The 106,246-nt window shown below is 46.8% G+C and overlaps 3 protein-coding genes across 7 annotated transcripts; 1 reads left to right on the plus strand and 2 right to left on the minus strand.

Moving 5' to 3' along the window:
* Positions 1–2,041: 2,041 nt before the first annotated feature.
* Positions 2,042–15,383, plus strand: PHYH (phytanoyl-CoA 2-hydroxylase). 3 transcript variants are annotated; one of them, XM_082309192.1, is made up of 9 exons: positions 2,042–2,220; positions 6,115–6,170; positions 6,733–6,843; positions 6,962–7,127; positions 7,752–7,833; positions 9,605–9,786; positions 11,166–11,315; positions 12,067–12,198; positions 14,345–15,383. In XM_082309192.1, exons 1-9 carry the CDS (start codon positions 2,128–2,130, stop codon positions 14,396–14,398), a joined length of 1,026 nt encoding a protein of 341 aa, XP_082165318.1. In that variant the 5' UTR covers positions 2,042–2,127; the 3' UTR covers positions 14,399–15,383. The 3 variants fall into 3 exon arrangements, with proteins under 3 accessions (XP_082165318.1, XP_082165319.1, XP_082165320.1); XM_082309193.1 differs by having other exon boundaries at positions 12,095–12,198; XM_082309194.1 differs by having other exon boundaries at positions 6,962–6,992.
* A 15,326-nt stretch (positions 15,384–30,709) lies between these two features.
* On the minus strand, positions 30,710–49,487 carry MCM10 (minichromosome maintenance 10 replication initiation factor; the record flags this gene model as incomplete). The annotated part of the gene is made up of 20 exons (XM_082309269.1): positions 49,467–49,487; positions 48,155–48,209; positions 47,031–47,351; positions 46,140–46,244; positions 45,411–45,545; positions 44,723–44,897; positions 43,750–43,915; positions 42,821–42,988; positions 41,295–41,411; positions 39,629–39,828; positions 38,529–38,629; positions 37,356–37,457; positions 37,132–37,249; positions 35,957–36,185; positions 34,234–34,393; positions 33,436–33,554; positions 32,459–32,572; positions 31,427–31,572; positions 31,173–31,215; positions 30,710–30,793 (listed from the first exon to the last, which is right to left on the minus strand). The coding sequence occupies exons 2-20, from the start codon at positions 48,159–48,161 to the stop codon at positions 30,710–30,712; spliced, it is 2,610 nt and encodes an 869-aa protein (XP_082165395.1). The 5' UTR covers positions 48,162–48,209; positions 49,467–49,487.
* Positions 49,488–55,539: 6,052 nt separating this feature from the next.
* Positions 55,540–79,743, minus strand: OPTN (optineurin). 3 transcript variants are annotated; one of them, XM_082310139.1, is made up of 14 exons: positions 79,640–79,743; positions 78,712–78,891; positions 76,710–76,912; positions 74,104–74,262; positions 72,622–72,698; positions 70,384–70,515; positions 69,154–69,238; positions 65,921–66,036; positions 65,102–65,251; positions 59,437–59,530; positions 58,606–58,764; positions 57,777–57,907; positions 56,749–56,828; positions 55,540–56,517 (listed from the first exon to the last, which is right to left on the minus strand). In XM_082310139.1, the coding sequence occupies exons 2-14, from the start codon at positions 78,875–78,877 to the stop codon at positions 56,396–56,398; spliced, it is 1,674 nt and encodes a 557-aa protein (XP_082166265.1). In that variant the 5' UTR covers positions 78,878–78,891; positions 79,640–79,743; the 3' UTR covers positions 55,540–56,395. The 3 variants fall into 3 exon arrangements, with proteins under 3 accessions (XP_082166265.1, XP_082166266.1, XP_082166264.1); XM_082310140.1 differs by lacking the exon at positions 79,640–79,743 and adding an exon at positions 79,212–79,327 and having other exon boundaries at positions 70,384–70,518; XM_082310138.1 differs by having other exon boundaries at positions 55,541–56,517; positions 70,384–70,518.
* Between the last annotated feature and the right edge of the window lie 26,503 nt (positions 79,744–106,246).

The following is a 106,246-nucleotide window of genomic DNA, read 5'->3' on the forward strand; positions in this document are numbered from 1 at the left end:
ATGAAGGGCTGGGTGCTGTCACTGCTGCTACCAGTTGTCCCTTCACGGTGTCTCTATGCTTGCCTCTGTGACTACACAAGATTGTTTTGAGCGGTTGTTTTCTGGGTTCCTAATCTTGTTTGTCCCACTTTTGTGAGCAGCGTGAAGGCAGTGACTCCACCGAGCATACGTGGAACCACTGACCGTGAGAGCCATAAACAGGAATGCACCCCAGCCCAGGCAGCTGCCACAAATGGAGTACGTAAACTTGCTCTGGAACATCTTTACTTAAATTATTGAGAGTTTTGCCACTGAGTTTTACAGGGAATCAGCTTTTAGGATACAGGTTAAGTTCAGAAGCACGTCCTATCCATGCCTTGGCTTCTGTTTATCTGGAGCACTAACATGAAGCTTAGTATATCCACAGCTGAGGTTTTGATCCATCAACACGTCACCTCAGATCCCAGCAAAACCTGTTGCAAAACCTGTTGCAAAATGGAGTTAAGCTTCATAAAGCAGCTGTGATGCAGAGTTTTGGTGCATACCCTATCATCATGAGACCGCCTGGAGCAACCAGGGGACTTACTCCTGATGGTGCATCTTTGGGAGCAGGGCCTGGCTGGATTGCTCATGCAGAAGGGGTTTATGAACAAACTGGGCAGGTGTGAAGATCTATTTGCATAAGGTGGGTTGGCAAAATAATGCAAATTCTTGGCATAATTTCCTTCCAATCCTGATGCTGCTCTCCAGCTTATATTATTACAGCGTTACTGGGTTTGCTGCCCTCAGTTTACCACTCCTCTCTACTCTCTCATCCAGATCCCCAACTTCTCCATCTCCTGGGAGACCATGTGGGAGAGCAGCCTGCAAGGCTGCACCTGGAGCCTTCCTCCCACCTCCATCCTCCTCAGAGCTCTTACTTCTCTCCCCACCTCCCTGCTCTGTCCTGGTCAGAGATGAATCTCTTTGACCCAGGGAAAGGGGAAAGATGAAGGACAGCAAATTCCAGCAGGAGATACCTCACCTTCCCGCAGCATCTGCTTCACGGCGTAGGGCTTGAAGGATGAACTGTCACGCCGATGGCACGAGCTAGTCTGAGCCGTGACACGGGGGCCTGGAGTCCGCTTTGCAGAAGCGGCTCGGCTCTACGGCGCAGTGGCAATAGGGGACGTGTACAAAGATGACTGAAATCATCTTCTGAGCTGTGCTGCATGTGTTAGTGATGGGGCCGTTTTCAGTCCCTTAATATTCTTCTCGAATGTGTCTGTTGATGCACTTAGTGTTAATTAAGGCAGACGAGTGTGCTAAGGATGGTGTATATTGAATATGCCACTTTTAAGTGTATCCCAGCTTTGGAGGAACACCAAGCCTCTACAGCTTATTTTTTGCACCTCTATTTGCAGCTGCCCATTTTTTACACTTCTTCCCCCTCTCCCTACCGCAGGTTTTCCCCTCTGGGCTTTTTTTTCCTCCTCTCCCACCTCCCCAGGTGCTTCACTGCAACTCTTTTTGCTCCTTCCCCTTTTTTCTTACTCAAAAAGCGCTAGGGCTGTCCCAGAAGGCTGGACACCCAGCACAGCACCCAGCCAGGGTGCAGATTGGATGCAGTCTGCAGACATCCCAGATCTCTATCAGTGCAAATGAGGTACTTGGGAAACATGCTCTGCCGCCACGCTGGCCGGGGCAACGGTGGGGCCATAAAAATCTCTCCAAACCGATTCACGGAGGGATGAGGCAAGCTCTGACAGTCTCCTTAGAGACAGGAGATAAAGAAAATATCCGTGCCGGTGTCAGCCATGGTCTGTGCCTGAGAGCGCCAAGCGTTGCTCTCTGCACAGGGCTGATGAAATCTGTGCAGCTCAGTAACTGCTGGCAGAGAAAAGGAAAAATACGGGAAGGGGGGGTGACGTGCAAAAGCACGCGCTGAGCTTTCCCCACGTAGGACCCAGCAGGCAGCAGGCCCTCCCATCTGCAAACCCTGCCAGCCCTTGGCTCCCGGCAAGCTTTCTGCGGCCTTTCTGAGCATGCACGGCTGCTGGCGCATGTGCGGCCGAGGCAAAGCTGCAGACGCCAACGGGGCCCTGCTCCTCCCCGGCTGTGTTTATAGGGTCAGGCTAGGGACCGAGTGCTCCGGCTTCCCCGGGCACAATGGAGCAGCTCGGGAAGCGGTCGGGGCCGGCGGCTCGGCTGGATGCCATCCTCCGGCACCTCTCCCCGCGACTGGGAGCAGCCTCTGCTCCTGTATCCTTTCTGACGTGGGGTGGGAAGCGGGGGGGAGCGGGACGTTGGCCCCGTTGGGGTCAGGGCTCTGCTTCCCCCGCCCCGGCGAGCTTTGCACATCGCTCCCCGCACCCTGCGTGCTTGTGTGTGCACGGGCACCGAGGAGGGGTTCGGTGGTGGTTTGCCCTGCAAGGACGCCCTGCCCGGGAAGGACACGGGGGCCATGTCCCAGCCCTGTGCCCTGGTTACGGGGTGGTGACGTGCAGCGGGGCCGTGCCCCGTGCAGCCCCTCGGCGAGCAGGGGTGCACCAGGGCAGCGCTTCCCCTGGCACTGGTGTTTTGGGGTCAGCACCCATCCTGCCCCAAAAACCTCTTGCTGCCCGGTGCTTTCTCCCTGAGCTTCAGCCCTGCAACCTGTCAGGCGTGGGGATGTGCGTCTGGTGGGCCAGCGGCCTCTCGGCAGCCCCTCCGGCACGTCTCCCCCGGCGCTGAGCGGGGGGGTTACCTGCAGCGAATTTCCCTCCTAGAGATTCGTGGGTTTGGGGGAGATAAACTTTGCAAGGCTTAGCAATTGCGCAGTGAGTCTCGGACGTTGTTGAGAGGTACAGACTTGACTGGCAGACCAGCAGCAGGAAAAACATCGAGGTTTGGTTTGTGAGTAGGAAATGAGGTGGAGATGTTGGAGGCTGCCGGCTTTACAATAGATCAGAGAAAGGAAACTGGGGCAGAAAGAAGTTTTCACATTGGTCTGTCCCATGTTTTCAGAAGTTAAATGAAGTCTGCCTGCTGATAGTATTTTGAAAGCTGCTGCCATAAATCTTGCTTTAAAAAAAAAAAAAAAAAATTAAATGCTGCTGATTCTCAGTGAGAGCTGAATGCTGACAAGGTACCTCAGAATTATGATAAATTGGCAATGAGGATGTGATCAAACAGCATGTAGAAGTCTTCAAATATATTAAAAAATATGAAGATAGATGGATAGTAGTTGACTGAGACTGCCATAAGACAAAGGTGCAAGTAGGAACACAAAATTGGAAATAAAGCTAAGAAAAGCCCCCTGGTTGTAAGGAGAGAGTAAGTAAGGAGAGGCGCTGCACAAGCAGTTTTGTTTTTAAATCCAGCTACAATGGTCCTGATGCAAAGAGCTTTGGACAAAAATATGACTAGATTGGGCTGGAACAAGAAAGGCGTGTGGAGAAGGTAAATGACAGAATCTAGTAAGAACAGATTTATTTCAGATATGTTACCTCAGTGCAGTGGTTTTGCTGTAATCTCTGGCTTGGTCAATTGGGTAGGACAATTTTCCTTCCAGAAAATGCCTCGCCTTTTATGAAGGGAGAAATGTCTTGATAGAAATGTCTTGATAGAGGCAGAAAATGTCAAAACCACCTGGAGGCCGCGGGGTCTCTGCCCTGCCCTGCTGGGGTGCAGATGTGCGCACCCACTTCCCTGCTTAGGGAGCCCTGCAGCAGGGGGTAGCTGCCTTCCGCCAGGCTCCCACCTTCCCAGCCCGGAGAAGAGAGCATCCCGATCCTCCCTGTTTATTTAAAATTAAACCTGCATAATAGAGAGTTTAATACCATCTTTTACATACCTAGTTTCCTCCTGTAGTTGCTTTTAGGGATCAGTATGTTAGAGATTGGTGTATGATGGTTGTACTGGTTTGGTGGAAGATGAGTTATTTCTGCACAACAGTGGAAAAACTCTACTTTGGCAGAGTCCTCGGGAAGGAGAGGAAGCAGCAGAAGGTGAAATGCAGCAGGTTTTTCTTGGGGGCTTGGTGTAGGAGCCAGAGGGGAGCACTGCATTGGTAACGCCAGCGCTTGCCTCCTTACGGGAAGGCAGCTGAGAAGAAGCCACATTCACAAGTGCCTGTGGAAGACCTCCGTTCCTACAGCTGTGAATTCACCTTGGGTGCTGCCTGGTTTGGGACACTGGAAAAAAAACCAGCACACCAACTGTAGAAGTGAAGGTTTCATAGCATCACAGAATACCAGGTTGGAAGGGACCTCAAGGATCCTCTGGTCCAGCCTTTCTAGGCAAGGTTTCCTCAAAAGGCAAGCAAACGGGGGGGATTCAGAAAGCAACTGCTCCACTTGAGTGATCTGGGTGTTTGGCTGCTTCTGGTCAAACCCTGATGGTGCTGGCAGAGCGGTGGCTGTCAGGCCAGGACCATCTCACCAGGTGTCTGTGAGATGGTTTCTAAGAGAACTGCACAAGTTTATTGTGCTTGTCTTAGATATGCAGGAGTTTGCACCATCCCTTGAGAGATGGCAGATGCTTTGGAAAAGCTTCTGGGGATCTTGAACCTTGCTGGGCCTGCTTCAGTCTCTGCAAAAGTGCTGTATTGCCTGCTTGGGTGGCTAACGTGTCTGTGAATACGTTATTCCCCAAAGGGGGTGTGTGGGGAAGGGAAAGGTTTAAATACTCCACGCCTTCACCAAAATGAGCAGCTGGAGGTGGCAGCTCCTTCCCAACCTGGGTGCCTCTTGTTTTCAGTTGTCCAAGCAACCCAAACTTGTCCTTTGAGTGCTGCGAGGTGGCAGGAGCAAAACCACTGAGAGGAAGAGGCTCTGCAAAGCCCAGGAGGAAGGTGTTAAAGCGGGGTCCAGCACCTGGTAGACTTGTCTGCTGTCCCCCCGTTCTGGGAGGTGGAGCTGTGCTGAGGAGGGTTCCACCAGCGCCTGTGTCTCCATCAGCTGTCTCTGGACATTTAGTGAAAATGGACCTGAAATGTGGTGTGTGGAGCAGCAGTGCCCTCAGTGGTGGAATCCCTCGCTCTGGGACCTGCTGTGGTGGTTTCCCCCTGGTCTCCCCATGTCCTCTCCCTTCCCACTCTCTCTCATCCAGTTCTCAGCACCTTCTCCTCCCTCTAGCTCAGAATTTTTCCTACACTCCTGTCCCTGTGCCGTGTTTCTTCCCCCACCTTATGCAACTCTTAACCAGCTAACATTTAAGCTTTCTGGTGTCGGGACCATAGACACAACTGTTGTGATGAAACCTATTTCTTATTCCAGAAGCATGCATGCTTTTATGGCACATTTAAAAGGTAGTGGTGAGTGGTAGAGGAAAGTCTTTGGTTTACATAAACCCCTGAAGCACAGGGGTCTCCAGACATGCATGTGCAGACCCAGAGATCTGCGTGAAAATGTCCTTTTTTTTTTTTTTGTCCTTCCCCCTGGGTGATGCTTCAATACCATGCACAAAGTTCTTGTGAGGCTTCATTAGCAAGTGGGATTTAATTGCTCTGTGACTGAGAATGCCTCTCTCTGCATAGGAGAACACAACTATGTTTATTTAAACCTGTTGAAATGAGTTGAGATGCCCATAGCTCTCCTCTCTTCGTGCTCTCCCTGTCAAGTTTGGGAGGGACCTAATCTCTGCAGTAACTGGAGAGAAGGCGAGTGTTTGCACCACCGCATGGGAATGTGATGTCCCAGGTTCACCCCATATGACTTCTGGCTCCGAATTTGGCGCACTGATGTTAGGAGGGGAGAGATGGAGAAGCATCTCCAGGAGGCAATGCAGGTTTTGGGTAGGTTTGGCTGCTCTCTGGAGCATGGGGAGGGAAACTGGGCAAGCAAACATCTCCACTGAGCATCTCATTGACTGTCTTGATGTTCTGGGAGATGAATCAAGGCCTGTGGACTACTCTGGAGTCTCAGGCATTTTGTACTGACTTTTCTATATGCGTAGAGAAGGCTGTACTATGCTGTTATTTTATACTTCTCTGCCAGATGTGCTACTCCGAAGGCGGGAAAGGTATTTTTAGAAGCAAAATAAACAAGAACATGGATTGAATGTCCAGCACAGCACTTATCTTTAAGATGAACTGCATTGTAGGGTTCAGGACGTACGTGTATAGATGTTGTACTCTATTGTGCTTGAGTGTATATTCCTTAATGTCCATCCCAGATAAGCGTTCCTACTTCAGCCCAAGTTAGTGTTGTTCCTCAACCAGGGAGGTTTCGGTAAGCTGTATCTTCCTTTGTAGAGATAAAAAAAAAAATAACCTGCGAACTCAATTCTTTTTTCCACCCTAGCACACATGTTTATCACCAGACATTGTGTAGCCTTTCGTTTTACAAGGGTGTATTCTCCTTTATTTAATTGTAGTTTAATAAAAAAGCTTAACCATGCATCTTGAAAATGTCTGAGTGGATAATCTGACTGCAGGGACAATTCTCGTGTGCTTCAGTATCTCTGTTGAGAGTCAGGCTGCTGAGGACCGATCCCAGCTTTCCTGCTTGCTTCTCCACTTTGGGAGGGCACAAGGGGGATGCTTTGAATTCTGCCGTGGAAGTAGTAGGTGGCTGTGGGCGGAGATGCTGCACCGCCACGGGCACACCGTGCTGGCTCTGCCGGGGCATGGGAAACACTGCCACGGTGGCCATGCAAGCGGGGAGGTTTCTCACCGATTCCCTGCCGCAGCCGCCAATGCCCAGCACGGCACCGTCCTCCTGCCGGCTCTCGCCGACGCTGCTCCCGTTGTCCTGCCCGGCCCTACTAACGTGTTTCTCCTCTGTGTCTCAGCTATACCCTGGACAACGATGTCCTCACCACAGAGCAAAGGCAGTTCTACGAAGACAATGGGTATCTGCTCATTAAGAAGCTCGTTTCTGATGAAGACATTGAGCGCTTCAGGTGCGGGGCACTTGCCTGAGGTGCTGGGGGGCCCTGTGTGCGGCAGCATCCCGAGGGAGCTCTGGGAAGCTGGAGGATGCTGGACTCTCCCAACACAGATGTTCCCTCTGCTTTGCAGGAAGGAGTTTGTGAGGATCTGTAAAAAAGAGGTGAATCCATCAGGAGCTATGATTATGAAAGATGAGTCCCTGAGATCCCAGTATGGTCAGTCTGAAAAAGTAGTTAATAAAGTGCAAGACTTCCAGGAAGACAAAGAGTTGTTCAGATACTGTACTCTGCCAGAGGTAAAATTAAAAAATACAGCAAAGGGGGATGGTGGTGGAAGAGCCTATATGAATGGATCTATGTTTTAACGCCTATGCGAAGCAGCTTTTTTAGGTTCCGCTAAAGCTATATCCTTAATCCCTTAGAGCCCCTGTATCTCACTCCCATAAGTATATAGGTGAGGAACGAATATCAAGCCATCTTATAAGAGTGTTCTGCATCAACACGGGGTGGATGGTGGTCAGGGCAGAAGACTTAAAGCAGTGCTCCTCTGCTCCTGTGGTGGGTGAGCCAGTCAGGACTGTGACTAGCCCAAACTGTGTCGGGCTAGTAGGACAGATCAGCAACATTTTCTGAATGTCTTTTATCCAGGAAGACAGCCGTAGCTTTGTGGAAGCATGACCCTCCTCATCTTTTCAACCCCACCAGCAGCCTGCTGCCCCATCTTCCTTCTCCGTCTCCTACCACCATGCCCGTTTGCGTGCCGTGCCGGATCCTGCCTCCGTCCTGCATCCCTCCATCCCCACCTCCTCCTCCTGTACCCTAGCCTCAGCCAGGCATCCAGGTCCCAGCGCTTCCTCAGCAATCCTTCTTCTTGTCTTTCATGTTTCTAATGATTTTTTCTAATGTTTTCTTCTCTGTAGGTCCTCAAATATGTTGAGTGCTTCACAGGGCCAAACATCATGGCAATGCACACCATGCTGATAAATAAACTCCCAGATTCTGGTAAGGAAAACTTGGATAAGAGGAAAATAGAGAAATTGTGTGTATGCTGTCTGTCTATTTGGCCAAAATTGAACTTAGTGTTTTAGAAAAGCTGTTTGAAAAAAAAATGAGACAAATTAAAACCAAATACCTTTGAAAATTTACGAGGCCGCTTTGGTAATAGTTTGTTTTCTTTTAACCTCAGTTTAATGAGATAACATTTCTTGTCTTTCAATGTTCAGTGGATGTTTGTTTGCTAAAGATGGTGTTGTCTTGGCTGCACCCCTCGCGTGTTCAAAGTGGGCAAGCGAGCTCCCTGTTCAGCCAGCTCCCAGGGTTTAAAACATCATATGCTTTTTAAGCTCGACTTTTCAAATGTGTTGAAAACTAGTGCTTCTGTGGACCTTGGTAAAAGGGAATAAATACAGAGATCATCCTTCGCTTGGAGTTTATACGCTCCTGACCCCACTGAGAGTTGTTGCACGCTCAGCGCTTTGATACGGAAATACTTGAATAGGTGCCAAAAGAAGGATTTTGAAGCCTGGCTTTGGCTCCTGCTGCTGGAAACTGAGATCATAATTTATACAAGGGTGATGGGCAGGGAGAGAGGAAGAGAACCGGACTAACCATATTATTACAGTTTTTCAAAGTAGCTTTGACTCTGCATAGTTGTTTCTGTTTAGTGAAGTTGAGGCCAAGCTATGTTTCTCATTCTCAGGTGCGCAGCTTCTGAGCAGACACATAGCACATTGAGTTATTAAAATACTGAGTTTGTTCAAGTCATCTCCACTTGTCATCTTAAATACTCCACAGAAAGATGTGTCGTTTTGGTTTGGAAATTCAACAGGAGAGCATACACTTCTAAAGTAAAAACAAAACAATAATGGACAAGAAATGGGAAGCTGCTCCATATTTGCAAGGTCTCCATTCAATATCTTTGAGGAGTACTTTAGGAGAGGTGCAGATCTCAGGAGAGTTTTCAAGACTGTCCAAAGTCTAAATAATACAGCAAATGAGGCAAGTGGAAACATCCTAACTGTATCTATCCGAGGAGCAAACTCAATGGCAAAATAAATACATTAATAATATATAAAAGGCTGTTTTGGTGTGGATGATACGTTTCCATTTCCATAGTGGGAAAAGAAGTAACAAATAAAACTTCAGAAATGTTTATTTTTGTTTAGACTTCATGGAAAAAAGCCTCTAGGGCGAAGGCTAATAGGCTGGGTAGACTGGGAAGGCTGCAGCCCGTAAATTGAGGTTTTTTTCTTTTTTTTAAAGAAGGCGAAATAAACGTGTTGGGTGCAGCACAGACAGAGTTGATTCTGCTTGCAACACAGCGATAGATCAAGTGACTATAGACAGCACGGCTGTTTGAAAGCCTTTGGACTGGGAGAGGTTTGTGCAACACCGTGCTTGTTAAGTTCACGAAACTAGAGAGCAGCCAAAGCGAATGGTGAGAACTTGGCAGGGGGCTGGTGGTGGTGAAGGCCAGCAAAGGAGTCTTCTGGGGGTTTGCACAGCCAGGCAGCCTCCTGGCATTCACTGTGTCCCCACAGCATTGCTGGCCGGAGAGCCACCACTGTGCTCTTGGTCCTTCGTGGGAAGGGGTATAAGCTAACCCATTGGCCTTCCAAGTCTGGTGGGCTGGAGCAGACACTGAGTACACAAAGTCTCTCCAGTGGCAAGCAGCAGCTTCTTAAGACATCTTACAACAAGTGCAATGGTTTAATGGGAAGGAAAAGGCTGTGTGACGTTTGATGAGGTTGAAGGTTTTGAACCTGTGTTGCAGATATACAGACTTTTCTCCACCCCATGCATCAGGACTTGCACTACTTCCCCTTCCGGCCTGCGGACCTCATCGTGTGCTCCTGGACCGCCATGGAGAGGGCTGACCAGGACAACGGCTGCCTGGTTGTGCAGCCAGGGACGCACAAGGAGCCCCTAAAGCCTCACGGCTATCCAAAGTGGGAGGTAGAGCAGCACGGGAGGCTTGGGAAGGGCGTGCATGAAGGGACCACATTTTGGCTGGGGAGAGCTCACTGTGGAGGGATGATGCACAGGTCAAAGCTGAGGTTTTCAGTGATGGTTTTCCTGTTTATGCAAACTGTCGTGGTTTAACCCCAGCCAGCAACTAAGCCCCACACAGCCGCTCGCTCACTCCCCCTCAGTGGGATCGGGGAGAGAATCAGAAGAGTAAAAGTGAGAAAACTTGTGGGTTGAGATAAAGATGGTTTGATAGGTAAAGCAAAAGCCATGCAGGCAAGCAAAGCAAGGAATTCATTCACTGCTTCCCATTGGCAGGCAGGTGCTCAGCCATCTCCAGGAAAGCAGGGCTCCATCACGCGTAACGGTTACTTGGGAAGACAAACGCCATCACTCTGAACGTCCCCCCCTTCCTCCTTCTTCCCCCAGGTTTCTATACTGAGCATGACATCATATGGTGTGGGACAGCCCTTTGGTCAGTTGGGGTCAGCTGTCCCAGCTGTGTCCCCTCCCAGCTCCTTGTGCACCCCCAGCCTCCTCACTGGTGGGGTGGGGTGAGGAGCAGAAAAGGCCTTGACCCTGTGTAAGCACTGCCCAACAATAACAAAAACATCCCTGTGTTATCAGCACTGTTTCCAGCACAAATCCGAAACGTAGCCCCATACTAGCTACTATGAAGAAAATTAACTCTACCCCAGCCAAAACCAGCACAGCAAACACTGACTTGTTTCATCAGGAGAGAGTTGCTTGGTTGGCCTCACTCCATGTAACCCGGGTAGATTTGCCTCTGTTCCCACCTTCACCTAGAAATCGTCCAGCACCTTGTGGCATAACGGCATAAACACATGCAACCATCTCCCACTGCCCTTGCCAAGTCTGAGGACTCTTTCTCCTCCTGTGAATTTGTTCCTGCCTGGTGAGCATGTGTACTGTCCCAAAGAGGAGAAATTGGATAGTAAACAGCGGGATGCAATTAAATATCAAGCGGTATCTTGCTCTTAAGAACGGATGTTTCCTGACCTGGCCTGGCATTGGTGATGGTTGCACTGGGAGCACAAGGCTGGACCCCAGCGGTGGCATCAGGCCACACTTGTGAGATTCCCCAGTGCTCTTCTCTGCTCTCTCCAGCTGAGAAATGTTCTTAATTATCTGAATCCAGCTTCAGAAAACAGAACAAGAATTATTTTGCTGTACCTCAGTCTTGAAGTAGGAAGACTTGTAGGCAAGTGGGCAGGCTCTTAGTTGGGCATACCGAATATACTGCCCGAGGAAAGCAGATCCGTAGCTGTCCCTGCTGTCCCTCGCACTGAGAATCGGCACTTGCTCTAATTTTAACCAAGTGATTTCAACTCAGCCTTTTTTTCTAGGGTAAAGCCAACAAACTTTTCCATGGGTTACTTGATGAGGATGAGAAGAGTCCCAGGGTTCACCTTGTCATGGAGAAAGGAGACACAGTGTTCTTCCATCCCCTGCTCATTCATGGCTCTGGAATAAACAAGACATCAGGTTTCCGAAAGGTAGGAAACCATCTGTTGATGGAATTCCTTCCTCCTGTAATCCTGAAAGCAGAGAGGGCATCAGGTACTGACAATCTTATCTGCTGGCTCTTTCCTGGCTATGGGAGCAATAGTCCTGTTTCAGTATCCCGCAGAAACACAAGAGCTTCCTCATACTGTGCCAAATCCCAACATTTGTCTGCCTTCGGGGTAAATCAGTGAGTATCCTGGAGCTCTCTGAGCCAGGTTACGGTCCTGCACCCTTTGACATCTGGCATGATCTTGCTTGCAGCTGGCATAGCTCATGTAATGAGAGAACAGCTGTTTCTGTGGGGCATTTCTATTTATTTCCTCTAGACTCTGCTTAAGCAAGACCTGATTACAAAATAAGGGGGCTGATGTGAGCGTCTGGGTGCAGAAAGTAAGAACCATTACTGAACACACAGGTCTGCTCCAACCCTGACTTTCCCTGTTCCCACTCTAGTTGCTGATACTCTGAGATCAAGTAGTACAGTTCATGCTGGGGGAGTGTTTGGGAGAAGAGGGAAGGAAGAAGAGCACATCAGCAGGCAAAGAGTATTTCCCTAGCAAGAGTATTTCTCCAACGGGACACTCTCAGGAGAGCAGGAGTGCTCAGAAAGGAGGAAGGAATTTGCTGACGTGATCTGTAAGGATGGGGTGGGGTGTCCATAATCTGGGATGCAGGAGATTTTTTTCCACCAGTCATTTGTAAACGATGCGGTAGTGAGCGATGCCCGATTTCCTCGTGCAGAGTATAAGCTGTCACTTTGCCAGCTCAGAGTGCTACTACATTGACGTCAAGAACACGACCCAAGAGCACCTGGAGAAAGAATTGGTAGAAATGGTTCACAAGAAGTACAACGCGACCTCCGTGGAACTCAGGGTAAGACTTGGCTATGGGCCCTTTGTCACAGTCCAGGACAGTTCCCTTTCCTAAGTCTCTCGTGTGACAGATTTGTGCTTTTTGCTATGCCCAGTTTGGCAGATCAAGCTGTGCCAAGGAGAGGTGCTTGGCCAAATAGAAGACCTGGTGTTCAGAGGATGACCAGCAGGCTTTTTTGGGGCCTTTTTGCTCATAAGGCTGCTTCTTACTATGCCGGAGTAGCGGCCTTGCTCTCTGGGCAGCCCCTTCACATCCCTTGAGCTCTAGAAGTTCCTCCTCCAGCTCTGCTTGTCAGAATGGGGTTTGTGAGCACGCCTCGATCCCTTCCAGTGCCGGCGGAGCTGGTGGAGATTAGATCAGCGCTTCGTTATACGACTGCAACTGATGTTGTAGCATAAGCGAGGAGGAGCCACAGCCTCTGCTGTCCCGATGGCTCAGCTCTGAGGCTGCTCACACCGTTCAAGGGGGCCGAGACTTCGCCCCGCTGGGTAGCCCACTGGGAAGGGCTAACGTGGCAAGGCAGGAATAGGGTGAAGTCTATGCAAGCTTTGCCCTTCACTGCATCTCCTGGTTCACGGCTTGTTGTGGGGAGTGTGTCTGAACCAGAGCTCTTTGCAGTTATGTTTGGACTGCACCATGTAAATAGGAAGATGCGGTCATCTCTTGCCCTGAATTTGCAAGTATAAGAAGATGCAATAAATTCAGTGCTCGTCCACAGTTTGTATGCCCACAGTTTTTACAGCTTCCCCTCCTAATGGCAAGTGGTTTTTCCTTTTAAAACAAGTAGCCACATCTGACTGCAATAGTAGACTCAATTTTTTTGGTTAAATATAATCCCACGTCAATTGTTTAGACTTGAGGCTACCGCAGGTATGTCAGCAATGATATACATCTGCCACAAGAAAAAAAAAAAGGGGGTAATGGACTCTTGCTGAATAACTGAAACCATTGTGTAAAATAGAAAGCAAATCTAAATTCATCAGGGATTCAGCCACTGAAAGAAAAATAAACCTTCTTACTGGGCTGGAAATGTTCTGAGTTTCTTAATCCGCAGCAGTTCCCAAACACATACACAGCCAGCATCACGGCAGTAAAGTCTAGATGTAATAGGCGGCAATTTTCTTTTAACATTTACATATTTTACAAATACTACAATATCTAGGGCATTCTGGAGGAGAGGATCTTCTTTTTCACCTTTGGGATTTTTGTTTTGTTTTGTGTTTCCCCTCAGGGTGCCTGGGTATGGCGGGGCGTCCCAGCTGTGTTTTGCAAGCCTGTCTGCAAAATTACAGCATGCTTGGCTTTCGATTCCTGGAGTTATTTAGGTGCACAGGGAAATCCGAAGTGATGCGTAGTGAGGCTCTCTCCTTGTGAGTGGAAATGAGCGTGTGCCCATACAAGCCTTGGATGAGTCTGTGTGTTTTCATGTAGCTTTAAGCTTTTTTTAACCAGAGTTGGAGTTTTCTCCCAGAGGAGTGCCCAGCTCTTATATTTCACCTTCACACGACTGATGATCAGAGTTAAGTAATCCTCACACGGGGAAACTGAGGTAGGAGCTTGCCCAAGGCTTGCCTCCGTGAAGCAAACAGCGGTGCTCTTCTCTGCTTTACAGTCCGCAGCGGTGCCTGCCCAGCACCTGATTTCTGGCTAAGGGCTTGCATTCCTGTCCGTTCTCCTGCTGGTTTCTGCTGCGCAAGGAGTATCACTTGCTCGTGGGCAGCAGTATGCGAGGTGTAGTCAGTTGGCGAGCTTTTTTGATCACCCAAAGGCGCACAAGGGAGGCACTGTGTGCACAGGCATGCAAGGGTGACTTCTGCAAGGGTAACGTTCTCCGCGCTGCTCATGTTTCCTCTTCTGCCGCCTTCCAGAATTGATCCGTGGGCATCTTGCAGTCCGCGTCACACCTGCAAACAACCTGGCTCCTGGCGGGGGGAAAGTTGCACCTCTTTGTTAGTCAGGGCGGCATTTTGGTTCTTGATATTTAGGATTTGAAAGGATATTCAGTAAGCGTTCTGGTATGTTTTCATGGTACTTACGTAGCTAAGCTGAGAATGCTCTATCTATTTCCATCTCTGTAAAGTGGAATCCTGGTCACTGTTTTTGCTGGCCCTTAAGGATTTTCCTTTGTCTCATTTTTGTTTTGAAGGATATTTGGAACTTCCGAGCACGGCTTGTGCAAGGAGAAAGAATTAACCTGTAGTGCAACCTCTCAAGAGCAGGATGGAAACCACGTGCCTGAGAATGAGCTTCTCTGATCGGGGCGGCCTCGGCAGGCAGAATTGCGTGTGCTTTGTTGGCCTCTCTATGGGTAACTTAGCCAAATGCTGCATCGCAAAATCATTTTATGCTAATACGAGATAATTGCACTGAGGTTGAACAGTTGATGTACGTCAAAGAAAACCTAACCTAGAAAAACAGAGATTTGCTGTGGTTATCTTAGACAACTGAAGAATGAAGGTCTTGAAAGAACACCTTGATTTTCTTGATGTTTTCATTCTTGTTTTTTTAAAAGTTTCTCACATGACGTACCTTTGGAATGACGCTACACTAACATAAGATTTTATGCAAGGATTTATGCAAGGGTATGTTTTTTAACGTTTCCAACCTCCTTTTCTATGCAAAAGAAATGAATCAGAGTTTCACGCAAGCCCTCAGTATGAGCTCGCATGGGAAGTCACTAGTACAGCTGATGAAGATGAGGATACTGGTACCAGCAGAATCGATGGTGTAAGGAACTGGATAAAGGGGAAGCAGCAACCACTCACATAAAAATGTGACTGATGGGCTGGAACATGACTGCTAGTAGAGTTCCTCAAACGTGACCTGGGGTGGCATCGTATCTTACCGAGCAGCGCTGGCACAAGTGAAATATGTGGCTGACAGGGTTGGGAGCTACTGGGCCAGCAAACCAGCCTCCCGCTGGCCTTGCACAGCCGATCCGAGGCTGTGTGAAACGTGGGAGTCCTCCTTTGAGTCTGGTGGGTCTGGGAGAAGGTGGCTTTTTGGTGCTGCCAGGTCGGGGAGGCGGTTGGATGCTCCTCAGGATGCGCTGGTGGCAGGGTGGAGCGTCGTGCACTGAAATGATCCCCTCGCCTTTCACAATGTTTTTCCTTGCTTTCTGAAGGATTCTTTTGCTTTCAGAATCTATTTTTTTAAAATATAGATTAAATCAGAGCGAAACTGTGTTCGAGGGCTGCGTTGTATTATTTCGGCCGCTCAGAAATTCTGGCGACGTGTGCGTCATTGAATACCCCAGTGCAAAACAGCAACCCTCAGCTCTTTTCCATTCTCCCCTTCCACCCGGAGAAGGTGCCAAAACAGCACCAAAGGCTGCACTGATGGGCTCTTGTGGCTCCTTCTGCTCCGTTATCTTGCGGCTCGGGAGGCCGCTCAGGTGAGACAGGCGATCAGGTGCAGCTCTGTCCCCAACCCACCAGGCTCAGCGGTGGACTGCCTAGACAAGCGGCTGCAAGTCGAAGCTGTGGCAGTCATTTCATACGCGACAACGTAATGCAGAGGAGGGGTTTGTGCTTCTTCCTCTTCCTGCAGCCTCTATGGGTTTTCTTGTTTGTTTGTATGCTTTTTACATGAGACAAGGTTCGAGCACAGTTATTGCGTTGGTCCTAAACCCTTGGTGGTGGGGTGAGGTGTCTGGGCTGTGGTTCCCACCTGGAGACAGACACATCCTCTCAGTAGCTTCTGGTTTGACCACACCACCAAGAAGTCTGACGAGGGGGAGACGTTAGGACAGACCCCCAGCCCTGCTCTCTGGGTGATTTTGAGTACCCTGGTTCCTGCATCTCTTCCCATGCCCTCTATATAACCCTGGCACTGATCCCGCTCTTGGGGAGACGTCCCATGATGCCTCTCCAGGCTTGGACCTTCTCAGCCTGGTCTTTGCTGTCTGCATGTGCCCAGCTGAATGATTTCCAGTGAGTTGGAGGCTCCTCTGTGGACTTTGCTGAGCTCTGGCTCACAGCCCAGCTGGTGCTCTCCTTGGGATTTTTGTGAGGGTTTAAGAGTATCCCGCCTGGTTCACGACACAGGATTCGTGGAAAGACTTCACTGTCTGGCGTTTTTGGTGCAGCTGAGTTGACTGCAGAGGGAGCTGTGACCACAGAGAAGAGCTACAGGTGTCCATCAGATTCCCAGAGTTTCCAGACTGTGAATTCCTCTTACTATGGATGGAAGAGAGAAGGAAAGGAAGAACTTCGGCTTCGTTTTTAAAAATTTGCGCACCTCTACCTACGGATCTAGGCTTAAATTTCCTCTTTCAGAAGAACAAACCCATAAAGACCTTGCAGGTCATCTGAACTCAGCAGTTTTCCCACCTGTTGAGAGACTCATGTCTTCACTCCTTCCTACAACAGCTTGAGGATAGTCCGGAGCCTGGGGAGGACTAAGCTTAGGCAAGCTCCCCTCGACTGTGTGCAAGGCCAGCTCAACCGCCTCCTAGCAATGCCAAAGAGTCTGATCCTTGCCCCCTGAAATGACCCTGGGCAGAGCCAGATCCAGCAGGGCTTCTTGGCTCTTTCTCAGCAAAGCTACACGCTCGTGGGTGCAGGACCACATCCCTGGGAGAGTAAGGATCTGCAAGCACTTCCTCACAGGATATTTGAGCAAGGGCTGGAGTCCAAAGGATGCTTCATCCGTTCATGTAAATGTGACCCCCTGTGTGAGGGATCTCCCTGGCAGAGGTTCTGCAGTCAGAGGTTTCCAAAGCGCATGCCCCACCAGTGGAAGTTCACCACCAGAAATTCACCTCACTCTCCAAAACTGGGCTTTTTGGAGAAAAAACAAACCCACAACAACCATATATTTGTTTCTTAGGGTTTGGTTTAGGGCAGTGCCACTGATTTGGGCATGTCAGGTAGGTGACTGCAGAGGGAGCTGCGGCCACAGGAGAGCTGCAAGGTCTTACCAGCCTTCAGGTCCAAACTCCCTCTTCTCCTTTGAATTACCACCACGGCAGCAGGAAGGGGAGGAGGAGAGGAAAAGCAATAATTAACCAAATCAGCCGCTGCCCCAGGCTTATTTTTTTCCAGGCGGAAACCTGCCCGGCATGCCATGGCCCCAGGAAAAACAAGTGCAGGAACCTGTGAACCTGTTAACCTGTGAAAAGCTCATGTGAAAAAAAGGAAGCGCCCTGCCAAAAGAAGGACCAAGTTCAGCCTGTGGCCTCTGCCTTTTCTGGAGTCAGAAGAGACTGAGGAAAAGCTGACCCCAGTTCGTAATGAGGACATGCTGCATTCAATCCGCTCCTGGTCCCTGCAGCAAGACAAACCCCACCTTTCAGCAGTGTCTGCTTCACAGCGTAGAGCTTGAGGGAAAAGTGAGGATGAACTGATTGCCACGCCGACGGCACGAGCTCGTCTGAGCCGTGACACGGTGGGGCTGAAGTCGGCTTTGCAGGAGTGGTGAGGCTCTACGGCAGGGTGGCAACAGGGGACATGTGCAAAGATGTCAAAAATCATCTTCTGAGCTGTGCTGCAGGTCTGTTATGCATCCATATTCAATCTCAATATTTATCTCCTCTCAAATATCACTCACGGAGTTAATGTAGGCAGATGAGAGCACTAAGTGCACTGCTAAGGACAGTGTACATTGAAAATATAATTTTTAAGCATGTCCCAACTTGAGAGGAATACAAGGCCTTTGCAACCTCTGTTTGCAGCTCCCCTTTTTTAAGCTAGCGTCACTTTTCCTTCTCTCCCTACTCCAGGATTTCCCCTCCAGGCTTTTTCTTTCCCAGCAGGGCACTCTTAGAGGACGGGAGCCATTGTGCTGTTTAACTTCGCAAGCCACCCGTGCCGGCACAGACGCGGTGCGTGACTGGAGCGTGCCAGGCGCTGAGTTCTGCACACTTGTTGGCTATGTCCTCGCGGCCATCACGGCAGCTGCAGAGTACAGGAAAGGGAGCACGTAGAACCACGCTTGAACTTTCCTCACCTACTTCCCAGCCTCTAGCAACCAGCCCTCCTGTTCCCAGACCTTCCTCTTCCTTCACTCCTGCCCCTCGCCCGGCCAGGGTGGTGAGACCCACAGCTTCTTGAGAGGCTCCTGGGCACGCACAGGCACCAGCACATGCGCAGGGGAGGTGAAGAGGAGCAAACGACACGTGGGGACTGTGATCCCTAAGCTGCAGGTACTGTGGTTGGGCTCTACCTCAAGCGCCGTGCAGACCTCATAAGCGCCGGGTGGCAAGCTGGGCTCTTGGTGATGTCTCCTCACCATTAAAGTCATCATGGACAAGCCAAACCCAACCGCTCGGCTGGACGCTGTCCTACGGCACTTATCCTCACCGCTGGGTTTGGCCCCTGCTCCCATTTCCTTTCTGATCTGGGGCTCAGGTGGAAAAGGCGGAGGGGGGCGAGTGGAAGGCAGCAGCGGTCTCCACATTGGCCATGTTGTGACCTGGATAGCGCAAGGCATGGTCTTCTTCCACAGCCTGAAATGGGACATAGAGGATCCCGGAGATGTTTCTTGGATGCATGATGTAAGAAACAAAAAGTGCTGCACTCAGCATCCCCAGCCTCCTCTCTCATCACCTGAAAGGTGTTAATAGAGAAAAAGAAATTCACAATTGCCTTTGCGAGACCTTTGCTCTCACACCTGCGAATTCACCTGCAGCTCTGAACTGAGCCGGGAGGGAAAGCAGCGTTTGCACTTGGCGACTTCCCTCAAACGGCAAGCACGCAAGGAAGCTTACTTGCTGTGTTATTTGAGAGTTTGACGTTCCCAGGCTGATGTCTTTCTTATTCTTGGCTGGCTGGGGTGAGGAGGTTGTATGGAGAAGTCTGGATCTCCTGGCTCCTTTGCAGGTTTGTGTTGAGGGAGTTTCTCCTGAAGAGTGCAGGAACCAGGAGGGGAGAGATGGATTTGGAAAACTCAAGATGGCTTGTTAGAACAAAGGCTTTTTTTTATTTTTCTTTTTTTTTTTTTTTTTAATTTGACAATGTTCCCCAGCATCCCGCAAACAATAAATGAAGTTATTTGAATCTTGAACCTTGCTGTGCCAGTCTCTCCAAAAGCGTTTGCTTGCTTCTGACTGTACCCAAGTATCGTATTGCCTGCTTGGGTGGCTAACGTGTCTGTGAATACGTTATTCCCCAAAGGGGGTGTGTGGGGAAGGGAAAGGTTTAAATACTCCACGCCTTCACCAAAATGAGCAGCTGGAGGTGGCAGCTCCTTCCCAACCTGGGTGCCTCTTGTTTTCAGTTGTCCAAGCAACCCAAACTTGTCCTTTGAGTGCTGCGAGGTGGCAGGAGCAAAACCACTGAGAGGAAGAGGCTCTGCAAAGCCCAGGAGGAAGGTGTTAAAGCGGGGTCCAGCACTTGGTAGACTTGTCTGCTGTCCCCCCGTTCTGGGAGGTGGAGCTGTGCTGAGGAGGGTTCCACCAGCGCCTGTGTCTCCATCAGCTCTGTGATGCCTGAAGAGGAGGGGAAAGACCCTCCTGGAGGTTTTGTGGGTAGGAGCAGCGCCCTGGACGTCTGGAGGACCCGAGCGGCCATGAGTCCCATTTCCTCTGAAACTGGGACCCGAAGTACGGGGTGAAGCGTTTACCTCCTGTTGAGCTTGGCACAGCAGTGCCCTCCCTACGGGCGTCCTTTGCTCCGAGACCTGCTGCGGTGCTTCCCACCCTGCTCCACCGACGGCTTGCGCCCTGCACGTGCCTCTTCCTCCTCACTGCCCTGAGCTTTTCCCTTCTCCCATCTCCCGCCTCAGTGGCTCCTCTCGCCCCCTTTGCTGTCCTCTCACTCGCCCCTATCAGTTGCATTTGTGTGTGCGGGCTGTGTCCATGCTCACCCCTCGTGTGACTTCATCAGGTAGGGTTTAAACGTGCTGTCCCAGGGAGGCATTGGGAGGAGCGTCATTTCTCCGCAGTAAAGTTTTCATACCCTATTGTGCCTGAGCCTATATTCCTTAATTGATATCCCAGATAACTGCTCCTGCTCCGGCAGCAGCTCGTGCTGCTGCCCAGCCAGGGGTGTTCCGGTAAATTGTGTCTTCCTTCATACAAAAATAAAAACTCAAACATTGAATTTCAATTCCTACTTAATTTTAATTGTTTTCTTCCAAGTGCCCTCAGTGTCTGCTGTGGGGAGGGTTTCTGGCTGGTTCTCCCCTGGACGCCAGCTGGAGCCGCCTGCCTCTCCCCCGCAGCCGCCGATGCCCAGCACGGCACCGTCCTCCTGCCGGCTCTCGCCGACGCTGCTCCCGTTGTCCTGCCCGGCCCTACTAACGTGTTTCTCCTCTGTGTCTCAGCTATACCCTGGACAACGATGTCCTCACCACAGAGCAAAGGCAGTTCTACGAAGACAGTGGGTATCTGCTCGTTAAGAAGCTCGTTTCTGATGAAGACATTGAGCGCTTCAGGTGCGGGGCACTTGCCTGAGGTGCTGGGGGGCCCTGTGTGCGGCAGCATCCCGAGGGAGCTCTGGGAAGGATGCTGGACTCTCCCATCATGGATGTGTGTGGTGTTGCTGGATACCTTCCTCTGTAGCAATAGTGTCTTTGAGGAGAGTAACCTGGCCAAACGTGGCTAAAACGTGCTCTGGCTTCTCCGGTTCCCTCTGCTTTGCAGGAAGGAGTTTGTGAGGATCTGTAGCAAGGAGGTGAAGCCACTGGAAGTTCTGATAATGAGAGACGAGATCCACAGACCCAACTTCATTTGGTCTGAAAAAGCAGTTAAAGTAAGTGCATGATTTCCAGGAAGATGAAGAGTTGTTCAGATACTGTGCTCTGCCAGAGGTAAAAAGCCAATAGGGGGTGGTGGTGGGAGAACCTAGTAGGGCTTTACGAACCTTTACGAATATGTTTTAAGGCCAAGGTGAAGGCGATGTTCAAGCTGGGCAGGCGAAACTCACCCTTCTGGCAGGTACGTGGTGCTCTGTTCTGTACAGGCCTACTGTAATACGTGCTCCATCCAACGTCAGATGGATTTGTACTTGTGTTCATGTTGGGGTAGTTAGCAGCAGCAGATTCCCATCACTTTTTATAAGCTAAGAAAGTATCTTAATGTACGTAATGTGTAGGTACAGTTCCTCATGTATTGGCTTGTCCTGGACCCTGGAGTACTACAAAAATCAGGTGTTGGAGAATCAGAGGTGGACATGGGAGATTTCGTAGAGCTCTTGAGCTGTTGCGCTGGCAGTCATCCATCTTCGGCAATGCCTTGGCGTACGCTGCAGCAGAGAAAGCGCTGGTGAGCGTTGCGCCCACGGCAGCATCTCTAGGTGGTCTGTTTGTGCTCGGTTTTTATTTTGGATAAAACCGCCCTCATGAACAACCCAATCAATAGTTCGTTTACAGTATAGATCTCCCTAGCTTTTTTTTACTTGCAATATATTGCTCTAACATAAACCACATCTTTTTTTCTATCGCTTTTTCCTCTGTAGATCCTAAAATACATTGAATGCTTCACAGGGCAATTATATAGTGGCCATGCAGATGATGCTGATAAATAAACTTCCAGATCCTGGTAAGCTGAGCTCCAGGGAGAGGGAAATGCAGAAGTTGTTACGTATGCCTGGGTTGCCGTGTATTTAACTGAAGCGGCACTTACCCTTTTAGAAAATAAGTTGCTTGAATTGAATTAAAAACAATGCTGAAAATATATGAAATTATTTTGTTAATAATGTGTTTAGTTTAGTCCTGGCTTGGTGGGATACATTTCTTATTGTTCAGATTGCTGTAGATGTTTGGGTTCACACGTTGGGAGGTACGTGTGCGCCTCCTAAACTGAAGTGCTGTTACATCTAAAACATTCTTTCCATCTAATTTGTTTCTGCAGTTTAGGTCTTTGCACCATGTTAACTGTTCCTCAATTATTATTTTTTTTTTAAAGCAGCATTCAAGTTTCAAAAAGGAGCATGCAAAAACCAGACACCGAGCTGCTTATTCAGCCATCTGCACCTGCATGAAGCCCCACTGCTTAAGATATTTTTTTTTTTTTAGGTTTGACATTTCACACGTGTTGAAAACAAGTGCTTCCCGGAGCTTGGTAAGAGACAATAAACACAGAGAAGATCCTTTGCTTAGAATTTATGTGCTCTTTTCCAGACTAACAGTTCAGACATGTCAAATTCAGTCTGATTCCTGCCCTTGCTGACTGTGGGTGCACGCTCAGCGCTTTGATATGGAAGGCACGGGAACAGCTGCCAAAGGAGGGATTTTGAATCTTGGCTTTGGTTTCTAGTGCCGCCGATCAAAGTCTTACTTCATACAAGAGAAATGGGGGGAAAGGAAGTTTAATTAACCACATTACAGTTTTTTCAAAGTTGATTTGACTCTTCATAAGCTGTTGCAGTTCAGCAGAGCGGAGGCCCGAGCCGTTTCCTATTCAGAGGCACCCAGTTTCTGCGCGGGCACGGAGTACGTTGAGTTATTAAAACACTCGGTTTGTTCGTGCCGTTCCCAACAACTCCGCAGAGCAGCGGTGGACCCAAGAACCATGGCTGGGGTCTCACTGTGCCCTAAAGAAGGACTGAAACCCATGGGGCCTTGGATCCGGGATGGGCGAGATTTTTTCCACCGGTCATTTGTAATCGCTGTGGTAGTGAGCGATGCCCCGGTTCCTTGAGCAGCGTATAAGCTGCCACTTCACCAGTTCAGAGCGCTACTACATTGATGTTAAGAACACGATCCAAGAGCACCTGCAGAAAGAAGTGATTGAATTTGGACATGTAAAATACAAAGTCGCTTCTGCCTCAGACCTTGCAGTAATCTTAAATCATGATCTTATCTTGTAATCAGCAAGAATTTTTGGCCTTTTAGCTGATAAGGCTGCTTCTTGCTGCCTGGCTGCCCGTGCTGGAGAAGTGCCCTTCCCCTCCAGGCAGCCCCTTCACGTCTCTGGAAAGCAGCAGAGGAGCTCTGCGGGTTCCTCCTCCAGCTCTGCTCATCGCCATTCCCACCTCTGAGCTGCCAAAACTGATTTCATCCACGCGCCTTGGTACCTTTCAGTGCAAATCAGCCCCGCTAGGGCAAGCTTAGGCCAGCAGCTCTTTCGGTGACCCTAACTGTGACCGTGCGAGAACAGGCGGACACGGTTCATTCAGTACCCATCTGCGGCATTTGCTCTGCACGCCACGCCAATCCACTGAGCCTTTTGGCTTATTTCAAGCCAAAAGTGGTTTTGCGTGTCGGGATTTGTCGTTTTTTATTCCATTTAGTGTTGTCTGCACTTTTCTATTGGGGACTTTGAAGGGAAAATGAATAAGTTAATGGGTATTTTTATGAATACATGGCCAAACAGATAAGCTCATGCCAGGAATAAGCAGGAAACACTCTATCCAAAGATGGTGGCTTCTAAGTATTTGGTTGGTTGGTTGGTTTTCTCTTTTTGATGCAAGGTGTTTGGAAGAAGCAAGCAAAGGTCATGCAAGGAAAAAAAAATTAATCTTTAAAGTGGCCTCTGAAGGCCAGGATGGAAGCCGTGTGCCTGAGCATCAGCTGCTGAGCAGACGGACTGATGTGCTTCTGGCCCTCTGCGTGAGAAACTCGCCCAAGTGCTGCATTACCAAATCGCTTTGTGCTAATACAAAATGGTTGCACTGAGGTTGAACAGCTGAAGAAAACCTGACCTACAAAACCAGATTTGCTGTGGTTATTTTAAGTAATCAAAGAAAAATGATGATGAGAGATGTGCTTTACTTCTTGATTATTTTTTTCTAATCTCTTTCTTGGTATACTTTTGGGCTGATGCTCTATTAACGTAAGGGTACAAATAATCTTAATAGAACTATAATAATTATTATAGTTAGATGAAATTAGTATTATTTATATAAGATTCAATGCACGATTATGTTTTTAAAGTTTCTAACATCCTTCTTTCACGCAAAGTAAACACAGTGAATCAGAGTCTCATGCACGTTTCAGTTTGAGCTCACGTGGGAAGTCATTAGTACAGCTGATGAAGACATGGACTTTATTTTTATTTTTGAAATAAAGATTAAATTAGAGCAAAACCATGTCTGGTGGCTGCGTTGTCGTATTTCTATGGTTCAGAAATTCTCTTGGTGGGGGTGTGGTTGAATAACTAAAGTGAACCCTGGAAAGGAAGGAGTTTGGGCTGAGAAAAACATCAGGATGCTGCAGCTGAGAGTCACCCAAAGCCCAAACAACAACTGCCTGTGTCCTGCCTGTCCTGCTGCCTTGTGAGCTAAGGCCAGCTTTTTCTACTTTTAAATCCGAGCAGACACTTCATGACTATTACACCCTTTGCTCATAGGTATGGCAACACCAAGACCATTTTGGAAACAGCTTTGGGCGAACCACCTGCCAGTGTCTCTTCAGCTCCTCACTGCGTGACCATCCCGGTCCCAGCCCATGTCCTGGCTTCCACGCTGTCAGAGCCAAATGGTCAGAAAGCAGGGTATCGGTGCATCCGTAGCTGAATTATGCTGTGTCTGTGATTAAAAGCCAACTGTCCTAAGGAATTATTGTGTGAAATGCAAAATGAGCTGCAGCTGAAGGCCTAAGGGCAGCTTGTGTAAGAAAAAAATGGCATGCATGCTATTTATGGAAAGATTTTGCATATTTTTAATAAGGACTTTTGTTGAGCAACAGGCATGAAGCAAGGTTTCATGCAATCAGTTTAAGCGCATGCATGCAGAGCAGATAGCCAGCTTGTCCGTGGGGCATGAGGCAACCTGCACTGAACTAGAAAGTTTCAAGCCCATCGTCTCCTTGCAGACATCTGGTCACCTGCACCACCAGGCGGGGTGCATGGCTGCAGGGCTGTGAGTGATGCTACATGTTGTTCATGTGATTTTCAGACCACCTTTCCCCTGACCCATGCAGCCCTTGCCCTTGCACATCCCCTTCCCCTATCTCACCACCCTCATCGTGAAAAATTTTCTACTTATGTTCAGCTTAAATCTACCCTCTTTTAGTTTAACACCATCACCCCTTGTCCTGTCGCAGCAGGCCTTGCTAAAAAGTCTGTCCCCATCTTTCTTATAAGCCCCCTTTAAGTACTGAAAGGCCGCAATGAGGTCTCCCCGCAGCCTTCTCTTCCCCAGGCTGAACAACCCCAGCTCTCCCAGCCTTTCCTCACAGCAGAGGTGCTCCATCCCTCCGATCATTTCTGTGGCCTCCTCTGGCCCCGCTCCAACAGCTCCCTGTCCTTCCCGTGCTGAGGACCCCCGAGCTGGACGCAGGGCTCCAGGTGGGGTCTCCCCAGAGCGGAGCAGAGGGGCAGAATCCCCTCCCTCGCCCTGCTGGCCACGCTGCTGGCCACGCAGCCCAGGGTACAGCTGGCCTGCTGGGCTGGACTTCCCACAGAGCAGTTTGGGCTGGAGGGTAGAGGTTTCCCCAGGTCCGTGTATGTCCCTAGGCCTTGGCTGCATTTTCGGCCTTGATGATCACTCTAATTCACACGTGGTCCTAGGCATATTGACCCCACTGACCCCACTTGTGATTCTCATTACGTGGCTGGTAGTGTCTGGGGCATGGCCTTTTTTTTCCTAAAGATTCAATTCCAGAAATTCTCTGGTTCACATGAGGATTTCAAGAATTAGAGAAAAAAGGGAAGCAGAAATCTTCTTCCCAGTGCCAGTGTTTCTAAATACTGAAGTTTGAAAAAATAGGAAAGTGGAAAAATGGGATCCTAAAGCTTCAAAACCACAAGAGGGAAATGAAGAAAAATCCCATTTCATTGTAGTTTTAGCCCTTATGATTCTTTAAGCCGGTTTCATAATTTTCAGCACTTGACAAAGCTGCTGCTGGCCAGCTTTATTAACAAAAAGCATCCGCCCTCTCATACCTCGGCTTGGGGTTTGGCTTGGGAGCTTTCCAGATGTTCAGCTTGGGTCTTCAGCAATTGTTTCTATTTGCTGTATGAAAAAACATTTTCTCAGAGTTATTCTATTCTTTTAATCTCAAAACTAAAGGAAAAAATTCAGCCCAGCCTTTCCAAGAAATCTCCCTTCCAGGCTAAGACCTGGCATGTGAAATTTCATCCCCAAAAAGGACTTCTCAAAAGCAGCAACAGCAAAAAAAAAAAAAAAAAGAGCATGAGAAAGCATTTATTGCCACTGTTCCCAAGCAATTTCTAGGCTGAGACCCCACATTCCGCTGCAGCCTTCTCTTAGGAGCGGAGCAGCAGCTTCAGCGATGAACAAGCACTGAGATTTTTTGGGAGGGATTTACATACCTCACCAAACCTAACCTGGGTGTTCAAGTGCTTTATCCCCAGGATCTCCACGGGCCTGAATGAAACCAGACTGACAGCATCAGGCAGGTTTAACGCACAGGACATACGAGTGTTGGCATGTGCTGTAACTGAGGCCTTAATTTAGGAAGGTAATTAAGACCCCATGTAATTACTTCCCGTGCACATGCCGTGCTGCTGGAGCACGGGATGGGCTCGGATACAGGGGCACCAGGTGCTGCGATTTGCCCACGACGGGCTCCCATCCAGCCCCCGACCTCCTCTAAGCCACCCCATTTGCTCCAGCTCTGCCAGGGAAGGAGGAACCTGCTGGTTTTGTGCTCATTCATGTTCAGTGTCCTCTCCTAAAATCAGCACAGCCGACACGTGCCGAGTCATCCGGGGTTACGGCGCAGGCGCTCGCCTGGCGAGCACTCCCTGTCGGGACGGCAGCCTGCACCCATGCCGCTTATTTTCACGTTTGCACGTGTACCCTGTGCCTTTCCCAGCCCCATCTCTGCCTGGATAACCAGCCCAGACGTGTCTGGTCTCCAGCCCCTAGCTGCTGTGGGGAGAAACGGGGAGCAATTACCTTTTCCTATGCCAAATACCCCCTCTCCTTGCTCTGATTACTCCCCGGCTCATTGTGCAAGCGGCGTGGGTACCCCAAAACCAGCGCTGCGCCCCCCTCGGCTCTAAGTCTATGAAGACAGAACAGAAAAACACAATATAAGCAGCTGGGCTGGCGAGGAAGCCATGTGGCATGTTGATACGGCAGCAAGTCCGGCTGCCTGTGCCGAGCGCTGTCAGGCAGCCAACAAAAGGCATAAGCAAACAGCAGCCAGGTGGGAAAGTCTGGGAGAAATCAAACAGCAAGGTGCAAACTTAATAGTGAAAATAATTGTCGTGGAGAAGCCAGGTCCCCAGAGACACTAGGGGTTTCCCTTCCCTCTGCATTTGCCTGGCATTCTAAAAGTCAGGTTTTGAGTTTTTGTCTAAGGGACCATGGGCAAAGGTTATTTTGCCATTTTTGTCACTGTTAGTCATTTAAATAGAAAAGAGCACTGATTGCTCAGGCTGTTTTTTTCAGCCAGCAGTGGAGGACCCCAGGTGCTCCTCCAGGCTCTCCCCCAGGGGCATCGCAGGGCTGTTTTCGGGGCAAAATGAAACAAGATCTGCACCACAGCTTTGCATGGGAAATGAGAATAAAAGAACAGGAGAAGAGTTTTGCCTCCACTCTTGTCCCACACATGCTTAATTTTGGGAAGGAAAAGCCAGGCAGCAAGTGGGTTGGGAAAAATAAAATGATGTGAAATGGCTGGGTGAGTCCAGCTTGCCGGGGGAGCTGCACATGATGGCCCAGGAGACCATTGCACGGGCCCTGCCATGAAATACTGACGGGCAAAAAGGAGGTCCTTTAGCAGCGTACTTATTGTGAAAGCGTATTTTCATTAAGCTGATTTTACTCAAGAGTTAATAAGCCTAAACTGGTTATGCGGAGGGAGAAAGTGCTAAAGGTTTAGTTTTTCTTCAAAGCGTTTGTAAAAATCCAAGGAAAGATAATTTGTGGCAGCAGGGTGAGGTGTTCTAAATTAACACATCAGCAGTAGCCGAGGGCTGAGGGGAGGCAGGACACTTAACTTACCTAAAAACCAAGACTGATTTTGTAGAAGGTTATTAGGAGAAAAGCTGGATATCTTCCTTCCCATTTTGACTACACACAGGGCATTTTGTAGCTGGAGAAACAACTGTGCAGACAGGTGAAAATTCGGCTGGGGAAAGGGCTGATTTACCAGCTTACTACTCCGTAAATCTTAATAACGGCTCTGAGAATGCACATTCAGCATTATATTTCCAGTGTGATTTTGCTTAACGATTGAGGGGACAGGGCAGCTTCAGCAACCCTGCTGTCGTGATTCACCAGTGATGCTAACGGCGGCGGCGGAGGTTTCTGTAACGTGAATCCAGTTTAATGCCTTATACCCACTTACCGGTGTTAGGGCAGACTCTTGCTAACACAGCCTGGCATGCAGTTGGACTTCTTTGTTACGAGGTTGGAGGTATTTGCATCATGTCCCCAAAATTGGGACAGCTTCAGTGATAGTGTAGAACCAGCTGGGCTTGTCAGGTCACGCCTGAGCTGCCTCTCGTGGGTCTCTGCCTCTGCTCTCGCTCCCAAGGATCGGTGGCAAAGTACCGGCTCGGTAGGGACCGGAGACCCCGCCGGCTGCTCTGGCACGGTGCCGGGGCTGTGCGCTCACGTGGCAGCATGCCCCAGTGGGTAGGTCCCCTCCTGCCCGCTTCTGCTGGGCTGGAGCCATCTCTGGCACAAGAAAAGTATCTCCAAAAATAGACTGAGGCACATAAAATTCGTTACATCCATCTCCCCCGCTCCTTGTTTACTGCTGGGGTTTAAGCAAAGCAACGGGCCTTGGTTTCTTCATCCTATTTTTGCGTACGAGGATGAACTGAGAGTATTGCTTTCATTCCCTGGCTCCCAAGGAGGAACATACCTTTCCTACATATCACAGTCCTGGGGGCACTGATGAAGCTAAAGCATTACCCCACCTTTGACAGTTTGATTTCTGCAGAAATCTCCTTTTTGTTGGCCAAAGAGACAGGAACTGGAAAAAGCCCGAAGCTTTCATCGTGCCGGCTGAAGGCTGATACCAATGTGGAATTTCATGCTGGTTCTGTGGACTCTGGGTGAGAAATTCTGCTGGTCTGAATAAGAAAACCGCATGGCAGCCGGAGTTACGGACCACAAATCAATTCCTTTTTGTGATTCAGCACCAAGCTCTTGGGCAAACGAAGATATTGAGCAAGCAACTCATCCTCTTCCTCAGAGAAATGATACCATACAAACCCAGGGAGTGTTTTATTGCGCACCGTGTTTATTCTGAATGAGGAACCAACAGGAGAGATTGCCAGGCAATGTCACAGTTACATATTTAGTCACCTACTAGTGACACCTCACCCATCAAATGGTATCGACGCGAGACTGAAATGAATGCAGTACGCCCAGCAAAGCTGCCCAGCAAAAGCACCGGTAGGAGATGAGGGCTGCAAAACACTGAGATAAATCTGTCCAGTTGCTTCAAATGAAGTAAGTTACTTCTCTTGCAGCCCCTGTGCAAGCAAACAGAAGAGGTATCGACAAGGCCACTGGGACACGTGAGACTGCTGGTGGCAGTTTCACCAGATCACTGAGGTACTAGTGGTTTTAGGCACTTAAAAATACCCTGTGGTCCTACGGGGCATGAGCTAGGGGCAGCAGAAGGATCAGGTCCAAAAAAAGCTGGCCAAATGCCACAAGCATCCCTACAGAGATGTGCTTTCAGAAGAACACCTGTACGAAGACAGTCCTTCGCAGGAGCCAGCCCTTGGAGATCTCACCCTGCTTGGTCCGAGACAGCTACTGTCCCCATGCAGCTGTGCCAGCAGCAAAGGGTGACGTGGTGATGACCGGGAAAGATTTCAGGAAAATTTAAAATGCCAGAAAAAGGGTAAAAGCTATTAAATGTAATCGTTCAGCTCTTTAAAACCACTCACAAAACGGTCCCAGATTCATTAAAATTCTTTTCAAAGTGGGAGCTGGAGGTTTGTAGCCGTAAAGGTGCTGTAGTGTGGATGGTGCTGGGAACCCGGTATGGGCTGTGTGACAGGGAAAGGGCTTTCAAAAGAGCTCGTGATAGTCTGCAGTGTAAACACCACTGGTTTGCAAGGCCAAAGCCACTGAGGGGTTTTTTTTGACACATAAGCCAAGGAGACAACTCAGGAATCATTTGACATCTGTTCTTAAAGGTTAAAAGTGAGTAATTTTGGAGCCAGTGAAGAGTGCTCTGTGGCTACAACCCTCTTGCACCCCTTTCTGGCCAACAGCTGGAAAACCTTGACAGGCTGGCATTTGCACACCGCAGTATTAACTTCACAAGTGCTTATGGAGTCTACAGTCCTCACAGTTCATGATGATTTGTCACTTAAAATTCTGGTGAGGTCACTCTACACCAGCCATTCAACATAAATTGTGGGATCCCTAGGGATTTCTTGGTACAAATTCCTCTCTAGCTGTCTCTTTTCTAGGTTAAATCTTGTAAACACATTGTTAGTAAGAAAGAACAGGCATGAATGTGTATTTCACATGCAGCCTTATGCAGTCAATTTTAAAAAGATCAAAGCTGAATATCCATGCAGTCGCCGGGTGGAGACTTCGTGGATGTCCTTCTCATCAGGAATTCGCTCCCCTGCTCATTCATCCCTAAAACCAGAATCCTCTTGGCATTCCAGTAAAGAAATGTGTGGTTTAGACACAGAAATACAGCCTTATGTTGTGAAAAAAAAAAAATCAACTCCGGGTCACTTAAGACTATTGAGAAATTTTGGTTGTTCCTCCCCTCTTGGTAAAAGTGTTTCTCCACCAATCGCCGGACCTTTTTTCTCCTAGAAACATGAACCATGGAGAAAAGAAGTTAAACGTGTGGTAAGATGTCTCCCAAACATTTCTTTGACAGAAGTTGTGGTAGGGCTAAATTATCTGATTAAATATTGACAGACACTCTAGGAACCTTGACATTCTGAATTCTCACAACTTTGGTCAAAAGCAAATTCCCTACGGTTAAATAAAACAAAGCTTCAAGAACACAAAGCAAGAAGAGAAAGTCCATTAAAACACAGCCTGCAGGTACCTGTATGCACCTGACAAAACGCAGAGCTGCTTGGGTTTGCTGGCAGCGGTAAGGGCACTAAAGCAAAGCGTGGGACAAAAGTACCAAGAGAAGCAGAGTGCTGAGGCGCTCAGAAACCGCTGGCTCCCACTTACCTTTAGCATCCCGTCTCGCTCCCACTTGAAGAGGCCACAGGTACTGAAAGATGAAGATGGCAGGTAAGGACCACTGTGGTGTGTTTGCTGCACAGTATGAGGGGGTCCAAAACTAGCCCCGCACCTTTCCCACACTGCTCAGCACAAGGGCTAACATTCCCGTTTTAGGACATGGTTATGCGACTCCCAACACGTTACTTGTGAACGGAGAGTAGAAAAGCCCCAGTCACGGTTCCACAAGGCTCATTTCTTACCTGCAGTGCTTTTTTGGGAGCCTGTCAAGGGAAATAGCACGGTTTCCACAAGGACATTTGAAAAATCGCTTGATGGCATCATGCCAGTGGTAGTCGTGGTTATCCTGCACACACGTCTCCAGAGGCTTGAAATAGGTGTAATTACACTGTCGGGGAGGAGAAAGAGCTGTGAGTGCTTCACCAGCATGTGAGGCTGGCGACAGCTGAACATCTGGAGGAAAGCAAGCAACCTGAGCAACTTGGTCTAGTGAAAGGTGTCCCTGCCCATGGCAGGGGGGCTGGACCCAGATGATCTTCAAGGTCCCTTCCAACCCAAACCATTCTATGATTCTATGAAAGCACCTCTGTCTTCTCCCACCCTGAGGAGGCCACTGACTGAGATCATCACCCCAGGCTTTGTCACTGCTCCTTCTAATGCCATCCTCCCCTCTCTGCCACCACCCTGTGGCCCTGCTCCCAGCACCTCATGGGGCACACAGTGGCCCTCTGTGCAGCCCCAAAAGAGACAGGAAAGGCAGCGAGAGGGAAAGTCCAGCAGGGGCTGAAACTCCGGGAATAGGAGACAACTCCTCCCTTCCTCTCAGCACATTTAGGATAGTAACAAAGCTCCACTCCTCCTCCTGATGGCAAAGTCCCTGGAAATCCAGATAGAGGAATCCCACCCAGTGTTATGTTTTCAAGGCACTTTGCTTATTTTGTCATCTAATACAGGGAACTGAGGGTCCTGGTACAAAGTACTTCAGGGAAGAAGCTGATAAATATTTTCAGGACACCAGCGCCTCAGGAACCCACTGGCATAAAGATCAAGTTTTGGTGTTCAGCACAGCATTAAAGCCTGCCTTGCCAGTGTGTTCATGTCACTCAGTGCACGGGCTGCTCTCAGCAACAGGCATAAGGAATGAAACTGTCTCCATTTGATCCCTGCACTGCCAAGAGAGTGACTAATGGAAAAAGTCTGCAGGATGGTCCAGCGTTATTTTGTACAACCCATGCCCCACTCCCCTGCTGTCACCCTGGCTCCCCTTCACTCACCGTTTTACATGTCACAACTCGACATTTCAATTCTTTAATGCTCCTCATCTTCTCTTCCATTTCTTCCTTTTTCACCAGGGGCTGAAAGTATTGCTCCTGCAGTTCAGCCTCAGCCTGTGGGGGCACACAAAAAGGGCTGTGAGGAGATAAAGATGGGAGAAGGTACTCCATAAGCGGCCTTAGGGCAAATTACTACTGGGCCTGCTTGAAGCAGACTGCAGACTGGGAGCCAGAGAAACACCAAATATCTCTTGCTTCAAAAAAATCCATGTAGTGCACGGGCTGCGCTTCACCAATGCTGAAATGAGCCACCTCTGAGATGTATGAGTGGGAGGGTTTAACAACAGCATGTACTACTGAAATAAGCACATACCTACAAGGACAGCGCAAGGAGAGGTCAGGTAGGCAGATGTAATGAACAGAATTGGTTCTTAGCCAAAATATTAGCCCTCAGAAGACCTTAAAACAACTAGGACTTCATACCAATACAAAGTGTCCAAGACAAGAGCCCTGTGCCACTGGAGGTGCTGTATCCCTGGGAACATGCTCAGCGAAGGCCCCGATGGGAGAAACCCAACCTGCTGGCATTTCACAGGCTCCACAACTTACACGAGTCCCAGATGAAGGTGGCAGCTGTCTTTATGTGGCCAAGATGTCAAGAAATGAGGGACAAAACAGGCACATGGCTAATTTGGTCTTAAGGTAGAAGGATTTATTTGATCATCCACTAACCAGGAAACTTCACTGATTCTTCCAAACACAGCAAAAAAAGACGAAGGCAACTTGACCTTACCATGGCTATGGCGATAATGCAGACTTGCAGGCACTGTGCCCTGTGTGCTCAGAGACCCCTGACCCCGCTCACCAGGACGATGTGGTGCCTGTGACATGTTTGGGTGCCTGCTTCTTGCTGAAATCATTATGAGGAGTCCAGACACAGTTCTGAGCCCTCAGTCATAGCTGGATTGAGGCCATACCTCTTTCAGGACATCTGTGTGCTTGGATTTTGCATTCAGGATTTTCTGGAACTCTTCTGACTCCAGATAGGCCAGCTGCTCACGCCGTTTCTTTTGAGCAGGCTCCAGTTCATCCATATCTAGGGAGACAAAAGGGCTCAGTCCTACAGAAGCCAAGTTCAAAACAAGGTTGTGATCTCTAAGCAGGACCACTGTAGGAGATTTTGGAAGTCTCAGGTCTCTCAGGCAGATGTTCAGGTCAAACAGCAGCCTTTCACAGTTCAGGAGAACATGAAGCCAAGTTCAAATATGGCTTCAGAAAAAAATAAAAGCATTTTTTTAAATAACATTGCATCTTCTCTCAAAGTACTGTACTAGGAATTTTCACATCACTCCCAGGGGAGACAGCAGTGCTGCTTCCCTGACTGACAGAGAAGCTTTGAAGGGAATTATGCAATTCATCCAAGATCACACAGTAAATCACCAGCAGGCAAACTCAAGTTCCCACAGAAAATTCAGAAACCTTCACAGGTGGGACTATTTCTTGGTTTCCCTTGGTTAAGTCAGCCATGCACTGCAGACGCTCAAATGCCAGAAGAAAGGGAAGAGATATGAGGACAGGGAGCTATCAGAGATTACATCTCACGCTCTCTACAGGGTTAGAGATTGTTTAGCATTTGCAATAAACCCTTTAAGTTCTTAACAGACCTAACTTGGCCTCTCTTTGGCACAGCAATTAAGTCCTTAGCCCAGCAACTAGTGCTCTGTTCAGCAGGACATAATCATATTTTTTCTATTCTAGAAGCCAACATAACATACCATTCTCTGCTTCTGTACCTTGTGGCTGAGCAACATTTTTCTCAACTCTTTCAACAATTTCTAGGACATCATCAACATCAGCTCTTTTCCTCTTGACACTGTTCGGATCAGTTTTAGCAAGAATCTGGCCTTTTGCTCGTAGTCGGTGTATCGCAGCCAGCTAGAAAACAGGAAAGAGCAGTGAATACGTTGGTGACCACTCTAGCTCCCATGTTCCTACTTCCAGAAATAGCAGAGGAAGTCTGTCAAACGGAGGAGACAAGATCCGCTGGCCTGAGCGCGGAGCTGGCCGAAGAGAGGCCCAACAAAATTTCCAGCTCTGCTGTACATCTAATTCACCACATCGCCCAACCTCTTGTGACTTCCCAAACCATAAAATCACTCCTCCAGGGGTGTTACCAGGCTTGCTATCTCTGCAGCTGTGCTTTAACTGCTTCACAAATCCGTAAGTTTTCCAGAGGAATCAAATCACTTGAGATTTCCATATAAATTGGTAATAATTGGGAACTAACGGAAAATTGCGTACAACTATTCCTTTCCATACTACCAAAATGTTAAGACTCCTTCTTCTTTGCTGGAAGAGAAAAGTTTCTTTGACAAACATGTGAACAGATTTGTGCCAAGGAAAGATGCAGTCTGTTCTAGCTAGACACCAAACTTGTCCAAACTCATGGCAAACATAGCTAAACCAGTTTAGTTGCCTGTTGTTTACCTGGCAGACGGCAAACACCCACAATACACAGCACTAGCAATGCCAAAGAACAAACACGCACAGTTTAGTACTCCAGGGATTTTCAGCAGAAATCCCCTGCCTCTTCCCAGCACTTAAGTGTTTTCATGCTCGTAAAACAATCAATAGCGACAGGCCTTGCTCTCCTTTCTTCTGTAAAAATCACTTCAGCACCTCCCATCCTGGTCCAGGACCTATCCAGAACCCAATACTTTAAGGTGTCCCAAGCTCCCAAAACACAAGAGCAAAAGAGCAGCCACTGGCGGACAGAGAGGCTCTGCCCCACCTGCATGAAGAACAGAGTGCAAGCAGAGCAACACAGCTACTCCAAACTGCTCTCCAAAGGTCATGTCCCCAAGAGGTGACAGACTATGTCAGGTCATGAAGAACAGAGTCACTTCTACTCACAGAAGCTGCTAGCGTGCATAAAGAGGTGTGTCTTCAGCAAAAAGCTTAGCATCAGGCTCACGACTTAAATGAGATGCCTTATCTCCCCATCTCCTTTTCCTCAGTCCCATCCCGAGAGGCTCCTCTGTCCCCTGCCCACGCCCAACTGGCATTTGCCAAAATTGCCATTGTGCCAGTGGCTTCACTGATGCTTGTCTTCAGAGCAGATCAAGAGTGAGCTCATGAGCATCACACATGAGACAGATCGTAACAACTCACTGCTGACCAATTCAGGTGAATTTTGAATTAGCAAGAGACACCAGCTCCTGTGGCCAAACGTCACAGACACAGCCCCCTCTGTAGCAGCTCTTCCACTGCTCTGGAGGTTGACTACACGCATGACATAAACCTTGGTACTAACAGCGGTCAGGAACCGCAGGTTTCTTGTGTACTGTAATACAGCCCAGTCCGATCCCACAAATCAGAAACTTCACCAATATCAGCACTGAGCTGTCCTGTATCTGATCAAAGACTCCTCTACTACCACAAACCAAACTTCCCTTAACCTCCCCTTCCTAATACTCCAAAGATTCAAAGAGATGTTACCTTTTTGGCTTCTGCCAAGCTGTCTAGCTTTGGTGTTGGAGGTGGAGACCCGTCAAAGAAGAGTATATCTTCTCCTTCTGAGAAGCCTGTGCCCAGCCTGGGCCTTTGAGAAGTTGACATTTTTGCAGCTTTGGGAAACTCTGCCCCAGGTTTTGGGGAATGGAGCGAGGACTGTCTGGAGGAGGACGGCAAAGCATGGCTGCCGGCTTTACTTGTGTTCTGGAGAAACCTTGTAAGGCAAGAAAAATCCATTGAAATAGGGACACAAGTCAAAGAGACAGAAAGGTTTAAGGAACAGATAGGAGCAGAAGGGATGCAGACTGATTTTTCACTAATTGGCCTTTTATTGCTAGAAAAATCATGCAGCAATTCAGGCATTCAGGAGAGGAAAACAAGACTGGTAAGGAAATCACCAGGTCGCTGAAGTCAAGAGTGACTTGAAGAAGCCACCAGGAGTGAATGACTAATTGCTTTCCAAAATAAAAAACAGAGAGACGCATCAAATGAAGCTGGGAGCTGAAAACACAAAAATGGGCTTCTCTGCAGAACAGGTAGTTAAGCAGTGGGACTCCTTGTCACAGGAGTCACATCAATGCTTAGGTTTACGTAGGCCATGGTGAAGAGGTTGGACAGGTTCATGGGGAAAAAAAACAAACCCAACCTTCAGAAATATTGTGACAGACACCACCTCTAGCTTGGGAAGTCCTTGAAATACATAGTGGTGTAGGCTGGAAGAGTATTTGGGGGAAACATCATCATGATTGTGCCTAGTCTTATTATTCTCCTTCAGGTTCTGTTTTGGCTCCTGTTGAGCCTTTTGAGGCTACTTGACTACATCCATCTCAAGTCTCACCCAGGCTGGCTCTTCTGAGGTTCTTGTTAGGTTTGTTAACAAGATATGCACAAAACACTTGGCAAATCTTAAGGTTCAGAAGACCCTTGCAAGCCAGCAATGAACAGAACCATGACTCCTGACCCCAGTTTCGTACTCTAATCAGCCTCTTCCCATCATGCTTTCCAGTTGCTGGGCACTGTGCTGGAGCATTTAGTTCTCCACTGAATACTGGGGTATTTCTATTTAAATGAAGTTTTTATTAAAATAGCAAAACACCTCCCACAGTTATACTTAGGGCCACAATAACAGAACCCTTCCTGTGAAAGTTAGTATGTATTACCGCCTCTGAATCTCTTCAGATCGCTTTTTCCTGGCCTCCAGCCACTTCTGTTTCTGTTGCTTGAGCAGTGCTGAAGCAGAGACAGACTGGAAATTGGCCCCTTGCTTCTTTTCAGCATCTGGGAAAAAACCAAACCAAACCAAAATAAAAAGCCACAAATGTTTGCTCAGATGGAGGCTGAGTGATTTCAGGAGTGGGTTTTCTTTCAGGCAAAAGGACAATACCTGCTTTGGTCCAGTGTTTGCAGAGGTTTCGTGCTCCAAAAGTTGGCTGTGCCAGCAGTTCCTTGAATTCGTCAGAACACTGCATGGGTCTCTTTGCTGCACCTGGAGTGGAAGAGGCAGAAATACAACCGATTTGGAGCCAGGAAGGGAAACAGGCCTGGCTTTAAAGATGTAGTCTAGGTTGGAAGAAACCCCTGTGGGTCACCTGAGTGAGCAGCCCCACAAAGCAAGGCCAACTTCTACGTTATATTTGGTTGCCCAAGGCTTTGTCCTCACAGAGCACATCATGAAGACATTTCTACCCCTTCAGCAATTTCATCAGTCAGTCAGTTCCCCATCGGCCTTGGCTGTCTGTGGTGCTCCCACCATCGTTCCCATTTTTAGAATGCTTGAAAACCCCAAAGACACCACATCTTATCCCTGGAGAATTAAGAGCAGCTAAAAGCTAGAGACAGGACAGACACTGTATTGGCTGAAATGGAGGCAACAGTTGGACTTGATGATCTTAAGGGTCTTTTCCAACCTTAACGATTCTGTGATTCTAAGACATCTATGTGGCATCTAGAGCACATAGTTTGAATAACCTGTCATCTGCTTTACACTGAGCATAAAGAGGGTGTAATATTAAGAGCTTTACAAACACAAAATGGAGGCAGAGAAGATCAGTGACATCCCAAAGGCTATGGAAGGAACATGCTTTGAAGATCACAAAAGAAAAGCACTAGAAACAGGCTGGATACTCAGGAGGTCCCCTGCATTGCAGCCCTGACTCTGATTTATACTTAGTATTCCTTGGAAGCTTTCAAGACTGACAGAAGTCATTTATTTTAATCAAATAAAATAAATTCTCTGGTTCAAAGTTCTTAAAACTTCCAATTCCCGTTAATCTGGCAAAGATCTTCTGTCACTGTCCAAAGGCAGAACAGGAGAGTTAATTCAGGGGCACTGATGAAAAAAAGATGCATGGAGCTACCCAGTTGCTTAGTTACATTTGCCTTCCAGCTGCAATCTCAAGAGGAGCTTTAATCAATTGAGAAAGCAGCCTGCAAACAGCTATCTCTGTAGCAAACCAATTGCCAGATTCATTCAGTGAGTACCAGGGTCCTGGGACACAGCTACACATCAAGCTAGCAATATCTGGAGGGTGAAGAGACTACATGGGTAGTTAGGTACCAATTTTCTGCCTGGTTTCCTGGACAATTGCATCAACTCCTCTCACGACCAGATTGGAGAGAGTGGTTTGAATCTTCCTTTTCGGTACTGCAGCTGCTGCACTAGAAAGAAGAAACAAAATCAAAACATCAGTTTTCCCATGCTTAGAGCAAGGACAGGAGCTTGAACGTTAGCCCAGTGCTTCAACAAAACTCCAGCCACCCTAAAAAGTGCCTCTCTCCTGTCATCTGTCTGTCTTTGGGAAGGATATGGATCTAAATCCGAATTCTAGCACAATGTTTAGGATCTCCCATTTCTCCCTGGGTTGAGATATGTATTTCCTACGCATTGAGAAAAAACTAATCATAGGTAATGGCTAAGCTTTGCTCACAGTTAGTTCCAGGGATGGAGAGGAGGCTGGAATTGCTTCATTACTGTGGAGTCACACCAGTTATCAGAGGGCAGTGGTAAGGGAATGGAAGCCATGAGCAAGCACAGGGCTTGATCCAGCTCTGACTCATCTTTCCACAGCTGAATTCAGGGGGATTTGGATGAAGAACATGGCCCCTCCATGCTAGCTACGAGATGCATACTGATCTACTGATCTTGGTCATTTAATAATACACAGGGTGTACTGCTGTCTCTTCATTAACACATAGCGATACTGTATTATTTCAGTCAAGGAAGAGAGGAGGAGGAAGTACAGAATACACTGAGTCTGAGATTAAAAGCAATGAGCCATAACAAATATGGTAAGGGAACGACACTGAAAAATACTCATCTCAGAGACTCGCATGCTTGGGATCTCATGATAAAGTTTGTTTCATCTACTGAAACACAATGCCGCCTTGCTTCACAACACAGTATTAATTTAGAGGTAAAAACATCCCTTACCACATCTTAGCGCTGACTGTTAAAATTTTCCTATCACATAGCAGCTCTGTTACCCCATGGGGCCAGGAGGATTACACCAAACGTGGGCATTTATTCCTATTTAGTGAATGTAGTTAAGTCAAAGGGATCTCTAACTAAACAGACCCTCTTAGAGATAGCTTCAGGCTCGCTTGTATATGGGAGGGAAATTCTGTTCAAAAGCAAGGGAAAGAAGCAGTTTATCTTACACTGAGGCTGCATATGCTGCTGAAGAGACACCTCCATAGTAAAACCCATCCTGACACAGCCTCTCCTTCAAACTGGGATTTTTCCGACCAACTTTTTTGGGAATGCGGCCACCAGAGAAGGTGGACTGCAGATCGGCCCGCTTCGAGCTGAGCTTCTTGTACTGGGATTGTACGTGATACTGACAATATTCACAGTCGTTCTGAAAAGGAATGGGAGAAGCCTGTTGCAGAACACTAGCAATTACAATTTACTTCATTCCTCTCACCCACATGCATCCTTCTATGGCTAAACTGAAGTAACATCTTGATCGTAGTACTCCAGCATTTGACCAACTCAGCAAACATATGCCCACACTCCAGCAATGAAAAACAAAACTAAAGTTGCCCATACTAATCACTGGAAAAAACCCTGCGTGTCAAGGAATTTTTAAGGCTATTCCTTGGCTCAAGTCAACTGATGTCCCAGGTCCTCTTGCCCAGATTCTGTACTCTTGACTCTGAACTGTATGCAATTTTCTTCCTAGTATGAACACAAAGGAAAACTAACATCAGAGCATGATATTTCATGCACTCATTTCAAATTAATTCATCAGTTTGCAGTGTCAATCTGAGGGAGTTTAGAACTGAAGATAGTGAGTCTGCCAGTCAGAGACAGCAGTGCCATAAACACACTCACTCAGGGTGTTCTTTAACTTCTTACCAAAAAAATAACTCTGTTCTCATTAATATTCAGCTGCCCCAGGTTTGTATAACTACAACTACCCCACAAGCAAACATTTGTTGTCACTAACTAAACAGACAGCCAATGCTTTCAGCAGGTTCTTCTGCCAGACAGCCTCCATCTACCGTTTGTTCCAGGTGGCACTGGAACATCTCACTGACACTGAGAGCCCTGTGCACAGCCACCTCCTGGAGTGGGTCTGCAATCACAGCCTTGTTCTGCTACAAGTACCTTCTGTATTTGTCCTCCTCCCACTCTGCACACTTTGAGTTCCTCCCCAGCTCTTCACTCCTTCATTTTGTCTCCTCCTTCTAAGTGCTACCCTACTAACTATAACCCTTCCAACCTAGGGTTCCTTTCAGGTATCATAACATCACCATGGCCATGAAGTGACATAGTCCACAAGTTCTTTAAACTATTACAAGTCAGTACTATCCCAAAAAAAAAAAGAATCCCAACACCTTTTTCCTCTCATCCCCAGTGCCCCACATTCAGGTATAAATATTCTGGCAGCTTGCGGGCAGGCTGGACCAAGGAAATCATTGGGTTAAAACCATCTCCAAAACCCACAACCATTCCCAAGAAAAACCTCCTGTTGTTTTACCTTGGATGAGCTCTCTAGTGCAGTGCATGGAAGCTTGCACCGGCACAAAGGAGAGTGAAAGGGTGTGGAGACGGTGGCAGTCATGGGTCAAGATCATCCTTTTCCTCTGCAGCACCAGCTTAAATTTTAACTAAATTTCACCACTTAGGGAACTACCGTGCTGCTGCCACAGTGCCATCACAGAAACAGCTCCACTGGGTTTAATTTCTCAGTTTCTCCACCCAGTTTAGTTAGTTACAAGTCAAGATCGAGAAACAAGTCAGAGTCGGAGCATCAGTACAAAAGCAGCAGCCAGATTTTTACCAACAGCTTAAGGATGTCCTAACTACTGAGATACAGACCAGGTTCACGATCTGTGCACAAGGATCACCGTTCTTCTTTCTGGCTTTGCAGGTGCCCATGTCCAGAGCTTCACCCATGAGGAGGATCTTCTGGGGATGGTCAACAGACAAACACACCTAGAAAGAAATCAGAACATGCCTTGAGGAGGACTGGATGGGATTCTCTCTCGATGACACTGGTTTGGCTCTGGACCAGTTTGGTACCTCTGGTATTAACAATGCAGTTTTAAAATGCAGGCCTAGTTTCAGAAAGCCACATGTCCTGTTCAGATTGAGAAAAGGCTCAGTTAAAAAGAAAAAAAAGTGAATTTCTTTCTCACAAAGAGATGAAAGACATTGGATTTCTATGCTCAGAGCCTCAGGAAACCAAAGACCAGTAAAGTCAGATCTACTTGTGCTATAAATGATGGTCCTGTACAACCACTTGGCTCCGACGCCATCATGGCGACCACATTCGTCAGCGGATGGGAAGAGAAGCTGTACTAGAGCTCTCTGTCCCTCTCCGTAAGTCTAGGTCCAATCGAAACTGACTCCTGTGCAAGCAGAGTGTCTACTTCACACAACCAAAGATACTAGGAACTGTGTCTGTAGGTAAGAAACACTTCTCAAAGTCAGTTTTAATGTAGTTCTAAATGTGTACATATTAGCTAAGAAGAGCCCTTCTTAACAGTTAAATACAGCCCTTACATTATATCTGGTATGCCTTTCCACTCACCAACAGGACTTTCTACTGCTTATTCATGTTAATTCAAGCAATTATATAGCTTAATAGACAATTAATGAGATTCTTAATTTTTCCATTTGGAGAATTTAAAATGCAAAACACTACATCACCAGCTACTAGATTGAAATTCCCCTTGACAGAAGTCAGTAAAAACGGTTTCCATTCCGGTGCAATTAAAAAGATATTAAAAAAAAATAATTTATTAGCAAAATGAATCCACCTTAAATGTTTTGATACATACAGAAAAGTAATTCATCATGTTCTGCACTTGCAAGTAATTCATTAAACAAGCGAACTACTATGTATCAACTTCCTATACATAACACATCATTTGTTTAATAAATGAAATATTACTTCTTCTCAGTCATGATTTTGGAAGCAGGAAACATTTTGCAATCACATCTCATGCTTAAATTAGAAGAGAGAAATGAGCTTCCCCACCTTTTTGAGCTTTGAGAGACCTCCAGGCTGAAATAGGCATTGCACTGAAGTAAATGAATAAACCGAAATGAAAATACACTCCCTACATCTGTGGAAGAGCCGACTGCTACCGAGAGCAGATTAAACACTTGAATAAACTCTGGGTTTAGATGCTTAATAGGACTTCTTGAAGTTCAGCCTTCCAGAAGGCCAGGAGCAAATACACACCACGCAAATATCTGAGTGCAATTTAAAGTGTTTAGGCAGACTGCTGTAATTTCAGCCTTAACATCTGTTATAAAGCTAAATCTCAAGCAGATACGAAAAAGTTCAGCTGTGCGTTTTTATCTACAGCTGATGGGCAAGTGAAAAATCCTCTCACCTCATCCGAGCCTTCTTTAGGTTTCATAGGATTAGCATTGAGCAGCCCGATGACTGTGCCTTGGTCTGTCTTCCAGTGCTCTTTGTGGACATCACCAAACAAGAAGAGCGAGACACACTGATTGAGATCCCGCAGGTCATTCAGCCGCCAGATACTGAAGGTTCTGCCCTGGAACAGACATTCGCTTTCCTTTCAGCTCTCAGTACAGGGACACTGACTGCATCCCCTCTTGCTGTTGATTTTAAGGAGTTATTCTGATTTCCCCCCCTCCCCCGGGTTTTCTTGATTTAGAAAAGCACAATTTGTAACCTCCGTAGAGGTTAGATACAATATCTCCAGCCGCACCACACAGCGAGTCCTGGGATTCTTAAAGGCCAAAATAGCACACTAACACTGCTACCACCACTCTTCCTGATATTAAAGCTGGACAGCACTCTTGCTTTCACCCCACTGAACAAACAAAACCAAGGCATATCCAGATCTCTGTTTCATCACTGACTTTCTATAGGACACGTACACCATCTAGGACAGAATGACCTCTAGGGAAACGATGGAAGCACAATGTGTTGGCACATTTAAAACAAGAAGGCTGTCTAGAAAGATTCAGAGTCGCAGTCTTTTTTTTTTTTTTTTTTTTCCACAATGGCATTTAACATATAACAGTGGATGAACAGATTTAAGACAGATTTATGCCATGGTTGCATTATCCAATGCTACTGTCTGGGACAGTTGCACCAGGTAAGCTAAGGACTTACTCCATGGACTAAAAGCAGCATTACTGCATGAAACCAGACGAGCCAAGATCTTTAATACAGTAGCTTTTCATTAACTACATGGAGTTGGCTGATTAAGCTGAAGACCTGATTAGTTTATCAGGAAAGAAGACCAGCATTTCACTTGAAGTGAGCAAGGGATACAAAGTTACTTACATTATTTGCACTCTGAGGAGTGATCTTCTTCACTATGACTCCAAATGTTACCCAGTCTATTTCCTCCAGATTTTCTGCAGCAAGTTTGCTCTTCAGCTGGGACAGTCGGATCAGCTTCCGGTTAGCCATTTTCCTGTCCATTTCAGCCGATGAAACCCGGGGTTTTCTAGATCAAGCAAAAGCATGTAAAAGAGAACACATCCATTGGCATAAACGGGCAATCAAAACCATCCAGCATTCTCCTGGGGAGGCTATGTCTTGCTGCAAAATGCCTCTGTGCCTTATTTCACCCTGAGTTCACTTGACACAAAACCTCTCAGTTCAGGACACCATACAAATATCAGAAAGCTACTGATTATGCTGGTTTTTGTCAAAAAGCTGCACCGCAACTTAGCTCCAAGCCTGCATTAACTCTACTCATTTCAGGAAGGACTGACCATCATGACTGTCTGAGCAAGGTTTGGAAATCCAGCATGGTTTCTGGTGAGGAAAGGCACCGTCAGTATTCAGAGACCTCTTGTGGCCACATCGAGTATGGGGATCACGAGTGTGCTCCCAAGACTTCTCAGCGTGGTGCAAAATCTGCTGAACCAGAGCACAGTCAGGCTTTGCACATGCCCACTGCCTCCCTCCTCCACCACTGAGGACATCCCAGGGAAGGCCGTGTTAACGAAATGGTAGCTTTTTTTGTTAGAAAAGACCAAAAGTGAAAACAGAAAGATGGTAATAAGACAAAAGTCAATGTTAACCTATTGACTGATCAACCAGCCAATGCTGTGGCTTTCTGTTACATCCCCTAATGACAGCTGACTAATCTGACATGGTTAAATGATGTATATACAGCAAAACAGAAATCCAGTCGTCCACGCACCACCTGTGTGACGAGCATCACAGGACGTCAGACTGATTGTGTTTTCTCTCCCATTACTGGAGGGTGATGTCCCCAGACAGAGCTCAGTGCTGGGCTGCTGACCTTAATCGCAGTCCCGAGAAGGTTTCCACAGACACCGGCTGAGCTGCTGCAGAGGAGCAGGTAGGCATGTGAGGAGTCCTCTCTCTGGTCACCTTACTGGGTGTGTTCCCTGTGGCAGACTTGAGAGGCTGGAAAGCCAGACTGATGACTTGCTGTGGAGGAGGAGTCTTGTTCTCTTTAGCAGGAAAAAAAGCAAAAAAAAAAATCATCTTGATAATGAAAGAAAACTTCTAAATAAAAATTAAACTTGACCAGAGTCAGGAGTCTAATATAACACACTTAAGAAAAAGGTGCAAAACTGCCTTAATTGTACTGAACTGGTCTCCCAGTCAGCTGGGAACTGACAGCTCCAGATCAGTCACATGTAACTCAAGCAATGAGTTCTGCCTGGTGAGGAGCTTCCCAGAGCAGCTCTCATTTTCCAGGCAAGCTAAACTGTAGGATACACAGATGCAAGCTAGACTGCCGTCAGTGTCCAAGTTAACCATAGCAGTACAGAGCATAGCACCCATTGCAAAAACACAACAATTAACTCTGTAGTGAGCTCTGTTCCGCTGTGACCAGACTGCTGCTGGTGCAGCGACTAGTGTAAAACTATCCTGGATGTGTCTACACTGCTGCTGTGAACTAGATAGGCTTTCAACAAAAGTCCAGTGTGTTTCAGTGAAAGGCAGACTGAGAATGGTACCTGCTGAGGATGCTTTTGATTTCTGGATTCCTCGCTTGGCTGGTGGTAAAGGATTACCCAGCTGGGCTGAGAAACATGGTGACTCTTGCAGCTTCTGAACTTTCCTTTCCTTTAAGGGTGGACAGTGAGATTTACCTGGCCAAGAAAACAAAAAATTATTTATGAGATCTCAGGATCTGGACTCAAACACTAAGAACTACTCCAAATTAAGCAATTCTCTGAATAACAAGTCTACATAGAAGCTCTTCAGCTAAGTTGCCAGCATCTGAAATGCAACAGCTGGAAAAGCCCCAATGCCTCTTCCTCATGGTGTCCTAAAATTCTGGATGTCACTGAAACTACAAAGCAGTGGAAAGTAGGAACATCCCCTTGCTTTTCAATTTTCCCATGTAGTTTCATTACTACACCTAACGTGCTACAGCAACAACCACAGTTGTGTTTTCTGGGTGTACCAACGTCTGCCAGTAAGAAGGGACACTTCCAGCAGAAGACCCTGGAGCACTTCAGTCATGAAAGCTGCCCCATGTAGAGTCAACCCATGATGCAGACACCAAAACTGCAGCTCATTAATTTAGTCTGTAGCCGCAGGAAACAACCTGTGTGGGAATACACCAGATCACCATTCCTCCTTGCTACTCAGTGCCCACTTTAGGATTATCTGGAGTCTTGCCTATAAATTGCACGTTGGTAGGCCAACCAATCATAAACCCATTTAATTAGTCTCATTACCAGGGGTTTTCTTCTCAGGGCCTGAACTGGACTGCTGCCCAATAGCGGTCTTTTGCAACTGCTCCTGTAATGTCTTCATCTGTTCTTGCAATTTTCTCAGCTCAGCTAGGAAAGAGAGGAGAAGAAAAAGGATAATAATGAAAACAGCGGGAAGCCATTGCAAACAGGGATTTATGAGATCCCTGGAAGCCTGGCAGTTTTACTACATCATAAGAACTTAGAAAACAAAGACTCGAGCCACAACACATTTACCTAAGTCTACATAGCTCACAGTGAAGGGACACTTTTCCATACAGCCTGGAGCTGACTTATCTCATATAAATATTTTACTTGACTGTGGTATGTTCCTTGCCATGTTGCATATATCTTTCCTACCGAACATAAGACAATTTAAATGGCTGATGATTGCACTCCTTACTGTAAAGAAATGCTTCCAATATAATCATATATGTGGCCTGGACACAGGAGGGCTCAGGGGTCAGCTCTGCTTCCACACTGACTGGTATGGCAGAACCTCCTGCTGCTAAGTCCTGAGAGGGAAGGGATTGTTGTGCTGGTGAAAGATGCCAGGATGACAGCCCTGAAGACTGAAGCAACATTGCTCTTCATCAGACAAGACACAGGGACATAGGCAACCTTCCCTGTCCTGCTCACCAGAGCTAGTTTAGTCTCCCTGGCTTACTTCAGTCCTCTGTCTTTCTTTTGGAAAAACAGGTTTGGTGAGTTTGGCCATTGAGCACTGAAAACTGGACTTAGAAACTTTCACAAGGACTTTCTGTATTCCCCCTCTGGGCACCACCCTAAAGTGAGAAGCAGCAGGCCCTGCCTTCTGCCCATTAGCTCTCTAAAGATATATATCGCAAATCAGATAAAAGATGCTGTTACAGAAACCTTGCAGTTCTTCGTTGGTTTTCTCTTTTGCCTGACTGGGAGCTGAAGTAGGGAGAGCTTCTTCTGCCGCCTCCTCTTCCAACAGGTCATCTACATCTCCAAACAGCGTAGCCAGGTTCTCCTTCTGCTCATCAATCATGCTGTCCTCAGTATCGACCTCCTCAGTGTAGGACACATCATCTTCTGCATCGAAGAGCTCATCGTATTCATCTGGTTTTCCCCCCTCATCTTCTGGGGCACCTTCCTCCTCAGGAGAATTGCCCTCCTCAGTGGCCTCGCTTTCTTCCAGGAGGGAGGCCAAAAGATCCAAGTCATCATCAGCTAAGGCAAAAATTAAACTCAGCGTTATTTCTGTCCAGTTAGAGGGAAGCCGCCACGGAATAAAACATCCAAGATACTCTAATCACAAGCTAATGACAACTGAAACTAAATCAGAGCAGCAAGTGGCATTCTTAAAAAACTACTTCAACTTTGGCTAAAGGAAGATAAAGCAGCTTCCTGCTGTCTGGCTGGATGGAAATGTGATTGCGGACACTCTCAGCTTGTGATCCAGGCTGGCTGGCAGGCAGAAAACTTGCAACCCACTTAGCGCTGGCTTTTCCTCCTGTGCAGCTGCTTGTACAATAGCTGCTGTTACAAAGAAAAGCCTTGAGACCTGTAAAGTTGTAGCTAGGAGCTCTACAGATGCCCATGTGGCTTTTGCCAATAGAAGCTGACGAGGAAGATGCAAGGGAGGCAAGAAAGCATATCCTCACATACGCTTTGCTCAAGGAAGAGAACAGAGCAAAGAAACATGGATCAAAGGTACAAATAATGGAAAAAAGAAAATCAAGTACAGAGAGAGGAATGGGACAGACAGAGCAGAACTGAAATTCAGTACAAAATAAGAAATATATTCAGCCTTTTCTGCTGAAGAAAACGCAAAACCAGGGAAGGGGCAGAGCAGCCTCACAGAAAAGTGACAACGAAGGCAAGGGGCAACCTCAAAGGCCTCCTCAAGTGAAGTCAGTGCAACATGACTTCCCTTGCTAAAAGGTTTACCAAGCTTTCTGAACACCAACTAATGTAATACACGGTCAGAAGACAACTTCCTACTGAAAGTAAAAGAGTACTTTCCCCCTTACCGTCCATGATTTCACCAGGATTTCTTCAAGAGCCCCTCAAGGAAAAATATATTCTCTGTTATGGGGAGAACAACATTGATACTGTTAAAACAGATATAGCTCAACTAGAAATACATGTTGTGTTCAGGCTCCTTATTTGATGATTTGCAAACCACCAGCTTGTTTTTGTTTACAGCTGCAGATGAGGGCTCCACTAAATTTAAAACTTCCATGTACATTTTCTACATCTAAAGTCTGACCTATGCTGAACTCACTGCAGCGTAAGGGCATTACTTTTAGAAAAAAACCTATAACAGACACAGATTTTAAGAAATGCCTACCATGTTCTCCCAATAATAACCATTTACACTTGATCGGTTCTGTGTTATAATTAGCATTTAACTAAAGCAAATTTTCCGAAACGGATTCAGTCTTCATTTGAAAATGGAAGAAGGTAGCAGGGTTTCGCTCTCAACTCACAACCCAATTCTTATTCTTAAAAGCACACGGTCTACATTTCTCACAGCTCCTCCATTTCACAGACACATGGCCATAAAAAATAATCAGCACGGGCAGACATTAATGGCCAAGGGAAGACTGGATAACAGAAGAGAAATCCACTGGGGATGGATTACTCTCAAACCCGAACTCTAACTCCGTGCTTACAGGTCTTCCTGCTGCAGAGACTTTTGTTTTGCCCATAAACTCCATTTTTGATGGTTCTCTCCTTTTCCTCCAGAATATTAATTTTCAGCAATGAACACAACAAAACCGACGGGCATACACGAGCAGGCGTGGCTAGTGACCACCGCACAGCTCCGGGCTCCCGCTGTCCTGCTGGTGACACTGGCCCGGGGATCCACCTGGTGACTGGCCCGGGGATCCGCCCGGTGACACCGGCCCCCGGATCCGCCCCGCTGCCGAGCGGCCCTCACCCCGGGACCGCCCCCCGCCTCTCTCCCGACGGGCAGCCCCGGGCTCCCAAGGCCCGGCAGAGGCCGCCCCCCTCCCCGTGGACCGCAGCAGCGGCGGGATCCCCATCCCTGCCCCCAGTGGATCCCCGATTCTCCTCCAGCGCTGCCCGGGATCCACACCTCCCCCCCCAGGGGATCCTCCTTGCCCTCACGGCCTCCTTCCCCTCACGGCCCCCCGCTCCCCTCCCGGCCTCCCTGTCCTCCCGGCTCCCCTCCCTCACCCAGGGGAACCCCGACCTCCTCCAGAGTTTCCCCGCGGACCGCCGATCCCCCACCCCAGCCTCTGCCCCCCAGGAACGGCTTGCGGGGTCCCGCTCCCCCCGCTCCCCCCCGCCCTTCCCTCACGCAGCCCCGCTCACCGCCGGCCGCCCGCTCGCCGGCACCCGCCAAAACTCCAACCAGGCCCCGCCCCTCCCGCGCATGCGCGGGCGCGGCTCCCGCCCGCGCCATCCTTAGTCCTGGCAGCGGCGGCGCCGCCCGGCGCCATCTTGGTTGTGGGCAAGCGGCGGGGAGGATGGGGATGGGAGGGGGAGATGGCGGCGTAGGGATGAGCCGCTGCGCTGAGTGAGGTCATGGGTGTGACGATGGTGACGTCATGCCGCTGCTGTACGCCTCGGTGGAGCTGCCTGAGGTGTCCCGGCCTGCCCTCTGGGGTAGCCCTGCGGCCTGAGGCCTGTGTCCGAACGGTGCCATGCCCGTGGCTCTGGGTGGGCCCCCGCTTCAGCTGCCCAGAGCTGCCTGTGTCTGCTCAGAGCGGGCTCCGGGAGCGGTTACAGCAGGGGCCATAGTCCTCTGAATAACCTAAATAATCTCTTATTTGTGTGTGCACTTGGGTTAGGCCAGCAAATTCAAACCCAGGTATTGTCATGTGCAGATTTTGTAGTCCAGTTCAGTATTTCTTTGGTACAAGCAACTATGATTCTGTGAAAAATAGTATTTCTGAATACATACAAGCTCATCACTCTAGTCCCTTTCCCCGTGCATCAACTGTATGCAGAAATTTCCCCCAAAACAGAAGGATTTTAGCTCAGACCCCAAGGCTCTTGCAGTAAAGCCACCCTGTACAAAGAAAGAGAGGATGTCTCCGGTATTTAAAGGCCAGCGGTACTGGTACCGCGTTAGGATAGATAAACTAAGGACAGAAATTCCGTGGCAGCTGAAGGAATCAAGAAGAAGTTCCAGCAGATGGCAGGAAAAAACCCAAAGAGAGAAATGCTCCGCTGAGCAGTTGAAATGCTCGGCTGAATAGTTGTCAGCCAAGCTGTCCAGTGCGTATCACACTGGACTCTCTGGTTTTCAGGTTTTCTCCCCAAAACCATGTGCCTAGCCCAGGTGTGCTGGGCTAACTTGTTCTGGATGCATCCGCCTGCGTGGTGCTCGTGCAAAGGTGTTTCGGGGAGCCGGAGCAATGAAGAACGACAGGAGCTGGGGAGGAGCGCGTGGGCGCTGGGGGCCCGAGGGGACCCCTCTGTATTGCCGCTCATCCACGATGGAAGTGGGGAAACACCTTGTGCCCCATCTTGGCATGGGTGCGAATCCATAGGCAGGCATCGGGACACTGTGTTTTTCATATTTTCCCTCCCTCTTGCTGCTAATTGCCGGCGTGACCCAGGCTAATCACAGAGCATCACCAAGTCCCCCTACTCGCCACCTAACTGGAGTGATGATGGCTTGCCCTCTCCTGCGACTTGAAGTTTGCAAATCCCGAGATACCTTCCTGCTAACAAATCTCAAGCCCACCCCACAGAACTGTTCTGGCCCCTTCCCAGTCTGGATTTTAAATCTGAAGTGGAATGAAACGCTTCTGGCTCCTGTTCCACGTCGAGTCAGGGTACTGATTGCGGGACACGCTGCTACACCAGGATTGTCCTTTGTTAAAAACAGGGATATGCGGACACGTAGTAATCCACGGACGTGTAGATCCAGTCACTTTGAAACACAAATACATTTTATCTTATCTTTCATCTAAGGGAAAACAAAGGGGGTGCACTTAAACCTGTGCTAATGAGCATCTGCTGGCCGTGGCCACCTGTCATGATAGCCGTCTGTCTGTCCTCTGGACTGCAGTTAATGATGGCAACAACAGACAAATGATCCTCCCTGTTGTGTGGACAGGTTTCAGTGTATTGTGGTTTTGTTCTTTGCAGTTCCTTGTCCCTCCTGATTTGCACTATTAGACCTGGTATCTTATCTTTCTATGAAGACCTACTTCAGCTAATGCCTATGTCTTCCTGTTAGTATTCCTGTGCTAAGATCCCTTCTCTTTCTGACGCCTCTTAAAATGATTAATTTTGACTTGACAGATGCATAAGTAATTCCTCCTTTGGACTTTCACATTGATTTTCTGTGTTTTCATTAAGGTTAATTCTCCTCAGATGAAATCAGCTCTATTATCATTCTATTAGTTTGATTTTGGCCTAGTAACGTTTCCATCAGATTTTGATCATCGCGGAATCCATAACTATCACCAAGCTCCCGTAATAAAATTGGATTCAGGGAAAAAAGCCCATAAATCCTACTGTCGCAGGGAACCAATTAAAAGCCAATAAGAGATTGTGTCTGCTGGGAGTACTTGTAATTGATGAAGAAGGTTGCAACCAAGCTGATGAATACCTCTTCACAACAGATTTCAGTCAGTTCTTGCGTTACCTGAAATTATGGATGAAGCTGTGTGAGAACATGAGCTACAGCCAACAGAAAACAAGAATCCGGAGTCTACAAGAGATAATTAGAAAAACAGTGAAAACCAGCAAAACAAAAGCAACTCCTCACTTTAATTACAAGGGCAAAAAAGGGATTGTTTTTCCTGGTATTGGTAGCTGAGCATTTGCTGATGGCACGACATGAAAAATACACTGAAGGAATATTTTCTTTGGCCCAAGAAACATCTGCAGGTATTTTTCTTGTGCATATGTTAAGAATATTCATCTGCTGAGAGTGAAGCATAGATCTTACACTGTTGAGGCCTTTGTTTTGAGTTAATCACCTCTAGACTATTTTCTGTTTCAGGTTTGAAGCAAAATACTGAGTAAAATATTGAGTCACCAAACTTTTCATTTCTAATTCCACTATTGATCTGTTCAGTGTGTTTTCTCCTCTGTGATTCGGATCTTTACCCACAGGGCAATTTGGAGAAGCACTTATTTATGGAAGCAGGTTGACAGGAGAATTTGTCACGTACAAAATATCTGCGATAACTCTGCCCATTCAGTTGTGGTACCCAACGCCCCTAAGGCTTTCTCCTATAGAGTTGTTCCGTTCTCCTTAGCAAAACATCACAAGATGACATAAGCTATATATATTAATTTTACTGCACAAGCATCTCTCTCTTCTATCTAACTTCAGAGTACAGAAGCATGTTGATCAGCCACACGTGACCTGATCTTTACCTTCGTTTGGAAGACAAGCGTTCCTGCCCCCGTACCTGAAAAGCCGTGCTGCTGATGGACAGCAGTAACGCCTGGGCTTTATACCACGGCTTGACTTTTTTTTCCTTGAGAATGCTCTGCGTGGCCTTGTCTGAAGCTGGGGGCCCAGCGGAATTTTCCATGTACCCTCTTACGCTAGAACAGCCATCCCCAAAGAAGAACCCCTCTTCCAGGTGCGTGAAAATGCCCTTTCTCCTCACCACTCAAAGCACCGAGCTGGGATCTTCTCATAGACCCTGTGAGTGCAGCGGAGAGAGGACAAGCAATGACAAAACCGGGTGATTCTTTTAGCTAATCTCTCTTAAAATTGGAATCCGGTGTTTCTGGAAGTGAAACCCCTCCGTGAAATGAGTCAGCAGCGAAGGCCACGGACCAGTTGCTGTCGGTCGTAGTCTCGTGTTTCTTACAGAGGGATGACACAGCTCGTAAGCCGCGTCACGGAGGGCGAGCGCATGACGACTCCTTGTAGGCAGCACTCCAGCGAGGGTGTCAGATGTGCGAGGAGCCGTGTTTGGTCTTGCCTCCCTGGTGGAGTGCTTGTGACCACCCTTTTGCAGCTCAGCAGTGACAATTGCTTTCTCCATTTCTGGTGTACGTGGAAACTGAGAAAACCTAGATTTTCAGACTAAAACCATTGCTAATTGCAGTCATATCATAGTCTGTCCTGACATTTAAGACCTTTTAAGACATAGAATCATAGAATCGTTAAGGTTGGAAAAGACCTTTAAGATCATCGAGTCCAACCGTTAACCCAGCACTGCCAAGTCCACCACTACACCATATCCTCGAGCACCACATCTACCCGTCTTTTAAATACCTCCAGGGATGGAGACTCAACCACTGCCCTGGGCAGCCTGTTCCAGTGCCTGAATGCCCTTTCGGTGAAGACGTTTTTCCTAATATCCAACCTAAACTTTCACGGGCACAGCTTGAGGACGTTTCCTCTCGTCCTATCGCTTGTTACTAGGGAGAAGAGACTGACCCCCACCTGGCTACAGCCTCCTTTCAGGGAGTTGTAGAGAGCAATAAGGTCTCCCCTCAGCCTCCTCTTCTCCAGGCTAAACACCCCCAGCTCCCTCAGCCGCTCCTCACCAGACTTGTGCTCCAGACCCTTCACCAGCTTCGTTGCCCTCCTCTGGCCACGCTCCAGCACCTCGATGTCCTTCTTGTAGTGAGGGGCCCAACACTGAACACAGCACTCGAGGTGCGGCCTCACCAGTGCCGAGTACAGGGGGACTGTCACCTCCCTATTCTAACTGAATTGTATTATGCGACTATCTGCAGAACGGGTACGGAAGTAGCTATTCTTTTCAAACGAAAAAAAAATTGCGTTGATGGAGATCTGTTAAGTCCTGAACTCACCTTGCTCTGCCCCACCTCCTTTGTCCCCCAGCCGATTTACTCAATCGAATGCTATCCCGTAACTCCTGCAACGGGACACAGTAAATACCGTCACCGCAGCTGTCAGTTCTCGGTTCACAAATCCCCGCTTTGGACTACTCGAAGCCTGCCTGGTGAATAATTAACATTACAATGGTCTTTTACCCTGATTGGCTATGTTCTGAGTAGAATTCATGCCCTTTTTACTCAGTAAACTTTTTTACCATTTTATTAGACTCATGCTGAACAGCTGGCATTTTCATCAGACTGCGCGACGGCAGCCGTTCATGACGACCGTGGCACTGTCCTAAGGAAGTCGGAAACATGGAGTAAGTCAATCGCTTCCACTCACACTAGTTCTGTGGGAAGCTTATGATCCACACAGGCCTCCAGGGGGATTTGGGGCGACCCTTTCCACAAAAGGCATTTCCCTCACCTTTTCCCTTTCTGCATTAGGAAAACGCAATTGCCTAAAATCCAGAGACAAAATTCCTGCTTGCTTGCTTTTAATTCCCAACAACTTTTTAACTGACGAGTCCCTCAGATAAGCATACCCCATGGTTACAGTAAGGTTTTGGGATCGGGGCACCGTTTTTTGTTAAAATCATTACAAATGTACAAAGAAAAACTAATTACAATTGCATTTTGTTATGGTTTTGCCCTATACATAAACCTACGCCAGCATAGGTGCTCTAGTTATACGTACAATTTCTTCTGCATTTTATCTTTCAGAGGTCCAAGTATTTCTATAGATCGCACTGCCTAGATATGAAGGAGGATTCAGGCTTCCTGACTCTGGCAGCCCAACGCTTCTGAGACCACTGCTCTCAGCACTGTGATGTCAAATCAGGGAACATTCAGGCTTATTATAACGTGCACTTTGAAGTGGAAGGGTGAGCCACGAAGTAATAGAGTGATACGAAAAATAAAGTGTTGAATTTTCACATTCAGGCTGTGTGATCATCCCAGCCTGCTCCTTCTGAACACCGCGCTCTCAGTTCTGGCAGTTGGAGTGAGGTGGACTGGCCACAAACGGACCTTGCTGGTGCCCCTCCGTGAGCCCGCCAGACCTACCACAGAACAAGGCGGCACAGATCTAACGACGGGGTTGTAGTGCGTCCTGGCATGTTTGCTTCCAGAAATTCAGTTTTGAACAGTGGAGGAAAAAAATAAAAATCTTTCCCTACACCAAGGTTGGCAGATCAGTCCAAAACCACTTAGAGGCTTCCTTCCAACCGGGCAGTGCCTTCGTTTCTTCAGCAGGAAGACGATGCCCTAAGGGGACACCATTTTGGCTGCTCAGAGGTTTTCGTGCATCTCTTCCTTCCCTTCCCTGCCCGTTTCCAACAGTGCCAACGCCAGCTATGTGCAAAAGACGTGAAACTTCTCATTTGCACGGATCCCAACAGTTTGCTCGAGTTGTTTCCTGCCGATCGTGCTGGTTCGTATTTTCTTAAGAGTTGTGTGTTTTCCTCCCTTATGCAATGACAAGTTAAGAACTGTTTTTTGTTGAGATAAAAACGCCAGTGAGAGCAAGAACAGATCTAATACATACAGTTCTTTCTACACGAGCTTTTCAGCCATAGGTATTTACAATCCCGTTTCAGCCTCCAAAGCATTCACAGGCATAGATAATTTTATACTTAGAATAGATTTATTTTGAGATGTGAAAATCCATTATACTCTTCTCTTTAAATTAGGTTACATCCCTCTCAGCTCCTTCTAGCACAGTACTGTACAGGTTCAAATGAATTTATTATAATAAAGAAGAATCAGCACAACACCTTAAAAACGAACAGTTCTGTAAAACCAAGTGACTTAGGTACACCAGGAGCTACACATATCAGACCTAAATGATCTGTTTTAAACCTTACCCACATCTGGCTAAAGCAAGAAGTTATGTAAGCCATCAAAAATGTAACATCAGATTAGCATGGTCACAAGGGCAGCAATAAAACTGCCATCTGGAGAAAGAGCAGGGTTCATTTCGAATGCTCGAGGAATACAGCACTATTCCGTTTTGCTGGAAGCTTCTCGAACAGCTTTTTTAATGTATTATTTTCCTGATCTATAGTGTATGAGAGATGAAGTATTTACAGCCTCACAGTACTTTAATTGATCAGCATATATCCCATCTCCCTTCTGACTTCAGTGATTTGGCCCCGTTCTGCGGGCCAGCCATAAGAGCAGAGCACATCAGGGGAATGTTGCTTAAAGATTTCATAGCAGCAGACACACTGGGAGTTCTTTAATGTATCCATGTTGTTAACCTATAAAAATGATTTTCCTAAAGCAGATTAAAACAAGATTAGTGAGTACAGGGCAGGGTAGGAGTTTTACCCTTTTCCCACTGAATTAATGAGAAACCCCCTGAAAACCTCCTTCGCAGGATGTAGAGTTGAGCATTATTCGAGCAGGAAGAAAAAAAAAACGTGTTTGGCAGGTGAAATTCCAGAAGATGAAGAATTGGAGGGCATCACTCAATTAATGCAGTCCATAACGTGAATCTGCAGTGTGTCCAAATCAGGTAGAATTTCTTCACATTTGGGACATGAATAGATCGAGATATTCCGCTGCTCTGGCCAGTCTTGACTACCAGTTCCTGCAAGCAGAGAAGATAAATGATTACCTGTTATGTTACTTGATTTTTCCACTCTTTTTCTGGAGCGGTGGAAAGAGGACTGGCAGCTTGCTCCTAACAGCCAGAGAATCACGTTCTCTGCAACTACCCAGCTGCCAGAAGAGCCACAGGGGAGCTGGGGAGCTGCTTGCAGCCAAGCAAAGCTGTTTGAAACTGAACACAGCAGGGCCTGGCCCCAGGAGCTGACAGTACCTCTTTGGACAAGGCGAGGTGAGTGTTCCCGATCTGGTGCCCTGGCTCCGTGGCGATTCTGCATCTCTGCCAAAGAGTTTCTGAAAATAAAAAAAAATAAGTCAAGGGCTCTGAAAAAAGACTGAGCAAAAGGTATCTTCCCTTTGTCTCCAGAAAATCTAAGAGGTTTCAAAATAAATCAAAGGATTTGCAAGTAAATCATGTCAACTGGTCACGCGTTTAGTTCACAACTGCTGCTCAGGAAGAGGACCTGGAAACGCTGCTGCTTTGTGAGATCGTGCCAGGGTCCTGCTGAAATCAGGGTCACACAACTGACGCCAGCAGGATTTGTGCAGCTGCACACCTAGGGATCTGGGCACACTTCTCTGGAAAACTCCGGGGACTCTCAGCTATTCAGGGCGAACTGCAAATTTGATTCAAGTAGAGAAGCAAGTTATACCAGAAAAAGGGTTCAGTGCACAGTTAACGCGAAATGTAACTTCAGTCTTCAAATTCTGGGCACTCTTCTCCTACCCATGGCTTCCACAAGAGGAGTGGAGGACACATGGTTAATACTTTTTTTTCTCTTTTACAGCTAAGAGTGCTAAAATGGTGCGATTCCGGGGTATCGCAGTACTTGAAACTATGGGTACTCACTCACCACTGCCACCTGGAGAAGCAGCAGATATCCCTGGCACACGTGTAGCAAGCTTAGCTGCAGTTTCACCACTAAAATTGAGGCCAGAACCCAAAGAAACTCAAAAAAAATCAGCAGGGAAAATTTACCAAGTATGAATCATCCAAAGTAAAATCTTGCTAAGGCACCCAAGTAAGAACTAACGCGCCTTACAGAGATCCTATCACAAAATTAAAATGAGAAGTCAGCCAACTAATTTTTCTTCTCTTTTAAAATTAAAATTAACCAAGACATAAATGTCTGCAAAGTTGTTTGCCTTTCTACTGAGATGCTAGCAAGACAATGTCAGTCAACTCCAGCACACAGGGTAACAAGACAGTCCAAAGGCAGCTCAGCCGAAGTCTGTTCTCACCGGCCAAGATCTTCGAGGTTTTGCTGCTCTTTTAGCAGGCAGGCCAGCTGGACAGCCAACTGCTCGTTCTCCTCATGGATCTTCTCTCTTGCTGCCCTCTCAGCGTGGAAGTCAGAACAATAAACCTCCATCTGATCAGAGACATGAAATTGTGCTGAGAATTTGTAACTTAGACTGAACCACAGTCATATACGGTATGCCAAAATAGCAAATCTGTACGATAGCCTGCATCTACTTAAAACAGCCCCACAGCACCTACACACTGCAAAGTGAAGTGAAGCCCTGCACTACTTACAAGGTGAATCAGTAGTTTCTGGATTCTGTATAAGATACTTCAAGTGTCTTATCCAGGACACTGCTATTGCCCTCTGCTGCACAGAGGCAGAAATGAGGTACGAACAAGCAGTGAGGAGGTGACTTCATCGATGACACAGATAAATCTGTGGCACAGACAGTGGAACCGGGCCAAGATGTCAGTTCTGTGCCTTAAATGCGAGGCAGACCCTTCTTAGTCACTGTTTACACATACTGGTTTGAGTAAAATCATCCCTAAAACATAGGCAGTGATTCTTAAGACAGTGGTTTTAAATACACAAACACATCTATTCCCAGCTTTTGTTTGTTGTGCCAGACTCCAGCATACACAGTTCCTCCTACAGAACCGTAGGATATGGTGTAAAGGCTCTGCAGGGATCTGCAAGGCAGGCCGAGCAAGGGAATTATGCTTTGGAATTGAGCAAGCAGATATTCAGTATTCCAGAGTGAGCCATTAAATGGTTTCTGAATACTGGGTGGGGGAACCAGCCAATTTCTGAAGAAGAGCCGATACCTGAGCACGGAGCACAGCCATGGTTTCGAGGTCCTCCTCTTGCTTAGCAATTATCTGCTTCATTTCATCTATCTGGAGCTGCTTTGCAGCAAGGGCTTGTTCTGCCAACTCCACCTTTGCATTCAGCTGTTCCACCACAACTTTATCCACTCTGTCCAGCTGCAAGGAAGAAATATGATTATGAGACAAACTCTGCATACGACACTGCTTGAAGTGAAAGTTTGCTTCTTACTCTGCCTGCCCTTGGAAAAGCTTCCAATTTTGGTCATCGCAGGAATTTAGACTAAGCCAGCAATGGTGATTGATATTTTAATTTAAAGATTAGGTTTGAGCTTTCAAACTACATTGTATCAAGGTAAAAGAGAACTCCTTAATGGACACTGCAAAGGAAGTTTTCCCACTTTCCAAAATTATACAGAAGAATCTGGCACTTCCATGGAGCCTCAGTTACGAACGAGACCTCGCTGTGGCAGGCATGCTGTTTAAGATTACAAAAATGTTTAGAGGTCTACCTTCCCATATTTACAAATTATGCTGCAGGAACACCTATATGCCTTTGCATATCGCTGAGCTCTAAGGACTGGACTCCACACTGCAGTGCAGATTAGACCTTGTCTAGAAAACACCATGGAAGTACGGATGTGTGGATAAAGTTTTCTATAATTGACAGCACAAGATGTATGTTTATCAGAGCAATGCTGCTATGCTGCATACTGTATTATGTGGAAGGGATGACAGTTGTTCCCTGCCTGAATTACTTCCTAGATACATTCTCCCATCCCTTCCCACTCCCCTCTCATTAATTATGATTTCTTCTTGTGATGAGTTTACCTCTTTGAGTTTCATTTCATCGATTCTTTTCTTTGCCTCAGCGAGTTCAGGAAGGAGTTTGCTGTATGTATCCTGCAAGCTAGTAAATCTTGCCCTGTTTATAACAAGAAAAGAAGTGAAAGTTTGAAACACTGAAAAATTCTTTGAAATCTAAATAATCTGTTAGAACTTAGAAAAAAAAAAAAACACCACCAGCTCCTTGAAAACGAATCTGCATTTCTGATGAGAAAAAAATCATGCTCCATGTCTCAACATCTCTCTTCCAATGAGTTGTGTGCTGCTCTACCCATGGGCTGAGTCCAAACAAACGTCCTTACTGATCGTCTGCATTTCAGATTGAAGAATTCATCATCCAATATTTTTATATCAAGCTCACAAATTCTGTTCAAAATTTAACACCTCTCTTAGGAAGACATCCAAGTCTTGACTCAGAGACTTCAAGTGAAGAGAATTCATCACGAGAATCATAGAATGGTTTGGGTTGGAAGGGACCTTAAAGACCATCTGGTTCCAACGCCCCTGCCATGGGCAGGGACACCTCCCACCAGACTGGGTTGCTCAAAGCCCCATCCAGCCTGGCCTTGAACACTTCCAGGGATGGGGCACCCACAGCTCCTCTGGGCAACCTGTTCCAGTGCCTCACCACCCTCACAGTGAAGAATTTCTTCCTTATATCTAATCTAAATCTACCCTCTTTCAGTTTAAAGCCATTACCCTTCGTCCTATCATGACATGCCCTTGTAAAAAGTCCCTCTCCAGCTCTCCTGTAGGCCCCCTTTAAGTACTGGAAGGCTGCTATAAGGTCTCCCTGGAGCCTTCTCTTCTCCAGGCTGAACAACCCCAACTCTCTCAGCCTTTCCTCACAGCAGAGGTGCTCCAGCCCTCTGATCATCTTCATGGCCTCCTCTGGACTCACTCCAACAGGTCCATGTCTTTCTTATGTTGGGGGCCCCAGAGCTGGACACAGGGCTCCAGGTGGGGTCTTACAAGAGCAGAGTAGAGGGGCAAAATCACCTCCCTCGCCCTGCTGGCCACGCTTCTTGTGATGCAGCCCAGGGTACGGTTGGCTTTCTGGGCTGCAAGTGCACATTGCTGGCTCATGTTGAGCTTCTCATCGACCAACACCCCCAAGTCCTTCTCTGCAGAGCTGCTCTCAATCCCTTCATCCCCCAGTCTGCATTGATACTGGGGGTTGCCCTGACCCAGGTGCAGGACCTTGTACTTGGCCTTGTTGAACCTCCTGAGGTTCGCACGGGCCCCCCTCTCAAGCCTGTCAAGGTCCCTCTGGATGGCATCCCTTCCCTCCAGCGTGTCAACCGCAACACACAGCTTGGTGTCATCGGCAAACTTGCTGAGGGGGCACTGAATCCCACTGTCCATGTCACCAACAAAGATGTTAAACAGCGCCAGTCCCAATACCGACCCCTAAGAAACACCACTCGTCACTGGTCTCCACTTGGACATCGAGCCGTTGACCACAACTCTTTTGAGTGCAACCGTCCAGCAATCCAAGTGGTCCGTCCGTCAAATCCATGTCTCTCCAATTTAGAGACAAGGATGTTGTGCGGGACAGCGTCACATGCTTTGGACAAGTCCAGGTAGATGACGTCAGTTGCTCTTCCCTTATCCACCAATGCTGTAACCCCATCGTAGAAGGCCACCAAATTTGTCAGGCACAATGTGCCCTTAGTGAAGTCATATTGGCTGTCAGCAATCACCTCCTTATTTTCCATGTGCCTTAGTGTGGTTTCCAGGAGGATCTGCTCCATGATCTTGCTGGGCACAGAGGTGAGACTGACAGGCCTGTAGTTCCCCGGGTCTTCCTTTTTTCCCTTTTTAAAAATGGGGGTTATGTTTCCCCTTTTCCAGTCAGTGGGAACTTCACCAGACTGCCATGACTTCTCAAATACAATGGATGGTGGCTTAGCAACTTCATCCGCCAGTTCCCTCAGGACCCGCAGATGCATCTCATCAGGTCCCATGGACTTGTGCACCTTCAGGCTCCTTAAATGGTCTCAAACCTGATCTTCTCCTACAGTGGGCAGTTCTTCATTCTCCCAGTCCCTGCCTTTGCCCTCTGCGACTTGGGCAGTGGGGCTTGAGCACTTGCTGGTGAAGACTGAGGCAAAAAAGTCGTTGAGTACCTCAGCCTTCTCCATATCCCAGGTAACCAGGTCTCCTGTTTCCTTCTGGAGAGGGCCCACGTTCTCCCTATTCTTCCTTTTATCGCTGATGTACCTAGAGAAGCTTTTCTTGTTGCCCTTGCTGTCCCTGGCCAGATTTAATTCTATCAGAGCTTTAGCTTTCCTAACGTGATCCCTCGCTGCTTGGACAATTTCTCTGTATTCCTCCCAGGCTACCTGTCCTTGCTTCTACCCTCTGCAGGCTTCCTTTTTGTGTTTGAGGTTGTCCAAGAGCTCCTTGTTCATCCATGCAGCCCTCTTGGTGTTTTTGTCTGACTTCCTCTTTGTTGGGATGCATCGCTCCTGAGCTTGGAGGAGGTGATCCTTGAATATTAACCAGCTTTCTTGGGCCCCTCTTTCCTCCAGGGCTTTATCCCATGGTACTCTATCAAGCAGATCCCTGAAGAGGCCAAAGTCTGCTCTCCTGATGTCCAGGGTAGTGACCTCCCTGCGCGCCCTCCTTGGTGCCCCAAGGATCTTGAACTGCACCATTTCATGGTCGCTGCAGCCAAGGCTGCCCTTGAGCTTCACATTCCCCACCAGCCCCTCCTTGTTGGTGAGAACAAGGTCCAGCATAGCACCTCTCCTCGTTGGCTCCTGTATCACTTGGAGAAGGAATTTATCATCAACGCACTCCAGGAACCTCCTGGATTGTTTCTGCCCTGCTCTGTTGTCCCTCCAACAGATATTGGGGTGGTTGAAGTCACCCATGAGGACCAGGGCTTGTGAACGTGAGGTTGCTCCTATGTGTCTATAGAGGGCCTCATCCACTCCGTCCTCCTGGTCGAGTGGCCTGTAGCAGACCCCCACTATAATGTCACCTGTCCCTGCCCTCCCTTTAATCCTGACCCATATGCTCTCGGTCAGCTCCTCGCCCATCCCCAGGTGGAGTGCCATACACTCCAGCCGGTCACTGACACAGAGGGCAACACCCCCTCCTCATCTCCCCTGCCTGTCCTTCTTAAAAAGCCTGTATCCTTCCATTCCAACACTCCAGTCATAGGAGCCATCCCACCATGTCTCCATGATGCCAATAAGATCATAGCCCTGCAGGCATGCGCATGTCTCTTAACTCCTCTTGTTTATTCCCCATGCTATGTATGTTTGCATTTAAGGCATTTAAGTTGGGCCCCGGTGAAGCTGACTTACTGGCTGGAGTGGCTGGAATTCCTTTGTGCTGCTCTTCAGGTGCTCTCCTGCTGACCAGTGATCCTTCTCCAGGCTCTCAGCATCTATTGCTGACACTGGCATCACACCGGGAGGAGTAGGATGGACTGAGGTTCCCCTCCACCGGCAACTTTAGTTTAAAGCCCTCTTCACCAGCTTGGCAAGCCTATGGCTGAAGATGCTCTTCCCCCTCTCTGGCAGAGGGACCCCATCAGCCCCTAGCAGACCAGGTTTCTCAAAGTGAGTCCCGTGGTCTAAGTAGCTGAACCCCTGGCTGTGGCACCAGTCCTGTAACCATTTGTTGATTCGCCAGATTTGACTGGCTCTTTTAAACCCCTTTTCTTTGACCAGAAGGACGGATGAAAAAACTACCTGCGCTCCAGAGTCCCTTACTGCCGCTCCCAGGGCTCTGTAGTCTTTCTCGATACCCCTCAGACTGCTCCTGGCTGTATCACTGGTGCCCATGTGAAACAACAGCAGTGGATAATAGTCAGTGGACTGTATGAGGCTTGGTAGTCTCTCGGTGACATCCCTGATAAGCCCCCGGTAAGCAGCACACCTCTCTAGAGTGCATCACTCGGCAAATGGGTGCCTCCGTTCCTCTCAGAAGCGAGTCGCCTACGACTATCACCCGTCGCCTTTTCTTAGTTGCGCTGGTTGTTACACGGGGAGCAGATCGGGCTGCCTTACTCAGCTCCAGCGTCTCTCCTGGTGTGACAAGTCTTTCCTCTTCAGTCCGCAGAGCAGTGAAGTGGTTCTGCAAGGACACCTCAGGCTTCAGGGGAAGTCTCTTCCTCCTGCTGGTCCTTGCCGTTACAACCGTTCATTCTGCTGCGTTATTGGATACCCTCCCTTCTGTGCGTGCCGGTGGGGGAGTTTTTGGCTGTTTGGCCGTGGGCTGTGTGTCCACTGCAGACTGCGCTTGAAACCAGCTACTTAACTCCTTCTCAGCCTCCCTGATGTTATGCAGCCTTCTCACCGCCTCCTGCAGGAGGTCCTCCACCTGGGCACAGCTTTTGCAGGCAGGTCTGCCGCCTGTCCCTGCCCCAGGGGAAAGGTCTGGGCACTTCCTGCAGTCTGAGGTCTGCACTGCAGCCTCTCCCTTCCGCAGCTCCGTCTGGGTGGAGGCATCGGCCACGACTGGGGTAGATGGTGCAGACCCCCCAGCCAGAGCTGCAGCCTTTGCTCTCAGACAAGTGCCCACCATTCTGCCTTGAGGGTCAGGTAGGATGACCTGTGCCAATGGTCACAGAACAGTGCCCAGTTGCTGGGTTATGTGTACTTCAGGTCTCCCAGTTGGCCAGTGGAATGCCCCTCCTTCGAAGAGGCACCCTCCCTGCGCACCCTCCTGCGCAAACTGCCGCATCATGCCCTGCCTGACACCCCACGTCCTGTTTGCAGCACTCCTGGTCGCTAGCGCTCCCTGGGGCTGATTTTGTGGGAGCAGGGGGTGGCTGCTGTTACTCCTGTCCCCACCCAGCCCTCGTCAGCTGCTCTCATGAGAGCTGCCAGCTCCTGGCAGGGCTCTGCATTCCCCTGGCGTTTCCCTGGCTCAGGAAGCCCCCTGTACGCCATGATCCCTTGCTCCGCTGTGGAATGTGCCTGCTCCAGAGCTGATTGCCTCTGCGAGAAGAACCAGACACAGACTCCAAACGTAATAAGCAGCTTCTCCAGCAGCTGAAGACAGGTCCTTCAGGCAGTTCAGCCTCTCTGAACAGCTTGGACTGACATTTTCACACTCCTTACATGGATTCCACATGAAAGGGAGCAGGGAGCCAGAGCAAACAGTGAGTCTCTTTACCTCAGCTTCACTGCATACTTACCTCTCTTATTTGCAAATGTATCGTAGAGACCATAGACCTCTTTATTAACATAACTGTCTCATCATTGTAACCACCTGACTTGTCCCTACCCTCCAGGCTGTGGACACATTTACCCCTGCTAGTCAATGGGACAGCTCTTGTCACTGTTCTGCTTCCTCTGCTTGTACATTATACCTGACCCTGTTCTGTCTTTGACTTTATGACAAAAGAAAGATACAAGTCAGAGCTTACAGCTCAAATTTTCTTAAGTGGGGGGTTCACTAGACAAGAGGATACAATTTGAGCCTGATGTGGAGACTCCAGATTCAAAGTGACACAGACACCGAGGTGAATGCAGGTTTCTAGTTCAGGCTCTACAAACATAACATGGCTTCAAAGGGTGCAGAACACAAACTCGTATTTCAGATTCAATTCCCCTTTGGCCAGGTTCGCTTGGACTTCCCTTCCTCACTGACAATACCTCGCTGAAATATAAACCCAAGTCATACTCACTTTTCTTCATGTGTCTTGGCTTGTTCCAGCTTGACCTCTGCCTGCATGCTCTCCACCTGAAGTTCCAGTTTCTTGATGGTGTATATTAGCTCCTGCTTCTCCTCCAATTCTGATGCAGCAGCCGAGCTTTTCCTTTCCAGTACCTGGCACCTGACAGAACAAGGAAAAAAGGTTGATCTCTCCTGTTCATCTTTTCCTGATGGATTTGGCACACTAGGCATAAAACAAAAAGAATCTTTGTGTGGTTCACTTTAAAGGCTTATTTTGATGAAGAACAAGGAAAGACAATAATGAATCTATACTCAACCATCAGAAAACAAAGGTACTGAAACCAACACTTACTTTCTTAGTATTAAGAACTGGAATTTGACAGAAAACTAAGCAACTAAAGGGAGGATCTTATAATCATTTTTTATAACCTACACATTTGGTCTTCAAAAGCACAAACAGTTCATGTGAAAAGGGTCATAACTAGGTCCCTTAGCTTCTTCCCCTAAGACTAGAACAGGGGTTGATTATGTGAAGGAGAAAAGAGGAAAGATTTGCCTTTACATCAGGAAGGGTTAAAACCCAAATCTTAAAATTCAAGGCACTGGGGTTCTATTTGTAGAACTAGGTTGGCAGCTCAGATTTTCTGACAATTACTGTATTCCTGTACTTTCATCTCCGCTTACAAAGAAGCAGCAATCTTTTACAGCATTTCTATGAAACAGACGTTTAAGTTGGTATTGGTAGAGCTGGTGAGTTTCCCAAGGTGGGAGTTGTCATACAAATATACACTGGGTGTCACGGCAGAACTTCTGTTCTTCTGAACCTTACTTTTCTTGAAGTTTCTTCTGAATCAATTCTGCTTCTTTTAACTTCTCATGGGCTTCCTGAAGCTCTTTAAACAGAGCACAAACTTGCAAATTCAGGGTTTCTACTTCACTGCCAACCTTTTAGAGAAAAAACAAGGAAAATTACATACGGACAATTCAAGATAGGAAAGTTGCAGGCTAACTAAGAGATCTAACGAGGAAGTATCATTCTTTCTCTAGAGGAAACAGCGTAAGTCATTATGCACTGTTACACTCTACACTCAATAATAAGGCCCATCCACAAGGCTTCACCATTACCAATTATTCCTAAACATGGCAGAACCTCATTTTGACTTAACACTTCCATAAAATCCAGGTGCCTCAAAAAACAACACTATTACTGACTTTCCAACATTGGCTAGAATACATCTCATGCAGATGGGAAACACGTCTACATTTTCTTTCTCAGAGTTCACAATTTAAAACACGCATGAGCAGAGCAGGCAGACGTAGTGAATACTGCCAGTCCTCTAAGCAATAATTATAGTCTGTCAAGGAAACAAACACATGATCGATCCCTAGGTAGGCTTCCAGTCTGCTAGCATCAATGAGCTCTTCTGAAAGAGGTGTGACAGCACATGTGGAACAGAAGCAGCAGTTTGGAAGCAGAGCAGTAGAGGAGGCAGACTAAAACCTTAGACTTTCTCTTCCCAGTTATATCCTGCACTGGGATTACCCCTTCCATTCTAGTTTCTCTATTCTTGTTTCGTGCAGGAAGCAGAGAACATGGAAAGTTTTATGCATCGTTATTTCAATTATGCATGAAACGCCTCCAGCCAAATGGCTCTCTCCCTACACACACCAGCCTCTCCCACCCCACACGCATGAGGACTGGAAGGCTTCAGCTCTTGACTTTTTGAAGGAGAAAATACAACCCCAGGTGGTAACTCTGTTACCGTTTATTCATGAATCAACTTTGCAAACCAAGAAGAACATGACTTCTAGTAAAACTGTAATAATTCTTCTTGCAAGTCACTGGCCCTCTCATTTGGGCTTTAGACCACAGGAAGATCACTGAAGGATCCTAAAGACGGGCAAAAAGCAGGAGGAGGAAAGAAACAGCAGCTGTGTTCTCCTCCAACCCAAGACACAAAGGACACATATGAGTTTCAATTCTTAAAATATATCCCCACACTCCAGAAGACGTGAAAACTTTGACTCCTGCTGGTTTGTAGTCTCTGGAGGTACATCCTGGAGCTTTCCTAAAGAAACATCTGAATCTCATTATCATGCTAGCATCAGTTTAATTGTCCCTAGCACTCTAATTTTTACTGATAATGTCTTATCTCATCAAATGCACGGAAACTCTCCAGTCCAGCTTGGGAATGAGCTGGGTGGCTGTGACTAAAAAGATACCAGGTGTATCAAGAGCATGCTGCTGTCCTATTTTCTTGCAGAAAAGCTCCTGTTTTCTAACAGGGAAAGTCCACAACTTCTTCTACCATCATAGCTGCAAAACAAGCCACAAAAGTATTTTATGCAGCAATCCAACTAATCCAATCACACTCACAGATGAAAGCACTGATTTTTGCAAGGTGACGGCATTTCAATTTGCAGAAAAATAGGCATCAGTAGAAATTGCCTTAACAGAAAACGTGTCCACAAATGAAACCACATATCACTGGCAAAAGTCTGACTTCTAATAAAGCTGCGCTGTGAATTCTTGGTCCCTGGTGAAAGCCACCGTAATTCAAGATATTTTACTTAATTGGAACGCAATCAATCCATGCTTCTGGAAAGCAAGTCTGGCAGCCTTGCTGAAAGAAAAAGCTAACCCAACTCAGAAAATCCCACCCCACAGTACAGACTGTCTCTTCCCAACACCCATTTCTTAGCCTGCCCAGGAAAGGAGCAACACCTAAATCATTGCCTCCTAGATCTCTGCTTCTGGGAAGCTTACAAGCAACCTCCCAGGGAAGGCAGAGCAATAACTGCAGTGGGGCTTTAAGATGACTTGCCTCAGGAGACCTGGCTGAGGTTAGTGTCCAGCTGCTGTCTGGCAGAGGATGTGCTCTAGCCTCTTCTCTCCCAGCCACTCCTCACTCTCCAAACACAGCCAAAGCAGGTTTGAAAAACTTTTCCTTCTCTCCCAGGATTTCTTCAAATGCAGAGCCCTCAAATGGTCCACACTGCACCCCCACACTGTTTCATTAAAGATCTATATTTTACAATAGGGGGAGATAACATGAGCTCCACTGACAAGTGCCCTCTTGCTATGCTGACCTCAGTATCAGTACTTAGATGAGGAGCATCTGGCTCAAGCTGTAACTCAGGCAAAGCTGAGATAAAAATACTGGAAAGAATTAACTGAGGCATCATCTGCTTTCCTTAGAAAGGACATCTCTTGGCCTGACCACAAACTGGTCTAGTTTAACTAAGCCAGCCCTGCCCTAAAATACTTGTCCTGGCCTTCAGAAGGGCTCAGGTCTCCAGCAGATCCCACAGCATATTTGCTAGCCCCACGCACCTCAGACAACCCACACTGCCTCATATACAGGCATTCTTAGTTGCCTGTGTTATGGAGTTGAACTGAACCTGAATGGGTCTCCACTGCTATGGGAGCTGACGCGCTTACCTCACACGGAGACGCCTACGACGGTAGGCACATAAATTTACGTGTCTGAATCTGGAGCTGAATCCCAACCCCAACATCCATTCAAACCCTTAACTGAAAACAACAGGACTGAGTTTGCCTGGAACTGTGCCTCAGTCCAAGATAGTTATGTGCCACCATTGCAATACATCTCACCAAAATCATGAAAAAACCCCAAACCAGGTGCCATATGAGCTCCACATTTAAAGTCTGTTTTACAGTATGCTGTCATTAGATTCTGATCCAAAAGCTGACCTAGCCAGCAGTGAGGAAATTCACCCAGTCTAGAAGACTTTCTGGAGCTAGAAATGACTGCATCTCTCTCTGTTCAGTGGGCATGGCCAGGGCAATGAGGTATACCTGCAGTTATGCCATGCTTCCCTAATTCTTGGCCACCAATCTCCCCCCTCTTTGGTGGCTGGTGTAATTTGGAACCACCTCTAAGATATGGATTGGAGAGTTCAAAATTCACTTCCATGCCCCGTGCAGGATATTTGCCCCTTGCTCCCTAAGTGCAAGTGGAAATCTCGGCCCTGAGGTTGTTGGCCTCAAGAAGCAAGCTGTACGTTGTTAAATCTTGGCTCAGGAGGACAGGTACTTACGGCCTCTGAACTCTCCTCTTCTTCCTGTTCAGTTTGTGTCCCACTCTCCAGGCAGTTGCTGGTTTCCTTCTCCAGCTTTGACAGTCTGGAAAACAGAAGGATCCAACAATAACGGATTTGGCCTATATTTAAAGTGAGATTGTGACTATTCAAGGATTTCATGCAAATGATGTACTGTCTTTCTAACATCACAGCCACAAACAAGAGGCAGAATTGAAAGCACAGACATGCAGGAAAGCCTGCACAACCATGGGGGTTCCTGAAGCACACAGGACACCCAGCCTGTATATTTAATTAAAATGGATGTATAAGCCTGCGGGTGTGGTGAATCACAGTGACATTCAGTCCACAGTGATCAATCTTTGGTACAGTCAAAAACTGCTAACCCTTTGGAAATGGGTCAGTCTGTTCACTGAATCCAGTAATTAATATTGCCCCTATTTTCCTTTGGTATTTTCAAAGGCTGAGATTTCCAAGAATCGTTTGGCTATGGCTCATTACCTCTTCTAGGAAGACCACACAGAAGCAATTACCATGACACCAACCTTTCATGGTCGATAATGTCCAGGAAGTCTTACTCTGTCTCTGCGAAGTGGGGATTTGCAACAGCTACTGCTTAGGCAATTTTCCACGCCTGAACAGTCATGCCGATTTATACCACTAGAACTGAGCTGAGATGGACCCTCATGCAGGTCTCACCGGAAAAACTCTCTCTTAGACAAGTTTGGAATTAAACTTATTTTAGACATTTCTAAGGAGCTTTTCCAAGCTCAGGCGTTGCTAAATGTAGCCTGCCAATATCACGAAGAGGACTGTAATCCCTGACTTATACATAGTGATTTGCTTAAGGCCCCACACGCAGATGACTCATACAAACCCAAATAACTATGGAGGAGTGAGTGGAGAGAACATCCTCAACTAGTCATCATATCATTCTGACATAACCTGGGGAAAGTTCGAACCCAAGAGGAAATGGGTAACTTGTCTTGATCTGTGGTGCTATAGGAAATAATGATAAAACATGGAAACCCTTTTGCCCATAGAAGAGAACCTGTGGTTTATCCCTAGAAGGACTACCACAAAAATAAGTTATTAATACGGACTGCTCGGGAAATTCCCCATCCAGGTCATACTGACATTTCAGCTTGTCTTGGATCAGCCACAGACTTGATAACTGCAGCAGCCCTGAAAGAAAACAGCTCCAAATGTTACCATGCACCTGCTTCATACCTCTCTTTGTGATCCTGCAGCTCCTTCTCAAGTTTTTCCCTCCTCTGAGTTTCATTTCTAAGGCAGCAGAGCAGCTGGCTCACAGTTAGCTCCTCAGACTCCAAATTCTTCGATTCATCTGCAGGTTTGCTCCTGCTTCAAACCAAACCAGAAGTAAGTAATGACAGCTATGGTTGTACTAGGGCACTCCCTTATCCGTAGTTTTGGGACCCAGTCTGAGAGGCCACCATTTCACACGGTGCTGAAAAGCAATGTTCTGAGCAAAGGGCTCATTCCCACAAGCTGCTAGCCACAGTTCCTGTGCGTGCGAATGCAGTCCTTGCTTTGTGCAGTGCTCAGAAAGTCCCCGTCAAGTTGGGGGAACAATTTAGTACTTAAGCAAGGAAAGGAAAAGCAGTCAAGACAATACAAAACCCAGTGCATTTATTCTGACCTACTTTGCAGCTCCTTCTGCAAAGTGCTGCTCTCTGTTCCCAAAATAACTTTTTTTTCCCAGTGAAACATGCAACGTTTCTTATCTCTGTCTCATTCCTTTCCAGGAAAAGAAGGCAAGTTCCACCAAAAACGGTCATCAGAAATTGCTTTCTTTTCCAGTAAAAAAATCTCTTTGATATTTCACCTCCATCATGTTCTATAGCTCTTTTGAAAATTGCATTATGCTACTGTAGAAATGAACCAAAATAAATACAACACCCTCTGAAAAATAAGGTAAGTTAATTTCCTGGTGATAAAATACTGTGTTTCATTCTCTCCATTTTTATGTCCATCTAGAGAGAAAGTAAAAATCCCCTAACTATATGGTAAGATAGGCAGGTTATATACACTACACTTCAGAAGCTCAGCTGTAAAACGGCATGTTTTTTATTTTGCTTTTGTAGTTCAGAACAGAAAGTAAAATGTAATCCTTTATGTGCTCCTGAGAGCTAGAAATCTTTGGTGAGCAAAATTCAATACCCCAAAGACAGTGTTCTGCCAAGGTATTTTAAGTAAATAACTTTTATCAGGGGATTTTTAGTGCACCGTTCTACTCTTACAGAAATAAACCTGTCCTGAGTGGATCACATTTCTCTGAACCTGTTAACAGCACCAGTCTAAAGTTTCAACGCTGCACAAAGACACATGGTGACACAGGAAATATTTTAAGAGGTATATATACCTCCTGTTCTTGTAGATATGGCCCAGATACTCATCAAAAGGTAAGCAAGTCCCACAGAGCATGTCTTCTCGTAACCAGAGTGTTCTCACAAGCCACCGCTAGCAGCAAGCTGAATACTCGGTCTGTGGTCAGCAACCCTCTGTTTCATCCATGACCATAACTTCCCCCCCTCCCCGCCCCTTCAACTTCTTAACTGCATGCTGAGGGACAAGTTTTCTATATCATTACATTAAAACTCTGTTCTCCCTTGCAGTGACACAAGGAATGATGGGTTTAAGGGAAAACCTGTACATGGAGCACAGCTTTCTGGCCTGCTATGCCCTTAGCATTTTCTATATCCTTTCCTTCCAAAAGCAAAGGCCACGAAGTAAATAAGAGAGTTCAGCCACAACCATCTAGCTGCTAAATTGGGCAGTATCCAAAATGGAAAGTGTAATAGTATCAGCTGTCTATGTCCATGAGGAGTAAAGGTTCAGCTAGGGGCAAGAAAGTCCCTTGTGCCCTCAAGCTGATGTAAAGATCAAATTTTGAGAAGTAACCTAAACAGAATGCTGGTGTCTTAAGCCTAGTAACCTGAAAAATAAGGACTACGTTATTGCACTGTCTACCCCACCACGATACACTTTATACCAAGCACACACAAACAGAACAGACAGGGTTCAGATCTGAAAGCCTACAAGACCTCTGATTCTTACCAACATCATTATAATTGGGTAGAGGACAGATACTCTATCAGATGGTCTCCAATGACTAGAAGGGAGGGAGTCCCTGCAGCCTCTATCTTTATCTTTTCTGTTTGGCCACCCTTAAAAGCCTGAAAAGTTGGCAAGTCAGCATGTACAGAAATGCCAGAATATGCACTCCCTCTTGTCAGCTAGTGAAAATTGGAAGGAAAAATGCCAGAGAGCTGAGGGTCTTTCTAACATGGTAGGAAGGTAGGGCTACTGCAATGGAGGGATGCAAGGCCGCAGAAAAAACAGGATTTTCTAGCACATTCCTCATAAAAAAGTACTTCCCTCACATTGAAAACAAAATACATTGCAGAAATCTGAATCACAGACATCCCACAAGAACCTACATACATGTAGACAGCAACGTTACTGGTCGTTTCACCACTATTCTCTTGATGTTCCTTTGCAGTTCTATTTATTTCTCCTTCCTAGGAAAGAAAAAACACTATTAGCTTGGTATTTGGACTAAGCAGGACATAGTTTTATTTACTTGAGTTAAGGAAGGAAGAAAAACAGGGAAAACTACTATCCTGGCAATAAAAATAAATAAAAACTCCACAGATCAGTTTCATGTTTGGAAATTCGTAACTTAAATACTTCACATGCCTTTCCCTGTATCTCTTCCGGACTGGTCAGAGAAGAACAACGATGAGATTTGGCCTTCTCCTTTCATCATCAACTTCCATGGCCACTCTCCCCTATGAAGATGACTGGGCACCACACAGCAGCAGCCAACATCACTGCAGGTGACTTTAAATATAAGCCTAAAAACCACTCTCCTGCCTCCCAAAAGAACTGCGCTTCCTTCCCGCTACAAAACTCACTCCTTGATCTTCATAGCCCAAAGGTGAATCTTTGTAGCAAAAAAAGGAGAATGCATCCTTGAAGGTTTCCTGAAGTCTGAAGTTTTCTTCAACAACTCCAAACAAGTTTTAACTAAATCCTCTTAATTTCTTGTTGCACTTGTACTTTCCAGAGAGGGATCTGCTATTATGGGGATAGCGGAGACCCACATTTTCACATTTTGCCTGTGAACATTTTTCAGATACAAGAATAGTAGAAAAAGATTTTTGTGCCTCTCAGGAACACTCTACAGCTTTGCACTTAGTTTTGTCTGCCTGCATCTCTACATATCTGTCAGTAGAAAGTGAGCCCCGTTCTCAAAAGAAAATGCCCCCTCTATGCGTAGGTGTTGCCCCTTAACAAAACGTAGCACAGATGTTCCCAGGAATTCCAACTAAGGTAAGACTCTTAACATTTTGAACTAGTCCGAAGTCACCTGCTGGACCATGCTGTTTTTTCCAGAGAATATCTTTAGTGCGATGCAGGCTAGCTATGAAATTAATTTACTCTGAGCATTAAAGTGGAAGGACAAAAATAAATTCCAAGTCCTTTACCACTACATCTTGTAATGCACAAGCGCTCCATGTCAGGTAACCTAAGAGACCACAGAATCATAGAATCATTTAGGTTGGAAAAGACCTTTAAGACCATCGAGTCCAACTGTGCAACTCTTCTCCCAAATCCGCCGCGCCTATACCTTGTGGTACTGCTGTTGCTGGCAGTTTGTTGTTCCCTCTCAAAGAGGCATAAAGACTTTTCATTGACATGGGTACAGAGTCACCCTTTCTACTAAAGCAAAACAGGGTGCTAAATCCCTCGCTGTAGAATGTCACCAAGTAAACATTGTCACCGTAATTACACTCAGACCTGACTTCCTCATCATTTAGCCTGGTGCAAGAAGAAAATTCAGTTTGCAAAAAAAGAAGGACCAAGCTGGAACCAAAGTTTCTGGCCGCAGGTCACTGTGTTCTTTTTATTCCCCTCACTTACGTTCATCCCAATCTCCACAAAGGAATCCTCTGCTGAGGAGATGTTCAGCTTGACCTGCAGTTCTGAAATGATGGCTAGCAGATCTGCCTTCTCAGCCTGGAGCCGCTGCACCTGGGATTTCAGCTGCCTCGCTTCCTTCTCGGGAGCCATGCAGCCCTCCTGGGATAAACAAACCTTGCATTAGCCAACCAAAAGGAAACACCAGCCAAGGAGCACAGAGCCTGAACATAAAAAGTGTCCTGCATCCCTTCTTCTCTGTTTAGGTTTGCCTAGAAAAACCCAGTGTACAGATCCTTAAAATATGCTTTGGCCCACTAGACAGCAAGAAGTCTAAACTGTGAAACCAAGTTCATCAATTGATGAGCATCATGCTTCTGGAAAACATGGGCCTGGTTCCCTGAATACACAGATAATTAGGATGTAAATCTTTGGCCGAATCTATGCCTCTCACTACCACGTAGGGTCTCAGCCAACCTACAGAATTATTGTCCAGAATTATTTTATTTTTTCACCCATATCCTTATTCCTCTTTTCCCAAACCTACCTAAGATTCTAGGGAGAAAAGACCAGTGGGCAGAGAGCTTTTCTACACACCCCACTTTCAGCCTTCCTCCACCATACAACTTCTCTGTACCCTATCTCCATGTATAAATCTCTCCCTATATCCCTTCCCTTCCACAAAGCCTCTGTCCCTGAGAGATTCTCCCAACCGTAATCTCTCCTTCCAGTCATGACCATCTCCTTCACCTTCTGCCTCTTCCCATTCCCCAGGATCCTCAAAACTCCTCTCTTACACCTCTACATAACCAGGAAGCCTCAATTTTTTCTCTCCTTTAGATGCTTCTCCCCATTATGAAACTTTCCCTGTGAGTTTGTTTCTTCTTCATTTTGTAATCTGGGCCTTCCACCTCCTGGTAATGCCTTTATTACACCACGTACCATCAATGTAAATTCTGGACAATTCCCGGAGTCTGAACTACATTCTAATCTATCATTCATGCCAAATCTCCAAATTCTTGCTATGCTTACAGTGTCTCTCATCCTGCAGTACCACCCTACCCACCTGACTTGCTGCTCTCTCTGACTTTGCGCTTAGGCTGTAAGAGGATGCAATTAGAGTCAGCTTCAGTGAAGGAGAGCGAGCTTCACAGCAACTTGTGCTAACACAGGTACGGTTTTGAGAGAAACCCTCCTATGAGTGCTGGTTTATCACTAGGGGAGGCAACACAATACATCTGTGATTTACTTTGAGTGAAACAGATGTCCCTTAACAGTGGCAATAGACTATAGTCTATCTCAGTTAATAGTAAAACACAGAGGAGAGAAAAATTAGACTAATTTAAAATTATTCTTTCTGTCAGAGGAAATTTTTTATGCTCTTTCTAAACAAAAAAAAAGTAAAAGTAAAAACAATTAAAGTAGAACTAAAGCATTCAAGACAGAAGGTCATTTTGGCTTAAATGACAGTCAGCCTGAAAATCATAATCAGAAATGAAAATGTTGCTGTCTAAATTACAGTTACCACTGGCTGATAAAACTGCAAAGAATCATAGAAGGATGAGTGCTTACTCTATGAAGCTCTTGGAATGACATAATTAGAAGAGATTCATTTTTACTTATCCGGATGTTGGATTACTCAAGCAGGTTGGATCACTCTGTCAATAACATACTTTAAGTATTCGAAGTACCAGAAGTTCTAAAACAGGTAGAGGCAGAATAAATCCTCTACTTCCTCTTCAAAAACTATTCCAGATTTATGAAATTCTCAGTTTCCTTGAGAATCCTGAAATACAACTTTTAGCCTGTGAAGTAAAGATTGTGTAAGTAATGCTTACACAATCACACTATTTATACATGACTTTCTTTCCCCTTGTAACTTCTGAACTTATTGGCCAATTTTGATTTACATGCTGAAAAGTTTCTTACACAGTTCCATAAAATAGGCAGTCAGGAGAGGAAAGGAGACTCTACTAGTGTCTCTGTTGAGAAAAACGCTAATACTAAGCAATCACCTGCAATGTTAGAAATGATGTGTTAAAGAGCCAAAGTTAAGGCAGAGGGTCAGACTCAAATGGGGCAGCAGAAGTACAGATCTAATCTGACCTCAGTAGAAGAGTTTTCATGAGAGGAGAATGATATAATAAAAACAGATGGCAGGTAATTTCTTTTTTTGCTTACATGTCGACTTCTTCCTGGAAACACAAATACAAAAGCAATTAAATGATCATGAGACAGATAATCTAACAAGCAAAGGGAGGGATAAAGTCAAGAGACAGCCAACAGTAAACAAAATAAAGAATGAAAAGTTAGCAAGAAATGTTAATTTCTTGTTTCTTATGTCAAGAATGTTAATTATTACTGTTAATTAAATGTTAATGGCAATGTAAATTATCTCAGATGTGGCACTATTTTCTGTTACTACACTCTGAGAAGCCTCACTTTGTAAAATACGTCAGGCCAAGACCTCTTGTATTGGATAAAGACATAAGCATAAGGATAAAAATTGAGACGTTAACAAATCTCCAAACCTCCCAGTGTGATGAAGGGGCTGAATGCTCCAGACTTTCAATTCAAAAGTGTGTCAATCCAACCAATTCCTTATTTACCATTTCAGCTCCTTCTTCTCTTTCCTTTAAGCTCTGAAGTTGTTGCTGTAGCTGTTCATTTTCAATGCACTTGGCTAGCAAGCACTGCTTGGCCTCCTTAAACTTTAACTCGTAAAATTCTCGTTCTTCTTTCTGCTTCTCTCGCCAGACGGAAAGTTCCTCATATCGGTCCTTCATAGCTTGGTTATGCAACTTCATGGCTTCTAAACGACAGCCAGAGACAAGACATTGATTCACATGAATACTCTGTCAGTGAAACAGCAGATTTCCACTACGCTGAGCTCAGCACTCTTCAGTATCACGTGGATTAGCAATAACTGGGTATGAAATGCAAACCCCCTTCTCGTCTACCTTAAATACCAAACCAAAACTAAACTTCCTATATCTGTTAGCACTATAATAAATAGCATTAAATCCACTGCTGAAATCACACGCCCACACTCTCTTACTGCTCGACTTATTCCTAAACCAAGAAGCAGAAGTTTCCTTTACGTGATCAACCCAAATGAAAACTACTGAACTGAGATTCTGAAACTACTGAGACTTGGTAGGGAAAACAGACATCTTAGACTGGTAAATTACTGCATGAAAATGGATGCTATCAAATCAAATGTCTCAAATATGCCCAACAATGCTCTACTTGAACATTTGGTTAAGATTTGATTGAAAGCATTGAAAAAAATATACCCAACAACTTACAGCAGTCAGTTCCCCCTGGCTGGGAAGCCATACGTATGTAACAAAGTCAGTATGTAACAGCAGCAGTCTTACTATTCCAAAATGCTTACAAGATTTTTAGGAAGAGTCAATTAAAGTATTTCAGACTTGCTTTTTTTAAAAGCAACAAACCCAAAGCCAGTTGCTTGAAAATCTTTTATACATTGTATTTTCCAGTAAGTTCCATTATCTCCTGATGTCATATTATAAACAGCCAACAAATCCTTCACGTTATGTAAATAAATGTAGCTCTGGAGAATGATTCTGCAAGGTCTGAGTTACAGCAGCTGTAAATATGGTCCTGCAACATTATCGTATATGATGCAGGACCTTTTAGCAAAATACCAGAGGTACGTCTAGAAACAACTCTCCTGCCAGATACCCATGAGACTCCAAGGCAGAGAACTTGGACCAGGTCCAAAAATGATTCAGGCGGAATTTAAACACTAGTGTAAAATCACAGCAAACAAGATATGGGACTTCGCGCTCTGCTGCCATGTAAACAGTGAGGTATCTCTGTCTTTTACACAGAAAATTCCCAGATCCCTTGAGTTTTGCTCTATTGATTTAAAAAAAAAAATTTGTATCTGACACTTAAAGTCCTGGGATCCAGAAGGAAATCTATCTCACTTGAAAGAGTCACATCTTTAGGCGTTTTCAGGGAATCCTATTGGTTTCTCCCAGATAGACCCTGCCATGGCCACCACTTCCTTTTGAAGTACAGAAGGTGCTGCCACATCTAAATGTTCATAGTCGTTACTACACACACTGCAGGACAGCCTGCTCTCTGCCCGAGAGGATACAGCTCCTTTCAGACAGCATCCCAACCCAAACTGTTCTGGGCATTGTGCATTACCCACCCCTCCTGATGCAGCTATGGCAAAACATTAGTCTGTCTGTAATGGAGCTGCCCGACAGTCCTAAAATACAAACCAAAAAAGCTTTTAGAGGTTGATGAGCAAAGAGCCTGTCATAGGAAGAGATTTTTCACCTTGCCTCCTAAAATACACAGTGCTCTACTACTTGTACATGTAATTCTAAAGCAAATAAGTCACCCATACATTGGGCTGTTCTCCCCCTGATCTTCCATACTGATTCAATCTGATGTGTCCTATCAAACTGGCCTTGCCACTTGCAGAGTCATTTATACAGCGAATACTACCAAGGTATAAAATGTTATCCAGCAAGGGCAAATGAGCACGGAAATCATACTCATAGAACAAAACCCCCCACAGAACAGACTCAGGGCTTCTGCATTTCAAGACCAGTTCACATGCACATTCACCTTTTAACTCATTGTTCTCAGTGATTAGTTCTTTCATCTGTTGTACCATCTCTTCTGGGGTGTAGGTACTAAGGGCAGGGGCAGCCATGCTGTCCGTTCCGTTTTCCATGTTACTCCTCAGATGCTCTCCATTTTCAGCAGGATGACTCTTCAACTTGCTGGACATCTCTGAAGCGTTTACTACAAGGTTTGCAAAGAGAAAACTCTTGATTTCTTGCCCAATAAATATTTATAAAGAAAACATAAACACACCTTCATGTTATGAAGACAAGCAAGCCACACATCTTGTCATAACACCCAGGCACCTTCTAACACCTCTGACCCCGCCACACCAGAGCGTCCCTGGGTCTCCATATCCCATTAACCCCTCACAGACTGCATGAATAAAGCAAGTGATCCCTGAGAGGTCTCTCGGGCTAACCAACCCTTCCTCGGGAGCCCCCTCCCCTGGCGATGGAACAAGAACCCCCCTCTCACCCACTCTCCCCTCAGTCCCTCACCAGCCTGACAGTATTTGGGGAGGCCGGCAGCTCCCGGCCCTGAGGAGAGCGGGCTCCGACGCCCGCCCGGCCCCGACAGGGCCCGGGCCGCCGCCGCCTCCCGCTGCCGCGCCCGGCCTCAGCTCCCCCCGCCGCTGCGTTTCACGCCGAGATGCCATTTCCGCTGATTTTTAACTTTCATTTTCGCTTTCTTGACCCCTTTTTCCTTCTCCACCGCACGCCCGCCACCCCGCCGCGGCACCGGGGGGGGGCTGAGGCGCCCGCACCCGCCTCTGCCCAGTCACGGCCGCTCCGTCCCGCCGCAGCCCCCCCGCCCCGGGCCCGGGCCGGGGGCGGCCTCCGGGAGCCGCAAACCGGCGCTCCCCCGCTTGCCCTTCCCCGGCGCGGCCCGCCCTCCCCGCAGGCCCACCCCGGAGCCGCCGACTCACCGGGCGAGCCCGCCCCAGGCCACCGCGAGGGAAACCGGCCACCGGCCGCCGTCCCCCCGCGCCGGGCTCCCCTCAGGGGCAGCCCCCGCCGACCGCCGCCCCGCTCACCCCCCTCACGGAGCGCCCATGGCGGCGGCCCGGCTCAGCTGACTGCCGTCCCCGCCTCCTCCTCCTCCTCCGCGGGGACTTCCCAGGCTGCGGGCCTCCCTCCGGGCGCCCGGCCTCCCGTCCCAGCGCCCTCGCCCTCTCCCGGGCACGTAGCGTCTCCCTTCCCTCACACCCCCCGCCCCGCCCCGGTTCCCGCCCTGAGGGGAGCCCAGGCCCTGCCAGCCGAGCGGCAGCCGAAGCAAAATCCCCCAAGGAGAAGCAAGGTCGTGCGGGGAAGCACGCTGCCCGTCAGGGGGGAAAATGGTGGGTCTCCACAGGAGAAAGACTAGAGGGTATGGCGGAGCAGAGAGCGGCGTCGAGAGGGATGGTTAGGAGGCCTAAAAGATGGGATCAGGCAGCGGGTGTGAGGCAAACAAAAAGGAGCGCTTGTCGCACGGAGCGTAATGACATTTTGTTGATTATTGCCACGGGAACAAATCAATTAGGATGGGGTTTGCCACACTATGGGGGTGTCACCCCAAAACGGCTGTTAAATGTCGTGGCTGGATGCAGTGGCTGGGCTGGGAAGTCCTTAGATGCCTGGTTCCTGGGGATGGGGTTAGCTGGGGCTGTCCGTCCTCAATGGCTGTCCTTACCAGGGTGCTGGGCGGGAAGGACCCCACAGTGCCTGTCCTTAGGGCACAGGGCCAGCTATGGTATTGTGGTTCCTTTGTTTTCAATGGGAAAAATGTCATTTTAGCTAAAACGTCAGCTTTCTATGTGGAAAATACCAATCTTTCATTAAAAAAAACACATGGCTTGAAAATAAGCTCTTCTGATTTGAAAATGCTGCTTTGCTATCTCCTAGGAGCTGTGAACTGTCTGCTGTTTAACGAAGCCATGCCCTTCTGTGGATGGTCCCCCCAAGCGCTGCAGCCAGGGACTCCCCAGCATGAGAGAGAGGAGAGGTGCACGATGGATGGTGGACGCTGGCAGGGACCAATCCTTTTACAGCTGAGGAACTTCAGCATTCAAACTGAGAGTGCAGGTTACAAATCTCCCTGGAAGTAAAATCAGCAAACATTTGGGACCACCTGCGTGGTAAAGAACAGGTCTGATAGCACATTTATGCATGCTGAGCCCATAATCCATGTGCTTTCTGCTTACACTGATAACAAATGGAATCCATCTCCTTGTAGGTACACTGAGATCTTCTCTGCTTGAGGGAGTGTGATCTCTGAATTACTGTCATCTCCCATCACTGCATCCATGGCTGGTATGTTTGACAGGAGTGTATGGGAGCTAGAGGGGCAATAAAGGTAGCTTCTGTGAGAAGGAGGAGCAGAAATACTAGCAGCTCATCATGGCTTTTTATTTGGGATCTGAGCTAAGTTCTTGCGAACTGCAGGACCTTACTGTGTGTGCAGCAAAGGCAAAAGAAGAGCAACAAAGATCAACTGAGTTTTACTTGTCAGAGGAATTTAAAGAAGCATTTGCTATTTTATTACACTTCTCATAGCTGTTTGCTCCCACAGTAATCCCAGATCTGTTTTCAGTACCCGGAATTAATTTTTGGGAACAGTTCTTATTTAGACAGCAAATACAGAAGTTTTAGGGGAGCAGTTTAGCATTTCGATGTGTGCTTCACTGCCAATAACATCTATGTATCTCGCAGTTCTTTGAAGAGATCCAAATGCAAGAACAGTCCTTGCTTGCAGTTGTAAAATGGAGGGGGGTTTCTTGGAATCAGAAGTGATGTACCTGAGTCTAACTGGAGTGAAACATTTTGCTTTTTAAAAGCCAAAGAAAAATTAAAGTCCTTGTAGATAGGGGAGGGAGAGAAATAACTAAAGAGGCCTTGTGAAAAATAAAAAAATGAGACAATTCAAGTTTTTTACATAAAAGGAAAAATTGCTTCTATCTAAGGAACTTTAAAGTGTTTGCACGAAGCTCTGTTGTTACACATCAGCGTTGTGGGAGTGCAGTGGAGAAAACAACTGTTTGGGCCCATCTGTTTTATTCAGATGTTTTTTTCACCACAGTCTCTCATATGATGAATTCGTTTTGTCTGTTCTGCAGGACATGGGTAACACGTAGGAGCGGAGCATGTTGGCTCTGTGAAGGAAGGAGATTTCTGCTCTAACTCTCCGGTGAGTGGTCTGAGCTGCTGGGCTGAGTTACGACTAGCTCATCTATCTGTGCTGTACTGCACAGATGGTAAATATTTGGAGGCAAGAGGTATAAAAGTATCTAGCTTTCCCCAAGCCACTCCATGACATTTGTTTGCGAAAACAGACATCGGTCAGCTCTGTGTCTGAGGGCTGAGATTCAGTCAAGTTACTTAAGAAATTCCCTCGCGGCAGCTGAGCCATGGAAACAGTCTTTGTGTACACGCTCGCTCCCTAGCAAATGTGAGATAACGCAGCTTAGCTTAGTCTGAAATGACGGACGGTTGTGGTGAATTATCTTCACATCGCCCTGGGCTAACAGCTTGGATACTGTTTGCAGTTGTCCACAAGCTGAACCCTGAGAATCTGACAAAGCTGGGATAAAGGCTTGAACTTCAGAAAGCTTCGATACAAAGAACATGCCTCTATGTATATCTCTACGTATATACACATAGGGCTTAAGTTTTATCTGTCTGTCTTATATTATGTGAAACTCCTGCTGCCTTTGACTCTCTTGTGTTGGCTCTGCTCTTCCTGTCTTTCTAGTCTCAGCGCTGACTTCTTGCTTCTGACTGTTGCTGTGGTAGCTGCTGGAAACACCTGATATTGGCCAGGATCCCATAGATACTGTACGGACGTAGCCCAAAGACTGACTTCTCTCTCAGGACACTGTGAATACACACTACACCAGTCTGGATTGCTTCCTCTGAGCAGCTCAGGTTCCTAAAGAGGCTTTGCTTTATTCTGTCCACAGAGGTATCCACAGGTCCATGGAAGGACTACTACCCTTGATTAATACCTGGGCTTCTTGCCAACGTAATGCTGGAGTGTTTGCTGTGACTTCAAATTTGCTGATCAAGCTTAATTTCCAATTGACAAGTAATTTGAAAACACCATAAAGATACGTTCTTTGCAGGCTTTGAGCAGATTAAGTGGGGGAGTGGGGATGTTATGAAGTGCATCCAACTTCTGCAGTCAGCAGTACTGTGTGATGAATGTCACCATAACCTAGAGAGAAGTAAGATAATGAAATGCATTCATTTCTTCCAACAATTAAATGCTACCATGGCCTGGAGAGGGCTTAGAGCCAGCTGGTAAAATTTACATTAAACAGTGTCAAGCTTTAGATTATCATCTACAGTAAAACAACTACAAAGAGCATGAAAGTCAGATGTGTGATCAGAATGTTTATCTGCCATCAACAGATGGTATGGTATGTTCAATCCGGGATCATCATGGATTTTTGATTATCAGTCCAGTATTGAACCTATTTCTATTGATACTGTTATTACCTTCAAAGAGAGAATCATCAAATGCAAAGTCCAGGAAGCCGAGAGATGACAGAAATAAAATAGCAGAAAAAAGTGACCCAAGATCATGTTTTCAATCTGGTAACCCTGTTGTGGGCACGATATGTGAAGCAACGGTAGTGCCAAAGAATGTATCTAACTAATTGCTTTTGGCCCATTCTGCTCAGTTTAATACAGAGTGCCTTGTACCATTTTCCCTCCCACATACAGCCGAATGGGTAACTTCTTTTACAACTGCAATTATATAACATCCCTGTGCAATGACACAGAAGAGTAAAAATAGCACCTCTACCGCAGCTTTTAGATGATCTAATTCGGAGCTTGCTGGTATGTAGAGCAGTTGTACTGTAATGGTTTTCCTTTTCAGCTTTTTCCTTCCTCAAATGAGTTGCAGTTTGATGGTGCCGAGTTGCTGGAATTCCTCACCAGCAGCTCTGATTTCTTTCTTGAAACAAACTCATTCTGTCACCAGTCAAAAATATTATCTGTAATCTTTTTTTCTAATAAATGTAGTGTTTGGAGTAAAATTGGCAAAAATGTCCCCACTTACTTTCAGTCTAACAAGAGCAGCAACCAAGAAAAGTACTTCATGCTATTTCCTCTAGGTACATGGCCCGGCGTTAGGAGCCCTGATGACAAAGTAATTTTCTGCCTGTCAGTAGGATGCTTTAGACTTTTTGCTGAGAAGAGCAAAATGTTAACCATGAGTCTGGTGGTTTTGTGATTCTCTCTCTGGCAGTTCAGAAGAGATGAACTGACTCGTGACTGCAGAATAACTGCCGTTGACAGTACTACAGGGTCCTTGTTCGGGCTGTCTTCTCCTTTCTTGACCGCTCAACAGATACTGGTGTCCACGCAGGAAGCAGGACATTTCACTCAACAGCTGCCATGCCAGCAGGTGTTGCTGTTTCTGTCCTTACACCCGTGATGATAAAGGGCAAGGAAAAAAATAAAATGGAGAAAAGTGCAGAAAAGCTAAAAGCCGAATTGAGGACTGTCCTTGTTTTCTCTTTCCAATAGATGGCACCAGTTCTCTTCCCAGATCGTCGTGGGTTGAACAGGTCAGGAGCTCCAGAATACCACAAGTGTTTAAAAGCACAGGCATCTTTGCCCTTTTCTTTTGCTCTTTCTGAGTGTGAAATTTGGACCAAGAAGGCAGCAGACTGAGAAAATGTCTGAAGCCCTTGGAATGTGGCACTGCTGCCAAGTACAGCTATGCCAGGAAAACACAGGCAGATCAACGAGCAAATGTGACCCAGGGCTAGGAGACAGAGGAGGGAGGTTTACTTTTGCCTAAGGATGGTCAAAAGTAAAAGTGCGACTATTTTAGGGAATTATTGAGAAGGAACTGGAGACCCATGGAGAAAGGAGAATAAAACGTGAGGATTCCAGGTCAGACGGAGAAGTCTTGGACAGCCGAGGAGCAATGACAGTGCACCTCGTCGAGCGAGAGCAGCGGTCTGTGCAGCGCAGCACGCTCCCCTTGGAAGAAGTGGCTCCTCAGTGTTTCCATGTAGGGGAGATCTGCAGTGCTTCTATAAAGCTGCAAAAGGAAATTAAGCCAGAACGGGACTGAGGAAGCCTCAACGCTGAAAGTACTGTGGCAGAAATCTCTTGCAGATAATGTTGTTTTCTTTATCCTGAAATGCACTCACGTTCATCATTAAAAGAGCACGGTGTCTGCAGCTCCGTACCGCCATATGGGCCATCGGGAGACATTAGCCAGGCTCCCATTATGCATTATAACATAAAGGAAGCATCGCTTCCTGGCTGCAAAGAGGTGGTCAAAACAAACACATTTGGATGGAAGCATAACATTATTTTAAAAGGCGTAACTCTCAACTACAGCCTGGAGGCAAATGGATCATGACATCCAGTTCTTCATGAATTTTACCACTTAAATCCTTTTGAAAATCCACTTCTTGATATTTTTAGATATAAATGCCCCTTATTTTGTTTTTACCTCCAATGTCTTGCTATGATATTTGGTTGAAGGGCTCTCTGACTCCACAAGCTGCTTTCCTACTAAGTGTGAAAATATAACTTCTGGAGTGTTGTGTAAGTGCACTCATCACTATTAACCTTTTTACACAATCCAGAGGAGGGAAATATTGCTATCATAGTGAATTGAGCTGCACTGGCATTTTTGATAGGTTGCAGCAAAGACCGTGTCAGGTGTTACAAACCACTAAGACAACAACTGCAGTAACATTATGGAGGTTGTGACAGTACCGAGTTTCCCAAAGAGAGACCCCAGATCGCACCCATAGTAGGAGCCAGCTGGGTTTTTTTTCTGGGGCATTTTCTGGGTCTAGAAGCTGTGAACCCTCAGCAATACTCCTGAGAGCTGTGTACCAGCATGGGACCATATCCTTGTCTTGCTCTTGAGACATTGGGGCTGCTACTGAGTGGAAATGAAGCCTGCAAGCACATCTCACAAATTGCAGTATTTCTCTGATCATGTAGGGGACCTTCTTGTGTCGCAGCCTTGGCTTATCACTGTGATGCCTGTAGGAACACCCCGGCATACCTGGGAATGCACCTCCTGCAAGGAGACTTGGAGTGGAAAGTTTATATAGTGTTTAAGCCTGTATAAGACAGCATTGCCTTTGAAAGAAGTGCAGGTGGAGACATAGCCAGGTCAGAGTGAACCAGACCAGAGATTTTAACCTGGGTGAGTTTTTAACTAAATCAGTTTCCCTTGTGCTGGCTCACCACATGCTCATGCAACTTTGGGGGAAGACTGTGAAGAAGCGGCTTTTGGACCTGTTGGAGCGGGTCCAGAGGAGGGCCATGAAAATTATCAGAGGGCTGGAACGCCTCTCCTCTGAAGAAAGGCTGAGAGAGTTGGGGTTGTTCAGCCTGGAGAAGAGAAGACTCCAGGGAGACCTTATTGAGGCATTTGAATACTTACAGGGGGCCGCTAAGAAAGATGGAGAGAGACTTTTTACCAGGACCTGTAGTGACAGGACAAGGGGCAACAGTTTTAACCTGAAATAGGGTAGGTTTAGATTGGGCGTAAGGAAGAAATTCTTTATGATGAGGATGGTGAGACACTGGCACAGGTTGCCCAGAGAAGTTGTGGCCGCCCCATCATTGGAAGTGTTCAAGGTCAGGTTGGACAGGGCTTTGAGCAACCTGATCTAGTGCCAGATGTCCCTGCCCAGGGCAAGGAGGTTGGACTAGGTGATCTTCAATGGTCCCTTCCAACCCAACCCATTCTGTGATTCTGTGATCGAGGGGAAGAAGGGCTGATTCTTTCAGCAGCCGTGCTGGTTTATGCCGGCATAAACTCTGCATAAAACTACAGTGTGTTTGAGAACCTTGAATCCCAAGGCAGAGAGAACTCGTGGGATCAAGAAAGGATGTTATCATCACGGGGACTTCGAGTGAGAGGCCTTCAATGGCCATCTGCCCTGCAGACCACAGAGGGGTACCCCAGCTCTCAGTGATGCCTAGATCCCAGAGGGATGCCAGCCCCTGCCGCTCAGCACTTCTGCTCTGCCTCCCGGGCACAACGGCGGCAATCTGCCCTGCTTGCTGGCAAACACACAGCACTCGTCCTCTGCAAAACAGGCCAGAAATCCAGAGCCTGCCATTGCACTGTCACTGGGAGAGTGCTGAATACTGGGAGGAATTTAGTTTGCAAGAAAAAGAAGAGACGGAGAATTTTTCCGAGGCTATTCAAGGCAGTAAACACAGGCTTGAAATTGTGGCAGAAAACGAACTGCTTTTCAGACAGCTGAGGGCGCTCAGCACTTCTTAAGTGAAGTTGGTGTTTTGCAGGTTTGAACCTTAAGACACAACACTAAAATGAATCAAAGATAGTGCTGCTAGTGAGCAAAGCCCGGAGCTGGTTAAATAGCTGATTATGTGCTTCAGTACAAGCATAAATTTAATGCCTTAATTTTAGTGGCACCTTGAAAGAACTCTTTGATCATGGATTTCCCCTTCTGAAGCAGCAGGGTTTTATTTATTTATTACGATTTCAAGTATCTCCATAAAAGTAGAACTGGAGAAGGATGTTAGGCTAATATACCTGGATATTTATGTTCTGACCATCTTCTTGCAGTTTTCTCTCATCCTCGTGTTATTCTCATCTTTGGGATCTGCTTCTTGGCATGACGTGCCTTTGCCAGAGTCGCTATCGATATCTGTCCCGAATTTCCCGAGAAAAGGACCTCTGTTGTGGTGGGTTCTGCATTGTGGGCACATCTGTTCAGTTCTGGAAAGAGACATGCTGACCTCATTTCACCCAGACCATGTTACATTATTGTTTTTAGGGATTTTTAATATAAACCAGATTTCTCTGGGTTCTCATTTATCTTCCATTGATTTCTGTAGCTTATTCAAACTTCTTAAAATCCTCCTGTGATTTCTGTTTATTCACCACTCTTTATTAGCAAATCCTTAATTCCTTAGTGCTTCGCAAGCTCCTTAGGACAGGAAACAATGCTTCTGATTTGTTAACTGCTATTATTACCACTAGTGGTATGTATAAAAATCAGTGTATTTTGCTGAAATGCACTTAATACATTAAGTCAAGTAATTATTGCTACTGAAGTCTTGCTTAGTTGGATACCTCATGTCCTCGACAGGAAAGATTAATCTAGTTATCATCAAGGCAATGATTTCTATACTTGTTTCAGCTCTAAAGGGACATCTTTGCTTAGAAAGTTAAGGATTTTTATGTCAGTCAATTGCCATGTTTTTCATCCACAGAGACTTTGATTTGGGTTTTCAAGCAGTGGTAATCAAATTAAAGCACCTGTTACTTGCAAGGCCAGTTGACATTGGACATCTAGCTCATCTCTCTTAGGTACGCATGTGCATGGTGAATTCCCCCCATGCGGAAATAAATTGTCTTAATTTAGGGTTTGTGTATGACAACGTGGCTGTAATAGTGCTTCCTAACTCGAGCTGTGCCGAGCCTCATGGCATGGCATGGGCTAGCTTATTTGATTTGTTTAGGTGCCTTGGCACCTAAGACTCTACATCGTGTCATGGAAAAAATGTCTTCCTCTCTTTGTCTTGCGTGACGGGTCCAACCACACAACCAGGCTGCAGCTGGCGTTGGCCCTTCAGGTGGGATTTCCCTTTTATCCCTGAGCACAGGACTTGGCTCCTGAGCTACCCAACTCCAGGGTTTCCCCGCTGAGGGCTGAAGGACAGTGCTGCAGAGAAATGGCAAAGCACTTCTTTCTTGTCCTGGTGCTCTCTTCACTGAGAAAACATCATTTCTCAGTACTCGCAATCTGGAATTTCCAACCCATTTCAGCATTTCCAATGAGATAAAAAATGGCTTTGGCACCATATAAGTTCCTTACGGCACAGCCAGGCAGCACAGTAACCATCTGTTTTCTTCACAGAAGGATGTACCTGGGTATTAAAGGGAGAGACATTGGTGCATGCAGAAATCAGGTCCAGCTTCCTGACGAGATGCAGGCTGATATCCAGATGTCAAACCCTTTGTTGAATCCTGTTTCTGCCTGTCAGCTCTGCTGGGGGTGATTCAGACTGGATTTCTCAAGGGATAGCCTGTGGATGTCCCCAGTAGCAAGTGGTCCCTCTCAGATATCTCCTGCTTGATATATTGTCTATCTTTGTCCTCCAGGTGCCTTAGGCAGCATCGTAAGATCCAGAAGGCTGTTTGAAGGGCATCTGCTTCTGTGTAGTTCAGTATCTCACAAGTGTGACCCCTGAGGACCGCGGGATGCTAGAATACAAGGCAGAGGCATTTCTTCCCCTCTGCCAGCCTTTCTGACTCCCTCCACAACTGCGATATTCTCTTTTCAGCTAGGGCCGGATCCAGGTGGGGTTAATGGCTGGAAGCTCTGTAACCAGACATCCTCAGCCACTCCATGGGAGCCAGACTGCGCTTCTGGCAAGCCAGGGAGGGGATGGATGCCGCAGACAGCCACCACTGTAAATCCTTGCTGCTTTCAAAAGCGAGAGCCAGCCAAGGAACAAAGCAGATGAGGGAGCAGACTTTATAATCAGGTTTACAAGTTGATCAATTATTATCATAGCTGCAATAAACTAGTTACAGAGATGAGAACAAGCTGATGTTATAGAAAGCCAGCTATAAAAAATGTGTTTCTAGACATGCTGAGTTCTGTGAGGACAGAGAAACAACCTATTAAAAGATCTTGTTAACCCATAGGTTGTAGCCTCAAAGCTGATGCTTGCTTTATATGTGTTTTATTTTTCCCCCCCTTCTTCACTTACTTGTTCTTTTGCTTCCTTGTCCAAACAAATATTGTTTTCTTTGGGTAGATTATTGGAGAATACGGTGTACAGGCAGTAAACACATGTGGTCACTTCTGTTTGCTGAGCTCCCCTGAGGTGAACAGAGTTGCACGGGACATGATGGAGACCTGAACGGGACCGCAGGCAGCTTCTTTGCAGTCATTCCTGCGATGCTCACTGTTTCACTTGCAGCCGTCTCCTTTAATCTCTTTCCTTTCTCCCTGGCTGCCTGATTCTTCTGGCTGGCCGCTCGGTTAGGGGGTACAAAGGAGAAGGGGTACCTGGCCTCAACCGTGTGCACTGCAGAGAAAGAAAAGTCAGGCTTGTGTTTGATTGCATTACATCATAGCTTCTGTCTATTAAAAGGGGGTTATTTATGCAAGAGGCACTGAAAAGGGAAGGAAATGTAATGATTTTTACGGATCTACTCTCGCTGAAGGGTTTGGATATTCATTTAAGATATTATTAGTTTGACATATTATTTTTGTCTTATGCATTTATTAGCATTACGATATCAGAGTAGGGCCCAAATGACAGAGTTCCTGTTCGGGTCTCATTGCTTTGGTTTAGCCCATTCTTCCCCAGAAAAGGGACCTGTGACAAAATCTGAATCAAGCCCAGGGTCAAATATCCCCAAGACCTGGCACCATTCCCAACAGGGTTTCCATCTGAGGGATTGCTTCTACTTGCACTTTTTTCTATAGTGCATCGCTACAGGAGCTGGGCTCCTCCTGATATCATGGTAAAACCCTGTTGATCTATACATGGCATGCAGTTCTGACTTCTGCAAAGATTTCTTCTTGACCTGGTAACTTTCCCTCTGAAACCACCCCCTCTGTTTATAGGCTGTGCTCTGGGTGGGGATTTAGTACAAATCTCTTTAAAAACCCCAGTAGTTCCTCCTCGAAGCCAAAGCTAGACTCTAACACAGCTGCTGCTGGAGTCCCAGCTGGACATGGGCGATTTTGGCAGCAGTAATGTGTCCCAGAGCAGAGAGACCATGTTGGAGGGTGCTTTAGGGTCCTGGAGGATTTTTGTGTAGGATGGGTAGGCTATGGGGTAGCTTAGGGCTGGGGCGGGGAGAGCTCATGAAGGTAAACTTCGTAAGAGGCGTTTTCTGTGCTTTATTCTGTGAAAGCAAGGGGTCATCTAAGATTTCAGGCTGCCTGAGACTGTAGCCAGTAAATTACATTTGGGATTGTGTTTGAGAGTGAGAGCTGGGCTAATATATCACTTTGGTTTTGTAACTCATTTTGCCTGTAAGTGCTTCAGTGCGATATCTACATACCAAATCTCAAAGAGCTTCCTAGACTGCAGCCAGCTCACATGAAGGTGTAATTTGCCCAGAGCCATTGCCCCAAAACAACTCATCCTTGAACCTGGGAAATGAAGAATATGTCGGGTGAAAGTAACTATTTGAGAAGGAAAAAGTAACTTCTGTGGGAATGACTTTTCACAGGTTAACGTAATTCATGGGCCACTTGGATTTCAGATGACTGAACTGCGTTGGAAGCAGATGCTGTTTTTTCCTAGTTCCTTCGCTTGCCACTTCCATTTTTCAGCACTTGTTTGCCACTAAGCTCAGGGAGGCAAAATCAATAGTTCTCCACCATTAATAATTGGGCAAAGCGGGCAGCCAGCTGAGTAAACCCCATCTCACTTGAAATCAGAGCAGTTACCTCCTAGCTGGAGCTAACATATCTGAGAATTAGGTGCAGACTGAGGTGGAAAATGGGATAAAAACACCAAAATAAAAAAAAGCCAAACAGCCTGCTCTCCCCTGTGCTGTGCTGTCATGGTTCTCACCAAAAGAGCGGCAGAAGTGAGTAAGGATTGCTCTCTTGAGTCATTTGGTATCGGGATGCAATCAGGCAGAATGGTCTGAAAGCAACTTTAGTTTGTAGGAGTGAAGTCTCCAGGGATCTGCGTGCTCTTTCCAGTTTCATCCTAAAGCTTAAATGGTGCACTTATTGAGAGCTGATCATATAAAATACATGAAGAAGAAAAGACCCTGACAAAGAATAGCTTTTAACTTGGGGAGGAAAAAAAAAAAAGGCCATAAACACATGTGGCAAATGATAGGCACACTGCTGGAGGCGTTTCTGAAGGGCATTTGGATACCTTCGCAATGCAGGGTGAGAACCCCACTAGAATATGATGCTCCACAGCATCCCCTTGCTGAAATGCTGTCATCTCTGGAAAAGGCTGCAATAAACTTCTAACACCCCTGGTGAAATCGCACAGTGGTCAAGGGACAGGGTCTCTTAATCCCAGTTAACCATCAGGAAGGGGAGCAGTAGGATGGCACATCAGATTGTCATACCACCCCAGTGGCTTGTGGAGTTTACAGACGGAAATTGCCTGCATGGTGTCTTCTTTGAAAATACTGGGGTTTGGAATCTCTAGATCAAACTCACTTATAAATATTGACAACAGGGGGCTTCTCTGAGGGGTAGTCTCGTTTTAATGGGGTAGACTGTCTATTGATGGACTTGTCAGTAAAGGCATAAATCATATCTGAGACATGAGGATATAGCTGGCAAAGAAATCCAATGAGAATTAATGCCAAGATGTCAGCAATCCAGGAGATACATGATCGCATCACTGCGGAGCCAACAGACGGAAAATACAATGTAAAGATTTCCTTTCTTTCATGGAATCTCCAGGGATTCTTCTGCAGAGCATCCAGGAAAAGTGCTCTGAATCCTAAGTAGTGTGAGGAGTCAGACAGCCTTATTTAAAGGTCTTTAAATATTGCCGAGGGATGGGAGCATCCACCAGGACTGGGACGCTCTGGGATGATGCTGAACACTCACCACGTCAGGGCTTTTGGGTGCCGTGTTGAGGACAAGCCACGTGATGCAATTATTCCATAGAGACTTGCATGCCATTTCTATAAGGAATAAAAATTACATGCCATTTCTGTAAGGGATAAGAATCAAGAAAACCTTCTGTACTGGTGTGTGTGGGAATCCCACTACTGTGTATCAAATCCTCCTTTAAAAGGACAACACAAGCCGCAGTTGTGGACCCAGTTTGTAGTTTGGATGAAGCCTGTAAGAGTGAGTTTCCGAGAAGCTCAGCTAATGCTGCCTTTCAGCAGGGTGGAGTTTGCAGCCTTTCTCCCAAACAGCAGAGCAAGATCAAAGCCTTTCATTTTCATGGCTTACAATGTGGGTTTTTTTATTATTTCTTTTAAATGGCCTGCAGCACAACAAGAACTGCAGCACGGAGTGTCGTGAATCCTGATTTAGGATCCTGCCAACTACACCAGTTTGTTGCAAATAGGTGATTTAGAATGCTTAAGGAATCACTGACAAAGGTATTAGCAAAAGTGGTTTTAATATGATGTTGTAAAGGTGCGACTTAACGAAGTTTGGTGGCAAGGTTCACTCTATTAATTACTGCATGGAAGAATCATAAAAAGGAAAATTCAGTTACACTTGCGTTCGAACGATTCACAGAGAGACCAGAGTTGCAAAGAGTAAGCAAGACCCTCCCGTTGAGTCGTGAGGTTCAGAGTAGACCCCCTTGCTTTCTAAACTCCTGATGGAGCTTAGGGGCGTCTAGCTCCAAACTTAATCTCAGAGTTGGACAGCAGCTTATGTCTAAGGGATTGTACATGCAAAGTTTATGCAATGTTTCATTAGCATCAATTCAGCATGCAGTCAGAGTTACCAATACAAAGTCAAAGCTACCATACTACAAGGTTGTGCACACTATCGGTTGCTTAGCAAAGATCTGTCATTGCTAAAGGGTCTCTCTGCTTCGAGGAGCAACCTTGAGAGATGTCCCAACTCAAGGGGAGATCACCGCCATGCAGCCACACTGCCTAGCAGGGAGAGCTCAGAGAAGGCTCACTTAGGCTGTCATATTTATAGGATAAAGTGGTTGGCTTGTAGTCAAATTACATGCCATAGAAAAGGTATGCAGGAGACTCCGTGTACCCACAACTTTCTTTGTTCCTTGATAAATGAGTCTTGGAAAAGCCACCCACTATTCATGTGTTAATTGCATGATCGGTGTGCCAAGCTTGTATACATTGATGCTCACTGTGTCGCTCTGCTCCTTTGTGGGTTTTCAGAGAACAGATTGAAACTAGAGGAGTTCATGGCCTGGCTACAGCTCAGGCCTTTACCTCCTCCGGAGCCTGCACCAAACCACCGCCAGTCTGGTCAAGGGGTCAAGCGCACCCGTCACGCAGAGAGATCGCGATGTTCAGAAGCCAACCAAACCAAAGCTTTGCTAGACAGGGCCCATCTGTATCTCCTTTCCCCACTGGCTTTCTGTGCATGGCAGTACATGTGAATCCAGGAAAAGCCCTACAGAGCCAGGGGAAACCCAGGAGGCAATTAATTAATCTTGAAACAGCACAACCTGAAACAGTCACCAGTGACCTGGAGTTTCTATACAGAGAGTTTAGGTAATTGTGCTGCCAACTTGCCATCAGAACTGGGTTTTCATGGCTAATTTTTTGCAATGAGCAGCAATTTGTCAAACGTTGCCCTTAAATATATCAGTGAAGGAGCAATCGCATGGCTCTCCGCTGCAGCAAGCACTTCTGGTGTCATGGGCTCTGCCCACTGCCCTTTGGAAAAGAAGCTCCAACCATGAACATGAGGGCCGGAGGAAAGAAAGGAAGAGTAGAGACTTGTTTGTCCCTGGTAATCCACTCGGATGTGTGCAGACTGGAGGTGTATGGCTGGAGGGAAAAATAAGACCGTATAACATGATTCAGCTGATCCCAAACAAAGGTTAAGGGCAAGAAATTCCTACCTGAGCAGAGTGAAGCTTCTCAGGGAATTTCCCCTGGCTGTCTTTCAAAGCTCTGGCTGCTGCATCGTGACCTGTGAGGCATTTGTTTGGTTTGGCTTTTATTTTCTTTTTCTTCTTTTTTTTTTTCCTTTCAGTTCTTGTCTGTTTTGTTTCTGAAAGAGTGACATCCCGGCCCCTAACATTTCTGGAGGCAACACACGCATTCCTTGCAGCTCTCTGTTACCAAGAAGACAGAAAATGTTCCTCATTATGACACATGATTTGATCATTCCAGCATTTCCACCTCTTCCCAGAAGTTTTATTATCATAATTAATTTCTCTGGCACCTACTTGCAGCTCTAGGCATTTTCCCAAACCTTAAACACACAGTTAGCAATTCTGAACGTTTCACTGCTGTATTTCTTTTCCTTGATTTGCTAGTTATGAACTCTTTGTTAGTAGTCTTTCCTACAACATGAGCTTTATTCATGTAGTCCCCATTACTCTAGTATCATGATACTCCAGGATCTCTGCTTCACCACACCACTGTGATCAAAGAAAATGGTGTTATCCCTAGTTACAAATGGGAATCTGGGATACAACGGGATGGATGACTCATATTTTTAAGTATTTGGCCTTTGGTGGCTCACCCAAAGTGTCACAGGAAGCCAGTGGCAGAAAAAGGAATTACACTCTGGTGTCCCGAGTCCAAGTCCCTACCTGCTGGGCCCGCTTGGTTTTACTGTCTTTCGGTGCATTTCTGTTGCCTTTCAGGAAACATTCTGCAATTTGCAATCCATGCAGGACTCATCACTTTTTCAAATGCCATGAAGGAAAGGTGAACCAAGAGGGAAGTGATTTTAAGAACCAAGGACTCCTCTCGGGGAGTTGTCTTCTGGCACTTCTGGATATTGGATAGAAAAAGGTCTTTTGCTTAAGAGAGATCTGAACTCTGATCTGAACAATGGAGTATTAATCATATCATATCTTCATCGTATCTACATATGATAGCAGTTGTCCATAGTAAATTTCTTGGATCTCAGCGGGAGAACGTAAGAGAGAGGATCTCAAATAATGTTGGGTTTCAACAGCCAACCCAACTCACATTAAAAACATCAGTTTCAGCTTCCCGTTGATTTCAGTGAGGGGTGGTAGGTTATTGAAATGAGAAACGCCAAGTACAGTCCAGCACAACTCTTGGTACAATTGAGTGTGATCCATCAGTCACCACGCAATGGGCAAAGCTGTACATTAGCTTGAACTTCTGCATGTCCCCAGGCACAGCCACGTACTGCAGTGGTGGAATTCATGCTACCTCTGTCGTTACGAATTAATTGCATAGGCTGCAAAAATTTCACGAATTCTGACTTTTCATCTATTTAAAGCCAACCCCTGTAACCCTCCTGCCACAACTCACAAGACCCACAGGTATCCTCAGTCTGGAGGCAAGCCACCCATGGCTTGTTTTCTGGAATGGGAATGACAGCCCCAGAAGCAAAGCTGCTGATGGGGACGCTGAAATCTTGCTCTTTGTCAGACAGAAGCTGAGCCAAAAGTCAGCTTTCAACCTATGCAGAACTTGGCCAAACCTTATTATTAATTTGGCTTCCAACACAAGCAGCACAGTACTGAAATGCAAAACTACCCCGGTGGGTAAACCGTTTTCCATATACTCTCAGGTTACAGCTGAGTAGGGTTAGAACTGTCCTGGTGTGGGCAGCTTCCCCCGATGTCAGAGCGAGAGCCGCGTCTCCTGGCTCAGCACCGTGAGTCCTGGGGTGGTTCAGTGCGAGAAAGCGGTGAGCAATCTGGTGGGTTCTCCGGTCCCATCAGGTTGTGCTCCTGAGACAGTCACAGGAGAGAAGTGGTCACTGAGTCCATCGCGCCTGAAGAGAGCAGCTTGCCAGGCTTAGACACTGTGACTAGTGGTACCCAACAGAGTCCTAAATATTTTCATTTCATTTACTGCAAATAGAGTTTCACCAATCAACTGGGCAAGGACTTAAACAAACAAACAAAAAAACAGCCTCAAAAGAAGAAAAAATAGGACTTAAAAGCATTTCACGTACGTTATTTAATCTATATGTTTGTGTCAGTCTGTGTCAGCCAACACATATTCAGCAAACCTTATCTCTGCAGTGTAGAGCCTGATAAAGGTCTAATTGCCTGAGAGAGGTACAGCCCTTGGGACTGCAGTGGCAAAAGCAATTTCCTTCTTTACAATGGAGCCTTAACAAAAACCCCTCCTGCTTAATGAGAGCCTGAAAGATTAAGGGACAAAGGTAGGGGTGTGGAGCGGGGCTGCAGCCAGCCCGCGTCTGCGTGGGGTGGCTGGGGGTGAGAGGAGCCCCAGGCAGGGCAAGGGGTGCCTGTGCCATCCCTGCCGGCGTGGGGGGCCCCGCCGCATGCCCCCGATGCGGGTGGTTCGCCTGCCTTCCACCCATCTCGGGGCAGCCCCTGCCTCCAGGCTTCCTCGGTGCTGTCAGTCCTCCTGGGGTGCGACCAGGGCATCGCCGTGCTGGGCCCCAGCAAAGAAGAACTCAGCCTCCATGGCCGCCTCTGCTCGCCGGAGTGAAATCTGGCCACTTGTTGCTGAAGCATTTGGGGTGAAACTGCCAGAATTGAGGAGAGGAGAAGTGTTTGCAACAACAGTGTTTTCTTTGTTTCAAGGAAAAGAGCCAAATGTAATGCAGGATACAAAGCTGACCCTGGGGTGAAAGACATCACTGAGCCTCTGCAGAGGCTGCCCTCCCACCCCTGAGCCAAACCCAGCAAATCTCTGATGCATTAGCATTTAAAAGTGAGAGACAGAGCAAAAACCCCCTCAGAAATTGTTCCAGGGAGAGACTAAAACAGCAGAAGCAGCAAAGGGTGGTTAATATGGATTTTGCAGCAGATACCGATACAGGGCAATTTCCCCATTTCCTTTCTGGTTTAGAAATAAGATTTTTATCAACACAGAGATGGTCCTGGAAGAGGTAATGAAGCTTAAAGCTGAGTGAAAGAAATCATGTTCTGGGGGCTGTTCGCAGCAACTTTTTCTCCCTGTTTCTTTTACCAATTGAAAAAAGAGGAGTTAACACCTGTGCCTGCTTCACTATGCCATTTTTCAAGTTTGCAGTTGTTCTCAGGGGAATCAAAGTGACAGATTTATGCAAAGCTGCAGTTTGGATCTTTTCTTGCCCTGGAGCAAGGCTTTTATCCAATGCTCTTCTTCCCCCCTTCAAGAGGGGATGGTGAAGAGGAGGAATGCATCACACTTGAAAAAGGCAAAGAAAAAAAATCTTTCACAGCTGTTCCTAGCAGCTGGGATATATTTAGTCAGAACTGGAGATTAACATACATCTCTGCGAAAGAGATATTTTCCTTCCCCTTATGGTTATGTTATCACCTGTGCAGCAGGCAAGGCTCGGAGCTGAACCTCCGCAGCGAACCCACAGTAAGAGGATGGAGGGGCTGCAAGTGACTTTGTACTCTTATTCCCAATAACTTCTGGAATCGGATGGCCCTCCAAGCAGTGAGGACAATTTCTTTGGGCCGTCTACATTGTGAAAGCCCCTCCTAAGTGTTTCAGACTCCTGCAAGGCCTCAGGCTGTGCCTGTACCCAGCTCCAGCGAGCCTCTGCATGGCAGGGTTTTTAGCATGGTGTTTGCAAAAGGCAGCTCTTTAATTATTGCACTGGAGATGGTTTTTCCTGGTGTCTCAACAAGTGCTACATGCACACGGATGCAAATGAGTGATGGTAAATCTTCAGTAGCACAAGAACATCTGCTGTCTCCTAAGCCTTCGTCCAGGGTGGTGAGCCCTGAGCGGCAGTTTGGACTGTGCCCTTCTAGAGAGCAGTTATGTTTTATCTTCACTGCTCAGTGTGCAAACGTCCTGAAATCCCCTGTCCTTGAATCATTAAGGATTTGAGAGGCAGAACTTGAGAGGTAGAACTATTAACACCTATACAAGCTTTCCTGTAATTCCTGTCTCCACGTTATCCGAGTGCCACAAACACGTTAATGGATGTGAATCCACAATCCCTTTATGTAGTAAGAAGCTGGTACCTCTGTGACCTACCAGGCTTGGCTTTTTGGTCCCCAAATCTTACCCTTCCAGTTAATCAGAGAAGGTTAATCGGTTAATTGGTTATTCTTACCCTTCCAGTAAATGAGAGAAGGACCATCCGCACCTTTCAGCCAGGTATGAAGATCTTGCCTCTACTCATAGGAGCACAGTCTTCAACACAAGCAAAACTCCTCCCTGGTGAAGAGACCATTGACATACTTTCCACAGAAATCTACCCAAGATAAACATGCAAAATGTAGTGTTTCAGCCCGAACAGTTAATGCAATCCAAGGAGGAGCCAGGGAGCTTTGCTGACAGGCAATATAATCCAGCAATTCATTTGCTGAGGCTGCTGCTGCTGGATTTTGTAGCCTTTTCTGGCTCCAACACCACCTGCCTTGTACATGTGTCATCAGCCCCTGAAGTGGTGGCCAGGGGACAGCTGTCCTGGTCTTGACGTATGACCTTCTGCTGGCTGCTGCGTGCATGCAAATGCACCCATCTACTGCGCAGCAGCATAGCAGTCGGCCTCTCCCAGTGGGTTATCAGTGAGTTGCATGGATGCATTTCACTCAGCAAAGGCAGGTTCAGGGGTAGAGGTCTTTCCTCTTTGGCGATGCTGACGGCGTGTGGGAGCATCTCATTGCCAAAGAAGTTGGGAGCAGGACTAAATGACCAACAGTTACCCATCAGTAGCATGGCCGGCATTGCCGGTATCCAAGTGAATCCCTCATTAATGTTGGTGGCATTGCTAACCCAGCTCCTGGGGGAAGAAATTCCCCTGAGTCAGGAGGACAGTTTTCCTCAGGAACAAGCCAGCTGATTGCCATGAGAGGAGGGAGAAATCTCCGGTGAGGGAGCTGGATCAGGGCCCATTTCACTACCTTGGCCACAAGCTTGGGTTAACTCACTGGGTTAAGTGTAGTTTTATTATCCTTTGCTGAGGGCAGTTTCTAAAACGCAAATAAACCTCCTGCACAATGGCAGGGAGGATGTGCTTTCATGTCAGCTGCTCTGTGAACACAGTGACTGTGTCAAAGACCTGGAAAGCCCTATTCAAAAGCATACCAGAGAAAAACAAGACCTGCTCAAGACACAGAAAAATACAGAGCCCATATGCTAACGGAGCAGGTCCTTGAGGCTGAGGTTTGTCTAGATGGTTTGATGCCCTCTCAGTAGCAGTTAAAAGACAAATTCACTGCCTGGTCGTTGGGGAATAAGTGGTTTGTGGGGAGTGGGCACATCTCATGTGAGTGTTGATGAACATTGATGGGAAGACTATGAGCCCTCACTGTCTGGGACATTATAAAGCCACCTTAGACAAGAAATCCCACCTCTCTCCTTCTCTTGGTGCTTCATTTAAATGGCCCAGAAATGGAAGTAGATGTGGGGACGCTCGTGAGACAAAAGCGGGGTGATGGCGGGGCTGTGGTGGGGAAGGCAGGCAGAGGAAGGAGGGCAGCTCTCCAGCTGCAGGCAGGTCAGGGGCACGGGGATGAGCAGAGAGGCACAGCATGACACTCATGTTAAGGCCAGATTTCTGCAGGACAAGAGGCGATGCAAGCTGGCCAGTGTGAGACTGCTGAGCAAAAGCTGGTTTTACAGAAGGGCTGATAGCTCCTGTGGGGAAAAGCAGGTGTCTGATGGTGGTTATATTGGACACTTCCAATCGGTGGCCACATAAAAAAAAAAAAAAAAAAGACTTAGAATTCTAGTTGTTCCTTTTTTTCCTTTCTTGTCCCTGTTTCAGTAGTGTTAATGTATGATGTTCAATAAGTTAAATTCCAAACTTCTTAATTCTTTCATTCATTCCTTCTTTGCCTAAAATTTCCCTTGACCAGTTACTTCCCTCACTGCCCCTTCTCTCCTGTCCTGAGTCTTTTTCTTGCTTTTCCTCCCAATTCCTCTGCCTTTCCCCCTCTGTCTCTGGTTTTCTCTTGGGCTCTGCATCGCTGTGTCTGCCTCATCCCTCATGTTATTTCCTATTCCCTTCATCTGTGGGACTTCATGGGGTGCAGGGGCATTTCTCACCCCTGTAGTAGTCTACAGTAATCTACCACTCAGTAATCTATGCTGCCTTGCCCCTCTTTCCCACAGGTCTGCCCCTCCAGATGTGCGCACACATCTGTACAGAAGGTACACGTGCTCCCAGAGCCAGGAGGCTGGAGCCAAACCCGGTTCAGGGAACTGCCAGTTCAGTGGGACTCCCCCCTCCAACTCCAGAGCTCCTTGGGTGTTGGATGAGACATGGATGGCAGGCAGTTGTGTTCCTTGCCACATCCCTGGAAAAAAGTCGATTACTCCACTGGTTAGTGCAGTTTGAGAGAAGAGAAATGTGCTGAAAATTAAGCATATGTTGTCTTACAATAGAAAATATTTAAGTAAAAACACTTTAAATTGCATAAAGGTGTTTTTTAAGAGAACTGTCATATACCATGCGACAACTTTACTGGAAAGAACATCTGTAATGAGAAACAAATCACACTGACCCTTGCTATAGGGCTTGAAAGAAGGTTTCTTTGGGGTTGTGGAGACTCATTTGCCCTCCAGCAGTGGAAGAATTAAGATGTTACGTTTAACATAAACAAGAGAGGTTTAATCCCAAATCCTCATGTGAGAGCACTTTGTGTTCTCTTGGAAGTTCAGTAATTTCATAAGCAAGATGGACAGTTGGGTTATTTTAGACTCAAGGAAAGCGGGGGGGGGGACAGAAGGGACATCAAAGGGAATTAACTCATCAGAATAAGAACCCAGTTGTGAAAACTGAACAGAGTGTGAGTTCAACTGCATTAACTATACGTGGTGCCAAGATCTGTCATTATAAGATGCCTTTCTTCCCTTTTCATTTTATCCAGGCAAACTGCAAGAAAAGTTGGTCTGCATGGGACTGTCCCAAGTCAGGGACATGCAACGGACATGCATGCCCGTTCCTGCTCAGTCAGTAATGAGAGTCATGATTCTCATTACCATCTAGGCTCTACACAAGATCCTCTGAGGTCAGATGCTGTTTTCTGAGTGATGAAGGAAAGGTAAGGTGGTTCCTGCAGACTGGAAGGCTGCACAGGGAGAGGTGGTGTCTCTGATGACCTGCCTCTGCTGGATCTACCTGCACACCGTCTCTGCACTCAGCAAAGACAGAGCAGGCTTTGGTTTGGGAGCGTCTTGGCCCTTTTGAAAGGCAACCCCTTCCCCAGCTCAGGTTTGTCCCACTGCTCTTCTGTCGGGGGCGCAGAGAGAAGTCATCCCTGGCAATCTGGCACCGTTTAGCAGCACTAAATTCTCTTTAGAAAAAGACAGTGTCAAACATGTTACCTGCAGCTGTGATTCAAAAATTAAAACAGATTCAACTCTTTGAAAACATAGGAGGGACAGGATATAAATCCAGAAAACTTGAGCTATTAAAGCAAAGGCAAAACATTTCACATCTCCATCTTTTAATTTCCAGACAAGAAGCCAAAGTCCTACAATATCGCTGCTGCATTAGGACTCAGGCACGTACAGCATCACTTTCTTCATCAATCCCCTGTGATCCTGCAGCTGAAGACACCCAGTGTGAGTGACTGGGTGCAGGAGGGATGATTGGTCTGGCCCAAAACCAGGCCAGGATTGCCTTCACTTGGCTGAGCTAGGGTTGAAATGCAAACTGTGCTTTGCCCATACAATTTTTCTTCAGGAGTGACCAATGCAAATTGCTCCATACTTGTGTAATGCTGGCTAGCAGAATAAATGTGGTTCTTGGATTAAGGAGCAGAAAACAAAATAGGAGTGGTGGTGCTACCATCTTCCTGGCTCTTTGGAGACCAGTCTCTACAATCCAGTGTTTATCTCTGGTCTCTGCAGGAGAAAAGGATGTTGAAAATCTGGGGCAATTAAGCCACCACAGTGATTGATAGTCTGATCATCCTACCACTGAGTAAAAGAAATTGTTTGTATTCAGTTTATTCGAGGGAGTGCTTGATTAGTGGATTATAAATGCCGAAACTGGGTGAGGATTTCTAATAAGAGGGTTTTTTTTCAAGTAGGAGACAACAGCACAACATGATCCCATGGGTGGAAGCTGAAGCTAGGCAAATCTAGAATGGGAAAAAGCACAAGATTTTAGCATTGGAACAACTCACGAAGGGGTGAGCTTCTCCATCATCTGAGATTTTAAAGTGAGGGTTGGATGTCTGTCTTCTGCTTTCTTCTTTTAAATTCAGTTATGATCTTGACACAGGAGTCCCTGGGTGACATCTTCTAGCCAGTGTGGTCAGATTAGACTTTCCTAATTGTCCCTCTGCCTTTAATACCTCTGATTTATAAGAAGTGCATTTACCTGGACCAGGGTTCACCCCAGGGACAGGGGAACTAGACATCTTTATTCATTCCTCCACAGCTGTGGGAATGATATGTTTAGATATTTTTCCCATCACCAGTTGTGTCAGTGGTATGTGTTATGCAGATGTATGTCTACTGGGAGCTACGCTCAGACAGCGCATTTCACATTGATTTATGAACAGACTTCTGAGCGCGGCAACTTCTGGCCCCCGCTGTCTTGGGCTGGAATCAGCTTGCACGTTGTTGCTATTCTTATTCTTGGACCTCCCGTCATGGCTCACGAGCCAGATGCTGCAGAAACGCAGAGCCTCAGAGCTCTTCTATAAGAGCCTGGCATGAAGCAAGGGGTGGATGCTTCCAAGGGAGCCCAGGGAAAAGATGGCCGGTGAACATGATCAGTAGTGATGGGCTAGACAAACAGCAACAAGTTGGGTGGACAATGGTGGGCAAAGGCTGGGTCTGCCCAGGAGAAGATGCTGCAGGACTCAAAACATGAGAGGAAAGAGCCTGCACAGCATCTTGGCTGTGTAAAGGGTAGGAAAGGCCATGTCTGGGAGAATCATAGAATCATAGAATGGTTTGGGTTGGAAGGGACATAAAGATTGTCGTGTTTTAACCCCAGCCAGCAACTAAGCACCACACAGCCGCTTGCTCACTCCCCCCCGGTGGGATGGGGGAGAGAATTGGAAGAGTAAAAGTGAGAAAACTCATGGGCTGAGATGAAGACAGTTTAATAGGTACAGCAAAAGCCGCGCGCACAAGCAAAGCAAAGCAAGGAATTCATTCACTACTTCCCATCGGCAGGCAGGTGTTCAGCCATCCCCAGGAAAGCAGAGCTCCATCACGCGTAACGGTTACTTGGGAAGACAAACGCCATCACTCCGAACGTCCTCGCCCTTCCTTCTTCTTCCCCCAGCTTATATACTGAGCATGATGTCATATGGTATGGAATAGCCCTTTGGCCAGTCTGGGTCAGCTGTCCTAGCTATGCTCCCTCCCAGCTTCTTATGCACCTGGCAGAGCACAAGAAGCTAAAAAGTCCTTGACTAGTGTAAACTCTGCTCAGCAAGAACCAAAACATCAGTGTGTTATCAACATTATTCTCATCCTAAATCCAAAACAGAGCACTATACCAGCTACTAAGAAGAAAATTAACTCTATCCCAGCTTAAACCAGGGCAAGATCATCTGGTTCCAACCCCCCTGCCATGGGCAGGGACACCTTCCACTACACCAGATTGCTCAAAGCCCCATCCAGCCTGGCCTTGAACACTTCCAGGGATGGGGCACCCAGAGCTTCTCTGAGCAACCTGTTCCAGTGCCTCACCACCCTCACAGTGAAGAATTTCTTCCTTATATCTAATCTAAATCTACCCTCTTTCAGTTTAAAGCCATCACCCCTTGTCCTATCACTATGCTCCCTTGTAAAAAGTCCCTCTCCAGCTTTCTTGTAGGTCCCCTTCAGGTACTGGAAGGCTGCTATAAGGTCTCCCTGGAGCCTTCTCTTCTTCAGGCTGAACAACCCCAACTCCCTTAGCTTGTCTTCATAGGAGAGGTGCTCCAGCCCTCTGATCACTTCATGGCCCTCCTCTGGACTTGCTCCAACAGGTCTGTGTCCTTCTTATGGGGAAGCTATGCGGAAAGTGTCTACACGACCTTGAGAATAGAGAGGAAAATCTAAGGTGAGGATGACATCCAGGTTGTAAGCCCAAGTGATGGATAAGAGGAGGTGATAGTGCCAGTGATTGAAAAAGTGAGAAAGGGTCACTGGGAATGAGAGTAACAGTTCCCCTTCAGCCACGATGGGTCTGAGATGAGGGCCAAATGTCCCCAGGTGTTAGGGAGCCAGGCTGAGATGGGAGTTTGGGTAGGAGGACACACCTAACAGGACAGAGGTCCATAACCAAAGGAAACTGCATTTAAATAGGTGAGATTTGTCAGAGACCGGGGCAGAGGGAGAGGAGAGCAGGACCCTGTGGGCACAGTGAGGGCAGGATGGGGAAGATGGACAGTGGGGAAGGGTAAAGGCCAAAGGGGACAAGAAAGGGCAGCAAGATACAATGAAGGTGTAGGCAAAGATCTCCATCCATACCAACTCTTTGATCCTTCCACTCACTTTTCCATTCAAATTCTAAATGGTATTACAGAAAGTCTTTTTACTGCTGTGCATAAAGTAAATCTTTGCAAACTCTTTGAGACAGCAGTGTATTCCCAGCTGATCCCCAAAGACAGATCCTGTTTCTTCATGGTCATAATTACTCTTCGAAAGAAAGAAACATAAAGAACTACGGGGAACTTTGGCTAGGGAATATGTTTTTTTCCAATAGGAATCACCCAGCACAGACTTTGGTACAAAAATAGGTAAATACAATGGACCAAATGTCTAACTATGAGAAGAATTACTCAAATTAGAGAAGCACAGAGAGAAGAAGGTAATGAAAACATCTCTTCCTGTGGGGACACTAACACAGCCAAATATTCGTCTTTGTAGGTCACCCAGTTTAAAGATGGGTGGGCAGGGGGAAAGAAATCTGGGTTTGATATTTTGTACCCTGGACAACAAAGGAATCACTGCAGATATATAAATGAAAGACAGCTGGGCTGCGGTTTCAGATCACCTACACCCATCAGAAAGGCAGCCAGACTCCGAGCACGGTGCTCTCTTGTTTGATACCTGGACTAACACTCAACTCTGTCAGTACTTTAAAGGCAGAGAGAGAAACAGAGCAGAGCTATGTTTTATTAAAAGACTTAAATCACCCGCATTGCCACAGAAACAGTAAAGAAAATGACACAGCCAGGAGGGAGAAACCTTTGGTTTAAATATCTGTACAGACATGTGGAAGAAAAGGAAGAGCTCCTGCCTGGGAAAACACAAGCCTGTCTCAAAGTCTACAAGCCTATCTAAGTGGAGGAAGTGAATGAATAACTGTGGCACATGCTTGAGTGGCTGAAAGCTCAGCCTGAGCGGTAATTGGCTCTATTGATGCTCCTGCAATTAGCTGGTTTTGGCTACAGCACTCGTCAGACCCACGCTCAGTTCACAGCACAAAAGTATTCACGCTGCATTGAAGAACGTCTCAGATCAGCTGGTGGATCCCTGCAGAGAAACAGCAAACACAGATCTGAAGGATGCGGTCTCCAGGGAGGGTTTCTAAATCCTTACTTCGTGTCACTAATTCGTTGTTATCCAGAGCTGGAAGGGAAAGGAGTCCTGGAACAGATTCAGATGTTCCTGCTACTTTTCACTACCTCAGAAATGAAGGAAGAGAGAAGAAATTTGACGGTGCTTCCATGGAGAGAAATTTAAGAGCAAAATCATGTTATACACTGTGATGTGAATGTAGACAGTTCTAATTCTTTACTAAAATATTGATCTGAAAGTTGCTAATGAACTCAAACAGCAAATAGCCCAAGGGACCAGCTTGTTGGGATGGGAAGGAAAGGTCACGCACTGATGAATCTTTGGAGAGCCTCCTGACAGGGAGAGGTCTCAGCTGGGGACATCTCGCAGAGGGCATGGGAGACGATGAGCCACCCCGAGCCCTTACAATGGTGCTGGGCACAGCACCAGCAAACATAAATGGAAAAGAACAAGGAAATCAGGCACTTTCAAGTGAGAGCTATTATTATTTTTACGTGAAGACTTGCATACCTGCTGCGTCTGC

Source organism: Platalea leucorodia, assembly GCF_965183815.1.
Source record: "Platalea leucorodia genome assembly, chromosome: 4".
NCBI lineage: Eukaryota > Metazoa > Chordata > Aves > Pelecaniformes > Threskiornithidae > Platalea > Platalea leucorodia.

Coding starts and splice junctions, on each gene's coding strand:
- OPTN (XM_082310140.1), bottom strand. CDS start 78,877: ATGTCCAGCAAGTTGAAGAGTCATCCTGCTGAAAATGGAGAGCATCTG. Junction 72,699..74,103: donor TTGTGGAGATTGGGATGAAC/GTAAGTGAGGGG, acceptor TTTCTTTCCTAG/GAAGGAGAAATAAATAGAAC. Junction 65,252..65,920: donor CAGAAGAAACTTCAAGAAAA/GTAAGGTTCAGA, acceptor TTGTTCTGTCAG/GTGCCAGGTACTGGAAAGGA.
- PHYH (XM_082309192.1), top strand. CDS start 2,128: ATGGAGCAGCTCGGGAAGCGGTCGGGGCCGGCGGCTCGGCTGGATGCC. Junction 7,128..7,751: donor GATACTGTACTCTGCCAGAG/GTAAAATTAAAA, acceptor TCTTCTCTGTAG/GTCCTCAAATATGTTGAGTG. Junction 12,199..14,344: donor CGACCTCCGTGGAACTCAGG/GTAAGACTTGGC, acceptor TTTGTTTTGAAG/GATATTTGGAACTTCCGAGC.